Source organism: Halichoerus grypus, chromosome 9 (assembly GCF_964656455.1).
Source record: "Halichoerus grypus chromosome 9, mHalGry1.hap1.1, whole genome shotgun sequence".
Lineage (NCBI taxonomy): Eukaryota > Metazoa > Chordata > Mammalia > Carnivora > Phocidae > Halichoerus > Halichoerus grypus.
In genome coordinates, this window is record NC_135720.1 from 102,118,873 (window position 1) to 102,263,051 (window position 144,179).

At 42.7% G+C, this 144,179-nt stretch overlaps 1 protein-coding gene and 1 long non-coding RNA gene across 2 annotated transcripts; one reads left to right on the top strand and one right to left on the bottom strand.

Moving 5' to 3' along the window:
- Nucleotides 1-23,750: 23,750 nt before the first annotated feature.
- LOC118547485 (uncharacterized) lies at nucleotides 23,751-27,646 on the bottom strand. Its single transcript, XR_013441248.1, has 2 exons — nucleotides 27,485-27,646; nucleotides 23,751-27,322 (listed from the first exon to the last, which is right to left on the bottom strand). It is a non-coding gene; the product is annotated as an uncharacterized LOC118547485 (long non-coding RNA).
- Nucleotides 26,503-93,103, top strand: TNFRSF21 (TNF receptor superfamily member 21). Its single transcript, XM_036110805.2, has 6 exons — nucleotides 26,503-26,724; nucleotides 47,149-47,797; nucleotides 49,332-49,826; nucleotides 71,088-71,353; nucleotides 90,141-90,369; nucleotides 91,668-93,103. Exons 1-6 carry the CDS (start codon nucleotides 26,638-26,640, stop codon nucleotides 91,895-91,897), a joined length of 1,956 nt encoding a protein of 651 aa, XP_035966698.1. The 5' UTR covers nucleotides 26,503-26,637; the 3' UTR covers nucleotides 91,898-93,103.
- The last annotated feature ends 51,076 nt before the right edge of the window (nucleotides 93,104-144,179 follow it).

Here is a 144,179-nt window from a genome sequence, read left to right on the forward strand (position 1 = left end):
AGTGTCCCTACTTGATTACCACCACCCATCCAATTCATAATCAGTCTTCAGATTTCATCTCAAGTCCAAGAGAGAGTGGAACGAGCAAGGGCATTGGATACAGACAAACTTGGGTTCAAATCTAGATCAACTTACTGGCTGCATGAACTTGGGGCATAATTTTATTTTATTTTCTGAGGGTTTTTTGTTTGTTTTTGTTTTTGGGGTTTTTTAAGAGGGGGTGGGAGAGGTTGCAGAGGGAGAGGGAGAGAGAGAATCTCAAGCAGGCTTCACACCCAGTGCAGAGCCTGACACAGGGCTCAATCTCACAACCCTGAGATCATGACCTGAGCTGAAATCAAGAGTCAGACACTTAATAGACTATGCCAATCAGGTGTCCCACTCAGGCATAGTTTTAAATTTCACTGTGCTGTGATGTCCTGAGTAAAAGGGCAGAGGTGGAGGGAATACCTAACTTTCAAGTTGTTGTGAGAATGAAAAAATCAGAGCAGATATTTACACATTATTTCCTCTTCACCTGCCTTGACTACTCTTGTCCCTCTCCATCTCTCCCTTTTTGGAACTTCCCCAACACATGTAGGTGCAACTCAATAACTTCCCATCTTTTTTTTTTTTTTAAAGATTTTATTTATTTATTTGACAAAGAGAGCGAGAGAGTACAAACAGGGGGAGTGGCAGAAGGAGAGAGAGAGAGAAGCAGGGTCCCTGCTGAGCAGGGAGCCTGATGTGGGGCTTGATCCCAGGACCCTGAGATTATGACTTGAGCCAAAGGCAGACGCTTAACTGACTAAGCCACCCAAGTGGCCCTCAATAACTTCCTATCTTGATTGTAATCTCATTTCATGGTGTAAGTCTTATCTCACCAGGAAGAGCTTGGCATGAACTTTCTTTCCCTTCTTTTCACCTTACCCCCTGCCTCCTCTCCCCATTCCCCCCCTCCTGTGCTTAGCAGACCTGGTACTTATGAAACCCTTGTGGGCATCATGATAAGCATGCTCTCGGCCTTCCCAGAGGCCTCCAGGAAAACATCTCAGTCAGGTGCAAAATGTCTGGATGGGTGTGCAGGAAAAGCTCATTATCAGAAAGTGAAGCAAAATGTTCACTGTTGGACAGACAATCTCAATGCAGAGGGTGGTGCAAAGTATTTCTGTGTGTACCCAGAGCCACCTTAGTCCTTATAGCACCAACATCAGGCAACCAGAGGCCTTTTCCAATTGGTTTCTCTTTTCTCCTCCCTAATGACCCCAACTTCTCCTCATCCTGCTGCCACAAAGGGAAGTGGACAATTTATTTCTTCTGTGATAAATCTAAAGTAGATAATCACTCTTGTCTCCAGATAATAAGGCAACACTTGCAGTCAAAAGGGTTCTCTTTCTCTAGTTCATTTAAACTCATAATTTCCCCTGGGCCTATGATATACCAAACCACAAAAATAGGTCAGTTTCATCCTACTACTCCCAATCAGAAAAATAGAGTTTAATTGATAAGGGGGGGGGTAGTGATAGCTAAATTTCTTATAAAATCTTTAAGCCAGGGCTGCCTGGGTGGCTCAGGTCATGATATCAGCGTAGTGAGGTCAAGCCTGTGTTGGGCTCCACGCTCAGGGGGGTTTGCTTGGGATTCTCTCTCCTTCTGCTCTTTTCTCTACTTGTTCACATGCATGCGCCCTTTCTCTCTCAAATAAATAAATACATCTTAAAACAAAATCTTTAAGCCATATGGATGATTTCATGGCTTTCCATGAATCCTTAAGATTCACTGGGAAAAGAGATGCTCCCTATTTTTCTGGGTGCAGAGAGCCCGGTGCCCTGCTTGGTGGGAATGCACATGGGGTGCCCTTTCAGTTTCCATGCCATAGTGGTTCCTAGAGAGCCAGTCACTCAGCCAGCTCCATGGTGTCCAATTGCCAAGGCTCTCCGGTCAAGATTGTTACCCCTCCTCATGTAATACAAATTTCCATGAAGAGCTTATAGCCCTCAAAGGAACTTAAAATAATTCTATTTTGGCTTTAATATAGAGGCCATTTGTTCCACACATTTACATCAATCAAGTTTTATTTCAATTTACACTATTAGTATTTGCGGAGTGGTTACTGTGAACAAAGCATTATGTAAATGCTTAAGAACAGCAGCTCTCACTCATGGAGGGAATAGAAGAAGACCTGAAGAGCTTTTCTTTTCCTTTTTTTAAAACAGTTTTGTTGAGGTTTAATTTACATACTCATAAAATTTACCCATTTTTAAAGGTACGATTCAATGATTTATAGGACATTTGCAGAATTGTATGAACATTGTCACAACCCAATTTTGGAACATTTCCATCATGTCAGGAGCCTTAAAAAATTTCTGATGCCCAGGCCACCCAGATACATGTAGTCAGACTTTTTGGGGTGATTTAGGCAGCTTCCTAAGTGGTTGTAGAATGCAGCATGTTGAAAAGGACTGCTGCAGAGGGTTCAAAGACAGGTCGTTCCTATTTCCCGCTCTTATGGAACTTATAGTCTACAGCCATCCCAACCTCGGCACTAGCGACATTTTGAGCTGGATAATTCTTTCTTGTGAAGGGCTCTCTTGTGCATATGGTGTTTAGGAGCATCATTGGCCTCTGCATACTAGTAACACTGTCTCCCTCTACTCCCAAACTGTAACCACCAAAAATACCTCCAGACGTTGCCAAATAGCCTCAGGGGGGAAATTAGCCCCAGCTGAGAACCAATGGTCTACAAAGGCAACAAGACATGACTAGAAATAAGTTGAAAACTTGACAGAAACATAGTAATACCGTGAGAGATACAAAAACAATGCTGTAGCAGTTTAAAGAAGAAAAGATCTCCTGTGTGCCTCAGTGTGGTACAGTGTCAAGATGGTGGGCTTTCAAGCAACAAATGTTTAGACCGATTTCCTGGCTCTGCCAGGCTTTATGATCTTGGATAAGGTAGCCAAATTTTATGAACATATTTTCCATAGTAACCATTCAGGATATATGTAGCTTATTATTGTCTACAAAATGAAGATAATGCTACCTTGGCAGAAGTGTAGAGGTAGGGCGCCAAGAATTTGCACACAGCGGGCACTTGATAGAGACTTACATTAATTGGGCCTTTACTCTGCGAGGCATTATGGTAAATGCATTACGTAATATCACATTTCACCTTTACTACAGTCTTATTAATTATGTATAATGATCATCCCCAGTTTACAGATCTGGATACGTCTTTAAGCTGAAACTTAGGGTCTAAGTTGATGAACTTACCGAGGTCTTGGAGTTTGGTAAAGAGGGAGGTTCAAGAAGCAGATGGGTCTGACTTGAAAGCCAGAGTATTTGTGAGCTATGCTATGTGACAGTGCTTCTTAAACTGCTCATCAGAAGAGCCACCTGGTACATCATTAAAAATGCACATCTGCAGATTCAGAAGTTTTGTGACTCTATTTTCTGCATGTGCCACAAATGATTTCTATGATCATCCAAGTTTGGGGATGGTTGTTACGGTGCTTCTCATAAATACTAAATAAGGGTTAAATAAAAAATGAGCTAGCTAAATATTCTGGCTTGGAAAATTAGGAAAATGTGTAGGATTTCAATAGATCTAGTAAGGAGGGAATAGTATAACCAAAGGTAAGAGGCTTAAATGTAGGGGGTGTGCCTGGGTATGGTAGTAACAAAAGCTAATGTTATTTTACATTGACAGGCACTGTCCTAAGCATATTACATATATCACCTTATTTAATCTTCTCAAACCACTTTGTGAGATAGGTACCATTGTTTTCTCATTTATAGATGAAAAAACTCAAGGGCAAAGAGGTGGAGTAACTTGTATAAGACCTCGTAGCTGGCAAGTGGTCAAGCCAGGATTTGAAAACAGACTTGCATCCCATCCTCATACCAACCAAATCAAAGTATGAGGCTCCGGGAGTGTATGGAACCTGGCCAACATAGCTACTCAGTCACGAATATTAGATGGACACTTGAGTTTGTCTATTCCCAAATCTTGATTTTTCCACTACCTCACAATTGTTTCACTCCAGGGAGCTTTGGGAGCTTTGAATACTGTAGCTTCCAAATCACTTAAAAAATATTTATTTCATGCCCATTCTTCACTCAACAAGTAGTCATGGCGTGCATGCGGTGGACCAGAGCCACAGAACTGCACAGGACTAAGGCATGGCTGTGTCCTGGGGGGAAATCACAATCTTGTGTGGAAGCAGACACAGAAGCAATTAATTCTAACAGTAGGAAAGTCTACAAAGCACTCTGTCTAGAGAACAGAAAGGACTAAACTCTGCCCAAAGTAGTTGAGACTTGAGAAAAAGCCCAGGAGTCATGCCGAGTGCAGAGTCTATTCTTAATTCTTCAGATAATAGGGCACAGGTGAAAGCAGAATCAAAATGGTATTTTAAGATTCATTGATGGTAGGATGGAAATCAGTTGAGAGGAGATAAATTGTTAGTCTAGTCGGGAAGTTATGATAGCAGCCAGATAATAAGATGGGAGACCCTGGGGTCCTAAATTCGGGCTGTGCATGTGGGGAAGGGAAGGTAGGGGGAGATGGTGGAGAATATGTGCACCGTAAACCTGCAGTTAGTTACTAAGTCCTTCTATGTGCTCTCTCCTGGGCAGGAGGACTTATAGTGGGAAAGGGTATGAGTAATCATTCATCTGTCCATCCATCCATCCATCCATCCATCCAACACCGACTGAGAGCCAGCAATGTGCCAGACACTGGTCTAGCCATTGGGCATATAGTCATGAACAAGACAGCAAGGGCTGTAACTTACCAGGGTCTATATTCTAGTAGGGGGATATGAATTTTGATTCATGCCTTGCAGGAAGGATAGGGGTTCACTGTGTAGGTAAGGAAGTCAAGACTTTTCCAGTACAGAGGATAGGACATACAAAGGCACAAAGGCAAACAATAGCATGAAATATTATTAAACCCCTAAGAAACTTAATATGGTTGGCTCGTAGGATGTTCAGCGGGATGGCAAAGATGGAAGGAGTTGAGGCAGGGCCAATCAGGCACAGAGCTGGGAGCTTGGGTATTATCCTGTGGTGAGGGAAAGGGTTAATTAATTGTGCAATGTCTCTGCCTTCCTTTTTCCCTGCTGCTGTGCCCTCTCCTCCTCTGTATCCCAGTCAGCATGCATGCTTGTCATTCCCACCAAATGAGTCAGTGGAGATGGGAGCATTAATTTATTGGAGCAGACATGTGTCAACATCATTTGGAGAAAAGGCACCAGACCCATTACACACACTCAAATAACGTGATTAGGACTAGTTTGAAAGCAGCAAACCTCAGGCCTTCCTAATTGAGTCCTGATTGGTTCAGCCCACTCTGCTGCTCAGTCTGTCTCCCTACCAAATTTCTACTTCCCTATCTCCCCACCCCTCATCCCCCTTTCCCCTACACACACACACACACACACACACACACACACACACACACACACGCACACGCACACACACACACACTTCACCTAACTCCGTCTCTCTCCTGTTGTCTTAATTCTTGTCAGGGCAGGGAAGGGGTAAATTCATAGGACCTATCTCCCTTGATGTAGGGGAAGGTACTAGAATAAAATAGGATTTGAAAACAGACTTGCATCCCATCCTCATACCAACCGAATCAAAGTATGAGGCTCCGGGAGTGTATGGAACCTGCCCAACATAGCTACTCAGTCACGAATATTAGATGGACACTTGAGTGTCTCCTCACATCTTTATTAGATTCATGAAATTGTAAAGGCAAGATGTGGACAGGATCTTAGACACTATCTAGTGAAATCCACCTCCTTCATTTTAGAAAAAAATAGAGTCTCAGAGAAATTTATCTAAAGTTAAGAAGACTCTGGAGTTGAAAGCAACACAAGCACTTTCTGGTTTCTTAATCAAGGGGGATACGTGTGAGTGTGTATGAGTGTGTGTGTGTGTGTGTGTGTGTGTGTGTGTGTTGAAGAGGAGTGTGTGGTAGGAAGCCCCGGCGCTATGTGGGAAAGTGGGAAGGTAAGACAGAATCCCAACAGCTATACAGCCAGCCTTTAGGGTCTGCAGGAGTCCAATGAGCACCAAATCTAGGCCATCTGGCCATGCCCTCAGCATCAGGAACTCTTAGTTCCTACTTAAGGGTTATACTTTGTGATATCCCCTTTCCTCTTGATCTCTGCTTCTACTGTTCCAGCTGCTTCTTCTATCTCAGGATAATGACTTGAGAAAAACCTCATCTGTCTTCTTTATGGCTTATGCTGACTCTTGGCTTCTCCTGAGTGTGGTTTCTGCTTGTTGGTTCTCTCTGTGGATTATTCAGCTCATGCCCATTGTTAACTCTCTCTCCTTCCGTCTAGCCTTCAAACTCCTTAAGAGAGAGGGACTGATTGGTTCATTTAGTCTCATAGTTATTCTTTGTGGACAAAATTCTTGTGCCAGCCCTCCTTGGAGATGACCACCTGGCCTGTGGATCCACTGTCCTTGGCCCTTCACCTGTGACCAGGGTGGCAGGAGTTTGCTTTCGTAAGATGAGACTACACAGGTGACAGTGTTGAACCTCCTCTCCAAGTAGATTCTCCATAACTATTAGTGACTAAAATAGGGCTTGAGTCCAGGTTCAGACTTGCCTGCGTTCTCGATGGTTCTGTGTATTTCTTCCTCACCACCTGCCTACCCCTTAGCTTCTCAAGCTGTGCATGGCATCCTATTGCATTCACTCTCCCATTGAGCAAGGCCCACGCTTAGATCTTGGAATGATTGAAAAGGACCCCATAAAGTAATTACAACTAAGAATGGCTTGGTCTCTTTCCTTGGGTATTTACATTTTAATGATGCCTTAAGCTGAGCAAATTACCTCTAATGTGGCATTTCAGACTGTTCAAGAAGGAAAGAAGAATTTGGGAGGGAGCAAATTGTCCAGGGCTGCTCCAATTACCATACAAACAGCAATTTATTCTGTATGCCAATAAATAGACCTTCCTGCCTCTTCTACATACATCATCTCGTCTGTCACCACCACCTTTATTTCACTGATGAAGATTAAGAAGTTAATAAATTTTCTGGGCACAACCCAGATTAAGAATGTTGAGACTGGCACATATAACCACTTTTTATGCTCCAAAAGGAGCTTATGCAACACTAGGTGAAGGATGAAAAATCCCTGTATAAGGGAAAATTTTTCTAATTTAAAGAATTCTCAAACTTTCTATTACCCATTGCACTCTCCTACAAGGCAGAGGTACATTGTCATTCACAGACCTGGAATTAGTTGTCTTGTATTCCTGGATAGAGTTATTAATCAACAATATTATCCTCATGCCTACTATAGACTGGGTAAGATTTAGGTGCCCAGTACTGAGTGAGTAGTCCCCATGGAGATACCCACTGTAAATATTTTTATTTTTACATTTATTTCATACACGTTTCAAATAAAATTGAGAACATGTATGTGTATGCATATATATGTATTAATATTCTATTTCTTTAATTTCATGTTATATTATAGGAATTTTTATGTAACTGAACATGTGGAAAGATGTTATTCTCAAAAGATGCTATCCTAATAAACTACATAATATTTCATCACTTCGATACATTGTATAAATATTTCCCTCTTGGTGGATATTTAGGTCATTTTTTTTTGTGAAGATTTTCTTTATTTATTTGACAGAGAGAGACACAGCGAGAGAGGGGACACAAGCAGGGGGAGTGAGAGAGGGAGAAGCAGGCCTCCCACCGAGCAGGGAGCCCAATGCGGGGCTCAATCCCAGGACCCCGGGGATCATGACCTGCGCCGAAGGCAGACGCTTAACGACTGAGCCACCCAGGCACCCCTATTTAGGTTGTTTTCAAATTTTGACTATTGCAATGATGCTGTAAATATCCTTTTACATAAATCCTTATTTGCATTGATTATTATTCCTTAAGATAGATTCTCAGATCTAGAAATAGTGAGCCAAAGAGCATGATGATTTTTCAAGCAAAAAAAAAGTTATCTTTGGGATGCCTGGGTGGCTCAGTCGGTTAAGCGTCTGCCTTCGGCTCAGGTCATGATCCCAGGGTCCTGGGATCCAGCCCCGCATCGGGCTCCTTGCTTATAGGGGAGCCTGCTTCTCCCTCTGCCTGCCGCTCCCCCTGCTTGTGCTCTCTCTCTTTCCCTCTCTGACAAGTGAATAAATAAAATCTTAAAAAAAAATTTATCTTTGAGGCTGAGTTGTAAAGAAGATGCAGGGGCTGATCTAGGAGCAATGCCAGGACCCTCGTCTCAAGTATGGAGAAAACTTTACAGGCCAACACTCCATTTCCTCTATCATGGGAAGGGAGCCCACTCGAGGTGTGACTTCCATTTTGTCCACCTTTTTGTTGGAGAAATGTGTGACCAGAGTTTGGAGAACAAGTCAGTCCTCTAACATCATTGGCTACCTCCCATTCTCTGCTTAAACCATACTCTCCCTTCAATGGCCTTCTGACTCATCTTAGAATAGCATCCAAGGCCCACAACATCCACACCACCTGGCGTCTGACTGCCTTAACTGCCATCTTGTGACACTTTTCCCTTCCTTAGCTTCCTTCAGTGGCTTGAACATGCCAAGCTCTCCAAAAAACCTTAGTTCAGCCTTTTCTCTCTGTCTGGAAGATTCTTCCCCACACTGTTTACGTGACCTAGCTCTCTCTTTTCCTTTAGGATTCAGAGTAAGCATTCCTCCTCAGAGGTTTCTTGCCTGACCATGGCACTCAATTTTTGTCTATTTTTTAGAACTTACTAAAATGTGCAACTATTTTATTTATTTCTCTGTTACTGTTACTTGTTTTTTTTCCCTCTGCTTCCCATGCATGATGGGAGAGCATATTCTGGGCATACCACATAGAATCTGGAATCCCTGGAGCTTAACACAGTGACTGGCATGTAGTAGGCATTGCTTAACTATTTATTGCTGAATTTCTGATGAATTTGGCCAGTTGTGCCAGTAGGACAAAGTGTACAGTAAGATGAGATGTGGAATCTAAAGCCAGATTTTGAAGGGAGGGACTCGGCTTACCCGTCCAAGGTTGGGTTGATCTGCATTTCCTGATGTGGTGGTTGAATAATGTCTCCCAAAGATGTCCATGTCTTCATCCCTGGAAACCGAATATCTCAGAATGAAATACTGTTTGCTTGGCCAAATAGCCAACCAACCCATCCCAAGGCTGGGGTAACTGTGATCTAGATTTAAGGCCAGGATTCTGTTAAGTACCCAGCTCAGCAGAAATCTGAACTGCAATAGTCACAGCACCCACTGAAGCCCAAATAAAATGAAGACAAGACCAGATACTGACGTCAAAGTTGGCTGTAAGCCTGAATGGACCTGACGATGTGCCTCTGTTTGTGGGAGTTGAGTATCAGAAAGTGGCCTAGTGTAATTAAAACAACATGGGCTGTGCCATTAGGCTTTGGTCTGAATCTGAGATTAGCTATTTATAAACTAGCTAGGTAGACTTGAACAAGTCCTTTAATTTAGCTGAGATTTAGTTTTATCATCTGTAAAATGTCAGTAATAACACCTACAATGTAGGATAGTTGTAGAGATCAGAAAGTCCACTTAGTATGTCTGATACATAGTAGGCTTGCAAAATGGCCATTATTATTTTTCCTGGGGTCTCTACTAGGGAGCCATTTCCAGAGCCATGAATCAGGAGCTAAGGTTCTGTCCTAGGTCAGTTCTGATAGATGGGGTGTCTGCTCTCCCACCCCCAATCTCAAAAAGGCAGGCGGATATAAGAAAGAGATATGCTAAGGGATCAAATCCATTTCCCCACCCTTCCCCTACCTACTCCCAACCTCAAATCTTGTTTAGCCCAATTTGGCAAACCATGAAATAGGAAACGTGTATTTCTCTACCTGGCAGAAAGCCCATAAAACTTCTGTGCAGAAAGTTAACTTTCAATCTCATTTTCTTCATCTTTTCTTTTAAAAAAGATTTATTTATTTATTTGAGAGAGAAGGAAAGCAAGAGAGAGAGTGGGGGGGAGGGGCAGAGGGAGAGAGAGAATCTCAAACAGACTCTGCACTGAGTAGGGAGCCCGATGTGGAACTTGATCTCACAACCCTGAGATCATGACCTGAGCTGAAGTCAAGAGTCAGACACTTAACAGACTGAGCCACCCAAGTGCCCCTCAGTTTCTTCATCTTTAAGAGAAGGGTAATTAGAGTACCTGCCATACAAGGTTATTCTAAATATGGAATTAGATAATGCATATAAAATACTTACTTTCAAGGAACCTGGTATAAGGTAAGTGCTTGGTAAACCGGAGCACTGTGGCCATGTGGTGTTGCATTGGTGAGCCTGAAGATGCTAATGATGAGCGTGGTGATGATGAAGATGATGATTTAAGAAGACTGGCTTCCTGGTTGAACTCAGGGAACACCCTTGGAGTTAACAGTGCTCATAAAGCTTAAAGCAGCTTTAAGGTGGAATTATTATTATTTTTTTTTTTTGGTGGGGGTGAGGTTCAAGCAACACAAATTGAATTTTGCAATCAGTCTCATTGAGCTAAAAGTCAAGGTGTCAGCAGGACTGGTTCCTCTTAAACGCTGTATGGAGACAATCTGTTTCCTTGGTTTTTTCAGCTTCTAGAAGCAATCTTCATTCCTGGGCTCATGGTGTTGTTCCATCTTCAAACTTCATCACTCCAATCTGCTTCTGTCATCACACTGCCTTCCTATTCCTTTGACCTCTTGCTTCCCTCTTATAAGAATGCTGGTGATTATATTTATGTCCCATTGGATAACCCGGGATAATATCCCCAACTCAAGATCCTTATCTTATGTCTGCAGAGTCTCTTTTACAATATAAGGTAACATTCACAGGTTCTGGGAAGTAGGATGTGGATATTTTGGGGGGAGATTATTCAGCCTATCACAACCACGCATCATGTCCCCGTTTCCCCATTTCCCCATTTCCACTTTCCCAGTGTAGATTCTGTGAGGCCTCCATTGTAAACATGCTCAACACCCTTGTTCTTATTTCAGTTGTAAGCCTCATCCCTGGGCAACCCAACCCTTCACCGACTATGTGCCTGCATCTAAGCAGCTCAATGCGTCTGGAGAAAAATGCAGTTGTGCCAGCAGGTCCCACCTTACTTTTTTTTTTTTTACCCCAGACCTGAAGTGGGCCCTCAGCATTATGGCAGAGCTCTTGACATAGAACAGGGCATAGATAGACAAGGGAGAGGTAGAATCATTCACTTTGAGATAATTAATAAAATAGAAGAAAAAAAAGGTAGGACAGTTTAAAGGGGATAAGACAATCCATGTGGATTAAAAATTAATCGTGAGGAACATTTGTCCTGACTGTGAAGAGTTTTTATGTGAAGTCCTGTTAGTGATGGAATTCTATAGCACAGAGAAAGTTTTGTGACCAACTCAGAACAAGGGAATCTTTCTGGGTCTGCCGAGAAGCTTGTGGAAGAGGTCATGTAAGTACAGGACTTACATTCTTATGGGGGAGATAGAAAATAAGATAAACACATAAAGATAAAAAATAATGCCAGTTGGAGAAAAATGCTGAAAAAAATAAAACAAGGAAGAGGATGGGCCATAGCAGGGATTGCTATTTTAGAAAGAGGATTTAGAGAGGACTTCTCTGAGGAGGTGGCATGTGAGCCCAGGATGCAGTGAGGGAGTTCACAAAGAGATTGGCAGGCAAGGAGAAAAGGGACTGTAAAAACCCCTGAGGCAGGATTTGCTTGGTGAGGTTGAGGAATAGCATGGAAGTGAGTGTGGCAGGGAGGGAGTGGTGAAGTTGGAGGGGTCTCCAGGGAAGGTCTTCTTGGAGGTCTTTGTCTGGCTGCTCCTCTGGTCAGGGAATCAGATGCCCCTCTCCTCCTCTCAACCAGAGAGCATGCTGCCTTGGAGTCATGCCCAGTTCTCTGTCCCGTCTGCTGGGAAGCTCCCTTGGATGCCCTGGAGCCATACTTGATCACAGCCTCCTGCATTCTCCATCGTTCTGGAGTTATCTCCCTTCGGGCAAGTCATTGCTTCTCAAGATCTCAGCATCTGCATTGGACCAGGTCTACCTTTCTGTGAGAGTCAAAATGACACATCTCTTCCCAAGCCCCAAGATATGAGTCACCAGCACATGTAAGACTTTTTAGAGGATTTGCTTCTTTCTGTTATATTTGAAAAGAAATTTTGCTGTCTTCTCCATTGTCCAGTTTTGTTTACTTCTCATATTTTTTCCTTTGTCACATGATTTGCATTTTGGGCCTCTGGGATGAAGACAGACTCAAAAGCGTAGAAGGTGCTAGGGAGAGGTGAGAGGAGAGGTTGGATCTTGGAAGGACAAGTGAGAGCATATGACTAAAGCAAGGGTAAAGAAACAAAATAGAGCAAAGGAGGAGTCTGATCACCCCTGAGAAATCAACTTTTTCACACCATTACTGCTAATGCCTTCTTCCTGATCCAGGGGCTGGAGTGGATGTCCTTGGCTGTCCCCACCAGGGGAGGCTCAGCCTGGCATGCCTCCTGCAGCTAAAATGTCAAAGGGCTGGGGAGTTTATCTTTGAGGATGTGGAGGATGAGAAATGGGCCTTGGTGTTTTGCTTTTTGCTTGTTTGCTTGAACAATCTTCAAGGTTTTATTGATTTTATGTTGTTCTGAAGGTGATCACAGGAATTAGGACCATAGCTCTATAAAGACAGACATTCTGGGGGCTCCTGGGTGACTCAGTCAGTTGAGTGTCTGACTCTTGATTCAGCTCAGCTCATGATCTTGGGGTTGTGGGATTGAGCCCCAGGTTGAGCTCTGAGCTGAATGGAGAACTGTCAAAGGAATATTTTAAACTCCTGATCTAATTTCAAATCTCTTCCAATATTAAAATAATCCACAAATGATGAGGGGGCAACAAGTGTTTGACACCATGACCTTGTCCCTTATGTCTTCCTGACACCTTTGGTGCCTTGTGCATAGATGTATTTTTAATTTTTTGAGGAACCTCCATACTGGCTTTTCCACAGTGACTGCACCAATTTACATTCCCACCAACAGTGCACGAAGTTTCCCTTTTCTCCACATCCTTGCCAACTCTTGTTGTCTCTTATCTTTTTGATACTAGCCATTTTAACAGGTGTGAAGTGATACCTCATTGTGGTTTTGATTTGCATTTCCCTAATGACGAGTGATGTTGAGCATTTTTTCACGTACCTGTTGGCCATTTGTAGATCTTCTTTGGAAAAATATCTGTTCAAATCCTCTGCCCATTTTTTTTTTATTGGATTGTTTTTGCTTTTGTTTTTAGTATTGAGTTGTATGAGTTCTTTATATATTTTGGATATTAACCCCTTATCAGATATATCATTTGCAAATATTTTCCCCCATTTGGTAGGTTGCCTTTTCATTTTGTTGATGGTTTTCTTTCCTGTGGAGAAGATTTTCAGTTTGATGTTGTCCCACTTGCTTATTTTTGCTCTTCTTGCCTTTGTTGTTGGTGTCAAATCCAAAAAATCATCACCAAAACCAATATCAAGGAGCTTCCTGCCTTTTTTGTTCTAGACATTTTATGGTTTCACGTCTTACCTTTAAGTCTTTAATTCATTTTGAGTTCATTTTTGTGTACGTGTAAGATAGTGGTCCGGCTTCATTCTTTTGCATGTTGCTGCCCAGTTTTCCCAACACCATTTACTGAAAAATACTGTCCTTTCCCCATTGTACATTCTTGTCTTCTTTATTGTCAATTAATTGACTATATATGTGTGGGTTTATTTCTGGACTCTATTCTGTTCCGTTGATCTATGTATCTGTTTTAATGCCAACACTCTACGGTTTTTATTTTGATTACTATATCTGTGTAATATAGTTTGAAATCAGGGAGTGTGATGCTCCCAGCTTTGTTCTTCTCAACATTACTTTGGCTATTCAGTTTCTTTTGTGGTTCCATACAAATTGTAGGGTTGTTTGTTGTATTTTTATGAAAATGTTGTTGGAATTTTGATAGGAATTTCATTGAATCTATAGATTGCTTTGGGTAGTATAGACATTTTAGTAATACTAATTCTTCCAATCCATGAGCATGAATATCTTTGTGTCTTCGATTTCTTTCATCAATGACTTATGGTTTCCAGTGTACAAGACTTTCATCTCCTGGTTAGATTTATTCCTAGGTATTTTATTCTTTTTAATATGATTATAAATGGGATTTTCCCCCTTAATTTCTCTTTGATAGTTTGTTACAGAAATGCAACAAGATGTCTGTATATTTGGGTCTCCGGTTTTAAATTTGGCCATTACGCTGGTCAAAATTGAAGGCTTAATGATAAAACCCAGTATTAACAATAACAAGTATAATGAAAACAAAATGTAACTTTTTTGTTTTTGACAGATCTCATCACTTAAAAAGAGTGCAAAGAGTAGGCTTGCTGGGCAGGCCTGGGGTCAAGTCCTAATTCTGATACTTAACAACTGTATAACTTTGGGCATATGGTTACATTTCTTCATACCAGAGTTTTTCTTGTGTGTAAGTGTGGATAGAAACACCCGCTTATAAACGCGTGGATTAACTAATGGGATATATCGAGCCAGTTGCTTAACCTGTACGGAAGGCCCACTCCCTTCTTAACTGTCCTTCCTCCCTTCCTCTCTCCCCCTCTTCCTTCTGATTGTTTAAAGAGCTGTATGGCATTCCAAAGATATTTATAAAGTGAAAATGTCCGAAAAGAATTTTAATAAAAATGTGGATATTTTCCTAAGGAAATGTGTCAGTGTTTATAGCAGGTGTCATATGAAACTCGAAGCAATGATAAGGAGAGGGAGGAGAAGAGAAGGAAGGAAAAGCCTACATAATTTCCTCCCCCCCCAACTCTGTCTCTCCCTCTGTCTGTCTCTTTCTCTCAGAATATAAATTCCCAGAGGGTAAGTTTTCCAAACATATTTTTATATCAACACAAGTTATAGTATTCCAGAAAAAAAATTAGATTTACAGCTAATCTTGAATTAGTTAAGTAAACAAAAGTTTTTCAAGCCTCTGTATGGACAGCATTGTTCCAGGTACTGTGAGGTGATACAAACATGAATAAGAAAGGTTTTTCCTTTCAAGGGGCTAATACTCTAGCTATATTCACATATAAGCTTATGGAAGTACAGTAACTATGATGCAGTGCAGACAGCCATGCATAAAAAGAGCATGTGTTAGAACCAAATAACCTAATTGTCCTTTCTACATGTGCTGGAGGTTTTTATATCTACAGAGGGTATGAGGATGTGGAGCAAAGTTGGCAGTCTTGACACCAGCCTTGGTCCAAGACACCACCCTCTCTAGTCTGGGTTATTTCAGTAACCTCTTAACTGGCAGTTAAGAGGTTACTGAAGTCTATCTTCAACACAACAGCCAGACTGATCCAGACCAACACACATCAGATCGTGAAACTCTGCCCAATGGCTTCCTGATTCACTGGGGAAAAGCCAATGTCTTATCCATGGTCCACAAGGCCCTCCAGGATCCTGTCCCTGTTGTCACTCTGTCCTCTCTCCTGCCACTCTCTAGCACTTGGCTTTCTCTTTCTTTCTTTCTTTCTTTTTCTTTCTTTCTTTCTTTCTTTCTTTCTTTCTTTCTTTCTTTCTTTCTTTCTTTCTTTCTTTCTTTCCTTTCCTTCTTTCTAAGATTTTATTTATTAATTTGAGAAAGACAGTGAGAGCATGAGATGGGGGGAGGGTCAGAGGGAGAAGCAGACTCCCCACTGAGCAGGGAGCCCAGCACGGGACTCAATCCCAGGACTCTGGGTTCATGACCTGAGCTGAAGGCAGAGGCTCAACGCACTGAGCCACCCAGGTGCCCCAGCACTTGGCTTTCTTAGGGTTCCTCCAAAATAACAGGAATACTTCCGCCAGGGCTTCGGCAGGTGTTGTTTCTCCCAGACATCTGCTTGGCTCCTTCCCTCCCTTTCCTCAGATCTTTATGCAAATATGGTCTTCCTTGATCACCTTATTTAGAAACTGCAATCTCTCTCTCTCTGCTTTGCCTTGTCACTATCATACGTAGAACTCTACCAGTTTGCTGGAGCTGCCATAACAAAGGACCACAGACTGGGGGGCTTACCAACAGAAATTTATTTTCTCGCAGTCCTAGAGGCTGGAAGTAAGAAAGCAAGGTGTGTGCAGGATTGGTTTCTTCTGAGGTCTCTCTCCTTGGCTTTAGATGGCTGCTGTCTCCCTGTGTCTTCACTTGGTCTTCCCTCTGTGTCTGTGTCCTCATCTCCTCTTCTTATGAAGAGTCATGTTGGAGTCGGTTTCAACTCAATGCCCTCATTTTACCTTCAATACCTCTTTAAAGACCCATCTCCAAATACAGTCACGTTCTGGGGTATTGGGGGGCGGACTTTAACGTATAAATTTGGGTGGGGGGGACACAATTCAGCCCATAAAAATTCCCTAAGTATTTGTTTTTATCTGTTTCTTAGTAAGTTCCAAGATGGGAGGGGTTATTGTCTGTTTTGTTTGTTGCCATGTACCCAGAACTCGGAAAAATGGCTGACCCATCATGGATGATTAATCAACACTTGAAATGAATAGGTAGTAAAGGAATAGACAAGAAAGCAAAAGGGATCTTTCAGTAGTTTGGATATGTCATGGCTGGGGGCAATGCACATTGCAAATTTAGAAAGCTGTCTTCAGTGAGGGTCAACTGGTCAGGAAGAGACAGATCTTAGCTTCTTCTCTGATCTTAGCTGATTCTTAGCTGGGTAGTGCTGCATTTCTCCAACTGTGTCTTTGTTCCTGCCACCAACAGGTGTCCTCCCCAAGGGGCTAGGAAAGATTGTAGCTTTATCACTTGGCCATGTGAGCTTGGACCAGTTGCTTGCCTCTCTGAAAATCTGTTTCTTCATCTGCGAAATATGGTTAAGGATTCTTGCCTCACAGGAATATGAGATATCTGTGAAAATGTCTGACATTCACTGGTATTCACTGGTATTCACTGGTATTCACTCAAGCTAAAGCTTCTGACCCATGAAATTTCAAGTTCTACCCTTCTCAGAACTCTACAGAGATAACACTCCAGCTCTTAACCCTGCTTCCCCATCCTTAAGGTCTGTTCTCTGCCTTCCAAATCCTTCCGTCTCAGCCCACTGACAGAAGAATTTGAAAAAGAAGCAATAGAAATGAGGGTGTGTGTGTGTTTTTTTTTCATGGTTAGTAAATAGATAAATTATTATATTAGGGAAACAGTAATTTAATGCCCTAAAATGAAACTCATTTTTATAATTACTTCGAAGAGAAAAATTGCATAAAATACCACTTTAGCAACCAATAAAATCTTGTACAACCTTTGCTTTTTAAAATAGTAAACAGCTCTACATTAAAGACAGAGTTTAACTGATTTGTGGCGTTAGACATATAAGTAGGATGGGTTTTCAAACAACACTGTTCATAAGTCATTTCTAGAAATGACTGCTTTAAGATAAAATATCTATTGTGCTCATCATTATGAATTCTTTATGTAGCATGAGTTTTAGTGCTGTGAAGAGGAAGGGCTGAAACAACATTTTTGGTTAAACTAAGCCTTTCAAATATTTTAAATATTTCAGTGAAATGATTCTTTTCCAAGCCAACTCTGGTTGTCCATTTTGCTTGAGAACAGACTTCAGATTCAAGCATATTACTTCAATTGAGCTTAAGGCATAATATGTATAGGATATCCTAAAATCTTAATGCAGTTTTAAGCTTTAATTACTGGAAAAGTGTATATGTTGCAAACAACAATAACAAATCATTTGAAAATGTTATTATTTCAATTATTTTACCCTTATGAATTTTGAATAATCCATGTTTTTTTTTAATTTTCTTTTTTGTTTTGGTCAATGTTTGCCATCTTCAGTTAGGGGGACAAAAATTAAAATTAGATGTGTATTATTCTAAAAAACAAAAAATGTCAGAACTGTACCAAAAAAGTTTAAAAATTAAACTTTCAAATGGTTTTTGGTAAGTTTGTAACATGTATACTTCTGCAAGTACTGATGTTTGAAACTGCCTTAAGACCTCTGGGGCACCCCTTGGAAAACACTCTGTACAGTAAGTGCTGTGAGGAATAAAAGTGAAAAAGATTTAATCAGAAGGGAAAATTTCCTCTCAAGAAAAAAAACCCCCTGTTCCTCAGCTCAGCTGCTGCAGGCAGGGGACCAAAGACCAATCATCTAGGAAACCATAAAGGCCTTTGAAGGGGTGAGGCAGGGTGTGTGTCGTGTGGGGAATTGGGATATGAGATTATATTACTGACATTTCCATCACTTAAATGACTCTGGATCCAGTTTTCTCTTGCTGATGAAGTTGTTTCTCCATCCATTTGTCAGAGGCTTTTAATGCTGCCCTTATCATTTATAAAAGCTGAAAGAATGGTTCACAAGAGGTGCTGCAGTATCTATCCGAGGGATCTTCTACAACCAATAACCTACTCTTGTGAGATAATCTACGTATTGGCTAAGCGGGTGAGCTATGAAGCCATAAGACTTGGGCTCAAATCCTGTCTCCACCTATGTCTGGGTATGTGACCATAAGCAAGTTACAAAACCTCTATAAGACTCAGTTTGCCCACTGGTACAAAGGGGATGATGAGGGACGCCTGGGTGGCTCAGTTGGTTAAGTGTCTGCCTTCAGCTCAGGTCATGATCCCAGGGTCCTGGGAGCCTGCTTCTCCCTCTCCCTCTGCCCCTCCCTGCTGCTTGTGTTCTCTCTCTCTCTCACTTTGCTCTCTCTCTCTCTATCAAATAGATAAATAAAATCTTTAAAAAAAAAGCAAGGGGTATGATGATTTTAATAATTCATACCCCAGAGGTCTCCTGTGTGGATCAAATGAAATAATGCATGTGAAGGGCTTCTGTGGCTCCTGGTCCATAGGAAGTGTCCAATACATGTTGCTGACTCTTAGTGTCACTCTGATTACAGTGGTCCAAACCCTGCCCCTGCTCCCATCATAAATGGAATCAGGTTTCTCCATTTGAGGTTGGCAAAAGGAGAAGACTGCTCCTTTGTTTTGCAAAATGCCTAATTGAAAGGCAAGGTTCTCAGTGTCAAGACGAAGGAAGCTAAAGGGCTGTACATAAAAAGTAAAGTATTTCTTCCCGAGGATGTATAGAGTTTTCCATGCAAAATAATTTGGGGTTATCTTGGATAGACCTTAGAAAGGTTTGGAGAAGTGCAGGGAGGCTGGGAAGAGGAAAGATGCTATAAAGGACTCGTAGAGAGGGCTGGCCCAAGAAGCAAGGTGGGAATCTTCAGGAGAGAGAAGGCTGCTTCGCTCAGACTCCCTTTAACAGGCAAATGGACTTCATCTAACTTTGTGTTGTGCTCCTGATCGTAACCACTACACTGCAGGGCCTCCCTCTGCTGGAAATCTCTTTCTTCAGGTCTTCCCAGATGGGGTCCCACTTGAAATGAATCTTTACTTCCTATACTCTACTACTGCACTATATTTGCATCTCATGTAACAATTATTTAGTCATTCAGTGAACATGCATTGCATAATCTGTGTGCCAGGCTCTGGCCAGTTATTTAAGGCAGAGTGTTAAAATCTGAATGTATTTCTTTGTTTCCAATAACATGTCTCTCAATAGTATTGCCAGCCCCTGAAGGCAGAAGTCACCATTATTCACCATTGTATGACTTACATTGCCTAGTATAATGCATTGAACATAGTCAGTCCTCAACAGATGTTTGCTGAATTGAATGGAATTAAATAAGAGAGGTGAAATATTTAGATGAGTCTTGATTGATGATTTCAACTGGTAGAGATTCCAGGCAGAGATAATGGACTCCACAAAATCACTTAGGAAAATGCGTGGTATGTGCTAGCAATAGTGAGAAGTTCTTATTCTCTGTAGCTAAGGGAGTGGTGGAGGATGATGCAGAAAAGGGAGGATGATGCAGAAAAGGGAGGTTGAGGCCATGCTGGAGAGAGCCGTAAAGGCCAAAACAAATATTTTATACTTAATTTTTCAATCAATGGGGAGCCATCAATTGTTCTTCAGCAAACGTGAGGAATAACTAAACCCATGATTTAGGAAGCAGACTTTGGCCACGGTGTGTAAGAGTGTTAGGGCAGGTGAGCTAAAGAGAAGTAGGCCAAGAATCACACTAATTAGTTAGTCTAAGCAAAGATGTTAAAAACTTCGATTAGATTGTAGAGAGAAATGGAAATAGATACAAAGACAGAGGAGACTTTGGTAAAGTACAGGTCTTAGCACGAAAGTAGATGTGAAGGCTGGGAGGTGGGAGAGAGAAGGCAAAGAAAAGGAGGAGTCAGGGATGGTTTAGGAATCCAGGCCTGTGGATGAGAAAAATGTGGTGCCATTAACAAAAACAGTGATTGCAAAGAGAGGCATTGGTTTATTTAGGAAAGAAATGGAGAAATGTAAGGGTTTCTTTGTTTATACATTTACTTAATTTATTTATGTATTTAAGGATGAAGGTCCTTGGATATTATAGGGATGGGGAAAACCAGAAAAGAGAGATTTTTGAGATGCAGGGGGAGAAAGAGTCATGATTTTAGAGGCAGGAGTGGTGAACTCAAGACCATAAAAGAAAGCATCAGCCTTGGCAAGGACAGGTGCTTCAAGGACTGAAACGAAGTAACAACGAAAGAAAAGGAGGCGAAGTCAGAGAACTACTCAGGCTCATGGAGAAGCTTACATTGCAGAACCGTGATCAGCAAGATGGTCTGACAAGGGTGAAGGGGCCAAGGTGGGGGGAGAGGATTTGAGGGAAAGAGAAGTGTAAGAAAAAAGCCCAATTGCCACCACAGAGCATGCTCACCGTAACTACTTAGTCATTGAGTGGATAGGAAAGTCAGGCAGAGAGAGCAGGTGAGGAAAGGTGAGGAGCCAATGACTTGATAAATCCCAAAATGGAAAAGCAACTCCTGAACAGAAGGGAATTGTGCTCCATCGTGCTCCCTCCACACCTCCCTGCATCTGAGCGGACTTCCTCCTCCCCGAGTACTTTCTTCTTCAATCTTGTCACCTTCAGACTTTAAACAACTTGAACCCCTCTGGGCCAGGAGAAAGTATGCTGTTGGAGCCAATTAGAATCCTAGGACTTCGGTAGTCGAAAGAACAACAAATGATCACTTAGTCCATCTTTATCATTTTGCACATCAGGAAGCTTAAACAAACCCAAACAGACATAGAGCAGGGCAGTATCTTGTCCAAATTTGCACAGCTGGCTAATGCCCGAACCAAGATCAGGAGTCACATTGCCTGTTGTAACTTTCTTGACACTACATTGCATTATATCAGAGTAAGCATTTTTTTTTTTATCTGTTCTAACCCCAAATTCTAATGTGTCTATGAAGAAATATTATACTTTTCCCACCTTTCTGTAATTAGAGTAATTTATGAAAGATTATCCTCTCAAAAGGGGACTGGAGAAGGGGAGTTGATTTACTGAGTACATACTGAAGGATAAGCACTGTGCTAGGGATTTTACATATCTTAATCCATTTATTTCCTCATATCACCACTGTGAGCTAGTTATGTCTTACAAATGGAGAAGTTCAAAAAGATTAAGGTACTTTCTCATACCCACCCAATTAATAAATGGTATAACAGAGATTTGATCCCATATCTGGTGACTCCTCAGACTCACTGTTTTTCAATTAAACTATTAAATGTTAAATATAAAAATATAAATATATTTTATAAATATATATGATATCTAAAATTATATAATAATATATTTATAAATATATGAATATATAAATGAAATGTAAAACTATAAAACTTTCTTATCAACTCTCACATGAAGTGAAAAATTATTTAGGGCCCTGGGTGGAAAACTTATGGCAAAATGAAAATATTTTAGGCGTGGACTCTTAAAGTGCATGGATGATGGGCAATTCAAGGTGAGCCCCATTTTTCCCAGTGCCCATGTTCTCTCCTTCAGGGAAATGAACTAATTTAATCACCTCACTATTCTTGGGAGTGAGACCAAGGTGTCAGACCTTCAAAGGATTGTCTCTTATTTTTCAAATCATCCCTCTCTTATCATTCAAGAGAGAAGGAAGCTTCTGGAACTGTGCCTGCTTTGCGAGTCTATTCCCATTTGATCTTATCCCAGAGTGCCTTCTTTGTAGAATGTCACCATGGAGACTTGATCAAACTTCATGCTCATGCACTTAATCTTGCAATCTGTTGCTGAATGGCTTATATTCCCTCTTAGGCCAAAGAACGGCAAGCTCATAAATGAATTTTTGAAGGAAACAGAGCTGCGGACAAAATGTTTAACCCAAGTGTGGGACGTGGCACTTTGGTAATATACAAGATTAAATCTACTGTTGCATCACACAATGCAGGATGTTTAAATTAAGGCTTGGAAAAAGAAAATGTACAATCAGGTGTGTTAACTATTCTGCTGCTTGTCAAATTTTCCAAGTTTGTTTCACTCAACCAATATTTACTGAGTTAGTTAAATATCTTGACTCCTGGCTATGGAGATATAAAGAGGATTAAGATACAGACTTTGGCTCCAAAGAGCTCAAAATTTGTCTAGGGACATGGAGAGGTAAGCGAACTATAGTATCATGTCATACATGTTGTAACAGAGCCATCTGGGAAAAAATGAGAGGCAGGAACAACTAAGTCTTTCCAAATGAGGGTAGAGAAGGTGAAGGGAGGACGTCACGGAAGGCTTCCTAGATGAAGTACCACTTGAAGTTGGTCTTAAAGGGTGGATTCACAGGAATTCCAAAGCAGAGGAGGGAAAATAAAAAGAAAACAAGACCTAACAAAGGTGTGGAAGAATCACAGGGACGAGGTAGTCAAGAAACACAGTGATCTAATGGGGTTACTATGTAGACCTTGGGGTCTGTAGGGCTTGGCAACAATGGGGATAGAAAGCTGAGCTGGGTATAGGAAGTAAAGGCTCTGTGTGTCATATTTGTGATGTTTACTCAACCTTGTGGCAGCGGCGAGGGTTGAATCATAAGCAGAGTTCAGAATGTGAAGTTTTTTTAGGACTTTGAACTTCAAATTGGGAATAATGAGGGTTCCTTGTTGGGCTTTTGGCAAGGGAATGACATGATCAGACTTGGGTTGTAAAAAGCTCATTTTCCTTAGGGTGAGAAGAAGAGATTTATTGCAGAACTGAGAGGTCCAGGCAAAACCAGAGGCAGGGATGTCAATCATGAGGTTTGTGTATAGGTAAGAGGCGGAAGGGATATATAGGAGGAGCAAGGGGAAAAAATTTGACATAGAATCAGATCAGAATTGATTGAGATAGAATTAGAAGGTCTCAGTAAAGTTTGAATAGCAGGGGTGAAGGATAGCTAAGATCTAGTCAATGGGAAGGTTTTTCAGAAGACACACATGACCATTCTGCTTGCCAGAAACAGGAGTCTGGTGCATGCTTAGGAGCACTGGAGGCTGGGAAAGGTAGTCTTTTATTCTGGGCAGCTGCATGAGAGTTGAAAGAGGTGGGCACCTGTAATGGGGGTACAATAGCAACCTTTACTACCCACACCCACTATACTATTTCCCCTCCCTGAGACTGTGAACTCAAAAACAGGATCACTTCTTATTATTGTTTGTGCAGTATCCGACACATAATAGATACTTGGTACATGTTGCACTGAAAGAACCTTGCCGTTGCTTAGACAAGTGTCATGCTCTTCTGCCCTCTGAGCTTGGCTTCAGCTGATTCTTTTACCTTCTGCGTGCTCATATCTATTCCTGTCAATTCCTGCCATTCCATCACAAGGATCAGCTCAGAATGTGGACAATGCTATTTTCGTTATAAAAACTGAGTACTCACATTGTTGAAAATTGAAAATTTATTAGAACTGTCCAAAGTGTGCAGGATAAATAAAAGTATAAGGCAAAACTGAAGGCAAGATGGTAACTTTGGTGATTTCTCCAGTGTCCAAATATGTAATAAGGATAACTAAATCCTTATTACATAAGACAAAGAAAGACAAAGAAATGGACAAATTGGAAGACTGAATAAGCAGATTGTCTGGAAATACATTAGGGAGAGAAAGGAATCAACGATGATTTTGAAACTAGAAGACTAGGAGAAATGTATAGCACTGGCAGAAATTTTAAAAAAGCCCAAAGCTGGAATGTGTGTAAGGAGATGGGGGCTGGAGAGTGATATAATGGCAAAGATATGATAAAGCTAATCCTCATGGATTATTGGATTTCCCTCCTTTCCTAGAAAATAAACATGTCTAAGTGACCATATTGAAAATGTGGCAATGAGTTAATCTCTAGTTGGAGAATTTTTACAGTGAAATAAAAGCATTTATATATTTTAATTCAAAGTAATAAAGTTTTACACCCTGATAGATTCAAATTATTCATAATCCATTTATGACTCGTATAGAGGGACATTTGCTTAAGTGTTAGTGGTAAACAGGATTGAGGGAATTTTTCATCCCACAAAATGGATATTCAGTTTCAACTTGATGCGATCAATACTACGTCAGGAAATGATAAAATTCCCAAGTGGTGAAAGCACAATTCAAACTTCTTTTGGGTATTAGGAAGAGAGATAGTTAAGAAAGGACTCCTCATGCCTACATAGTAACCCAAATTCTAAACCTGAAATTTGCTAACTTCATGGAGCACATCAATCAGATCCAACTTCGAGTAGGTTTGGTTGTAAGGAGTTAAATGCACAGCTAACAGACCACTGTTTTCACCCTCCACCCCCCCCTTTTTTTTACACCTATGTAAGTTCTTTTTAAAAAACATGATGATATTGACCAGTCATTTGAATTTTTAAAGAAATAATTGAAACTGTTATATATGGAGACCCAATAGGTAACCCTCACTCTTTTGAAATCCTGGAAGTAGCTAGAGATATTCAAATCCAAACATTACGGTCTCCCCAAAGCCACATATTTAGAGATAATATTTTTTAGAACTTCTTTGGATTTCACCAGAGGTTATATATTATGGCTTTTCCTGCCTCCAATATTTATGGATAATCCTTTTCTTTACTAATAGATGTTTGAAATAAGAGATTGGAAGGAATCTTCATATTTTTTATCATCTTCGAGGTATGCACAGAACAAAGGCCAAAGCACAATATATTCATCAGAAAATGAAGAGTTCACGCTGGTATTTTATAGAAGGTTATCTTCAGGAGTACTGGAGTAGTGAGTCTTGAAGCTGGTAATTGAGAAAGTGTGTTTATATGGAAATAGAAGGGTCCTGGGAAGTTAGACTAAGCCCAGTATCACCCGGGCTCACAAATGACTGATGGGCTGACATGGTGAAAGTGGTAATTTCAATATAGTATACTGTGAACTGTCAGTAGCTAGATGATGGACACCACTGTCCCAGACATGGTGGTCATGGTCAGGGGACTGACTCCCTGCAGGTGAAACAAGGAAAGGGATGCCAGGTCCTACCTCACATTCAGAAAAGTAAGAGATGTCAACCAGCCAAGATAATGTTCTGGTTGTTCTTACTTCTGAAGCAGCGTGCTAACTTCCTTTCTACCCACCCACAACCCACAAAGACATTTGAAACTCAACTCAAAAATTTTAACGCTTTTTGGGGGAAAGAATTTTTTTTTTTTTTTAATCTCTGTGATAATCGGATTCAAAACACTGGATCCTTAATTAGGAAGATGCACCTGCCTACACATTTCAAGGATTTCCAAGGCCTCTCAAAGACCACCCACGGACCCAACTCCACGGACTCTGAGTTTGGAACTCTTACTCTGGACTTCCTTAACTGCATTCATTAGCCTAGAAGTTTTCAAACTTTGCTCCATGTTAAAAATCACCCGGACAACCTTTAAAACCCCAATACTCGGGCCACACTCCATTTTCGATTAAATCAGAATCTCTGGGGTGGGACCATTCATACATGCATATGTTTTCAACTCTCTAGGTTTGAGAACCAAGTCACCGGTATATTTTTGGCACGCAGTTGATCTAAGTGTTCCATGGTCATCGGCTGTTTTTAATCACTGCCGTCAAAAACAGCAGAACGGCGCCTGTCGCAGAAATAATTTACTTAGAATCATCTTAGAAAAAAGTAAGTAAATTTGGGTCAGGGGTGTGCATACCTCCGCAGCGGTTCCTCTGGGTCAATAAGCTGCTGCAATTTCTTCAGCCAACGCCAAGGGGCACCCTCTCCCTCCTCGCTCTACTTGGAACGCCTTCCCAGTTCCGATCGCACAAAGAGCCCGGCCTCCTCCCGGGTGACATCACAAAAGGCCGATTCCCCCGCCCCTTCGGCGCCACCACGTGTGTCCCCGCGCCCCGCGGCCACCCGACTCAGTCCCTGGCCGGCCGGTCTGGGCAGCGGTGGAGGGTGGTTGGCAGTGGCTGGAGGCTTCGCTATGGGAAGTTGTTCCTTTGCTCTCTCGCGCCCAGCCCTCCTCCCTGGTTCTCCGCAGCCGCTGTCGGAGGAGAGCACAGGGAGGCGCGGGCTGCAGCGGCCGCTGCTTCTCCCCGCCCGGGCGGCCGCGCCGCTGGGCAGGTGCTGAGCGCCCCCGGAGCCTCCCTCGCCGCCTCCCTCCTTGCCCGGCTGCCCGGCTGCCGCAGTGCACATGGGGTGTTGGAGGTAGATGGGCTCCCGGCCCGGGAGGCGGCGGTGGATGCGGCGCTGGGCAGAAGCAGCCGCCGACTCCAGCTGCCGGGGGGCCACGCGCCCCGGGCGCCCCTGCGAGCCCCGGGCTCAGCCATGGGGACCTCCGCGAGCAGCAGCACCGCCCTCGCCTCCTGCAGCCGCGTCGCCGGAGCTACGATGATCGCGGGCTCCCTTCTCCTGGTGAGCGCGCTGGGGGACCCGGGGCGGCGGCCGCGCCAGAGCCGAAGGCGCCGCTCTTCGGGAGCGGGGCTGGTCCCCGGGCGGGGGCTGCGGGGAGGCGAGGGGTCGACCCGGCTGGGTGGGGAGGGAGGGGGGCTTGCAAGCAGGGGAAGGTACCGGGTCGTTTGGGGGAGCCACCAGGCTCAGCCGGGACTCTGGAACGAAGGCGAACTGTTTTCCTCGCAGTCTGGCTGCGCTGGAGGAGGCGCTAGAGGTGGCCACCCGGCTTCCTGCGCATTTCAGGGCTTTCCCCCCTACTCGGACCCCTGGTGCCCCGAGCCCTCTCCGCACACGCCCCCGCTCCCCCACCCCCCAGCCACCGGCTGCTGCCCACTCCGCGTGGTGTGGGGCCGGAGCTGCGGTGCCGGGCGGCGAGGGCTGGCGGCGGCGGCCGCTTTGTTGCAGCTGCAGTGTCATGTCGGGATGCTACCGCAGTGGGAGAGTGGTACCGGTGCGCGCCGGCCGCTGGAGACCCGGGTGCGTCCGCGCGGTGCATTCCCGAGCGGGGCGCAAAGCTCCTCCCCCACCTCGCCTCCTTGGCTCGGGTGGGTCCCAGTTTCTGCACGCCAAAAAAAAGAACCCTTAGTTAGACCCACTCTCAGGCGCCTCCAAAGCGCCGGCTCCCAGCCAGCCAGCACGCTGGCACTTGAGTGGGGGGAGGGGGAGAGGGATCTACATAAAGGAAGATGAATTTCTCCAGTCTTTCCTATCTCTCGTTTACCTGTGGCCAGGCAGGTGACCCTGCAAAGTGGAGCAGGTTCCTTCTTCAGCACCCAAGCTGCATTCAGCTCCAAGGCGTGTCCTATACCTCTCCCCCCACTCCGCCCCTTACCTGGTCAAAGCCTGAAACCACCCTTGACCCAAAACTGATCCCCAACTTCCCACAGATCACTTCCCCTTTCCAAAAGTTAAAGGGGAGGGGCCGAGTTACGTGGAAGAAAATTTATTTGAGCTCAAACCCTTGAGCCACCATAAGCTTCCCATGACTATCTTTTTGTCTCTTCAGGGAGGACAGAGATTCTTAGCTGAAACCCAAACAAAAACAAAAGACAAGAGCCTATTTTCACGGCAGGGCTGTGTAAGGGAAAGGCAGGCTTGCTGTCTCCTTCCCAAAAAGGGCTTAATGCCTGGTCAGCCAAGATCTCTTAGATCCCAGGGCATTGCAGTTGCTATGGCCTGGGAATTCATCCTACAGACGCTCTGGTTCCCTGTGTGAGTGTGTTTTAAGGGGGAAAGAGAGACTAAAGAAAACTTTGGTGCTGTTAGCATTTATAATGAGGCAAGTCCCAGTCTCCTTTCAGAGAGTCTTTTCTGTCCATTTATAGTAATGGCAAAATCATGATCTATATCCTCCAAACAAGTGTGGGGGCTGCTGAGCAGTAAGGAGGGGGTCTCTTCCAGTAGTGAACCTGGATTGACAGTGTTGGTGTGTAGAGAAACCCATTTCAGTCCCTGGAACACTGACTCTAACATCAGTGGAGTTAAATCAATCCTTGCGTTTCCTCCTTCCATCTACTACTCTACCCCCCCCCACCCCATGCCTGTCCCCTCCCTCCAACATATCTGATTATTACATGCCCCACAGAGTCCACTCCTAGATTAAATCTTAAGTCGGTGTGATATTTCATTCATTTTACAATTGAACATGAGATAGGTGTTTCAAAGTAAGGTCTCCTTGTAATGAAAGTGTAGGTTGCTTTAACCAACTGAGAAAGAGCCCAGTTCCTTTTTTTAAATCATTAAGCTCAGTTTATCTAAAAATTGTGCACTAGATTTGCAACTAAAGACCTGAGAATTTAAGTTTGGCTGTCTTTTAAAAAAATGAAATTTGTAATGGAGCTTAGAAGCAATCTCATGTTGTTAACTAAATAAGAGTCCTTCTTTTCCTGGTAACTAATAGAAAGGCTCTATTTCAGTCCGTGGAATGACTTGGGGTTGACCCTGTTGCCCTGAAGGGTGACGGAGAGGGTGTACCAGGGATCACCAGGGATTTTGCTGTAACCCCGAACCAGGGTGGGGAGACAATGTCTTTTCTTTTTTTCTATCCCCAGTTGAAAGCTCCAGTCCTCAGGATAGACATTGCTCATGTAGAAAATGATGCTCTCATGATATTAGTATAAGGATTATTTATCCCATTGGGATTCTTAGCCATGTGAAAATGACAGACACCAGGCACTGGAGCCCAGCTAAGCATGGCAGGTGCTCAGAACACTACGGGTGGGGCGGGTGGGGGGTGGGAAGTGGGGAAGTTAGTGCCCCACCCATATATTACAGTTAGATTAAAAAAGAATAAATTCATTAAAATGTCCTGTTTATTATGGCTCTCAGTTACTCTCATTTTTCTAGTATCTTCCTTTTTGTGACAATATTTGTTATTGTCATCATTTTTGGCACTTTTTTTCCTTATGATGACCGACTTTCATATGGCTTTAATAAGCTTAAAAAATACGATACCTAACATATAATGTCATATATATTTATATATATATATAAATTATTATGTGTCAGATGCTTTATATACAGTATCTCATTTACTCCCAACAACTCTGTGAAGCAGGAAGGTGTTATCTCCATTTTACAGATGAGAAGATGTAGGCTGGGCAAACTTCATTGGTTCATCCCCGGACACACAGCTCGCCACTGATGGTGCTCGGGCCAGGAGCTGGGAGCGCCTGACTCCTCAGCTCATGCCCTTGCTCCCTCCTGTGCCACATTACCTATTTCACAACTCCAAATCGCTAGACTATGAAATGTAGCAACAGTGAAGGCTCACTGGAGCAAAGTTGAGACTGGTGGTTTGGTTTGTTGCAGAATATTAGAATTACATGCGTGCCTTTGGAAGAAAGTGTTCTTGCTCCTTGTACTTCTGTTTCTGATGAGTTGGGGTGTCTGCATGATACTGGGAAGTAAACCACAAACGGAAAGATAAAATGTTATGTGTTCCAGGCCAAAAGTCTGGAGGGAAGATAAGGGAAGCCTTTAAGTTTGTGCCAGTGTTAAGAAATGCCCTAGAAGGGCTTGTCCAGCACGACAGGACACTCTCAGAGATGTCTTTTGCCCTCAGGGAGCTTGCTTTGCCTGGACCCATAGAGTGGTGGCAATGAGGCAGTCAGAAGAGAAGGGAACCATGATGGATAAGGTTCCATGTTCGCAAACCTACACCGAGCACCCGCTCTGAGAGGGGCACTGTACTAGGCAGTGGGAACCCAGGGATGAATTAGGATTTCGATCTTGCCCCACAGGCACAGTTTTGATGGTACGTAAAACGTACTTGGCTATCAGTAGTGATGGTTGGGTTTCATGAGCAGACATGGAATCAGTGGATGAATGTATTCAAAGTAATACACAAAATGTGGTTGATGTTAAAATCTTTAAAGTACTTAAGGTAACTTTGGGCTAGTATAGTCAGTTTGAAAGCCAGCAGAAGAAAAACCTTCCCGAGTCTCAGAATAACATGCGTTAGCATTGGTGGGGAAAGCCGCTTATACTCAGAATCGGGAGGGCAGACGCGTCCTGGAATGCAGGATTTCTGACTTATCGCATGAATCTCCGATCCCTGTTGTCAAGTGTATAGTAGAGGATCAAGCTTTCTCCATCTGAACTGTTTCTAAAGGCATATGGCTGAATCCGCCTTTAGGTTCAGCCCAAAACAAACAGACAGACAGACCTCCAGTATAAATAAAATACACAAGCAAACCACATCAGCAAGAAAAAAAAAATTCCTTGTAATGGAATGTATACTATACTACCTTACATTGAGGAAAAAACCCGAGACTAAATAGACGTAGATCCACCAACCAGCTAAAGGACATATTTTAGTGTGGCTACATTTGCACAAAGGCTACCAAGCTGGATGTGGTTCCAACAGTTAATGCCCCATTTTCCAGGACAGGTTGCAGAAGGCGCCTTCTCCAGGTGCGCCTGATTGGATAGAGGCGAGGAGGCGTGGCCTAAGTAACAGGTGGTCTGTGTATTCTGTCCGTTCATAGATCAGAATGTGGAGACATCACACTTGAACTGCACCTTTGACTCCATCTGTGAAGATGAGGGGTAAAACTTCTTTGGTGACTCCGTAGACAAGCTGCAAATTGGTTTAGTACTCCGCCGGCCGTTTATAAAGCGTACTTGGCTTAAGGAAACTTGATTGGTTGATTGACGGATTGGTGCTGGGAAATGGTCAGATGCATCGCCGGCTATTCAGGAGCCAGTATGAACCGAGTGACTTTTTACTGCATAAGCGACAGTGTCTCTTTTCCAGTAAGCGCTAAACGCTGTTGGCCTTCTTCCCCCAAACAGGCCTGGCAAATTCTGGGGAGGTCGGGTCACCGGCGACTTCCTGGAAAACTCGGATGCTTGCTCTTCTGTGACAGGAGGAGCCCAGGGTATGTCATCGCCTTTGGGCATGTGCCCGATGACCGGTTGAAGCTGATTCGGTCTGGACCATCAGGCGCAGATACGTGTATTTGATGGAATGAAAACAGAAGCCTTAATAGGAGTCAGCTTGTTCCCCTAAATTGAATCCCAGTTTAGCGTGAGGACACTGGGCTTTGTTGATGTTGGGATAGTGGCTATTGAGCTTTGATTTTTCTTTTTTAAGGAATGGGGGTGGGCAAATCATGAATAAATACGGGCCTTGTCCCAGTGTTTGTATTTGTCAAATACCAAAAAATAAACAAGAATCCTAAATTGGCTTGTATGCTGCCATCTGGCTTTCCTACCAGCTCCCATTTCCAGCCCTAGTCCAGGGGCCGGGCAGAGGTTATAACCAGGGAGGCACCTGGCAGATGTCAGGGAGTGTGTGCTCACCTCGGCTGCAGAGAGGTGGGGTGCGGTGATATTCAGGCTGTTGATTCAAAGCTTATATTGAGGCTGTTGACCTCATTCTTCTCGAGAGGTGGAAAGTCCGCCAGGAATGGTTCATTCTTCCTGGATTCTGGCTATCTGGATTTTTTTTCCCCACAGATGTCAGCACAGGGCCTTGTAGAGACAGATGCTTGCAGTGGTGGGAAAGTTTGCTCAGAGGGACCTCAGGTGGGGTGGGGCTGGGCCTGGTGAGGTGAGGAGTCAGGGTACTGAGCTTTCTGTAGCCGCATCTCCTCTTTAGAAGATTGGAAAATTATGCCTAAGGCTTTGTTCTAAAGAACAAAACCAAAACAACAAAAAAGGAGAGGGGGCTCCGTAAGCGAAGTCCTAGCAAAGGCTCATTCTCTGATCTTTACACAATTTTCCCGTTGCTCTTCTGCCACCAGAAGGGCTTGGTGGATCAGCTGCTTGGAGCTGTATGCAGGTCTGTTTTGGGAGAAGAAACATGAGTTTAATGGATTTAGGAGGGAGGAGAGGAGTGAGTCCGTGTGTCCTGGCATCACATGAGAGCTGCTGTGGATTCAAGAGGGCTTCAGCACTGAGAGCCCAGAGGGGAGGAATATTAATGGCTGTTAATATTAATCATTTATATTGAATTACTAAGCTCCTGTTTACTGAGTACTTACCACTGACATTGTGTTGAATGCCTTCTACAAAAGATCTCAGTAAATCTTTCAAGTCCATGGTGTAGTAGCCTTCGCCCCATTTTATAGATGAGGGTTTGAGGTGAAAGAGAAGTTATGGTCGAGCATTTGGCAGCTTCCAGAGAGAGGATTCATTCACACATCTAGGTCCGAGTGGCTTGATACACACTGCTTTTTTTCTGCCAAGTTGGGGTAGGGGACAGATAACCTCAATTTACTGGAATTTTGTTTCTCTTTATTTATTTATTTTTTAAGATTTTATTTGTGTATTTGAGAGAGAGTGAGAGAGAGAGAGCGAGGACAAGCGGGGGGAGGAGCAGAGGGAGAGGGAGAAGCAGACGCAGGGAGCCCGATGCGGGGCTCCATCCCCGGGGCTCAGGGATCATGACCTGAGCCCAAGGCAGGTGCTTAACTGACTGAGCCACCCAGGCGCCCCTGGAATTTTGTTTCTTGTTAAGGGAATGGTTCTACCTGAGAGCTGAACATTCCCTTTTTCCCTGGGAAGCAGGTCGGCTCCAGGATGGCGCTTGGAAGTTTAGCCAGAGGAGCGGATTATAAAGTGAGAGCAACCTGTGTGTGTGGATTGAAAGCCGAGGGTGTGGAGGCCCCGGCAAGCACTTTCCTATGGTGTGCCTCTGATGGGCGATGGTGCCATGGTTAAGATGGAAAGATACTCTTGCAAATTGAAATGTTAAAAATAGGGAATGGATGCTTGCTTTCCTGCTAGTTGGGTCATTCTGAAAAATATTTGCTTTGTGAGTAACAGTGTGACATGGGTTCTGCTTAGCAAGGAGTTTTCTCTCACTTCTCCTGAGAACTTGAGGACCAGGGTCGGGTTTTCTTTGCTGCCAGCCTGATTATTTGTATAGGATTAGTGCAAAGGTTTGCCTCATCTGTTATTAGTCTTCACTTTGTTAACTTTTTGGGTCTCATAGAAACTGGTCTAACGTCCCGATTTGCATGGTCCCCTAAGTCATGTTTTTGTGTGTGGTTTATCCCACTCACTTTTTAACATTCTCGTAAGCAGGCTTTTAAACTTGCCTCTTCCTAGATTGCAGATGCTGAGTAGACTAAAGAAAGGCAAAGAGTGAGAAGAAATTTAATCACTGGTTCTGGGAAAGAGGATGGAATTCTGCTTTCCCAAAGAACTCATGAGACGAGACCATTATTTGACTTCATCCTAGGTATGGCCAGGTCGGCATAACCAGGATTAAGAGAAATGGGGGGCAGGGGATGGAGAAGATTCAAAGGCACATGGTGACAGGTTTCCAGAATAATTTAACTGGTTATTATTCACTCCTTGCTCTTCCTTTACTTCTGGGAGTCCATGGCCCCTCTCTCCTCTTTGGTTTGAATCTTCTGTATTTGGTCCAGGAAAAAATACCAAATTAGACAAGGTTTGAGTGTGCTTCATTCCTCATTTTGAATGCTAGGGCCAATGTTGTCATCCCCACTTCAGCTTCTTAAAGACAACGTACAATGTGCTATTCATCTTTGTGCTTTTGGCTTGATGCCCTGACACATAGTAGTTAAGCAATAAATGATTGTTGAATGAATTCCAGAAGGATTTGCTCTAAACTAACTTCATTCATTCTAGACAGGTTAAAGGGTAGTTGGATCTTGAGCTACATCTCAATACTTTGAGCTACAACTGAAGGGTATTTGAGTTATTAACAAAGAACATTTTAAACTCAGGCTAATTGCCAACTAGAAGAACCTAGTGGATATGAATTTCTCTTCCCAATTCATTTTTATTCTTTGACATTATACAAACATTTGTGTACAGTTAAAACTAATGTGTACATACTTGCTTGTATTCTGCTTTTCTTTATGTAGCTTTTTTATCTTACAGAGATATATTTACATTTTTCATTCAGTTTAACAAATATTTCTGGTGCATTGCTAAATTATATTGCAAAATGTCAGGCATTGCAAAATGTTGGACTTTGGGTATATGATAGTAAAAGGCCACTCGTGATCCTTCCCTTTTGGAGTTAATAGTTTATCGAGGATGAGAGAAAAGGTGATGTTCTGGAAGAGCCGAAGGAAGAGTATACCAGTGAGAAGGGACAGCATGTACAGTGGGCCAGAGGTAGGAAAGAGCCTATGTGCTCAGAGAGTAGAAGGAAGGCCATTGCGGTTGGTGCTCAGGGAACAGGGGCAAAGGGAGTGTGTGTGGATTGAGGTTGCGAAGCCAGGCAGGGGCCAGATAAGACAAGCCCTTCAAAGGTCTGAACACGTCAGGATGTTGCTGGCCATGCAGTTGTAGGCAAGGTTATAATATGGTTTTATTTTTATTTTTATTCTTTTTAAAGATTTTATTTATTTATTTGACACACAGAGAGAGCAGCAGGGGGACAGTCAGGCAGAGGGAGAAGCAGGTTCCCCGCGGAGCATGGAGCCCGATGCGGGACTCAATCCCACGACCCTGGGATCATGACCTGAGCCGAAGGCAGACGCTTAATGATGGAGCCACCTAGGCGCCCCTATAATATGGTTTTAATGAGATTTTTTTTTTAAAGATCACTCTGGCAGTTCTGTGGAGAATGGATTGGAAAGAGGAAGTGGAGATGCAGGAGGCCAGTTGGATTCTTTTGTAGTTAGCTCAGGGTGGGGTGGGGGAGATGATGGTTCTGTGGGGGGGGGGGTGGCTGGGAAGACAGGGATGACTAGATAGATTTTAAAGATTTTGAAGGTCTACTGCCGGTGAGACGTGAGAGGGCAGAAGTCGAAGGAAAGCATGACCGCTTTCACTCGGTCATCAAGGCTGACTCCCTGGTTCCTGAGCTGAGTCTTTGGTGGTCTCATTACTTTGAAGGGCAAAGCTGGGGGAAGGGTGGACGGGCTTGGGGACCCCAAAATTTGGGTGCGTGTTAGTAAGTTTGAGGTGCCTGTGATTCCTGCAGTTCAAGCTTCGGGCCTGCCATGCCCCCGTCTTCCCCGGGGTGGCCGTGGGTGCAGCCATCCTGCTGTTGTCGGTCCCTTGGGTTGTTGTCATTGTTCTGCAAGCCGGCAGCACTGATGAAGTTGTCTCTGTACAGATCAATTGCTCTTTTTCCTTTTGGGTTGTTCCCAGAAGTGAGGTATATTTGGGGTATATTGCCCAAAGTGGATTGCTGGGTCACGGGAAATGAATGAATGGTTTTATGGGTGTAGCAGCACATTGCCAGCTTGTCTTTAGAAAGACTGAATTAATTTAGAGTGCCACCATGAACTATAAATGTGCCTTCTACCCCACAAGGCTGCCAACACTGGAGTTTATCATTTTCATTTATTTGTGCTGCTTTAATATAGATAGGTAAGGGTCCTTGGTTGTGCACACGTACGTTTCAGGAGTTGCTAGGGATGTCATAAGTTTATCCATGTGATAATTACCTTTGTAATTACTCATGTCGTCCTCTGGCTCAACTATCGAGTGGAATTTATGTTAACCTCATTTACATAAATTCTTTACATTTTTGGTGATAAGCTTTTATTAGCTGTGTAGGACACACATTTTTTTTTTAAAGTTGGTTCCACGCCCAGCGTGGAGCCCAACATGGAGCTTAAACTCAACGACCCTGAGATCGAGACCTGAGCTGAAATCAAGAGTCGGACACTTAACCGACCCAGGCGCCCCTGGCATACATTTTTATACTCTACTTTTAATATCACATTTAATATCAAAAATTTAGGTTAACATTCTTTTTTTTTTTTTTTAAGATTTTATTTATTTATTTGATAGAGAGAGATACAGCGAGAAAGGGAACACAAGCAGGGGGAGTGGGAGAGGGAGAAGCAGGCTTCCCGCAGAGCAGGGAGCCTGATGTGGGACTCGATCCCAGGACCCTGGGATCATGACCTGAGCCGAAGGCAGACGCTTAACGACTGAGCCACCCAGGCGCCCCTAGGTTAACATTCTTAAACCTCTTCTTTTTTGTGTCTGAGAGTATCCTCTGTTGCCATCGGTTCTGTTTTATAATCAGAAATTGATCTCTTTACCGATGGCCTAATTCCTGTTACTTGGAATTTTTTATCTGATCTTTTTAATGTTGGGTTTGTTGACTTTTCTGGACATCAGCATCATGTTGGTGGTGGAAAGTGCTTCCGCGGGTTCTGCAGGATGTTCATACATCTTGCATGAGTAAAGGATTGTATGGCCAAATACTTTTGGGAGATGCCGGATTCAACAAAGTCACTGTTTTCTGCAGCCCCCCTGCTGGGCCTCCTGGAGCCATCAGCAGGCTAATATTAATTGTACCTCTTTGAGGGCTGCCATCAGGAGCATTTCCTCTACTTATAGGCCAGGGCTTGGTAAAGTTTATCTGTAAAGAGCTAGATAGTGGGGCGCCTGGGTGGCTCAGTCGTTAAGCGTTTGCCTTCAGCTCAGGTCATGATCCCAGAGTCCTGGGATCGAGCCCCGCATCAGGCTCCCTGCTCAACGGGAAGTCTGCTTCTCCCTCTTCCACTCCCCCTGCTTGTGTTCCCTCTCTCGCTGTGTCTCTCTCTGTCAAGTAAATAAAATCTTAAAAAAAAAAAAGAGCTAGATAGTATTTTCATCTTTGTGGGCCTGATGACCTCTGTGGAAACTACTCAACTCCGCCTTTGTACTTTAAATGCAGCTCTGGGCGGGGTACCTAAAAGAAGGGGCGTGGCTGCGTTGCAGTAACACTGCATTTGTGGACACTGAAATCTGAATTTCAGATTCCCACGTGTCACCAAATTTTATTCTTCGTTTGATTCCCACCCCCTGCTGCAACTTTTTTAAAACGTGAAAGTCGTTCTTCACTTGAGGGCTGTAAAAAAGCAGGCAACTGGCGGGAGTTTGTTCGCAGGTGTTTCATACCCGAGGTCCTCAGCATCCTGTGGCACTCGGTCAGGGAAACTCACTCCGGAACGTGCTTGCTGAGATTCTGCTCCATTTGTCTAAAGTGCACTTTATTAATAAGAAATCCTTTCTCCTCTCTGGTGCTTCCTCGTTTGCTACATGTTGTTTGTATGTTAAGCCTTTTTTGAAGATTTTATTTATTTATTTGAGAGAGAGAGGGAGAGAGAGAGATGTGGCGGGCGGAGCACAAGCGGACTCCAGGCTGAGTGCAGAGCCAGGCGCAGGGCTTGATCCCATGACCCTGAGATCATGACCTGAGCCGAAATCAAGAGTCAGTCGGCTGACTGTGCCACCCAGGCGTCCTTGTTAAGTCTTTTTTGAAGTGTTGGTTGGCCCTTGTTTGTCTTTTAACTCATAACCATGCAGTCTGTATTTTGTTTGTATTTTTTGTTTTGTAGAAGGCTCCAAGTCTAGTAGGGGATGTTTCAGGATGACAGCTTTTTATTTTTTATTTTTATTTTTATTTTTTTAAAGATTTTATTTATTTGACAGAGAGAGAGACAGCGAGAGCAGGAACACAAGCAGGGGGAGTGGGAGAAGCAGGCTTCCTGCTGAGCAGGGAGCCCGATATGGGACTCGATCCCAGGACCCTGGGATCATGACCTGAGCCGAAGGCAGACGCTTAACGACTGAGCCACCCAGGCGCCCAGGATGACAGCTTTTTAAAATCTGGAGTCTCTTGATACACTTCTCAGGAACTGGATATTTGCATTTTAATTGGGGTGTTTTAAAAGATTGTCTAATCCCCAGCGCCTGCGTGGCTCAGTGGGTTAAGGGTCTGCCTTCGCCCAGCTCATGATCTCCAGGTCCTGGGATGGAGACCGGAGTTGGGCTCCCTGTTCAGTAGGGAGTCTGCTTCTCCCTCACTCTCTCAAATAAAAAAACTAATCTTAAAAAAAAAGATTGCCTAATCCCAAGGGAATGAAGCTAAACTACAGTAATATGCTAAGCAGAAGGAGTGATCATTAAAATAACTAAACTATATGGGGGACTTGGGTCACACATGTCCCACCTGCTTAATCTGTCTTAATAGTTCTGAAAACAATCTTAGGAGGGTAGGTATTACTATTATCTACACTGTAATGATGAGGAAACGGAGGACATGGGTTGGGTCACTAGCCAAGATCGCCCAGCTAGGACCTGGTAGAGCAGAGCCTGCTGAGCACACGCCAGGCTAAAATAGGTTTGGTTGATGCTTTCTTGGCGGAACTGCTGTGCTGGCTGGTGGTGTTAGTTTTGCCTTGGTTTATATGCAGATTCTATAAATTCTTAGTGAGCACAGAAGAGTATTTCCCCCTAAACCTTTATCACTGTCTAGTTTATAACGTGGCTTCTCCATGTAGGTGGGGGTCCTAGCTTACAGAAGTAGCTGTGGGCATGGACAGAGGGCGATGAAGTCCGAGGTCCGAGGACTCAGTGCCAAGTGTCACCAAATTTTATTCTTCGTTTGATTCCCACCCCCTCCTCCTCTGCATTGCAGGTTCCAGGGAAGACAGCATCCGGGTTAAGTTGTGCCTGTTTTTTTCCTTTTCCCAGTGTGCCCTGAGCTTGCCTCCTTCCCATCCTGGAGTCAGCACATTCTAGCCTTGGCGTTCTTTATATTCTCCGGCATTAACAGCAGTCCCTGCTTTTGCCTTAGCAACAGAAGCCTTTTTTAAGTCAGGGAAGATGATAGGAAATGCAAGAGCTGACCAAATTTATATAACATACGTAGGAACAGTTCCGTTGGAGTTTTCCTTTTTATACCCTTCTTTTTTTCCCTTGGAATCTGGAGAACTCCCAGCAGTCAGGGTCTTGTTATTGTAAATTTAATGTAATTCTCAGAATAAATGGTCAGAAGTTCTGGGGGTGCCTTGCCTGCCTGGCTTTTTTGCCTTTTGATCATCGGTTGGCATATTTTATGGTCACTGTCCTGGGACTAATTTGCTTGGCTTATCTTTGTTATAATATCACAGTAACTGAGATCCCTCTTAAAATATTAGTTTTATGCACCATTAAACATTTTCTATAGCAAAGTCACAGTCAGTCTTCCTGCTTGCCCATTATGAATAGACAAAAGTTTATCACTGCCTTGAGTTTACTCATTTTCCGTGAAAAATTATTGCAATTCGATACAGAACAAGAAGGGCACAAATGTGTTGTACTCATCAACTGCAGGGAGTTTTTTCCCCATTTGTTTGAAGGATGAGGTCATGGGATGAGAATCGTTACAGATAAATAGGCATCAGCAATCTGACATGTGTTAGCACATCTGGGTGCTTCTTGTCTTCAGTCCCATCCCAATGCCCTAGAGGAGAAATGACAACAGGACCGCTGTGACATGGGCCACCACGGTGCGTGTGGAAGACTTGGAGGCCTTTATAGTTGGTCATTTTAGAGCTACCTTTTCCTTTTGAAATTTGCTTTGTCCTGGGGTTTACCTTTTGGTTACTCAACAAGTATTTATAACCCTCCTACATCCTATACAGTTTGGGATGGTACACTGATATTTGGTGGTTTATCTGTTACTGTTGGTGAAATCGGTGTCCTGGATAAATGAAATTTTCCAAATAACTGAAGTTTAAACCAGGACGGAACATAAATGACTTCTGAAGAATAATCTCATTATACTTCTCACAATTCCAAATATCAAGTTAGTGTCATTTTTAATAAAATGAAGGGGGATGTTTTATTTTATTTTTTTATTTTTTATTTTTTCATTTTAATGATTTCTCTTTTTTTTTAAGATTTTATTTATTTATTTGACAGAGAGAGACACAGCGAGAGAGGGAACACAAGCAGGGGGAGCGGGAGCGGGAGAAGCAAGCTTCCCACTGAGCAGGGATCCTGATGCGGGGCTCGATCCCAGGACCCTGGGATCATGGCCTGAGCCGAAGGCAGACAATTAACAACTGAGCCACCCAGGTGCCCCGAAGGGGGTTGTTTTAAATTCTTCATTACATGTGCTTGTCATCGTAAGCACCCTGCTGAGCATAATTCTTGTAAACCAGTTATGGTTCTGTTAAAACAGTGATGTGGCCTTAGGGTCTTTGGAGGGGAAACACATGTTTGGCCTTCTACTGAAGGGTGCCAGGCAGCTTTATCCCTTTAATTATTACGGCTACACTGTGGAGGCTTTTTGGTTTTTCTCACACTTGCTCTAATACTTGTGCTCCAGCAACCTCTTCTACCATCACCCTTTAATTTGTTGCTTCTGATTATTTATGGTCTGCAAATCCATTCATTCAGTCAACAGACACCTGTGAGGTATATCATGAGTCGGGTACAGGCCTTGGGGACTTGGATAGCATCAGTATGTAAAATAGACTCTCTCCTTTGCCCTCACGGAGCTTGCGGTCCAGATGGGAAGACACACCACACCAATAAATGTACAACTCTAAAATTATGGTAGTCATATAGGAAGACAAGGGAGGGGAGAATGTGAAACCTGTTCTGAGTTAGGAAGAGGAGGGCAGGGAGGATCTTTCCCTGGAAGAGTTTGCATTTCATCCTAAGTCCTTTGTGAAACCATTGAGTTTTAAGAGGGGATAAAAGGATCAGATTTGGTGTGTGAGTTGGAATGTGAATAAGGGAAGCCAGGAACTCAATACTCATTGCTAGACTCTAGAGGAGGTCTGAGGGTTCCTGTGAATGGGCTCCTGGTCCTGGCATTTTTTTGACATTTCTTTGGACTGCTCAGAGCAGGTATTGGCTGGCTTTTTTTCTGTAAAGGGCAAGATAGTAAATATTTTATATCTGTGGGCCATATGGTCTCTTTTGCAACTATCCAGCTCTGCCGTTATAGTGTGAAAGCTGCTATAGGCAATACCTAAATGAATGGCTGCATCCAATAAAACTTATTTACAAGAATAAGTGGCATGTGGGACTTCATTTGCTGACCCCTGGCTCAGAGGCTGCTTTGTTTATGATTTCCATGGTCTTCATTATTGAGGTGGTTGAGCAAGGAAGGAAATGCAATCTACGCGGTTGTCCCTGGCCTTGAGCTGCTTATAATCATTATGGGAAGATAAATATATGCACCTACGAGGCCATCAACAAACATTACCAGCAAGATGTAATTAGGCACCGAAATGAAGAATAGAAACAGGAAATGTGATGAAGAGTTTGCTCATCTGCTTGGAATCTGGGTGTCTTAGGAGTAATTGTAAAGCCTTCATGGAGAAGGTGCAACTGGACCAATAGTCGCAGACACCTTGAAGGGTAGAGTTCAATGTGACCTAGTCCAACATACTAATTTTACACGCAAGTAAGACAAGGTCCAACTGATCCTTTTTTTTTTTTTTTAGATTTTATTTATTTATTTGACAGAGAGAGACAGCGAGAGAGGGAACACAAGCAGGGGCAGTGGGAGAGGGAGAAGCAGGCTTCCCGCTGAGCAGGGAGCCCGATGCGGGGCTCGATCCCAGGACCCTGGGATCATGACCTGAGCCGAAGGCAGATGCTTAACGACTGAGCCACCCAGGTGCCCCCAGGGTCCAACTGATCTTAAGGCCGATCAAAACTGGACAAAAACACGTCTTTTGTTTTCTAAATCTTTGCCCAAGTATTCTTTCTTACTCAGGTCTGGTCCTCCCACAGGCTGAGAATACTTATATAGTAGATTCATATTAATAGGGAGGAGGGGTGTGAGTGAGAGCTTCCAAGTTATGGGTTATGTATTTGGGTTTTATATATATATATATATATACACACACATGGGTTATATTTGTCCTTGAAGGAAGTGGTTCTCAAAAGACAGAGAACAGGCGGTGGGAAGCCTGCTTCTCCCTCTCCCACTCCCCCTGCTTGTGTTCCCTCTCTCTCTGTGTCTCCCTCTCTGTCAAATAAATAAACAAAATCTTAAAAAAAAAAAAAAGACTGAGAGCAGGATGGTTGTGTCTGTCTTTTGGGGTGGGAACGACAGAAAAGGGAAACTGGGGTATGGAGTGGGAAGGCAAGGAAGGGAATGTGGAATGCAGAAGAATGCATGGATCCCCTGACATATGGATAAGGAGGCTACTCATGTCCTCAGTAGGAAAAAAATCTCTGCATTAAGACGTATCCATCCTATTGAAGAGAACTTGGGCCATTATAAGGAATAAAGTAGTCTATGTGTTTTGATAGGGAAAGATTTCAGTGATGGACAAAAGCAAATCACAGAACAGTTTGTATGGCCTGTCCCTTTTCGATATGTGAGGCAAAACAAACCCAAAAGCAACAGAAACAGCCAACTCGAAGTTCATGTGTATGTGTTACGTGTGAAAGCTCAGAAAAGGGTCTGGGAAGATATGCACCAAAATCACCTGTGAGTTTCTCTGAGGATAAGTGGGTTTTAAGTCTCTAAACATTTTACTCTATTTTGTAATTGTTGGAATTGTTATAAGAAGGTTGATTTTTTTGTTGTAAAACAATAAAAAGTAGCAGGTTGGGTAGGAGGCAGAGGGAGGGACTCTGACATTGGAACTAGGGGTTCTCCAAAGGAGTTCTCAGGATCAGGGAAGGTTAGAGCCAGAGGGGTCCTGCCTTAGTTCAGGGGGGCCAAAACTTGGCCAGGGCATCAGAATTACTTGGAAAGCTTAAAAACAAAATACATTCCTGGCTCTCTTGCAGACCCACAGTAGTCTCAGATGATGGGACTGGGGATATGGATTTTTTTTAAGAAGCTTCCCAGGTAACAGCTTTGATGCTGTGGCTGAAGCCTGGGACTTTGGGGTGAACCTCTGATTTAGTTTTTCTGCCTCTGTGCAAATGAGAGAATTAAAGATCTTGATCTGGTGGAACCAGCCTCAAGTGCTCTGCTTCCCTCTCTCTGTTTTCAGTGACTGTGTCTCCTGATTCAGGTGTCTTCCTAACATTCGCTTTTAGGTATCATCTAAACTTGTTTTCACATTTTGTAGGGAACATTTTTAAAAAAAGATTTTTATTTATTTGAGAGAGAGAGCAGGGGGAAGAGCAGAGGGAGAGGGACAAGCAGATTCTGTGCTGAGCGTGGAGCCCGACGTGGGGCTCGATCTCACGACTCTGAGATCATGACCTGAGCTGAAATCAAGAGTTGGACACTCAACCGACTGAGCCTGGGAACATTCTTAAATATTGTTTTTTGAACTTGATCCCCCCCCCCCAACAGCCCATTGCTTCACCCCCAGAACTGTCTTTGGGGAGGATGTATACATCATTTTAATTTTCTTAGAAACCAGAGGCTTGCCACCAGGCTAGTAGGAAAAGTTCTAGTTTTAGACCAGGCTTCAGGCAATTAAAAGCCTTTAGGAAAATAGCTTCTCAAGTGCCACCCGTGTGTCTGTTAAGAGAAAGGGACGTTGCCACCTCTTCTCTTCAGGAGAGTTTCGGTGGTGATGAAGAGCCCAAGGAGCAGGTCCTCCAGCTTTGTAGCTCAGATGGGTTTTGCCATTAACTTTGGAATTGGAGTAGACCTTAGAGGTAGGTCCCTCAAGTGCAGTGATTTTCAAACTTGTTTTAGGAGTAATCCTTTCTTCAAATGAATTCTTACTTGCCCCCCTCACCCTCCCTTAGCAAATTGGTAAATTGGAGCTGCTGTGTTTGAGGCAGAAATGGGGAGTTCGGAACCCTACCTCTTGACCCTGCCATGGGCCCACAAGTGCACCCTCTCGGCTCGAGGGGTAGCCTCGAGAACGGTGTTCTGTCCTGTGCTCTCTTGAGTCCAATTTGAAGATGATTGATTTTTTCCTCTTTCTCCTTCCATAGGTAATCATTCAGCAAATCTAGCTGCCCTGACCTCTCAAATCTGTTGCTGTCTTCTCTTTCCATGGCCACCCCCTTCATCCAAGCTGCCCCTGACTTTCACCTTCTAAGTGGCGTTTTCCATCCCCTCCCCTCCAACCACTTTCACCTTCTGCTCTGCTGCCAGTTAACTTTTTTATTCACAACTGTGTTTATATATCTTCTCCTCCACCCCCCTATATAAAGGAAGAGTGACTTTTGGATTTGGATTTCCAAAATTTTGGATTTGTGATTAGGATCAAAATGCGCAGCCTCTCCAAATTTAACTATGTGGTCACTGTGTTGCATTTGAGGGAGAGCCACATAAGCTTTTTAGTTCCTGAGCTGAGCTTCATTCTGCTTCAGATTTTTTCTGAGGGGCTCCCTCTGCCTAACCCGCCGTCCCTTCCCCCTGCCCAGAATTACATTCGCTTCTCTGTCCTTGAGAACGACTCTAAACACTTCTGTAACGTCCCTCAGCTGGGAAGCACCTGCTAACCTCCCCCTCACAGGAGGAACACTCTTGTGTTTCTCCCCATCAGTAATCTCAATTCTAATTAAGTAATTCCTGATGTAATTAGGCGTTTCTGTCTGTCCTGCTTTAGAAGGTGTACTCCACGGGGCTGGAATAGAGTTCACAAGGTTCTGTTGTCAGCCTGTGGCCTAGTGCCTTGCATACACGTAGTAGGTCTTCAATAAATATTTGCCCGGTGCATTCGTAATGCCTAGTTTTTGCACAAATCTCCTTTCTAGTGTTCAGTCCGGGTGAGCTGCTGAGGCATCATTGTTAACTCTGTGTAGGAGCTGGAATTGCCTCCTGCAACATGTGGTAATGAAAGGTCCATTTATAGAGCCACCTTGTCTAAAGTGGGTTACTTCGTATGATGCAGTTAAAGAGCCCTGGGCTTTGCTTTAGTTAGAAACTTGATCGGTTATTTTCAATGAACCAAGAACTGAAAAATCTGCTTAATGAGTGGGGAAGAGTGTGGGTGCCGTGGGATTTGGAGGCGGGTTTTGTGTGCTGCTGGGGGACCTCTGGTAATTTGGTAGTCGGGGGGCTGATGGATCCCCAACAAGTGTGTGCCCTGGGGAGAGAAGTGAAGCTGTAGGAAGACAAGCCCCAGCCTTATGCCTGGATGCGCGCATGCACACACACGCACACGCACATGCACATGCACGCACGCATGCGCGCACACACACCGCTATTCGCCACCACCCTGTGCTCGGGGTATGTGCCTGGCTGACTGCCCAGCCTCCCTGCACAGGTAGGGGGCCAGACTCAGAGCCCACGGCACAGCAGGGTGATGTTTGTTCCTGACCACCGCCCTCTGGCCAGATCTCCTGTTGCCTTCTCTGCTTTTAACTCGTTTGCACAAGTATAATCTGCCATGGAGGTTATTTATACATCTTTCAAATTCTAGAACCCCGTGGCCATCTAAAAGTGCTTTTGCACTTAGAAACTAGACGTAAAGGAACTCGGAGAAATACAGAGCAGAGGCGCTTTTGCGACCTCTTGGGTGGCTCCTTGGCGTCAAGCAGACTGGGAGGAGATTTGTCCTCAGAGACGTGCCGAATGGAACCTGGGCTCCAGGCGATGGGGGTGGCTTTCTGCCCTCCATCTAATACACCTGCCAGGCGCAGAAGAGGGTGGCTGGGCTCATTTTGCAAATAGAAGGACCAAGATAAGGGAAGAAAGCCAGAAAGTGAAAAGGTGAGATAGTGCAGAATTTACCATTATCAAGCAGGAGATTTCTTTTTCTTCGGTCCAAGATACCATTAAGTTTCTTACTGAGAAAAATCCACCGCTAGCCTTTTTTTGTGTGTCTCACATTAAGGAAAAGATGAATAGATTCTCACAAGCCAGAAATTTGTTTTTAGTATTGTTGTTTAACTGGAGGCAGCTCTAGGATAGGGTAAGGGACTTTAAGGGAGATACTTTTGATTCAGATCGTTGAATTTTGAGGTGGAGGGGAACTGAATCTTGGGTTAACTTTCAAGGTGCTGAGGAGACAGGAACTCTGATCAATTTTTGAAGAAATTCTTGTTTTATTCTCTTAGTTCCTGGTACTAATTTAGAAGGAACTTGCCCTGATGGGTATCTGGTAATATGGGACGGCCACTATTTTCTTTACACATAACCGTTCTCCATTTTGTAGAAGGCTGTGGAAACTTCATCCTGGAGCCTCTCAATCTTCATTCATGCAGAAAAGCTCTCTCTCCGTATTCATTCTTAAACATTTTCCCACTGCTCCCCAAAAGGACCTCAGGATTTACTACCACAAATATAATTTCCTTTCTCCCAAGTTTCCAGTCTGGAAGGTAGTATAAAATCCTGTCTAGCTGGGTGAGGTTTCCGTCCTGTGAATTAAATTTACTTCTGTTGAGTCCCTGCTGGGCCCAGCTTTGTGCCTGGACTTCCTAGGTGTCTGCAGGTCCACGCTCCAGTGACCATGGCCTTTAGAGGCTGAGCGAACAGGATATACCTCGAAAAGCATCAACTCTGTTGTTTAAAGCAAATTAAGAATGCCAAGGGCCTGCCTCTGTTTTGCAAATAAAACAAAACCAAAACCAAAAGATGTTTGGCTTTTTGCATAGACAAAATCTTTGAAAAACCCCAGCATTATCAGTTAGCTCCATGTGGGTAATCTGGTGCTCTAGCAGAAGCAGCTTGAACACATTCCATCCTATTTCTCAGCTATGTCCTGGTACTAAGAAATGGCAACTTAACATTTGTGTCATGGGAAGGAAGACAGGCTATTCAGCAAGTTATGTTCTTCTTGCATTAGGATTTTTCACTTCTACACAGCATTTAAAAAAATTTTTTTTAAATTTGAGAAAAAAATTTTTTTTTAAGTAAGCTCTACGTCCAACATGGGGCTTGAATTCATGACCCTGAGATCAAGGATCACATGCTCTACCAACTGATCCAGCCAGGCACCTCTATATAGCATTTTGAAAATGAACAACAAAGTGCTTACATGTTCATATTCTCAATTGATTTTTATAATCGATTTGAGCTTCATTTGATAGACAGAAAAAAAGGAAGTTGAGGCAAAGGTCATGAAACAAAACCAAAGCTTTGTAGCTAGTAGGCCAGGCCCCAGGATGGAATCGGAGTCTTTCTTTCTTTCTACTGTGTCGCTCTAGTAGTGTTAAGAGGATGCAGTACTGGTCAGATCTTTAATGGGAATGATGGTGGTGGTGTTGGGATTGTTCCATCTTTTCTTCTCCTCTGTTCCTGTGTAACCCCTTCTTGGTTTTTGTTCCTTTTCCCTCCCCTTTTATTTCTTTCAGCTCGGATTCCTTAGCACCACCACTGCTCAGCCAGAACCGAAGGCCCCAAATCTCGTTGGCAAATACCGCCATGTTGACCGTGCCACCGGCCAGGTGCTAACCTGTGACAAGTGTCCGGCAGGAACCTATGTGTCTGAGCACTGTACCAACACGAGCCTGCGTGTCTGTAGCAGTTGCCCTGTGGGGACCTTTACCAGGCATGAGAATGGCATAGAGAAATGCCATGACTGTAGTCAGCCATGCCCATGGCCAATGGTTGAGAAATTACCTTGTGCTGCCTTGACTGACCGAGAATGTGCTTGCCCACCTGGCATGTTCCAGTTTAATGGTACCTGCGCCCCCCATACGGTGTGTCCCGTGGGTTGGGGTGTGCGGAAGAAAGGGACAGAGACCGAGGATGTGCGGTGTAAGCAGTGTGCTCGCGGTACCTTCTCTGATGTGCCTTCTAGTGTGATGAAATGCAAAGCATACACAGACTGTCTGAGTCAGAACCTGGTGGTGATCAAGCCGGGGACCAAGGAAGCAGACAATGTCTGTGGCACACTTCCGTCCTCCAGCACGACCTCACCTGCCCCTGGCACAGCCATCTTTTCACACCCGGAGCACATGGAGTCCCATGAAGTCCCTTCCTCCACTTATGTTCCCAAAGGTAACTTAACCTCATGTGTTATTTATTTGAAAAAGTCTTTGAGCCCAGTGGAACTACCAAAAATGGGCTTGAACCAAGGATGTTTTCTCCATTTTGTATATTCCAAAGTCACCCCTTGAAGAAGGGGCCTCCATTTTTGTGGCTAGTTTAATCTATCTTCTCTGGATATATTAGAAACATTTAGACTCAGATTTTCCATTGGGGGGATCAAACATCTAAAAAACTAGGTCGCATCAAGCTTAAAAAGAAAGACTGAGAGAAATAAGGACAGTGCATGGCCTTATATAAGTCACTTCTTCAGGCCTTGGTTTCAAACTTGTCAAATACATGAGTGATTTAGATGTTCAAAGTTCCTTCCACATTCAAAGCTTTCCAACACGGAATCAATCCTGGATAGACACAGCCAGAAGGAAAGAAGGAAGGAAAAGAGGAGAAAATACCATGATCGCCTAGAAGGGAGGGATAAATATTGGAACCAAGGTGGGGCAAAAAAGGGGAAAGAAAGTTAGAACCTTTGGGAAATGGACAAGTTTGTAGCCTGTTGAGGATAACTGGCATTCCCATCTGGAAAATAGTAAGTTTAACTTTTTCAAACGATTTTAATTTTATTCCCTTCATCAAGTATCCTAGTTGTCCTCAGGATTTGGGGCCTCAGGCAGAATACAAAATTTATTCTTTATTTTCAGATCCTTTTTGATTAATTTTCTTGAGGTGATAGCCAACTTGAGTTGTGCTTTCTAATATACTCTTCATGTGTGATTATACTGGACCTTCATGATAACTCTATAAGGAGGGCCTTATGACCACCATTTTGAAATGAAGAAACAGGCTCAGAGAGCTCCAATGGCCTGTCCAGGTTTTCTCAGGGACTGATGCAATCCAGGTCCTGTCTCTTGGGACTTGAAATCCCTGGCTCTCACACTCCTTAGTGAAGACTGCTATGGAAGCTTCTTTGAAGGAAGTCCACTAAGCCGCCAGCCCAAAACTTATCTCTTAATAATAGATCCTGAGAAAGTCCTGCCTTGTTTTATTCACTGATTCGTCTCACCAAAGCTTTCACTGGTCAGATTTGGATTTGAGTTTGAGCTCTTCTCCCTATCTTAGTCGTATTCTCAATTTTACCATTGTATCTTGAAATGGCCAAAAGGTGGGAGAGGAGGAATAAAGGGATTAAATTTGAACTAGTTTTGTGAACAATCGACACAATTTTAAGAGTTGACTAGAACCCTGAACGTACTTGAGTCTGTTGTGTGTGTGAAGCATGGGGGAACCTGCTGTGAAGCTCAGATGTTGGATCCGTGAGGATGCTGTTGGTTTTGCCATGAGGAAGTGAGTTTAGCTGTGAAGTTTAGTTTTTACTTTCCACATAAAGGTGCTGTTAAGAGTCTTTACAAAAGTGTGCAGTGTAATTTATTCTTAAGCTCCAAAGTCCATCTCTTCTTTTATTATCTGGCCTGGCTTGGAGATGAGCAGGAAGAGGAGGAATATGCAGATCCCCAAATATAGAAAAGCTCTCCCCCCTCCTTTTTTCTAGGCATGAACTCAACAGAATCCAACTCTTCTGCCTCTGTTAGACCAAAGGTACCAAGTGGCATCCAGGAAGGGACAGTCCCTGACAACACAAGCTCAGCGAGGGGTGAGGAAGGCATGAACAAGACCCTCCCAAGCCTCCAGGTAGTCAACCACCAGCAAGGCCCCCACCACAGACACATCCTGAAGCTGCTGCCATCCATGGAGGCCACTGGGGGTGAGAAATCCAGCACACCCATCAAAGGCCTCAAGAGGGGTCACCCCCGACAGAACTTACACAAGCATTTTGACATCAATGAACATTTGCCCTGGATGATTGTGCTTTTCCTGCTGCTGGTGCTTGTGGTGATAGTGGTATGCAGTATCCGGAAAAGCTCAAGGACTCTGAAAAAGGGGCCCCGGCAGGATCCCAGCGCCATTGTGGAAAAGGCAGGGCTGAAGAAATCCATAACCCCAACCCAGAACCGGGAGAAGTGGATCTACTACTGCAATGGCCATGGTGAGCCTTCTTTTCTCCTTGCTCACATATCCCCCTGCCTTTCCTTTCTCAGTCCTCACTGCCTGAAAGAGGGGAAAATGTAAAGCTTCTAGAAGCTTGTGTCTACCAAGTGCCATTTGGTCTAGTTGTGTTATGAAAAATGAGGTGGTCAGCATTGGATCTAGTACGTTCAGAGAGAATCACCACTCTGCCCTTTTCTCCCCTGGCACATTTAAAGGAGAATGTTGACACATCAGAGACCTGAGAATGACCTTTAGGGACTTGTTCACCCATGTCATTTAACAAGCAAGGAGGTAGCATTCAGGGAGGTTTGGCTGTGTCCTTGACCCGGGCTGGTTGTTTGTGCAGGACAGACGGGACTGACTCTATGTCTCCTCTGACCATTGACTACTGAAAAATTAGAGGGCAAAAAAACCAACTTGTCTTAATTAAGTCTGCCTTTTTGAATCTGAACCTTGCTTATAGATTCCTATCACTTTCTCCCATGTGCTTTTCGGCTCCTTGTATTTTTAGGATCCCATTTCTATCAGGAGGATAGGAAGGTCTTTTAGATTTTAGGCACCCAAAGCTTAATATACCGGTTATCATCTGAGACTGGACCCTGTATCTTCTACCTAGCAGCCAGTGTGTGTTGATACAGGTTAGAATATTTCAGTTTTTCCTTTTCTGAAGACAAACAATAGCTTACAGAACTTGTCCCCGCAGTGAAATTTGGTCTGAAGACTGTAGTTTTTAGCTTGTGGCAGTAACTTCCCTTTCTTTAAATCCTCAATGAGATATCAGCCCAAAGTTTTGATAATCTCCTTCAGGTGTCTCCTTTTTAAAGATAAAGGCATAAGCCTAATTTTCTAAAAAAGTCATTTGACCTTTTTTTGCATTGAGTCTTAAAAATGTTTATACCCTTTGCCCCAATAACTTAATTTTTGCGAATCTGTCATAAAGGTATAAACCAGAAATACTTTTTTTAAAAAAGATTTAAGCACAAAGGTCTTAAACTTTTAACTCAGCATTATGTGTAATAAATAAGAATTGGAAATAATTAAAGGTCTAGTTTTAGGGAAATGAAAAAGTAAATTATGGCATATCCATATAGTGGAATACTGAGTTGACATTGAAGATTTAATGGAGTTTTTTTTTTTCCTTTTTACCCATGACATAGGAAAATATTAATACTAGGTTAAAGGAAATACAACAAAACCAAACCAGGCTACACACTTTATACAATATAATCCCAATTCTCAAAACTTTGGGAAAAGACTGAAGAGAAGTATGCCAAAATAAAAATAATGTTTCTTCCAGTTTGGCGGGATGTGGTGGAATTTATGTATGTTTCTTTTTCTTCTTTATTAATTTTCTGTTCTTTTCCCCAAATTTTCTATAGTAAGCACACGCAATTTTTATAATCAGATATTTAGAGAAAGTAAAAACAAAACAAAACAAAAAAACCCAAAACACCTCATTTTGCTTCCTTTTGCTAGTCTGTATGAACGACCAAACCAAGTGAAAATCAGACTGAAGCCAACATCCTACCTGGGATAGAGCTGGTATAGACCTGAATAAGACATCTCTTTGCTGGCAACCCAGCTGGGGAAGGAAGGCTCCAATTCTCCCCTCCTTTTTAATAAAACATATTTTTAATTGGACGTCATTTCAGACTTCAGAAAAATTTGCAATAGTACAAAGAATACCAATGTACCCGTGCCCAGGTTGAACTATTGTTGACTTTTGCCCTTTTGCTTTATTATTTGCTCTTTTTACATAAAAATACATGCAGACTTGATATTATGACATATGTATAATATAGACTAGTTTGTTACATATAATGTTATATGGTATGTATAATATAATGTTTTTTTTTAAAGATTTTATTTATTTATTTGAGAGAGAGCATGAGCGAAGGGAGGGGCAGAGGGAGAGGGAGAGGCAGACTCCCCACTGAGCAGGGAGCCCGATGCGGGGCTCGATCCCAGGACCCAGGGATCATGACCTGAGCCGAAGTCAGACGCTTAACTGACTGAGCTACCCGGGTGCCCCTAATGTTTTGTAATATACAATATATAGTTTATATATACAGACTGTCCCTGACTTAATGATAGTTCAACGTAAGATTTGTTAACATCACAATGATGCCAAAATGATATGCATTCAGTAGAAATCATACTTCAAATTATGAATTTTGATCTTTTCCTGGGCTCGTGATATGCAGTATGAGCCTCTTTCATGATGCTGGGCAACAGCAGCTCCCAATCAGCCACGTGATCACAAGGGTGAACAACCAGTACACTTATAACCATTATGTACCCGAATAACCGTTCTGTTTTTCACTTTCAGTAGAGCATTCAATAAATTGCATGAGATATCCAACCCTTTATTTTAAAATACGCTTTGTGTTAGATGATTTTGCCTGATGTAGGCTAATAGGAGTGTTCTGAGCATGGTTAAGGTAGGCTAGGCTAAGGTGTGATGTTTGGTAGATGAGGTGTATTTTTTTTTTAATTGAGAATAATGGGTTAGATGTATTACATGCATTTACGACTTACTCTATTAAATGATATTTTCAGCCTGCACTGGGTTTATCAGGGTGTTACCCATCATAAGTCACTATTGTACATAGGTACAGTAATTTTTCTAAATCATCTCATGGCACTTTATGCCTAGATACTTCAGTATGTATTTCCTAACAATAAGGACAGTCTCTTTTAAAAAAAAAAAAAGGTAATTTTCAACCTCAATCAGTTTAACATGGATACGATATTTTAATTCACTGTCCATATTCCAGTGTTGCCAGTTGACCCAGTAAAGCCCTTGATTGATAACATCCCTTCGTCCCCTGGTCTAGGATCAGCCTAGGATCAGATATTTCATTGAATTGCCCTTTAAGTGGCCAGTCAGAACACTCATTCTGATCTGTCTAATTAGGAGAAAATTAGCAGAGAACATCCTGCTGGATTTGTAAATATCTGGAACTGTCCTCCCACTTTATTAAAGAAGTGACTCCATTCCTCTAGTGGTTGCACTTATGGATTAGATCTCGGACAGCTGTATTTCTAAACGCTCTTTTGCAGCCTACTTGTCAGAATTCTTGAGAACACTGGGAGTTGTAGAAGTAAAACTGGGTCCAGCAGCAGAAAGCAGCCTAATGCGGTGAGTGACCTGAGACATTCTTATGGCCACTGTCACCTTGTAAACTTCTGTGCTGTGTCCTTGAAACAATATCCTGTTTCATAAAAAGAAGTGCCGAATCGAACAGAGCCTGGCCATGCCTCCTGCGATAGCAGTACCTGGGCAATATGCTTTTCCAGCTAAATCACAGTAGTCTCCTTCAGGTGTAACCACCTTTTCCCATAGTTTAACCTTTCCCCCAGGTTTTTGCGTTGCTATGTTTATATTGAAGGTGTTTTTTCTCCCCCCCCCCCCCCACTAAGGAAGGTCTCTTCTTTCCAAATTGCTATTCTCAAAGGTACAACCAGGTAAGATCCCATTACAAAGAGAGGTTCTGTTTCATAAAAACTGTCCCAGGGGCTCAGAGAAGCCCCTAGAAACACTACCTGTTTGATCTGATCGCAGTGAGTTCTGGGCAGCAGATGATCCTGTATAATAAGATCTTTCTGTGGTCCTCATCCATTTCCCACTGAATTGTTCATGAGGATGAGAGTGAGGGTACAATCACCTAGCTCTGGGGCGTGCTCTATAAGAGGTCGTGCAGGACCTCCCTTACCCCTGCCTACCTTTAGCAGATCTGGCCATGACCTTGATTGCCTTATAGACTGTCAGTGCTCTGAAGTTGGGCTATTGGTTCCCATCTTTGTCACCAACAAGAGCCTCTTCTCTATTAGGTCCCACTCACCCCTCTCTACCTACCATGGACTTAGGGTTTTTAAAGTTGAACTCTACAAAACTGCAATCCCACTTTCACGGAATGCTAGAGTTGGAAACACCAGATGAGACATTATGTGGCCAGGAGGATCGAAGAGCGGAGGTGCTGTGGTCCCTTGTATTCTTCCTTCGTTTCTGAAGTCATAGCAATGTTACGTCTGGTAGGTTGGGACTGTACTGTGGTTCCCTGTAATATGTCTCCTGCAGCAACAGAATTAGAAGTCCCTTCAGAATTTTTAGACACAAAAGTCTGTGTGAGAGTTTATTACCAGGTCTGAGTGTCATCAAGATGTAAGTCTATTGTTAATGCTCCATTTGCCATGTTTTTGTCACTTTTGAAAACCTTTAGTTCTTTCCGTAGTATAACCCCAACACAGTGAGGCAAGTGGTAGGTCCAAAATGGTCCATTTAAAGTTAAGAAGAGTGTGGGTTCACATTACTTGGGAGCTTACACGGGAAACAGTAGTTTTTGTTTTGTTTGTTTTGTCACAAAAGGCACAAAAGTAAAGATAGTGAAACTTGGTCTGTACCTAACTGGCCCTACGTTGCAAGGCGAGAGGCTCATATGATCTCAAAATAGTCGTGCCATTCACTTGCTGGTAACCATGGAAGGTCGAGAACTGTGGTCCAGTCCCCCTTGAGAACAGGGATGCTGAGGACGGCCATCAGCTGCTGCTCTCTCTTCACTGTTCCTTTATGGGCCATTTCTATTTACCTTCCCTTCCCTCCTCCCTCTTCTCTCTCCCTTCCCTACTTGTCTCTCTTTTCCTTCCTTTATTCCCCCTTCTCTTCAACTATTTGCAAAAGGTGTGAAGTTGGCTTCCCGGCCAACCTGTTGGCCTAGGGCTCTGGAGGGGAAGTTTTGAAAAGCAGGTCGAGGAGTAGAAATCCCCTGGAAAATGCTTGTACAGATGAGAGGAAATTCCTGAGAGGAGGGCCCTGCAAGGTGATAAAAGGAGCAAGAAATGGACAGTATTTCTCCCTGGTCATTTTTCCTTTTTCTCTGACTTCAGGCTCTGATGATAAAATGAGAGAAACAGGAATTGGATTTATCTTGTTTACACTGAGCTTAGTTCCTGATTAGCACATTCTTAGTCCCATGTCTTGGGGAGATAGTAAGCACTTGACAGGGGCAGCAATCCCTTCGGGGGTAGCTACTTCAAGCACATGACGTATAAGGACAATGGCATCTCCTTTCAATGGACCGCAGAAGCGATAATGCAGGCAGGTGGCATACTCTTTCTCAAGCAGACTGTTTTGTAACCCCAGTGGCAAAAGGGTAAAGGACTCATTCTGTAGAACTAGGTTCTAAGATGCTCTTTCTTAATTCCTGTAGCTCTTATTGTCTGTCACTAATTGCTTGTGTGTATGTGGTTTATCTCCCCACATTGCTTATAAGTCCTTCGAGAGCAGACTCTGGCTTTTATTTGTGTGACCCCATGCCTGGTCAATAGCACGGGGTCCTGGGAGGGGTGGTCTGGAGCCTGGCTGGCCCGTACGGTAGCCACCCGCGCTATGTAATTTAAAGGTAAAATGAGCTAAAATAAAAAATTCAGTACCTCAGTTGTACCAGCCACAGTTCAAAGGCCCGACAGCCACACGTGGCTACTAATTGCCATATTGGACAGGACGGATAGAAAACATTTCCATCATAGAAAGTTCTAGATAACACTAGTAGAGAGCAACCATGAACTAATTCATCTACTTAATCCTTTTCGAGGTTGGATTGTTTTCAACCCACTAAATATTGGATTTTTTTTTCCTTTTGACTTATAATAGTATTTGGTGTTAGGGATTAAGGTGGGTTCTTGACACGACATTGCCATAGATACCAAGAATTCTTATTCAGAGCTAAAGGACGCTTCCATGACAGCAGTGCTTTAAAATATGCAAAAAACAGCTACAAAAAACTGCTGATATTCCTCCATCTGATTTGCTTCTTCAGAATGGAACGCTTTGGCCCACGGACACTGGGGAGCTGGGTGATGTGAAGAGAGAGAAAACCGCTAACTTGTGAACGCTTCAATGCTTGTGTTTAAGCAGAACGGAAATGGCTTAGTCTGGTGGGGGGCCTTAAGCAGAGAAGCCTATGGGAGTCCTGTGGTTGGGGCAGAGGCGAGAGCAGCAGAGGTGGTGAAGACAAGGAGGCTTTGGGAGGAAAGCAGTATCACAAACTAGAAATGACATCCATAAAGCTGGGTTCTCAAATTCTAGATTTTCCATTCCCTGTCCATTTCAGTGAAGACCTTTTACTTCTCTGAGCCTCTGTTTATAAGGTTAGAAAAAAGGTGTTATCATATGTGCTTAAGAGCAAAGACTCTGGAATCTGGTTCCACTTACTAGCTATGTGATCAAGGTCCAATTGGTTAACCACTCGGTGTGGTATGTTGCTGGCCACCCAGCCAGTGGTCTGCAAAGTGCTAGTAGTGATGAGGGTGGTGATGATGGTGGAGATGACTCATCATCACCTCCGTCCTCTCTGGTAATCTCTCAGTTTCCTGATTCACTCACAGAAAGAATGACCCTGAAAAAGGCCAAAGTAGTTCTCCTTTATAATGCATGCAGCTGCACTTAAGGAAGCAGTCTGGTTCTTCTTGGAGAGCTTCTTGAGTTCCAGCCACTAGTGTTCCGCCTTATATTTAGCAGTAACTGTTGCCCAGTCTGTGGACTGCTGAAGGGATGAGTCATAAAACAGGACCGTCAGATACATGTGGGAGTGAGGAAAAGGTGGCAGTTACCCTGGAATTTGCTTACAAATTGCTCCATCCTTCCTCCGTCTCCTCCTGAAAAATACTAGTTTTTACCTCAAGACCTCAGCCATTCACTTGCTACAATTTGTCTGTCAAGCGAACCAGAGCCATAGAGGGAGACAGAGTAGCTTGGGGTGCAATGTGCTCGCCTACCTTTCATCTGTTTGCTTGGGGAACCGATATACTTTGAGTGGAGAGAGGGGCCAAGAGGGACAGTAGACAGACGTCACCAGCTGTAGACTCCAGCGCACCCCAGCTGTCCTCAGAGAGAACCCCAGAGAATGAATGGTTGTGAATACCTTCTTAATTCAGTGCCCAAATAGTGCTGTGGAGGAGAGTTGGAAGGAGGCACGCTGGACTGCTACACAGGGTAAGGATATCCCAAATGCAGTCCTTTTAACAAGTATGAGCTGGTTGAGCCGAGTCATGGGTTTATTCTTCAGAGTCTGGGTTGCAGCCCACAGGCGGAGCCGTGGTGGCAGAAATGACTTTGGCTTATGAGACCTGAAGTCCGGATCTGGTTCTTCTCCTAAAAGGCTGCTCCGTCTCTTCCTGAAAAATACTAGTTTTTACCTCTCTTTGAATCTAGCTCTCTTTGAATCTCAACTTTGTTTGTAAAATGAGGAAACTTGAACCCCTCACCACAGGGACACCCGATTTCGATCTATGTGACCATTTTGCTGTAACCGAGCATATTGCCACCCTGCTGATGCCTGTCCCGGGAAACACTGCCCTGATTGATCCTGCGGGGTGCTGGCGGGTGGAGTACAGGGGCTGCCGGGCAGAGATAAGAGGCCAGGCTTCACCCCACACAGATGCCGAGGAAGGACTGTGTGCTCGCTGCCACACGGCAGAGTTTTCCCTCGTGCTTCCAGTAGAGTAAGGTCAGGGCAGTGAGAATTTCCACTTAAGTGAGGACACCGGGGGGTGGGGTGGGGGGAGGCCCAGGAGAACGTGCAGTAACTGCGCGTGCTTTTAGGGAGAGTGTGAGACATTTCGGTGGCATGGTAGCGACTGAGCAGCTATTAGAGAACTGCTTTTAGGTCTTTCAGTCCCTTCAAGTGTGTCACCTCGATTGCAGTGGAGAAGCCGTGTCCAAGGCGCTCATGCATTTCTGAATTTTTATGCTGAGGGAGACCTTGGTCTCCTCCTACGGGCCAGGGAACCCCAGCCACAACAGAGTTCCTGAGAACAGCTTTGCACTTGGTAAATGCTTTCCTGCTTTGGACAAGTTACTCCACTCGTACGGGCTGGCAGGAGGCCAGCAGCTCATATCCACCTGTCAAGGGTGGGCAGCTCCTAGGATACATGTGTTTAGGCTGTACCTTCCTCTCAGTCTAACTATCAGTAAAGAAGTTCAGACTTTTGCTATACTGAAACCCTCTTTAACTTTCATGTATTCTTATTACCTCATTAGTGTGAGCGTTACTGTCCCCTATAAAGAAGTTCTTAGGGGCACCTGGGTGGCTCAGTTGGTTAAGCGTCTGCCATTGGCTCAGGTCATGATCCTGGGGTCTTGGGATCGAGTCCCGCATCAGGCTCCCTGCTCAGCGGGGAGCCTGCTTCTCCCTCTCCCTCTGCCTGCTGCTCCCTCTGCTTGTGCTCTCTCTCTCTCTGTGTCAAATAAATAATTTTTTTTTTTAAAAAGAAGTTCTTAAATTACACATTTACCACAGATCATGTATCTTTGTAATTCGTTGGGACTTTGTGCTTGAATTTTTATAAGATAATCTAACAGTAATCCTTGAAGGTGGGGGAAAAATGTTTCCTAAGAGCGGAAGGCTGGGGTTACAGAAAGAATTTATTTCACTGTCCACAGGATTTGTCTTTAGCCAGGACAGCCATGAATTTCTTCAGGGAAAAATGCTATGAGGGATATCAGGTTGGAGAGGAGCTATTCTCCCTTTTAGTTACACGTTTCTCCCTCTCTTTTTGGTCTTTTGCTGTATTATCTCCTGTTTGAGAGTTGTTGTCCAGATGTTGAATTATTTTCCTAAAGAGAAACTCAGTGGTCAATCTGCCTGATTCTTTGGCTGAAGTAGGGGACTATAGGATCTGAAGTAAACTTTTCCTGTTTGTAGCCAGGTTCACCTTTAAGGAATCCCAAGGCAAAAAAAAAAAAAAAAAAAATTATTATTATTATTATTATTAAACTGCTTAACTTGTTATTTTTCATTTAATTATATGTATGTGAACACGAAATTCAAGGTACTGTCCTAGGACTAGGCTTTAGTGACATAAAGGGTATTTGTTTTAGGTTTCTTTGGAGAGAGCTTCAAGTTGGAGAGCAAGTTGGAGATCATGGAGAATTGTGTGTGTGTGTGTGTTTTGTGTGTGTTTGTGTCTAATCCATCATTTTACAGAAGCTGAAACTGAGTCCCAGGGAAGAACAGTGCCTTGCCCAAGGTTATGTGGCCAGTAGGGTGAGAGAAGAGACTAGGGCTGAGTCTCCTGACTCCTGGGACAGTGCTGTTTATATTTCACATTGCCTCTCCACTCAGGGGACTACAGGGTACTGCTCAGAACCAGAGGCTGTCGTGGTTTGGAAGCTATTACTCCAGTTTCTTGAATGACAAAATGGAGAGGCTGTTCACCTGTGAGGCTACTGAAGGCTGCGGCTGGGGGTGCAAAAGAACTTAGCCCTTTGGCCTCAGGGATTCAGGAGTGGATGAGGGAGAAAGAGATGAAGGCGTGTTTCGGAGGGGAACATCCTCTGGTTTGTTTCTCCCTGGATTGGCTTCATGGGAGTGGTGATGGTCCATAGGTGGTCATTCAGTGTGGGGGGAGCGGAGGTGGCCAAGCATCTTCATTGGATGATTTCAGACTGGAGGAGGTGAAGGAGCTGATGGCTGGAGATGAATTAGATCTTGGCTGCAGGTGAAAGTAAAGAAATGCTTAAAACTCTCACCATCTACACGGAACCTTCCGACCTCGACCTTGAAGAGGCAAAATCATCCCCTCTTCATTTATCCTTTCTTTACACCCTCTTAGCCTGTCTCTCAGGCACTTGATCACCTTTCTGGTTGATCTGGACATTCTCTGACTTGAACTCAGTTTTACTTGAAGATGCCCTTGTCCAGGATTATTCTGTAAGCAAATTGCTCCAAGGTAACCTGTGTAAGGCCTTGCTATTGACACGCTGGTTTGGGGGGAGAGAGAGAAATAATACTTAATGGTTATTGAATGATTAGTGTGTGCCAGGCATTGTTCTATGGGATTTATAGGTACGTTCTTATTTAATTCCTAGAACAACCTTCTAATGTCAGGATCATGCCCATTTTACACATTAAGAACAGAGAGGCGCAGAAGGGTTACGTGACCCAACAAAGGTCACACCTCAAGCCCATGGTGAGCCAGGACTAGCATTCAGGCAGTCGGCCTTGGATTCTGAGCTGGGAACTAGTGTGCAACACCGCTGCTCACTCGTGTCTCTCCATTGTTTGGAAGAAGGGTGGAATGTGGGCAGACAGCTGAAACCTAGATTATCGCATATATATCGTTGTAACAGATTTCTCCTTTATTTCCATTTGTCTCCTTTTCTATGACACCGTGAAGGGGGGTAAGGGTTGGCGGAAGACATATTCAGAAGATTTACGTTCAAAGAAGCAAGCAAGACTCAGGAAAGATGGGGTTGGTAACACTGTGCTTAGTCCCAGGAGGCGGCATGGTGCTGTGAGGGATGAGGCGCCGACGGGTCGGACTGGCCTGGGTTTTGACTGTCAGCCCTTACTAGGCAACTGTGCCAAGCTACTGAACCTCTCCTCAGTTTTTCTATCTGGAATGTGGACATAACTCCCGTCTCATGGGGTTGTTTCTGAGGATCGAATGAGATCATATGTAATATTGATCAGGCTGTGAGCTCTGCTTCTTTTTCTTTCTCTCTTTCCTCACGGGAAGGTCAGGAAGTTGAGCTGTACTCAGCATTCGTGGAGAGCTGAGGTCAGGGCGGAGGGACAGTTGTATCCGATCTACACAAGTAGAACTCCATTAAGGGTGAGACTTAATGAGTCATAGGCGCCAGGAGAAATGGCTGCAGAGAAAACATCTATACGAGAACATTGGCCATAACATGCCTCAAGGCCTGATTGAGCAGTACAAAAACAGCTTAAAAGGAACTGATGGTGTGGCATATGGCTCTGGTTCTCAGCATTCTCGAGGGTGAGACAAAGGACTTCTGCTCACTCAGCCTGCTCCCGTGGTGTGAGGAGCACTTCTGAGGCGATAGTGTGGCCTGGGGCCATGGGAGGGGGGAGCACGCCATGCCCAGGGGCAGGTGCAGCGGGGCAGCGTTGGCTGTGAGGGAAGCTGTGCAAAGGGACGGAGCTTGTGGGGCCTGAGTGGTGCTCCCGGGTATGATGAAGGTCTTGGATTCAAGATCTCTAACGTCTTCCATTCTAAAATCCTATCCTTCAGTGTTGCAGAAACTGAATGGTGAGGTTAAACACAATCCACAACCAAACCGCTTCTGTATCTCAGGCTTGAAACCCCAAGATGAAGTTCAAGTGCAGACCAGCTGGCTTGGTGGTTGAACCTCTTATTTGCATTAACTTGATTGCATAACTTTATTTGTATAAGACTGATAGCCCAATCTGTATGTAAAACTTTTCTTTGGGGAAACAGTGCTGCTTCAGAACCGGGACATAATTTGCTTGTGTTCCTTTTTAAAAAATTCAGACCCAGTCCTTGAACCAAGCTGCATTTTAGGTGTGGAGAGTTTCTGGTAATATATTTTTTGTTTCTTCCGTCCTGTTCCCTATCCAGAACCCACTGCTCAAGCGAAGCAATACTTTACATCATCTCATGTTACCTAGCAAACACGCAAAACCTTTCCCTTCTCATCTGCCTTGTCTTTAGGTCTTAGTCAGGAGCAGCATTCTTGGTTCTGGGTCCTTATGAATCCCAACGATAGGCTTAGGAAATGTGTTTCCTTTCTTCCCAAATTGTGGTTCCTCCTTTAGGATGGGTCAGGTGTGGGAGAATTGGTCTTTGTGGGGGTTGTGAAGGAAACTCTTCTCTTGGATTCCCAGCTCTGCAGCCTTCCTCCTCTTTCCAGGGATGCAGTCCAGGTGGGATGGTATTTCTGGCATTAATCTTTCCTCAAGGTTGCAGTGACTGGTTAGGGGACAGAAGTTGAGTAACTGGAAGCTGTGCCCCATATGTATTTGAACAGTATCAGTATTCTCTTCCATCAGGTTTCAGGAATGACTTAAAACATTTCAACTGAATTATGAAAACTACTCTATGCAGCATTCAAAGAAGAACAAATGTGTGTTAGGAATTTGATAATAAGTACTTCTCCACTCTTTTTTTTTTTCCTAAAGTGACACTGTGGGGTGTTTCTTAGTATTGACATAGGCAAGATCACGACGTGATTCTGGGATGCAAAGAAGACCTGTTACACTGTGATTACGAAATCTGTTTTTCTAACCTTATAAGAGAGGTCTCTGCTGCCATTAAGTCTTGTTTACTTTTCTCCAACAAAGACTTATGCTGACCGAGCGCCATATCCTGCTCTAAGTATTTTCTAAATACTAACCTAATTTCCATAACCCTGGGACGTAGGCCACTATCATCACCACTTTGCAGATGGGGACACTGAGGCCGAGGGAGTAACTCACTCCAGGTCACACAGCTAGGAAGTGGCAAAGCCAGGTTTTAAACTTGGGCATCAGTCTGACTCTATACTGCCCCGTGATTCTTACAGTCTGGATTTCCCATGAATCACCTGAGGCTGGAAATGTCTAGGTTTCTATGGTTGATTTGTTTTTTTTTAGTCATGCTCCATTAAGAAAATGTTATTTCCCTTAGCAAAGCCCAGCTTGTTCTGAAGTAAAACAACTACAAAATTATCATCAGTAAGGAGTTGTCCTTTGTAGAAGTCACACTGGTTTCCTCCTTTTTGCCTTTTTTCTTCAATTGCTTGAAAGGGGAAAATTTGAAAGCCAGATACCCAATGGGCTCAAGGCTCCGAGGGTTCTTGGAAAAAATAAAGGCTGTGACCAGTAAGTCAGAGGTGCTTTGCTAATCGGAAGTCACGTCTGTTGAACTTGGGTTTTCTCAGCCCCAGACAGCGGACAGCTGCGAGCAGAGAAACATTCCTTTTTTGCCTGAAGCCTCCTTGACTAAAAATTCCAGACGGCCCAAATTTCCTATGGGAAGTAGACTGGAAGTGTAACCACCGGGAAGCTGGGCTGAAGGGAGCGGATTGTTTCACTGAAGAGGTTGCTGTGTCCTTTGCCCCGTCCCCGGGGCTGCCCTACTGCAGTGATTTTCCAGCGGCTGCAAGAGGCTTCCCCCTGCCCCAGAACCCCTCACCCTACTGCCTTCACCTTTGCATCCAGTGAGGCCACCTTCCAGCAGACCGCACCTTTCCGTTTAACCGCTGAGGATGTCTGGGGATTATACAGCGGGCGGAACTGTTGCAGGAGAAAAGCCTGTTATCACTGTAGCCTAAATAGCATTATCTCATGCCCAAAGAGGCCAGAGAGGGGCTTTGGCCCTGGGGTGTCACAGGTGGCTGTCCCCCCACCCCAGGCTCGCCCACTGATGACGTCTTCCTCTAGGCTTTAGGGTATAAAAGGTATTTATTTTTAAATGCGTATTTTATTTTGTAATTTACCTAACTAACAGCTTTTGAATTTAAGCTATTTGGGATATTGAAAGACAAATCAGCATTCTCCCCCCACGTAGGACTAAAATACAAAAGGAAACAAACAAACAAACAAAATCCTTAAAAATGAGTGCCCTTGAATCAACCTGGTCAGGTGTTATGTAAGCAGATTTTGCCGAGGAGGAGGAATTTCTAGATTTCTGTTGATCGTTCTTCAGGAGTAACTGGCTGTTAACATTGCAGGGTATGCACAGCATTTGACACATTGTGTGTTGATGGTATGTCGACTTTTAAAAAATAGGTGGGTTCAAGTTTACGTGTTTAAAAAATAGTGACTCTTACTATGTCTTACCAAATCTAAGACACCACTGATGGTGATATATCGTTTTCTTATATGCCACTAAGGAACAAAACCCACCGTCACCAATCTGTGAAAAGGCGTTGATTCAAATACGGGTTCAGATGTCTTAGAATCCGTGAACTATGGCAGTATCTTAGCCAATCTTGCGTCTTTTCCATAGGGTCTGACCACATGATTCTAACTGCACTGTTCAGTTTAGTTTCCTCTGCTCGACCTCTTGGCAGCATTGAACACTCTTGATTTCCTTCTCCGCGAAACACTTCCTTACCTTGGCCTCCAGGACACTGTTCTCTGCTGGTCCTCCTCCCACCTCTCTGGCTATTCCTTCTTCATCTCCTTGGCTGGTTCCTCCTCTTTCACTTGACCTGTGAACAGTGGACAGCCCCAGGGCTTTTCTCCCTGCACGTGCTCCCTCCTGTGGTGACCCAGACCTTTAAAGACCATCTATCTGCTGGTGATTCCCAAGTGCGTAGATCCAGCCTGGTTCTTGCACCTGAATGCAACATGCAAATACCCTCTCCCTTTGCGTGAACGACCCAGATGTCTAGATGCTCGACACCTAAGATGTCTAAACCAAATCCCAAAGCACACCCCCACGTCAGTCACCCATTGCAGAAAGAGCCCCCTCCAGCCTTCCAGTTGCTTAGGCCAGAACATTCGAGAGTGCCTCCTTCCCTTCTCTTGCACCCCGTAGTTAGCAAACCTGGTAGCAAATCCCATCAGCTCTTCCTTCAGAATATATACAGAAGTTGACCATTTCCTACTATGGCTCCTCTGGCCCAAATGAAGTCAGTCCCCTCCCTTGGATGATGGCTGTGGGTCTGACCGGTGGCTCCTCCTCTGCCTGTGACCTTTCCATGTATTCCTGACACAGCAGCCAGAATGATCCCCCCCAAATGGAAGTCACATAGTGCCATTCAAGATTGAGACACTGAGACTTTTTTAATAGTCTCCAGGGACTTTTTGTTGCATGCAGAGTAGCAGCCTCGAGACCCAGTGCAATCCGTACTCCCCATTTGTCTCTCAGCCTGTGACCCCCATCACCCTCCCCCTTTGCCTGCTGGCTTCTGCCACACCAGCCCCCCTGCTCCTCCTTGTGCATGCTAGCGCCCTTCTATCCCCCAGACGTGCTGTTCCTTCTGCCTAGGAGTCCATTCCCTCACATACCTGCATGACTTGCTATCTTACCTCCTTTAGGTCTTGATTCAAATGTTACCTCAGTGAGGCCGCCTTTTAGCTTTGAGGAAGAAGGCCCCATATCTAAAATGGCAGTCCTGCCCTCTCATCCCTGGTCCCTGCTTTATTTTTCTCTTCAGCAGGCCTCACTATCTATCACTAAATATTTTATTACTTCCCGTGTCCCCCAGGAGAATGCAGGCTTCACGAGGAAAGGCTTTGGTTTTGCTCTGTGTCCCACCATGCCCCCAGAGCCTAGGATGGTGCCAGGGGATGGAGTCCCTGCTCCATACATTTTTGTTGGATAAATAAATGAACAACTTCAGACACAGACTAAGACCAGGAGGAAGGAGGGATTTTTGGCTTTGTGCTTTTTGTTTTTCTCCATGGAATGAAATAAAAGGTTATTGGTTTTCCTTATCGCATCAGTGGCATCTGGTTTTTCCATCTGGAAAATTGTCTGTTTTGATAGAACTTGTCATTGGTAAACAGTCCATCATTAGCTTGATGAGACAGACCTTTGCACAGGTTTGTCAGTAGCTTAGGGAATTCATCTGAACTTACGATGATTGTCCATTGAACCTTCAATAAGATAGTGATTAATTCTGCTTTAGAAGTCATTTTTTGGGTTAAAATGAAGTCTAAGCAGTTCCTCTAACGTTTGTACTTCAACTAGGGAAGGGGTATTTTTAACTTGGGGCATTCTGAGCTCCCAAGCGCTGATAAAGCAGTTTCCTGTGTGATGGATTGGGAGTGATCCCTGTTGATAGCCCATTTTTAAATCATCCTATGATATACTAGTTACTACAAAACACATGCGCATGTTTCGGGTTTGTTGCTTTTAGAAGCACTTACTGTGTAATCAGGCCAGACAGACCTTGGTCTAGACAGCTGCTCTCTGCAGGGGCAGAACCCAGGAGACTTTTCTTCTGGTGCCTGACATGGGCATGGTGGACCACCCTGATGGGGAGGAGGGCACCGCCAGACGGAGAGGCTCCTGCACAAGAATGGGGTTCCTGTGCCAGGAAGCCCAGCTTCCACCCATCGGGGACCACATGAGATTGATCTGGCATGGCTTCACGAAAAGGGTGTGTTGGCATGTGGCCCCCCAGGTTCTCAATGGCTGCAGCCGTAGAGATTAATGAGATGATAAAAGGTGTGTGTAGGGGCAAGAGGGGAAGCTGACAAAAAAGGCTCTCATTCATTCATTCATTCGTTCATTCATCCATTCAAGATATTCATTGTATTCCTAGTATGTGCTAGGCTCTGGGAGGTGATGGAGATAATGACAGTCAAAGTTGACATGGGGCTTGGGCAGAAGGTGGTCAGAAAAGGCATCAGTGAGGACATGACCATTGTATAGGGAAGAACATCAATTCTAGGAAGGCTAAAGCCACAATTGTATTCAGATTTCGAACTTGACATACATTGCTCTGTACATACATTGGATGTGCTGCCGTTTAGAAGCCTGAGGTCACTGCATGTACTAATAAAGAGCAATGTCTGGGGGGCAGGAATTAGGGTGATGGTAGAAGGGAGAGAACCTTGAGCTCATTGTCTCCTGTTTTTTGTGTGCCTCACAGGAGACTGCTTTGTGTAGAGAAACCAGTATGGGGATAACTGTGGAGTCATCTGTCCTGGGAGGAGGTTGTGTATTCATTACCTCGATGGGAATTTTCTCATTATTTGTCCCTCTGTCTCTCTTTCTAGAAGAATAATGAGAACTGACATTACATTTCACAAGCATTGGGAGATGCTGTGGGAATACTTGAATCTTTTAAATGATGAGAATTTGGTACCATCATATGGTGGTACCATAAGTTTGGTACCAAAGTCTATAACCTGCTCATGTCTCCCATGAACCCATTCTGTGCGAAGCCGGGTGCAGAGCGTGAAACGGGGTGCTGTATTGTGCGTTACAAATGGCTTTTGTTTACTGGGGCTCCGTCATCACTGTCCTTCATCCCTCATCCAGCGAGGCTTTAATGTGGGTTCTTAAGGATGGCACTCATTTCAGGTGTTTATCTCTAAAAGGAAAGAGCTCTAATACCTTCTCTGATGATAAAGGTCAATTCAGGTTTTTATGAAAAGAGGTGGAACTCTTTTTTGCATACTGGAGCTGATATGGAGCTTAAAAAATTGAGCCTCAAATTAATGTTGTCACCCCGATAAGATCTTCAGGGTGGTGGTGCCCCTTTTGACATGTACTAGTAAGGTGCAGGAAAGCACAGGAAGCCAGGATTGTGGCGCTTGCCTTCATCATTCAGTACCTATAGTCTCCTGGCGCTAAAACCCATGTCTCTGCAAAACTCCCGCCACCTTTTAGGTCCATTGCCCTGATGACTTGTCGGTGCAGAGATGGTGGGGATGGAGGAAGCGAAACTGATGTGTGCTCAGACTCTTGGCTTGCTGGTTTTACTACGTGATGCCATAAATCGCCTACCCTATGAGAGGAGAGGTGGTGTTGTCCTTTTATTGATGTGGACACTGAAATCGTAGAGGTGCTCGTTTTTCAAAGTCACACAACTGACAAGTCATGGCATTTGAATCCATAGCTCGTGATGGCCAAGTTCATGATCTTTCCACTACCTGCCCCTTACAATTCAAAAGCTCTGTCCTGGGGCCAGGGCCACCTTCTCGCACACAGCTCCTGGCGAGAACAGCGTCTGGTGGATAAGGGCTTGCTTGACTCCTGTGACGATTTCTTTAGAAGCTTCATTCTCGGAGCTCTAGGACCTGACATTACAGGAAAAGCAAAGTTAAGCTCCATACCCCTGTCAGAACTTTGGTGGGTTGAGGGATGTGTTGTTTTCAACCTACGAAAAAAGAGACTTGGCATCACTTTCAGCTAAAAGGGTCAGATCAGTTCAACACATCTGTCTCCAGTCTCGATGAAAACTTGGAACTCTGATGGGACAGGGGACTGGGGCACTCTGTCAACCAGAGAGTTGGTCTCCATTTCCCTAACCCTTATGTCACATTCATAATTGGGGTGGGAATTTGCATCGTCTTGTGTGTGTGTGTGTGTGTGTGGAGGGGTGTTTAACAAAATGTTTTTCTAAATCTTTATTCCGTTTGGTAATTTAGGTATGATCCCTTAAAATTGCAACAGTTTCAAGGGTTGGTGAACTCTATAGCCATGGGCCATCTCATGTTGCAGGAGGAATTGCAAGAGACCTCCCTGTACTCAAAACCTAGTATGTTTACTGTTGGCCTTTACAGAAAAAGTTTGTTGACCCCTCTCTCTCCCCCGACCCCCAAGGGTACCATACCATAATTTTAAAGAAATTTTAAAGAAAAGAAATAAACTTTTTTGCCCCGGAGAAAACTTTACCAGCATCTGCTTGGTCAGTAATAACAGGTCAGGAAGAAAGCATACACATCATATCCAACCTCGAGTGCATTCATAATTCCAGCGTATAATAAAGCTCCTTACTATACCACGTTCCCTCCCTATGAACCGCAACAGAGGTACCATTAACTAGCTAGCTGACCTTGAACCAATAATAAAGTAATAAGATAAAAGGAAGACCCATTTCCCCAGCATCCAGTTTAGCAAATAGAACCTTGTGACTACCTTGGAAGTCCCTTCTGTTTCTTTACCCAGGAACCTCCACCTCCGGGCCCCAGCCCCCAGGTAACTCTCTTAATCTGGTTTAATTATCTTCCTGCTTTGCTCTGTAGTTGTATTCTTTTGTTTTGCCTAAAACTTTTTTCTGAACAAAGAACACTTTCAAAGTCCATCAAATTTTATGTTTCATTGGCATTACTTGATTTTCTTGGGGATAAATTCTTTCTGCATTAAAATTTTGTAAGGGTTCTCAGTCCAGCAAACCCAGGAACCCGCAGTGACTGCTCAGCAAATACTCTTGAAATACCCTGCAAGCTTTTCTTTCCCCTTTGGTGGGGTGGGGACAAGGTGCAGTGCGCTTAGGGGCCCCTCCCCTGCTGCGGGGTCGGGACCCCGCGCCATGTTGGAAGGCTGCTGTCACCAGCCATTCTCTCTGGCATCTTTAGATTTATCACCTGGGCCATGAGAGGGGGCTGTGCCCAAGAACACTGCTGACCCAGGGCAGCTCCCGCTGACTCCACGTTTTCCTAGGAAAAAAAGTGAGATGAGACCTGATTTGTGGGCCTTAAATTTAGCTTCCAGTCAATGTTGGTTGAAGGAAAATCTCATTGTGTCCATTCTTCGTGTTTTTCTTTTTTTTTCCTCATTTTTCTTTATTTTGTGGCTGAAAAGAAAGTATAAATACTGGGTTTTGGAAGAGGGAACTGTTGTTATGTTTGAGCCTTTTAAACTCTGTAATTACTCTATAAAGGCGTGTATTTGCATCAGAAATGCATTTAGTCTTAAGTTTTAGTGTTCAGTATATGGAACATTTATAATGATGGGGTACTTCCAAAAATAAATCAACTCTATAGAAAATGTTAATCAGCTCATCCCCAGGGACCATAGTGAGTATGTCTATTGTACAAATGAGGAAATGGACATGACAGTTAGTGGTTTGCCCAAAGCCACACTGTCATCGGCATTATGAAGATTTAAGCAAAGGTCCCATGTACAAGAAAATGCAGTCATGTTTTCATGTAAGGCACACTGTGGGCCTTCGTCAAATTAACCTAAATTAAGATTCAGGGACTAACGTGCCTTTTGGTATTTGGAGGAACCTACCACATCAATCACAAAGAGCTGGTTTGCTTCTTAACGTTACCTGCAGGGTTTTAAATAGGACATGGAATATTTTTTTTTTTTTTTTGCGTCTGTTGCTTGAAATCAAAAGCTCTGTATCTGGCTAAAACATTGCCCTGAAAATTGAAAAGCAGCTGGTTCAAGTGTATTTCACATTGCCAGGGAAAATCATGTGAAAAGTGCAGTCATGCCTCATTCTGTGGCATTCTACTCTTAGAGTCGACAAGAAAGCAGCCTTCTACTAGGAACTTACTTTTCAAAAGCCGTTTGTGGGTGGTTGATTCGGGATGCATATGCACTCTTGCAGATCAGCTGCCTCTACAGGCTGGCATGGCAGGGTAAGGATTTATGTCGAGGAAACACCAAGTCCTCCATTTTCAAAGAAACTTCTGGAATTAGTATTGTGCTTTTCTTAGGCAAAAATCGAGAGCTAATTTTATAGATATTTTCCCCAACAACTGATGGGAGCAAAAAAAAGATTGTTTTCCCCTGGTTAACCTCTAGTTAATTGAAAAATTCAATTCTCTGTAATAGGAAGCTTTTCTTTATTCTCTTTCCCTTTTTTTTCCTACTTCACTTGGAAACTTGACTCCTTTTTTTTTTTTTTTTAGTTGTTAGTGTTTTAAAGACATTGTTAACTATTATAACTCTGGTATCTGGTCATGTGGGTATGGCTTCATTCAAAGACATGGTATTGGCTGAGAGGACTCACCCCCCTGTGTGGTAAACTGCCGGATCCCATACCGTGAGGTTCTCTATGACCCCATGTAGCAGTTTGGACAAAGCCAGTGTATAAATACAGAGAGAAGGTGCTTTGAAGAGGAAGACGCCAGAGCGTGCTGCTCAGGGAAAGCCACACCTCACAGAGGGTTGGTGCCAAGGGCTCATCCTGAGCTTGCAGCTTTGAGATTTGACTTGGCATTTCACCCTGCTCTCCTCAGATCTGCATACTGCAGACCCACACCGACCCAGTTTACAAGTGACTGAGAAGCCAGAATGACAATAGAATACACTGTCCAGTGAGTTGGGTTCAGTTCCCACCCAGCTACCTTTGTGATATTGGGCAAATCACAATTTTCCTAGGTGTTATTGCCTTATCTGTGCAATTGGAATGTTAATGCTTTATAAAGATGTTCCAAGAGCCAACACCTTAACATAAAACCCCGGGAGACTATAGTGATTATTATTATACTGTCATTTTGGTTGTTGTCTCCATCATAACTGTACAGGTCAACTTACAAGACTGAATAATAGATCAGAAAATTGCTTGTTGAGCATAGGATTCGAGCACCAGGAACCAGAAGTCCTTCAGGAGTGCCTCCCTGGGGCTGGAATGGCTGGGCACACTGTCGGCTGACATAAAGGACACTATTGCTAGAATCTGAAGACCCTTTATCCAGACAGTGTTGGATCATCTCCATGGCAGTTTTAATCCATAGTTTACTTTTTTCTTAATTTCATGAAGTCACCACTTTTTTTGGTCTGGGGGCCTCTATTTGTTTACACTCGTTTCAAAACAGCTTTTTGAGGGGTAGTTATTGTCCTTCTAGGATTCGCTCCTTCTTCTCGCTCCACATTCAGGAAGTGAAATTTGCAGGAGGGCACCTAATTCGTCCCCAGGAGGGGCTGCAGATGCTGAGTGCTTAGAGAAGGCAGTCCATTCCTTTGACAGGTAACAATGGGAGAGCGTGATTCTTTTTTTAATTCATTAGAATAGAGTAGCCATATAGAAAGACCTTCCCTCCCATGCCAATCCCATGGATTTGTCTTTAATTTTATTTTCCCTATGGTTTAGGGATTGACATCCTGAAACTCGTCGCAGCCCAAGTTGGAAGCCAGTGGAAGGACATCTACCAGTTTCTGTGCAATGCCAGTGAGAGAGAAGTGGCTGCTTTCTCCAACGGGTACACGGCCGACCATGAGCGGGCCTACGCCGCTCTGCAGCACTGGACCATCCGGGGGCCCGAGGCCAGCCTCGCCCAGTTAATCAGCGCCCTGCGTCAGCACCGACGCAATGATGTCGTGGAGAAGATTCGGGGACTGATGGAAGATACGGCCCAGGTAATGTACCTGGGTTGTTGGTCTTTAAAACTAACCTTTTGCTCCCTGAACCAGGGATATATAATAAGGAAAAATACAGATGTTAGGTGTTTTGGTTAACACACATTCCCCTTCTAGGGCCGTGGTTCTCAGTGGTTGTCCATTACAATCATCTAGAAACTTTATTTTTTTTTTAACTTGTATTAGTTTAAAGATTTTACTTATTTATTTGAGAGAGAGAGAGAGAGAGGGTGCACAGGAGGTGGGAGGGGCAGAGAGAGAGAGGGAGAAGCAGATTTTCCTGATGTGGGGCTCGATCCCAGTTCCCTGGGATCATGACCCGAGCAGAAGGCAGATGCTTAACTGACTGAGTCACCCAGGCGCCCCCATCTAGAAACTTTAAAAGAATTCTGATAGTTGGACCCCACTGTAGACCAGTGAGATCAGAATCTCTAGGGGGAGGACCACAAATCAGTATTTTAAAAAGTTCCCTAAATAATGCTAATGTACAAAGTTGAGAATCATCCTATTTGGGGTATGTTCTAGCATCAGACTATACAGCTAGATCTGCTTCTTGTTATCCCATGTAAAGTCTCATTTTGCATAACACACTTGGAACAAATCCAAGAAGGAAGATTTTTTTTTTTTTCCTATTCTCTCTCTACCCACCCATTGCCCCCAGGATATTTTTTTGTGATGTAGTTTAGGGAGGCTCGATCTTACCTTCTGAGGATGCAGGTCATGCTGATAGCAGTGGGTAACAGGATTGATCAATCCTTCTTCTTGGGCTTGTTCAGTCTGCACATCAGATGGGAACTGAGGGGACCCAGGAGTGTGATTTACTAATAGTCACTGGTCACGGAGCTTTGACTTTGGAGCCAGGCATTTGGATTTGAATCCTGGCTCTGACACTTATGAGGCTGGGTGACCAAGGACAAGTTACTTCAGCTTTCTCTGTTTCTGTTTTCTCATGTGTAAGCCAGCCTTAATGGGCTAATTAAGATTAGAGGTAAAGTACATGGGATGCCTGATGCATTGAAGGTGTTTTACAAATGGTAGTTATGATCATAATGTAACTGATTTTACTTAGCCTTTCCTTACTCATAGTATGCATCCCTGAAAGGCCATGAATTAAGTACAAATTTGGGTATTGACTTATATGTCTCACAGACTTCAATTAAAGTTTCCGAATGTATTCCCAAAGTAAAGGAAATGTTGCCACCGAGACCTGATAAAACCCACTTAAAATTTAAAAGGCCATTCTGTTGCTGTTATTTTCCAGTGCTCTAAACTCATTATCTGAAGAGCTGGAGAGAGACTTTCCCCCATCAACTGTAATTCACGACCATTCTGTACCAAGTTTTGTATATCAAGGGACTCAGTTTTATATATTTAAGAGGTCCAAGTGCTTTTATTCTTTTTTATATGAACAGTGTAGTATTTCTTCACTATGAAAGTAAACATTTATCAGGTGGATCTTTTATTTATGTGACTGGATAAAGTTTATAGTGCTAATTGATGCCGAAAGTGGTCTTTAAACTCCTGGCATATTTTTAACTTCTTCGAGATGTGGAATTTCAGAAAAAAATATTTATGAATAGAAGGGATGGTAAACATTCAAAGGCACACACCAATGTCTTGTAACTTCCTGAGAACGATATCAGAAGTGTGGCTCCAACATGAATGGGCTTCCTTGGAATGTTGACTTTAGGAGCTGGTAAGATGAGCAGCAGACCTGAAGAAGGATCCAGATACTGGTGAATAAGTCATTAGATCTTTTTGATGATACTTACAAGAAAGGTAAAATGTGGTTGATGCAATGTTAGGATTTGGTTAAATGGAATATTTGATAAAGTGGGAAGATGATTAGGATGAATTTTTAAGGGAAAAGGAAGTTTCTCATTAGAAATATAACCACGGGAAAACATAAACATGGGGAAATGAAAAAGCACAAATGTTAATGTTACATTACTAATTCCAGGTGGTACGATTAGAAGTGATTTTTTTTTTTTCTGCAGTGAAAACACGTTACTTTTGTGATTTAAAGTATTTCATCAAATGACTAAGCTGAAGGGACACCCGAGAAAGGATAGGTAGGGCTTTGTTTGTGCTAAATTGAGAGGGAGGCCCTCCTCATTTCGGTTTCAGGAGAGCAGACAGTGGTTTGTGTGACAACCCATTCTTCCTTGTTAGCATTGACTGAGGTTTGTAACGTTGGGTCAGATTTGCCAAAAAAAATTGTTAAAACTTACTTCGCTTTTGGATTCTGCAAGTCTGTCTCATTTTTCTGTTGTACACTCAGCATTTAGAATTTGGTCCTAGTGTTTGGAGTTACTTCTCTTTTGGAGGGGGTAGTGATGGTGGTGGAGTATTAACTGTAACAAATTACTTGTATGTTTCTCTGATGATTCTGTTGAGGTCCATGAATGCCTACTGAGCACCTGCTTTATTCCAGGCACTGTCATAGGTGCTGGGAAAGGTGGGCCCAAAGTCTCTGTGGAGAAGACTGCATATCAAGGAGAGTGATTCATAACAAAAATCACAGTGTCAGTGAATAAGAAAACAAAACAAAATACATAGTCCCCAAGTGCCAAACTCTTGTACCCTTTAGTTCTTTCCTCTTATCTCGTCTATATCCAAGATTCTAATATCTATTTTGTTACTTATTTTTTAAGGGAGAGGGGCATCAGTGCATCCTATAGCTTTCTCTGTGGTTCTAGTGTGTGTGTTCTCTGTGTGTGATGACGGAGGCTAAGAAGCCAATATTAAGCTTCTCGGTCCATGTTTTCATAATGCCCATCATTGTCTAGCCACATTGTGGACCCAGCTCTTGACTCTAATTTTAATAGCCAAGGAGCATGGATTTCTGCCGGTCAGCTCTTACTAATCACACAGTATGTAATTGTCTGCAGGTTATCTCTGAGATTAGTTGAGTCAAACAAGACAGAATGCAGGGGGCATAATCGAGACTTATTCTTCCCACTTGATGATGGATTTGTATTCTTTGTGTATTGTGGTCCTGCTGGGGACTTGAGACTTGGCCCTAGGAGTTAATGGAAGCTTCGTGTGTAAAAATGACTGTGTGTGTATTATTTGAAAATGGTTAATGTTTTTTCCTATTCATGAACCTGAGAGCACCCACCTTATGTTCCACTCAAAGGATTAGCCTGGTGTGCCTTTTAGTTACCTCTGTCAGGAACAGCTGGTCCATTATTAACCATGGTGGCCTATTAGCCATTTTTTAATTAAATGCATCCCAGTCTGACTTTTTCTTGTTTTAAAAAATTTCTTTGTGTACTAAAAATATTATATAATAATATTCACTTTTTGGTGTACTGTTGAGTCCTTTATTTATTTATTTAATTTTTATTTTTTTTAATTCATTTATTTGACACAGAGAGAACGAGAGAGAGAGAGAGAGAGAGAAAACACAAGCAGGGGGAACGGCAGGCAGAGGGAGAAGCAGGCTCCCCCCTGAGCAAGGAGCCTGATGCGGGGCTCCATCCCAGGACCCTGAGATCATGACCTGAGCCAAAGGCAGCTGCTTAACCGACTGAGGTGCCCCTAGTCCTTTTTTTTTTTAAAAAAAATTAAGTTTTTAAGAGCAGTTTTAGGTTTAAAACAGAATTGAGAGGGAGGTACAGGGATTTCCCATATACCTTCTGCTCCAACATTTGCATAGCCTTCCCCACTGTCAATATCACTTACCGGAATGGTACATTTTTTACCAAGGATGAACCTACACTGACATATAATAATCACCCTAAGCCGATACCTTAGAGCTCACTAAGTTGTATATTCTTTAGGTATGGACAGATGTATAATGACATATATTCATCATTATACTATCATACAGAATATTGAGACTGCTCTCCCTCCTACCCCACCCCTGACAACCACTAATCTTTTTACTGTCTCCATGATTTTGCCTTTTCCAGAATGTCATATGGTGGGAATCGTGCAGCCTTTTCAGATGGGCTTCTTTCACTTAGTAACGTGCAGTTAAGGCTCCATCACGTCTTTGCATGACTTGATGGCTCATTTTTTAGCTCCGAATAATATTCCATTGTCTGATTGTACCAGTTTATTTGTCCATTCACCTTCCTGACTCTTTCTTTATCGGAGGTATGTGTTGTATTTTTCGAGTTCAACGTCTGCAGCCTTCCAGAATCCTGTGCGTTCCTCCCGTCCAGGGCATCAGCATTTGGTAGACGCGGCAAAGCAGTGGGACAATAGTTGGAAGTTATTGGGACTTTGCCAAAGCTATTTAAAAACCCTAATACAGCATTCCAAAATGTATGCTATCTCTTTTTTTCCATCCTTTTACTTTGTTTTTTGTTTTTTTTCCTGAGGCTTTATTTAAAGAAAGTCTTTTGTAAGCAGCATATATTTAAGGTTTCAAAAAAAATGTAGTCCGACAGTGTTTGTCATTGAATTAGAGAATTTCAGTGTGGTTACATTTCTCATGTAATTCCTCATATATTTGGGTTTAAATCTACCATCTGATTTTTTTTTTTTTTTGTATTTGTCCTCTCTCTCTCTCTTTTTTTTCTCTCTTCTTTCTTGCCTTCTTTGGATTAATCAAGTATTTTTTTTATTATTCCACTATTCCTCCTCTTGCGGCTTGTTATAAATGTTTTACTTTACTTTTAATGGTTCTCATAGAGATTACAACTTGCACACTTAAATCATGGGGGACGTTTCCTAAGTGTGTACTTCTTACTGTTTCCAAACAGCACGACAGCCTTAGGAGACTTTAATTCTATTTATCCTTCTCTTGCATTATGTTTTTTATTGTCGTGAATTTTAACACCACACATTTCTTAGCCCCCAAAAGGCATAATTAGTATGGTTTAACACAGTCAGGATTCACACGGATTTACCTGCATATTGATCTTTTCTGTTGTTCTTCATTCCTTTCTGCAGCTTCAACTTCTACGTGAGTCATTTTTCTTTGGCCTCAAGAATACTTAGTGCAGGTTTCTAGCAATAAATTCTGTTTTTCTGTGTCTGGAAAATGCCAACTAAATAAAAAAATTGCATTATTTGCCCCTCCTTTTTAAAAGATTTTATTTATTTATTTGACAGAAAGAGAGCTCTGAAAGAGAGAGAGCACAAGCAAGGGGAGAGGCAGAGGGAGAGGGAGAGAAGCAGGCTCCCTGCTGAGCAGGGAGCCCAACTTGGGACTCGATCCCAGGACCCTGAGATCATGATGTGAGCCGAAGGCAGATGCTTCTGACTGAGCCACCCGGGCACCCGTGCCCTTTGTTTTTGAAGGATAGCTGGAAAAGAGAATTTAGTTTGACTGTTATTTCCTCCTGATGCTTTCATATCTGGATTTAAGTTTCCCCTGCTAAAGAGCAAAGGGGATGTCGTGATTTTATGTTCCTATCTATATTACATAACAAATTAGGTGTACAGTATTTTACCAGACACTTTGGGCAACGCAAAGATGAGTATAAAACGGGGTCAGTGCTGTCAAGGAAGCTTACGGTTGAATGGAAGAAACATATATACTTAACACGGTTTAAGGGAATAAATCCACAAGAGTGGGAGGAGGGAAGTTGCGGGATGTATAGCTAATCAGTCGGCCATTACGGCCCCAAATGGGAACAGGAGTGTGGAGATGTGTGCCAGCTTAAATTCCTGCCCTGGCAGCATATCACTTTGGGAACATTCTGGTAAGTTTCCTGGCTCTCTGCCTCAGTTTGTTCTTGAGGAAATGGGAACCCCGTTAGTGCCTGTCCTGTGAGCTGTTGTGAGGATTAGTTGAGTGTGTCCCACAGTAAGTACCTGGTGAATGTTTACTATTCATAGTTGCAATTATTTCCCGATTCTAGAGGCAAGCGAGATGGAAGAAGGCTCCTAAGTAGCACCAACTCATTCACAGAATGGATCCTTTAAATCCTGAACACTGAGGGGTTCGTTACTGACTGTCGGGTGGGGAGGCACCTCCAGGTCCAACACTGCTTAAAGTGGACGGTTGAGTATCAGGGTTGCCATCTGGGTTCAGTGCCCAAGAACTGGAAATTCCAGCTAATGGTAAATATTTATTCCTTACTGCCTGAGCAAATGTTCCTAGGCTGGGGATGTTTTCTCTAGTGAAGAAACAAAGGTGATGGTATGTGTGAAGATAACGGTCTGCTTTCTCACTGGCTGTCAGAAAAAGGGAAACAAAATTGAGCAACTGAATTTCTAGGTTTACTCTCGCCTCCCCTCCCCTCCCCTCCCCTCCCCTCTGCTTTCCCCTTCCTCTCCCCGCCTCCCCCCGCCTCCCCCCTCCTCCCCCCTCCCCTTCCCCCTCCCCGCTCCCCTCACCTCTTTTGCTCTTTTCTTTTCTTTCCTGGACTTGGTGTATTCAAATAAGTTTAACCAGTGCACTCTTTTTCTTTTTTTCCGCTGCTTGGAGGGGGTGGACTTGTTTTTTTTCTCTATAGGAAACCTTGGGTAAATGATTTCTCGGACTCAGATTTTTCTATTTAAGATGGGAAATCAAGTGGTTATCAGAATTAAATGAAGTGCTGTTTTGTTAAACTGTGGGATAGAAGAAAGTGAGGTAGTAAAGCGATGCTTACTGGCTAGGTTCGGCAGTAATTGTGATTTGAATTTCAGTATCCCTTTTTTGTCTTATTTTGATAAGGGATGGAAAAAGGAATTTTATGTACATTAAAAAATGCTAATCTTAAAAACAACCACAAGAATTTAAAATAATATGAAGTGTTACTTCAGCTGTCTGCTTTGACCAGAGATTCACAAATGTAAAAAATTGGTGCTGGGGCGGCACCTGGGTGGCTCAGTTGGTTAAGCGTTGGACTCTTGGTTTGGGCTCAGGTCATGATTTCAGGGTTGTGAGATCAGCCCCACGTTGAGCTCTCTGTGCTCGGTGCAGAGTTTGCCTGAGATCCTCTCTCCCTCTCCCTCTACCCTCCCCTCCATAAATAAATAAATAAATAAGTAAGTAAATAAATAAATAAAATCTTTAAAATAAAAAAGAATTGGGGCTCGTCAGGCAGGGGAGTATCTTATCATTCCTTCCCTCCTTCCATTAGATTAGATAGAGTAAAACTACACTAGTGGACCTGAAGCCAACCTTGTTGTTGTGGGCTGCTGTGTAGTAGAATGAGATTCTTGATCCCTTCCAGAAACCATGCAGGAGACCTATGTCCCAGAGACCCTTCCCCCCCACGCCCCCCCTCCCGCCCCCCCCCCCAACTAGAGTAGACAGCATTTGGAGACTGGATGGCTTTGAATCTCAACAGCGCCGGGAGCACTGGGCTTTCTGTTTTGGCAAGGAGAGCACCACTGCTTCTGCACAGAGGGAATTACAGTTGCTGATTTATTTTTTTTGTTTACCAGCTGCAGGATGCAACTGTCCTTATCTATGGTCTGACTGAGACCAGCTATTTTCAGAAATTTAACACAGTGAGGGCGCGTTGAGGCAAATACCAGCCGTAGGTTTAACTGCTGGCTTTTTGGCTGTTCAAATTTGTCTTTCTCTTTAATGTGCTAGTTGGTCATCTCTGAGAAAATAAGGATTACTACCCCCAGGCCCTAAGTTGTTAGCTGAACTCGCCTGGATCTTGCGCCTGCCCTCTGCCGTGTGACCACAGCGCTGAGGGGCATTTGAGGTCAAGTTACTTTCTTTGCAGCGTGTGACTGCGGGCTCTGGGGAACCCCTGGTGTGGTGAGAAGGGGACTTTATAAAGGGATTGCTGCCACACAGGAGGCCCAGGTCCTTTTAGCCGTGCTTGTGGGGAGGGTGGTCATCGTGTACAAAGAAGCGAGATCTGTGAATAAGCTATTAGGTGTTCAGTGTCGTTTCAGGCCGTTCTACTTATTATTATATTCCAAGGCTTCATTTAGTTAGTCAACAACCTTTTGTCGAGCACCAGCTGTGTTTCTGGTACTATGTAAAGGAAGGTGGTCTCCGGGCCTTTCCGTTGCTCAGTCACCGAGATGGAGACTCTTGTGCAAATAATGACAATTCAGTGTGATCAGCAGATGTTAGAACAGAAGGGTACACAGGAAATTATAAGGTTGTAGAGGAAGGCAGGGGTACTGACCCACCAAAAAACACATAGAAAACAATAGCAGACATATATTTGTCCATTTGAAAGTCATTTTTAAAGAAAAAAAAAACAGACTGTAGTTTCTTTCAAGACTGGATTTTGGTCCTCATCCCTGAGATTTTCCATCTGGTTTCTGCCTACGGAGCCCTACCTACTTGATCACACCAAGGGCTTCTTAAGCCTTTGACTCTGCAAAGAACACTTGTTTTACTGAGAATCTTGTTGTGTTTTGCTCGGTTGCAAGCTTTTCAGAAAGCTTTCACTGTTGTGCAGTGTGAAAAGTACGGGAATAAAGGTACGATGTCTCACTTCATGGCAGGGCTGGAGTTCGAACTTTGAATCTCTAAGAACTAATAGAAGGGACCGGTGCATCCAACAATTTGACTTTTGACTTCTTAAGTTCATAGCTGCCTGTAAGGATCTGGGGAGGATTAGAGAAAGTGTAGATACCAGAGATCATAAAGATAAATGCCCAGTTCTGCACTTTGAGTGCAGGGGCTCATTGAGTAGGGGCTCAATACATGTTTGCTGCTATCTTCCATGTTGAAATTTGAATTCTGCTTTCTCCTTTTCTGACTCAGGAGCAAATGATACCACTCTGCACATTAAGGAGAAAGGGAACCAACATTTGCTGAGTATCTACTGTTTCCCAAACACTGGGTGCTTGACATCTGTGATTACCTAGCAAGCTTTCATGGTCCTGAGAGGTATAGGTTGGTATTAGAATTCAGACATATTTCTGTATTTTGTTGAAGGCCATGTTCAGTGTATGATGCACCATTATACACACGACTAAGGAAGCTATTAAAACATTACCATTTATAGTTGTAAGATATATCCCTATTTGAGAGATGTTAAAATGTGAAAAAATATACACCATAGAATTAATAAAATATGATAGTTGAGCTTGAGTGTACAGTTTATAAGGAGAAGTCTAGAAGCAGATTCTTGGGGTCTTGAGATTGATACACTCTCTCTCTTAACATGTATTCACACATGCTTTTTTTTTTCCTTTTTAAAATTGCCTTTAAGGATAAGATTGATTAACATAAGCAACTTATTTAGTAAACACAAATGGAAGACCCATTATGTTTCGAGCCCTGTGCCAGACACTGGAGATACTAGATGAAAACTCATGCATACAAAACAAAACACAAAAACAGGGAATCCTCCCTGAAGATGCTGACAGTTTTATAGGAGGGATAGGTATGAGCCACAATTTAGAGGATATTCTGTGGATTTGAAGTGGCCTTTTAATTTTCTCTTGAGACACAGTGTCTCCATGTTCAGAAAAGGCTGAATTTATTAGTTGATGACACTTTCCACCCCTTAATACACACCCTTACTGGCTTTCTCAAAGAATCCACTGAGAGGACATCAGAATCAATATTGTGAAAACAAGCTTATTTTCTCCATCAACTACCAGTGCTGGATATCATATTTTTACTTATTTTTGGAGCCAAAACTCATATCTGGATAAAGCTTCATAGCTTCCAGTTTGGGCCTAGCTTCTCCATCCTATGTTTACGAGACTGTCTCTTGATCTGTTATAACTCATGTGCCAATAGCAGATGCACTTGCTAATGAGAAATTGCATCATGGTCAACAGTAGGTTTTATGATACACCAGTTGATTTCAACATTTTAAACACTTATTCCTCATATTCTTTGGGAGTGTCAGCTGTCACTCCTGATTTTCCCATTACATTTTTTTTTTCACAGAGAAACTTTGATTTATCCACAGTTGGGCTTTGTCAGGGGACATGGAATGACCAACCATTAAAATGACTTGTCACCAAAAAAAGAACTAGAAAAAAACACAGGGAAATTCTTTGTTTTTAATCTCATAACAGTAGGTAAGTCTCTTCTGACAATGATAGAAAACACTGAAGTCATACAAGAAAGAATCAACTCCTTAACAATAAATGTACAAGCCAGAAAGCATCATAGGCAAAATCAAAAGACAGAATAATGACTGGGAGAAGTTGTTTGCAACATAGGGTTAATAGCCTTAAAAAAAAAAAATGAAGAGCTTTTACAAATTAATTAAGAGACCAATGACCCAAAAGAAAAATGGGCAGTCTGTGAACAAGAGAGTTCACAGAAAAGGAAATACTGAAGATTCTTAAAGGTATAGGTTTTTTAGCCTTGTTCAGAATAAGAAGAATTAAAATGGAAACCTACACTGAGATGCAATTTTAAGCTCTTAGATGGTAAGGAGGGAAAAGTATGACACCATTTTTTTTGTGTTGTGAGGGTGTAGGGAAAGAAGCACAGTATCCATTGCTAATGTGTGTGTACATTAGCCCAACCCTTATGGAGAACCATCTGTATTATCTACCAAAGTGTATGGCAGTTGACTACTGACCTTGCACTCCCAGGAATATGTCCCACATGTAGTCGCACCTACCTCCGCCACGTGTGTAGAAATTGCAAGTCCAAGTATTCCTCTGCATAAATGCCCTTCAACAGAGAATTGGTCGTGTAAGTTGTGGAACATCCACACAGTGGAACAGTCTGCACTTGTCGAAAGGAGTTAGTCAGCCGTTTATGTGCTAACCTCAAGAACTGTTTTTAAATGGAAAAAAGGCAAAGTGCAGAACAGGGGGTGCGCTCGGCCACCATATTGTGTTAAAAAAAAGTAAAAGTAAAAAAATGTAATAAATACAGAAGAGCTGGGATCAGGTGGAGACTATATATTACCTATTTATTGGTATATCGACTGTGTGGAAGAGGACATGAGGAACTGGTAAGAGTCACCACCAGCAGGGGAACTGAGTAGCTGAGGGAGAAGTATTGTTCATGGTTTCATACTTTTGGAATTAGGTACCAGGTATAGTTCTAATTCTAAGAATGCATCCAACTAATAATTTTATTAAATAATACTAATTTAATCAAATTGAGCAGGTTCAAAACACTTTGAGTCACTGAGATGAGCTTGAGCCTTCTTATCTCAAGGTCATGAGTTTCCTATGAAGTTCCTTTCTATCTTCCACAGCGCCTTAAGGCAAGCTTGTAAGATTCATGCAACTTCTTTTCATGGTTAGAATTGTTCAAAGGCTGTTTTGTGGGAAAGACTTCCTCATGGGTTCTCAGTGAGTGAAATTTAAGGAAGTCCACGTCATTTCCAGCAGCATGATCTCCTCATGTGTCCATGGGGCTGAGCTTTTGTAAGGCTCAGCAGTATGTCTGAATGTGAGTGAGCTCCAGCTCTGAACCAAGAGAGCCCACTTACTCTATCTAATCACTTCCTTTCTAGTCCGTGAGTCAGCTCAGGGCTGCAGTGTTACTGTTGATGTCCGCCGCCGGGACAGCTTGCAGACACATGCGCTGGGCGGGGCTCCCCCTCCCGAGCCAGCTGGTTCTTACCAGCTCTAGCAGCTTCCTACAGCACTCCTTGGGGCTTCCTCTGGCTCTTCCCCTCTGCATCCAGGAGAGGAACAGATCCCTTATTTAGGGCAAGGATTGGCCACCTTGACTTAAATGTGGGTGGATTCGTAGGCTTTGGGATTCAGTTTCGAAGTTAACTCTTAGAAATAAACAGAATTGATGGATGACATATACACGCAAGACTGGCAACTACCTTGACTTGGGCTTGGGGTATTCAGGGAGAAACACACTCTGGCCAGCTAACCTGGGATAAAGTTTAAATATAGCCTTAAGGAAGGTTGCAATTGATACAAAATACTTTCATTATGCTCTGCTTGGATAGATCTAGGGTGGGTGTGAGGTGTCTTTTAAAACAATTTCCCAGTGGCTTTGTCATTTTTTGGCCAAGGTAATCCTCTGAGCCTCCCAAGGGTGAGTTCCTTCATTCTGCGGGCTCTGCTGGGGCTCCCAGCTCTCGGAGGCCCAGTGTCCACTCAGCTCTGCTACGGTGGTGGTCTGACAAAGGGCTTCCCAGGGAAGCTAAGCCGGGCTTCTTGGCGTTGCACTCCTGTTGCAGCTTCCATCCCATGACCTCCAGTGGCCTTGGGGGCATCTAGACCACATAAGAGCAGCAATGTCTGCTTGGCAACTGATGATTTTGATTTAAGTGTTAGCCCCGTTCCCTGCTTATGCAATGGAAGCGCCTCCTTATCTCCCTTTCCTGTGGCAGGGACTGGGCAAGAGAAGAAAGACGGAAAGACAACAACAGACTAAAGAGTCAGAAGCCTAGGAAAAGTTTGGGGAATTTTTGTCTTATAGTTATTTGGCTGTTGGCCCTCTTGTATAATTATTTTCTGAACTAAAAAATAAGGCTTACGAAACAAAAAAAAGTTGAAAACACAGTACAGCAAACACCCATAAACTTACCAACTAGATTTAACAGTTAATTCACATTTTAACATCTTTGCTTTATCTATATACATGCATGTATATTTCTAGTTCACATTTCCATTTCCAAGACTTCCCTCCAAATTCCTTTAAAACTGATACTACTTCTGAGGGCTAAGGAATCAGCACCTTCCCATGTCCTTTTTTTCTTTTTGTTTGCAAAAAAAATTTTACTGGGTAAATTTGGATCATGCTTGCCAAGACCTCTTACTCTGAGTTGAATTTAATAAGAATTCACACTAGAGGAATAAAGTCATTGTCTCCTACTCATTTTTCCTTTTTATTAAGTTGGGGACCACTGCTGTATTTGTTTCATTTTTTTTAAGGAGAAATCATTGTATTTCTCAGGTATTATTCACTATCTGAACTTAGGAATTGAATAGATTCAGACAATTTTTGGAGAGACAGTTGGTAACTGTCATTATCTGAACCCTCATTTATATCTGAAATCCTGGAACTACATAGATTTAGATAACAAAGCTCTCCTTATTATCTGCATTCCTGTTCTCTAAACACAGGAACTACATAGACTCAGTATCTAGATACTCATATGTCAAGGGAGATAGCCCTTGCTTCTATCAGAGCCCATTCTTATGTACTTACTAGACCTATAGGAGGTCATGAAATCTAATTTGATTTCGATTACATGAGCTCTTGGGAGAGCAGGGGTAACAAGCTTGACATACTATCATCATCCTTAAATAATTTTAGTTATGTATTTATTTGTGACTGTAATTCCTTTGAGATGAAATTTTAGTGGCAATTGAATGTGTTTGTTTTTTTTAAACAGTCACTGGTCTGTTGGGATCTGGAATATTTTCAAATACAAAGCCAAGTTATTGGGCCACAGTTGAAGTGTCTGATATTTACAGAATCTCTCATCTTTATCTCAGAGCAAGAGTGTGAGCTTGCCATTGAGTTACAGATCCTTGTGGACCCTGCCTTTTGCCCCTTCCCTCTGGCTCAGAAGCCAGAGCAGCATCTTGTGGTCATGTAATTGCTTGTATTGCGTGTATGGGGGTTTGACATTTCCTGTAAATGTCTAGTGGGTCCAGACAGAGAAGTGACATAGCTCAGCAAGGAGGATCACTTAGAAACTAGACGGACCTGATCTTGAATCCTTGCTTTGTGACCTTGGGCAAGTTATGCAAACCTCTTAGAGGCTCAGTTTTCTCATCTGTCAGATGAAGCTCATAAGAGCTACCTTCACAGCGAATGGATTACTTATATTTCATGCTGAATCATTTTGCACAGTACTGGTATTGGTTTATTTCTTAAAGTCCCTGTTGTTTACTGGATCTGAGCAACAAGCTGGTCAGCTCAGATGGAATAGCAATTAGTTTTCATTGAATTTAGCAAATGGGCTTTTAAAAACCATTATTGAAGTGATGGAAAATTTCACAAATGTGCATAGGATTTTCCCCGCTTTCTAAGTGTTGAATGAGGTCTGGAGGGAAAGTTCAGTGGAAAGGGTAACCTTTGACTGTAAGGAAGCTTCTTCTTGAACCTATCAGGCATATCTGGCTATAGAATGGGGGAAAAGGGGCCATGTGGAATCCAACTAGGTAGTGCCTGGAGCCAAGGGGTTAAGTTGAACCCCTTTAGCAGATTGGCAAGGAGCATCTAGGCTGGGTAATTAATGCTTCATTTCAGGGGGTCATTGATGCATCAAAGTTGTTAATTAGTTTTATGAAAACAGATTGTGCAACCACAGGAAGATTGTAATTGGGTAGTAATTGAAAATAACGCAGTGGTAAACCTTAGTTGGGTGAATCAGTTGGGGGGTAACTTGAAAGGAGAAAGGGAGTCGGGGCGGGTGGGTTGGGGGCGGGGAGAATGGCATAGCAAGAGTAGGGCAGACAATAAATAAAACATAAGTTGAACAGAGATGACCTGGTCTATCATTTTTGTTCAGACATGAGGAAACAGGTCTAAGGAGGGAAGGGATTTTTCTAAGACCACACAGCCAGTTAGAGGTCTGTTTCCTCTCTCCCCTTGCAGTGAAATCCCAGGATATTAATGACTTTGATGTTTAGGAGTTGACTATGAGGAACATTACAATGCACGCTGGAAAGACTGCTTCTGAGGCAGAGAGTATACTTAGGAAAGCTGCTAGATCATAGGAGGGAAGAAAGGTAGTCTTAGAACCTTGTTTCATTTCACTTTTGCCATGACCAAGACTTGCAAGGATGTTCCTTTACCACCCATTACTGGACCATCCCCAAGGACTAGAAGACTCTTCAGCCTCCACAGTGTATCCATCCTCTTAAGAAGGGCCAGTCGACGGGGAAAGTGCTTTTTGGTTTGATACTAAAAGAGAAGACTTATTTTTGAGCTTCAGTTTCAGGTTGTAATTCAGCTGAGCACCCGGAGTGGGCACTTCACTTTGGAACCTGTAGGAGCAGAGGGTTGTCCGGACACAGCTGGAAATGGCTCATTCCAGCGTAGCCCAAATACAGGTTCAGTCCCCGTTCTCACTAACGTTGCTACAAACTTCTATAGCCCGGGGGGTGTTCAAGCCCCCAAATTTCAATCAATACCTTGTTTACCTCATCCATTTGGCTGGTTCCTTGGACTCAGTGGTTCTGGTAATCAAAAGGAAAACAGGTCAGCAGAGCAGCTTTAGTTAGGTGTGACTCAGCCGTGGACTTGGAGGTGAACCGTTTCTCTCTCTTCCTCTATCACTTGGGACTAATAAATACAGTATCTGGAAGGACTAAGTGTACTTGCATGGAGACTAATCAGGAGGACATTTGGGGGCTCATTTGGCCAAAATAAATTGCATGCTCTTGAAGTTCACACAATAGAACCACCGGTCTGGTTTTGACTGCTTGGGGAGCTCTCCCCTCATCATCCCTGCCTCCTCCCCTTTCTGTGTGTCTTACCGTCTCTACCTCATTTCCCCAGTGAGTCTTCCAGGTGAGCATGATGAGCTCATGGCTGGGAGGCAAAAGGAATTGTATTTTTTAAGTTTCTGCAAAGGGACTTCGATTATCTGGTGGATAGATTGCCTTCACTGGCCAAGTTTCCCGAGAGGCCTTTCTCTTAAGGCTTAATATGTACCTCACTGCAATAAGTTGGGGGGGGGGCAGTGTTGCCCTTTTGGGCCTGGGAACGCTTAACAAAAGTCTAGAGAGGTACTCGGACAAGTAGGTGATCTTCCAACTCTCCTGTTCCTTGGCTACCGATATAAATAGGATCCACAGCAGCCATAACATTTTCAAGTTAGCAAAAGGAAAACATACTTATCAGTGGTAACTGCTTTTAAAAGATAACATGTATTGTTTTTATAATTATAAAAGTTAATATTAATATGTCCCTGTAGAGAACTTGGAAGGCTCTAAGATGCATAAGGAATAAATTAAGTCACTCGTAATCTATTTCGTGAATATTTGGATAAGTTTATGTTTACAGCTTTTGCAAGAGGATGAGACCCTTTTCTGACTTTCTTGTTTAGAGTATTTGTCTTTTGGGGCGCCTGGGTGGATCAGTTGGTTAAGTGACTGCCTTCGGCTCAGGTCATGATCCCAGATTCCCGGGATCGAGTCCTGCGTCGGGCTCCCTGCTTGGCAGGGAGTCTGCTTCTCCCTCTGACCCTACCCCCTCTTGTGCTCTCTCTCTCTCAAATAAATAAATACAATCTTTAAAAAAAAAAAAGAACTTTAAAAAAAATAGAGTATTTGTCTTTTAGTATCTAAGTCTTTTTAGAGGTATTCTTTATTTGCTGTGAACTCAACAGTGAACTTTCTGAATCAATAAAGAATTAATTTATTCCACATATCCTGATGACTTCATTTCCAGTTAGAGCTATCATAGGTCATACAATGCTTGAGTTGCTGTGTTGCAATGCAATTTTGATGGGTATTATAAAGAGTAAGGTCAAGGGAGGAAGGAAGTTAAGTTTCTATGAGCCAGGTTTTCTTTTCTTATAGGAAAAAAATGCAAATAACTTTAGAGAAATCTGGAATGCAACTGGCTGCTGTGTATCCTGCATAAAGCAAGGGATACCTACACTTAGTAGCTGAATAGATTTTCTAGGAAGATGGTTGTCACGTGATCTCGGGCTTTGGCTATGGTTGTTAGCCCCACTGTGGCGATGCTAAAACCATTTTTAGGGGCATTTTCATATTCTCTTGACTCATTGTTAATTATAAGAGAGCATTCTGCAGCATTCTGTCTTTCTGAATGATGTTGGAAATCATGCATTTAATTTCCACGGATAGGATCCTTTGGCAAAAGTGGAGAAAAAATTAAATATTTAAAGTTTTGAACTAAGTTCAGGAAATGGGTGGGTGGACTCCTTAGTCTGTTGGCATGTGATTTGGGGGCAGGAATTTCTTTTTTTAAGCAAGAACAGGGCACTATATTGACTGGCCGTGTTGTCCAATGTAATGTTGTCCCTGAGAACCAAAGTGTAGACAAGTGCTCTTTGTCTAATTGAGTGAATAAAAAATGTGTATTGGCATGAATGGCCATGTGCATTTTCAGGGCGGAGGGGCACATGCTGGGGCCCTATTGAATTAAAAAATTTAAAAGCATACACATAAAACTTTGTGGATCGGAAGGGGGCAGCTGGGAATGCATTACCCAAGTCTTAAACTCAGGGTATGGGTGGTTGTGCAGAGGACAAATGCTGTTGGAACGGTAGACACGTGCAATAATCGATGGTCTTGGAGTCTGCAGTCAGTTGCAAGAATTTCTCAGGCCTTATAGGTTGTACAAGAGGCAGCTGTGTTTGCTTTGTGCTTTTTACAACTCTTCAACCTAATACTTTGAAATGAGGGTCAATGTCTTCTCGATTGAGGAACTTGAAAATGTTTTGCTTGTCATGTGTAAGTGAAGTCAATAGGGTTCTAATGAGTGGTGATGAACACTCCCTGAACCCTGCCCCATGGGATCTGGCCACCTGACTCCCAGATTTGCATCTGTGCCAGAAGAACCAATAAAAAGATTAAGGTCAATGGATTTGGAAGGTGCCACAAGTGCCTGCCAGAGTTCTAAAGACTAGTGGCAAATGACAAGCCAAGTAGAGGTATCAAGCAGACCTGAGTTGAGCACTGGCCTTCTCCCAATGGCTATGTGCCCTCTCTGGGCCTTAGTCATTTCACCTGTAAAATGGGGTGATATCACCTATCATTTCCCCACTGCACAGCCGGGTGCAAGCCGTGGTTTTTACCTTCCCCAGCCACTGTAGCAGCATCCTAACTGGTCTCTCTATCTTATTTCTTGCCCCCCTAAGATCCATTCTCCATGTACCAGCCAATGGTCATGAAGCTCACCATCTCCATCTGAAACCTTCTTGTTTGTTTGCTTACTTGTTACTGTCTTTCTGACCCTCGCAGCAGAAGCTTATTTTGTCACAATTCTGGAGGCTAGAAGTTTGAGATAAAGGGGTCCTCAGGCTTCTCTCCTTGGCTTGTAGAAGATGGTAGCCTTCACCCTCTGTCTTCACATGGTCTTCCCACTGTGTGTGTCTGTGTCCTAATGGCTTCTTATAAGGACACCAGTCATATTGGAGTAGGACCCAACTATCCCTTAATCACCTCTTTTTGAAGTTATTTAGTTGGCCCTGTCTCCATGTATAGTCATATTCTGAGGCTCAGGAAGTTTCTACTTAAACATATGAATTTGGGGATATATAATTCAACCCATACAGAGGGGAATGTTCTAGATATTATCTAAGACCTTTTCAGCTCTATGAAATTATATTTTAAGTTGGAGGTCTTCCTCTTCACTCCCTTGTCCTGCTCCACTCCTGTGAGGTAACAGTTTCATGCATAAACTTCCTAATTTTTTTGTAAGATTTTATTTCTTTGAGGGGCACCTGGGTGGCTCAGTCGTTAGGCGTCTGCCTTCGGCTCAGGTCATGATCCCAGGGTCCTGGGATCGAGCCCCGCATCGGGCTCCCTGCTCAGCGGGAAGCCCGCTTCTCCCTCTCCCACTCCCCCTGCTTGTGCTCCCTCTCTCACTGTGTCTCTCTCTGTCAAATAAATAAATAAAATCTTTAAAAAAAAAATTTTTATTTATTTGAGAGAGAGAAAGCAAGCACGAGTGGGGGGAAGACCAGAGAGAAAAGCAGGCTCCCCACTGAGCAGGGAGCCGATGCGGGGCTTGATCCCAGGACCCTGGGATCATGACCTGAGCCGAAGGCAGACGCTTAACCGACTGAGCCACCCAGGTGCCCCTGCTTCCTAATTTTTAATGCTTACACATAGCTCCACGTATATTTTTGAAGGGTTTAAAAAAGTGTGTGTGTGTGTATTTAGCAATAATGTAAGTTATGGACCGTCAGAACAGCAGAATTTATCTATAAAACATTAAATGGGACAAAAAGAACACCTGAGGGGGTTTCAGTTTCATTTTTTTCTCTTTAATTTTTGAACTATATAATAAAAAAACATTTTTGTTTGTTTCCTCCCCCAGCTGGAAACTGACAAGCTGGCTCTCCCCATGAGCCCCGGCCCCCTTAGCCCGAGCCCCATCCCCAGCCCCAACACAAAACTTGAGAATTCCACTCTGCTGACGGTGGAGCCTTCCCCGCTGGATAAGAACAAGGGCTTCTTCGTGGATGAGTCGGAGCCCCTTCTTCGTTGTGACTCCACATCCAGCGGCTCCTCCGCGCTGAGCAGGACAGGCTCCTTTATTACCAAAGGTACGACATTGGCAGGATGGCTACAAGGCCCATTCATTCTGTAAGCCTCCCCCAGAGAAGCCTCTGGGGTTTCTCCCTGGCCAGTTACACAATCCAGTGGTAGTTGAGTCATTTGGGAGACCTGTTCGGGAAGACCTATCCTAGACCCCAGGATGAGGCTGGCCTCAGAGAAACCACGTCACTAGCCAGCCAGGACCCACCCAGAAGGTCTTTCCAGCGCTGATTATCTGGCCGAGAGTCCACATTGGTCGCCCTTTATCCTCATGATGCTATCGAAGGTGTTTCGGGAAGGTCTGATAAAATGTAGTCTGGCAGGTTTTTTTGGAAAATTATTTACCAGGTTTGTAGAATCCAAGGATTTAAAGTGTAACCTATCTTGAGAGTGAGAGTGTAGGTTTCAGTGACTCAAACGAATTAAAATAGCAATGTTTTAAACATTGTGGATTAGTACATTTGGTAAATAATTTGCCACTTGCAGTTTTTCATAGCAGGATAGGGATTGGTATGCACGCTGTATTGATGACAGTTTTGTTCGAAATTTCCCAGTTTGGGTAATTCCAATTATATTTTCGTGAAAGGGTTATATTTTATGTTATGTTATAGTTTATGTTTATAAGATACGTTCTATTTTCTATACCTTACCTATTTAGATGATCTATTTTATATTTAAATGAAAGATTTATATTTTAGTTTGTATTTTATGTTCCGTGTTATATTTTAGAGAAAGCTTTTTATAATAGTAGTAAAAGTTACACTCCTTCACCTCATTGTGTAAGGTATGACCCAAGAAGCAGTATTTTCTTATTTATGTGCTTTTGCTCTTAGCAGTTTAGTTTTTTAAAATTTGGCGGTGTAATTAGAAAGTCAGATGAGCAGATTACATTGACTTGGAATTTTTGAGGGGCAAAGGTGAACTGATGTCTTTGTTTAGTAAACACATTACAGATGGGGAGAGTGGTTTTTTTTGTTGTTGTTTGTTTGTTTTGTTTTATTTAAGTTTCTGTAAGTATTTCAGCATCCTCCTGAGTTTTAGAAGAATCTAGAAGTCTTGTAAGTCTAGGCAAAGTCATGCTAATGACAATCAGCAACCCATTCAAGCAGTTCCTTGTCTGACCTCCATGAGTCAAATCTTGTTTGTTATCTTAAGTGCAAGGGTGGGGGGGGGGACGCTCACCTTGAGGGTGGGGGTGGGAACAGCCTGTGGGGAGGGGAGCTGTCCCTCCTAGCTCTCTTCCTCTCCTGTTTCCCCAGTACAGTCCCTTACCTCTGCCGCCTCCCCTCCCCTCTCCTCCCTGCAGAAAAGAAGGACACAGTGTTGCGGCAGGTACGCCTGGACCCCTGTGACTTGCAGCCTATTTTTGACGACATGCTCCACATTCTGAATCCTGAGGAGCTGCGGGTGATTGAAGAGATTCCTCAGGCTGAGGACAAGCTGGACCGACTGTTTGAGATTATCGGAGTCAAGAGCCAGGAAGCCAGTCAGACCCTCTTGGACTCTGTGTATAGCCATCTTCCCGACCTATTGTAGAACCCGAGGGATACTGCACTCTGGAAATGACTCAGTGTAGTGGCAGGGTGGTTTTTCGTTGGTTTTGTTTTTGTTTTTCTAGTTTTTTGGGGGCGTATGTGTGTGTGTGTGTGTGTGTGTGTGTGTGTTTAACAGAGTATATGGCCAGTGTTTTGAGTTCTTTCTTTCTTTTTTTAACCCTTCTAGGAAGTTAGTTTATAAGCCTTCTCAAGGTGTAACTGTTGAAAAATACCCACCACTAAAGTTTTTTAGGTTCCATATTTTCTCCGTTTTGACTTCTTACGTATTTTCAGAATTGTTCTGTGCACTTTAAATTCACTTAATGTACCACAAACGCAGTGTGACTTTCCCTGCACACTGGATTGTGAGGCTCTTCTTAAAAGTATAATGGCATCTTGTGAATTCTCTAAGCAGTCTTTCATGTCTCAACATCCACATCTGCTTTTTTTTTAAATGATTACTATTTTTATTATTATTTGTAATTTACAAATTTTCCTAAGGGTTGAAGAAATGTAATACCCCGTTGAGTTACTGTAATACAATTAGATTTTGAGTTCTCCTTTTAATATGCCTTGGTGTAGAGTTCATATTCATGGCTGAAACTTGACCACACTGTTGCTGATTGTATGGTTTTTCACTTGAGCACTGTGTAGAATGCTTCATTACTTGTGCTTCTCTTATGCTAATATGCTCTGGGCTGGAGACAGGAAATCCTCAAGCCATCAGAACTTGCTATTTAAGTGGCTTGACAACTGGGCCACCAAAGAACTTGAACTTCATCTTTTAGGAATTGAGCTGTTCTGGAACATACTACTGCACTTTGGAAAGTCACAACTGAGTGCCAGGGGCACCTTTTTCCATAGGGAATTTGCCCAGCTTTGCTTTAAAAGATGTCTTGTTTTTTTATACACACAGAGTCGGTAGGTCCAGTCCGCCTCAAGGCCTTGGTCTTGGTGGGTCTCCTTCGTCCTTCAATCACTTTAATTAAAAATGGCTGCAGCTATAAGAACTCTCGTCTGACATATTTGCAACTCTGCTCCCATTTATAAACCTGCGCTCTCTCTAATGCTCAGTTGGCAGACTCGAATGCAAAGGTGGCGTGGACTGCCTTTGTGTGGGCGGGGTTTGTGGGTCGTGGTGAGGGACTGATATCAGAAAAATGCCTTCAAGTGTACTAATTTATTAATAAATATTAGGTGTTTGTTACTTGAGTAGTTTGAGTGTATTTTCTACTTGCCTTATACATGTGCTGAAGTTATAACTCTTTGATGAGTCTCTTGGAAAAGAATGTGTGTATTCTAAAAATCTCAGCATTTCTGATCTGTAAATCATGCAAATTAACAAAGCTTTGTGTCTGGAAGAGTATCTGGAGATATGTAGAGAAGGATGGCCAAGCGTTAAAGACGACCAAGCATTTCCTGGTCTTTTGAGGGTAAATCTAAGGCTCCTGTTTTGGAGTTCATCCCTATTTTTAGAAAGGAGGATTTGGAGGTGGAGAGGTGAAAATGATGACCAGGCCCTGGAGTATATTCTTACTCGTGTCCATCGAGGAAGTTTGCCACTCGTGGGGGGTCTATACCAGTTCACAGGCTTCTGTGTGAAACTTCTTTCTCCCTGACTAACTTTGGGGGGCTTTCTTGGCAATAGGGCAAGGTAAAGTCTTATGTGGATGGGATATATTACATCACATTCTATGTATTGTTTTATATTATATTGTATCTTGTATTTGGTCACATAACCGCCTTAGCCTGGGAACCCTGGCTCTATAGAATTCCAATGGCCAGGACCTCAGCAATTTTAAGTTCCTCTTTCAGTGGGAAAGTAGAAGTAGATGGCCTGTCTGAACACTTGGACTCCTATGTCAGTGACATTAAAGGGGTTTTCTGCTTTCATCCACTTCCACGTGGCTGGTTTCTAGAGAACCATTCTGGCATTTGGGTTAGTTCTCAGGCCAGGTTTCCCTTCCTCTTTTGTCAACAGAAGACAGAAACTCTTCACAAATGAAAAGCAAACTAGAATGGGTCAGAGATAGTAGGGGAGGAGACAGAGTGTGTTTTTCAGAGGATTTCATGACTGCCACTTCTTTTTTGGGGGTTGAAAACATAAATCAGTGTTGTGGTTATTACGTTTGTAAGTTATTCATAGCTTGGGGATTATGATTTTCTTAACCATTTATGCAGCTTTATACTTTACAAAGTGTTTTTTACACTGTCTTGTTGAAACTTCATAACTATCTTACAGGTACTATTATTGTACCCATTCTGTAGATGAAAAATAGGCTTATAAAGGCTAAGGTGCTTGCTTAAGGCTCTACAACAGAGTTGTAGAGATCAGACTTGAATCTGAATCCAAGGCTCTTTACTCAGGACTGATGACGAGAACTACTTTGTCAGGCTGAACCAGTGGACCCAGAGATCACAATGATGAAATTTATTTGGCTTATAAGGAAAGCCTGATAAATTAAATTCAATAAATAATTATGAACTTATAGGAATGGGGTAGCATCTTTTGATGATCCAAGGGAAAGGGACATAGAAGTTGTGGTTAAACAGAAGTTTCATATAGAATTAACATAATATAGAGCTTACCCCCTCCAAAAAAGCAACCCCAAAATGCATTATTAAAAAAATATATATATAATGTTTGGGTCAGAGTTTATGACAGTCTGATTTATGTATTTTGTGGCTCACTTTGGAGGTTTTCTCTGGTTTGAGCTGCCTGACTTTGAGGGCTGTGCTGAACTAGAAGGTTTCCAATGTGGGGGTTGGAGGGATAACCAGAAGAGTAAGAAACAGAATCAGGAGCAATTGTTGAGAAATCTAAACCTGATGACAAAGATCATTTGGGTGGGAGAAAGACTATCTTCAGTTATTTGCAGGGCTAAGGCAGAGACAATTCCTTTTTTTTTTTAGAGAGTAATACTGTTTCCTCTATAGGCCAATTGAGGTTAAATGTAGAGGAGCTTTTAAACAATTAGATCAGGCTGCTTTTCAAAGGAGAAAATGACTCCTACTCTGGGGAAAAGTTGGACATGCTTCAGTGGTTCTCAACCTTGCATGTAAATAATCACCTGGGAATGAGCAGTCCTATAAAGGCAGGTTCCCAGAGAGTTCGATTCAGAAGGTTTGTGGTGAAGCAGAGAACCAGCATCTCACACCATTTTTTCTGGAAACTCATGTTGGGCTAAGTGCTTGAGATCCTTGCCACTGTGGACTGCCACAGCACTTGGGAGCTTGTTAATGCATAATTTGAGGCCACTTTGCTATGCTCCTTAAACTTTAATGAGCAAATGAAACACTGGGGGATCTTGTTAAAATGCAGATTCTGTTTCAGTTGTTAGGGGGTGGGTACTTAGGTGACGTGGATGCTACTGGTCTCTAGATCACACTGAGGAGCCCACGACTGTGCCTCGGTTTCATGCAGAGTAGTGCCAACATGGGAAAAGACTACACCAATTCCCAATGAGAGAAGTAAACAATTTCTGACAATCCGAGGAGATTTCCAGACTCAGGCAGTCCTGGACTGGTCAAGATCTACAGCAGTGGTTCTTGATCCTGGTTGCACATTGAAATCAGCAGGGGAGCTTTGGGAAATCCAATGCCCAGGCTAAACTCCATACCACTTATGCCAGAATGTAAGCGCCTGGGACCCAGGTATGAGCATTTTTTTAAAGCTCCCCAGGAGATGCCAATGTGTAGTCAGCTTGGACAGCCACTGACTTGAGAGTTTGTGAAGAGAGTGCTTCTCAATCCTCACCCCAGATCTGATGGATAAATCTTAACAGGGAGTTAACCTGGAAATCTGCAATTGTGATTTTGCTATACATAGTCCCACTCAACTCTGCAGACTTGCTTTAGGACCCATAACCCTACTGTAAAATTCTATATAACTGTTAAGAATTGATACACTACCAAGCATGGATGGGGCAACATCTTAAAGCTTCATTGCACTGATGAATAATTAATTGATGCAACTGATCAATTCTTCATGGCTTTGAGCATTATGTATAAGGTATGATTAACCAAGAACGTTTGGGATGTGATGTTACTCTGATCTGTGTTTCTATATATATTGGATTGAAGGTTTGCCAATTTTCAAAAATAAAGTAAGATCTGATGAGTCATAAACTGCACTGACTATGTCATAGAATCTCAGACTGTTGTAGCCCCTGGGCTCTGGGACCATAGATCTCATTGTACAGTCCTGTAGATGCATCAGGCACCTCTCTTAAACTTCGATTTGAGCAATGGAGATGTGATCCATCTCTTGGTTAGCAAATTGTGGCCCTTACCTTTGTAAGGAAACTTGGACATTGTGTAGAAGTCGTGTGGTTTTCAGGTGGGAAGTTAGGCTCATTTCTGCTATGTTATGGTAGAGTCCAGTTACCCTAGTCCCTGCCAGCACTCTTTCACTATTCCAAGATGCTTATTTTGCTTCTTTTCTTGAAAGGAAGTAGAACATGAAGTTAATGATTTGAACAAGAATTATTTGCATTAGAAATCCAAAACGGTTTTTACTCTAGTTGACTTCAAGTAGCTGAATATGTGAAGCATGTTGGATGCCACCATCTTTATCATTTCCAAAATACAGATATTCATAAAATACCTTACAAGGATATATTAAAAACATGGCAGTGGATACCTCCAGGGAGAGGAACCAGCCGTCCAGGAGACAGGAAGAGGAAAGGAAGGACATGTTCTTTTCATGATTTGTTCTTTGCAGCCTTTTTTTTTTTTTTTTTTAAGATTTTATTTATTTGACAGAGAGAGACACAGCGAGAGAGGGAACACAGGCAGGGGGAGTGGGAGAGGGAGAAGCTGAGCAGGGAGCCCGATGCGGGGCTCGATCCCAGGACCCTGGGACCATGACCTGAGCTGAAGGCAGACGCTTAACAACTGAGCCACCCAGGTGCCCCTCTTTGCAGCCTTTTGAGGTTTGCACCATGTGCATATGTTGTGGAATTTAAAAAATTATAAATAAAAGTTATTTTTAGAATACTTCTGAGGCATCCAGGGAATGTATGCCCATGAAGACCAAGGTAAGAGTCACATGAACCAGACTTAAAATGTCAGCAATAGTTTTGTAAGGGGCATTTTGGTAAAATCTGCAAAGGGAGATGGCATCCTGCTCTGCTCACCACCAACCCCAACCTCTGCGATTTTAGATTCTTTTCCTGGACTTGGCTCCCAAACAGACCTAATTAATGCAAAATTGAAATGGAGAGACTTCAGACTTAGAAATTTAGAGACGTGGAACATCGTAGCAATTTTCTGGCCAATCTTCTTATATTTCTCAATATAAGAATCACTTGTAATTAATAGCTTTAAGAGGAAAAAGGTCAAATATTTCTTTTTTTTTTTTTAAAGACTTTATTTATTTATTCACGAGAGACAGAGAGAGAGAGAGAGGCAGAGGCAGAGGGAGAAGCAGGGTCCCCGCGGAGCAGGGAGCCCGATGCGGGACTCGATCCCAGGACGCTGGGCTCATGACCTGAGCCGAAGGCAGACACTTAACTGACTGAGCCACCCAGGCGTCCAAGGTCAAATATTTCTTAAGAGTCTTTGGATGGTTCTTCATCTCTCCAGAGGAGGTACTTCTGCACTGGCTTCGTCTTGTTTTCACTCACCAATTGCTGTATCCACAGCAGGACGCCAAACTGGAAATCTCATGAGGGAGATGGACGAGGCAAAACGTAGCTCATTTCCAATAGTCCTATGACAATTGTTTCTCATTCTCTTTAGAAATTAGACGGTTGATTTCACACTAGAGTTTGGCTCATTTTGTTCAAATATAGGGTACCCACCAACAGAAATGTTCATTTTATCACTTATCCATCCACGAAACATTTGAGCACCCACCGTGGGTCAGGCGCTATGCCAGAAGCTAAGAATACAAAGAAGAATTCCATCCAAGACAGTAGCTGCCATCGATACCAGGGCATTTGTCTGTTCACTGCTGTATCCTTGGCATCTAGAACAGTGCCTGGAACATGGTAGGTGCTCTGTTACTCTATGTTGAATAAATGAAAGCATGCAGGCCCGGAGCTCAAGTTCACATCTGAGAAGAGAAACAGACATATGGACATTATAATCCAATGTATCTAAATGAAATGATAGAAATGCAAAGAGGGTATTAGGAGAGTTAGAAACCGAATATGAATATGAATTAAGGGAAAAGATCACAAAGTTTTTTAGGGGAAGTCTTCTTTTTTTTTTTTTTAAGATTTTGACAGAGAGAGCACAAGCAGGGGGGACAGCAGAGGGAGAGGGAGAAGCAGCAGTGGGAGAGGGAGAAGCAGGCTCCCTGCTGAGCAGGGAGCCTGTTGTGGGGCTCAGTCGCAGGACCCTGGGATCATGACCTAAGCAGAAGGCAGCCGCTTAACCGACTGAGCCACCCAGGCGCTCCAGCAGTCTTCCTTCTTATTAATTTCAAAGCAAACTGTGCCAAAAACAAAGGGCTGACAGTTGCAGTTTCATATATTTCAAAGCTTTGGGGAATGAGATAGTTTGAAAAGGGGAAAAAATCCAGAAGGAAAACATAGGTGTTGCAGACATTATTATGCAAACAAAGAGTTCATATTGTTTCTACATTTCTACATTCTACATTGATCATGAGACATGAGGCTAGTCTTGTGACTGCTTTGCACGTATCACCTATTCATTCAGAGGACAGAACTTATGTGTCCCTTCATGGGACTCCTCCTATAAAGTATCCAAAGCACTTAGTATAATTCACTCTAATCTTAACCTGGATCTTATGATGTGGGACCTGTTAGAACTTCTCTTCTGCTGATGGGCAAACTGATGAACAGATAGATTGTGACTACCCCCACGTCACACAGCTAGTAAGTGGTGGAAACAGGAAGGCTATTGTAGAACTGCGTGAGCCAGGCATGGTCCTAACTGACAAAGAAGGTAGACTGGATGCCTGTCCTTCTAGAGCCTCTCATCTGCACTCAACCAAAGTCGAATTGCTTTTTTTTTTTTTTACTTTGAAATAATTTAAAATACACAAGAAGTTCTGAAGTAATATAGGGAGTTCCTATCTACCCTTTGCCTACCTTCCCCAGGATAACATCTTTAATAGCCATAGTATTACCCAAACCAGGAAACTGGCATTCAAACAATTTTATTAACTAAGTTATAGATCTTACTTGGTTCACACCAGTGTTACATGCACTTTGTTTTTTGTTTTGTTTTTGTTTTTGTTTTTTGTTGTGTATATAGTACTATGCAATTTTATCACATATGTGGATTCATGAAACCACTACCATAATCAGAATACAGAACTGCTTTTTTTTTTTAAGATTTTATTTATTTATTTGAGAGAGAGAGAGAGAGAGTGCACATGTGAGAAGGTGAGGGGCTGAGGGAGAGAGAGAATCTCAAGCAGACTCCCTGCCAAGTGTAGAACCTGTCCCAGGGCTGGATCTCACAATACCGAGATCATGACCTGAGCCAAAACCAAGAGTCGGAATCTCAACCAACTGAGCCCCCAGGTGCCCCAGGAACTGCTTTATCACAACAAAGAAAATCCCTCCTGCTGCCTCTTTGTAACGATACCTTCCCCTCTACCCTAAGCCCTGACCACTGTTTTCCATCATGAGTTTGTCATTTAGGAAGTGTTATATAAATGGAATCATGCAGGATGTAATCTGAGATCCGCTCATTTTCACAGCGTAATTCCCTTGCCATCTAACCAAATTGTTAAATATATGAACACTCTGTTCCTTTTCATTGCTGAGTAGTATTCCATGGTAGGGATGTACCACAGTGCATATAACCATTCATGCATTGGAAAACATTTGGACTGTTTCCATTTTTTGGCTATTACCAGTAAAGCTGCTAGCACCATTGGTATACAGGCTTTATGTGGAAACAAATTTCATTTCCTTAGGATAAATACTCAGGTGTAGGATTGTTAGATAAAATGCTAAGTGTATTTTTAACTTTATTAGTAAACCGACCAACTGTTTTCACAGTAGTGGGACCATTGTGTATTCCCAGAACGATACATAAGAGATCCAATAGCTCTGCATCCTTGTGAGTCCTCAGTATTTTCGGTATTTTTATTGTAGTCATTCTAGTATGTGTGTAGTAGTACAAACCTCAATTTATAGTTATGGAAATATGCAAATGAGTAAGAATTTAAAATGAAAAAGTGCTACCTTTCAGATGCTCACTTCTATTTAATTGCCATAATTTCATTCTTTTTAAAATTTCATTTATTGGATACTTAAACATGAGATCGACCCTCATGACAAAATTTTAAGTGTACAGTACAGTGTCATTTACCACAGGTACAAAGTATACAGTAGATCTCTAGAACTTATTCATTTTGCTTAATTAAAAGTTATGCCTCTTGATTAGTAACTCCCAATTTTCTCCCTACTCCCAGTCCGGGGCAACCACTATTCCGCTCTCTGATTCTATGAATTTGGGTATTTTTGATGCTTCACATAAATGAAATCATACAATGTCTTTCTGTGACTAGCTTATTTCACTTAGGTAGGAACTCAAGTTTCATCCATGTTGTCACACATTACAGAATTTCCTCCTTTCTTAAAGTCTAAATAATATTCCATTGTATGTATATACCAGATTTTCCTGATCCATTCATCTCTTGATGGAATTTAGTCTGTTTCCATATCTTGGCTATTGTGAATAGGGCTGCAATGAGTACAAAGGTGATAGTATCTCTTTGAGATCCTGATTTCAATTATTTTGGATAAATTCCCAGAGGTGGGATTGCTGGATCATATTAGTCATTCTATTTTTTATTTTTTGAGGACTATCCATACTGTTTTCCATAAGGGCTATAACCAATTTACATTCTTAGTAATACTATACAAAAATTCCCTTTTCTCCACATCCTCACCAACACGTTACCTTTTGCCTTTTTTTAAAATTGAGGTATAATTGACATACAACATTGTGTTAGTTCGTGTACGACATAATGATTTGATATTTGTATATATTGCAAACTGATCACCACAATAAGTCTAGTTAATATTTATCTCTTTTGACTTTTTGATAATACCCATCCTAACAGGTTTGAGGGAGCATCTCACTGTGGTTTTGATTTGCATTTCTCTGATGATGGGTGACATTGAGCATCTTTTTATATACCTCTTGGCCATTTGTATTGTCTTCTTCGGAGAAATGTCTATTCATGTCTTTAGCCCATTTTAGGGTTATTTTTTACTACCAAGTTGTAGGAGTTCTTTATATATTTTGGAAGTTAACTCCTAATTAGATAAATGGTTTGCAAATATTTCCTCCCATCCCATTTGCTTCCTTTGCACTGTTGACTGTTTGCTTTGTTGTGCAGAAACTTTTTAGTTTGATGCAGTTCCATTTTTTCTTTTTAAGAGAGAGAGCAAGCATGAGCAGGGGGAAGGGCAGAGGGAGAGGAAGAGAGAGAATCCTAAGCAGGCTCCACGCCCAATGAAGAGCCCTAAACGGGGCTCAATTTCACGACCCTGAGATCATGACCCAAACCAAAATCAAGAGTCAGTCGCTTAACCAGCTGAGCCACCCGGGAGCCCCTACTTGCCTATTTTTGCTTTTGTTATTTGTGCTTTTCGTGTCCTACCCATGAAATCATTGCCAAGACCAATGTCAAGTTTTCCCCTGTGTTTTCTTCTAGGAGTTCTACAGTTTCAAGTCATATGCTTACGTCTTACTCCATTTTGAATTGGGTTTTGTGAATGGTGTAACATAAGGGTCCAGTTTTATTCTAATTTTTAGGGAAGTCTTGACTCCCCTGCTCCATTTACGTTACTTCTGAGAGAAATTTGTTCAGGTGACCCCAGGTCAGTGTCAAAGAATGGAGCTTAAGTCTGGTCACATGTTTAGAGTGTTCCACAGAAAAAAAACTCTATAGGCCAATAAATTTGGAAAAAGCTATATACTCTGCTTCTCTCCTCCCACCCCTTGAATATTACAATGCCCATTAGTAGCATTTAGGGGGCCTAAAAGTCTTGTAATGAAGTAACCTGTTTAACATTGTTTAACACAGCATTTTCCAAATTCACATGACCACGAAATACACACACATATAAATGCTTTTTAGTGAATTCATTTGCTTGTTCTACAAATGCCTATTGGCTCATAGAATAGTAATTTTCTACAGAGCAGAGTCTAGAGGTTGCTGCGATAGATCGTAACATTGTGGCATATAGAAAGAACAGTGATTTAGGGTCAGAAGATCTGGGCCCACTGTTGCTGTTGGTTAAGGTGGGGAAGGTCTGAGCCCAGGTGAGCCAGCTGTCAGAGTAAGGCAATAACCTGGTGGCTGAAGAGGCCCCAAGAGTTCCAGGGAAGCAAGAGGCATAAAAACGGTCACTGTTACCATGGTCAGGTCAAGCTCTGGGTCAAAGACCAGCATTCGTGTGTGCAAGCAAAATAATCGATACCAGGCAAAGCCAACTAGAAAGCGATAATGTGGTGCTGATAACTGAGACAAGGCTTTGACAGAACCAGAGATTTTGCCTTCACTTTGGTCAGAAGCCAAGTCCAGGATCCTAAGTGGGACCTCTGGCCTGGAGCGGCTGGGACAGACTTGGGATCTGTGGGGTTCTGAGCCCAAGCTGAGATGTCAAGTCAGGCCTGAAGGTCCACATGGGAGCCCATCTGGGAGATATATGACGGCATGGTTCTAGATAGGATGTGTCCCAGGCATCTAGAATTCAGAGGTCACAAGGACAATTTTCAAGGCTTTACGGTTTAAAATCCAGTGGTGGCTTTGAGCAGGAGGAGGGTGGGAGATCAGCCAAGGCCCAGAGAGCAGGGCATTAGTATTTAGAAGGCGAGCAGCATGTGTCAGGTTGGCAGTCCCTCAAAGATGGGAAATAGGGATGAAATCCACACTAGTGATGGTCTGAGAGTGGGGGATTAAAGAGGCTTTTAGTCTCCAAGTACCCCCACATAGCCCTTCTTCTCTAAGACTAGATCTATCCCTGGGGGATACAATTGAGCTTAAAGATGAGGGTGAGAGGTGGGTGAACAGAAGCCCAGCAAGACAACACAGCCAGGGCATTGAAAACCATGGGCCACAAATGAGGAAAATAGGCAAGTGAGCCCCTGACTCAAATGGGGGACAAGTGAGTGGAAGTGAAGTCATGTCTGGATGCAGGGGACCTGGCATTGCCCTGGAACAAGGTTCTTAAATCTCATAAAGTATGAAACTAGATCTCAACATGGTCCAACTCTCCCCTCCATCATTCCAAATGGTCACTGACTCATCTGCCTGAAGTTTGGTTAACTTTATTTTAGAAGAAAATGATTATAAATGTAGTAGCCTCAGATATCTGCGGCCCAAGGACAGGGGGTTATGTAAATGGAAGGAGCATTAGAGGTCACTTAATCACACTTCTCACTCCAGAACTCTCTGTCGCATACTTCACTGCAATTCAGATTCATGACCCCTGAAACTTACAAACATCCCTCCAAGCCCTTGAGCTCTGAAACCAGTCAAGTGCAACCGCTCAAGTGCAAAGTGTGGGATTTTCAACTGCCGAGCAAACTGGGGCAGTGATGATAGCCAGAATAGATAATTCCATGGCAATGATTATCTACACGCTACAATTCAGCTGCCAAATGGCAACTCTGGATTTCATTTTGAGATCTACGAATCTCGCTCAAAGTCTCAGCTACGTGAGAAAATAGCTCGTGCTGTGAAGTGAATATTTCCAAATATATTTTCACAGGTGCAATTGCAGATACAGTGAACCTAATAACAAGCTCAGTAAAAACAATTTATCTACATTACCACACTTTCATTCCAATTAGCAGTTGTTTTGTTGCACCAAGTGAAACAAACATATGAAAATAATAAGGTCTGGTCTGGCTTTCTGTTTTGAAAACACTTTCAGAGAAAACAAATGTTTGCAAACTAAATAAATGTGCATGCTTGAATAACGTGCCTAGTCTGGCACGTAGGTTCTATATCAAGGAAGCATCTTCGGGGGAGGCATCAGTGTTTAGTAAACTATCCAAGAGATATGCTAGTCCCAGGAGGCCATGTTCTCACAGGACATGTTGCAGAAGGTGAAAAGTGCCATGGTGAATCCAGGAGCTTAAAGAGTGCGTCGTGCCTGTGTCTCCATCCTGTTAGGACTCCTCTCTCCCACCAGCCCAACTCCAACCAGCTCCCATCCCGATCCAATCAGTACTGTCCTCCAAAGACTGGACTGTGCATAATTTTACATTTTCAACCCCCATTCTTCTCCCTTCTTTAGCCACTCAAATTTATTGGTCCAGCCCAGTGATATATTTTGCAGTCCCCCACATTGGCCCCAAATTTCCTTCATAGACCCTTGTCAGGGCTGCTTCCTCTGCCTAGAATGTCCTCCCTGCACCCTCAACTGCCTCCGACCTCCCCCTTTGTTGGCTAATTTATCCTTCCCCAGCAAGTTAAATAATTTAAATAATAATTTAAATAATTTAAATTTAAATAATTCTAGTTAAATAATTCGTCCTGCTACCTCTCAGCCTCCAGTGGTCTGCTAGCTGTTCCCACCTTATTTTTGTCGGCTGTATGGCAAGACCTGTGCCCAGTAAATTCCATTTGATGGAATTAATAAGAGGAAGTTTAGGAGTCATTAGGAGGTTAGGAGGAAGACCGAACGTTAAGAAGAAAAGGAGGTAGGTAGGCCAGATGTCATATGGACCACCAGAACCTACAACGTTAAATTCAGTGAGAAGAAAATGTAGCTCTTGCTAGCAGGTGTTTCCAGTTCAATTGCAGTTGGCGAGGCAAACCCAAGTGAGACTATTTAAGCTACAAATTACAGGGCAGCCTATATAACAACAATGATAAAGAATAAATGGAAAAAATTAAAATGGCGCGGAATTAGTCACTTTCTGCCCATCCTGGCAACTGGGTGTCTTGCTTTCCTCTTTGCCATGCCCCATCCCTTGTTTCAGGAAAAGTAAAATTCACTGTAAAAGTATGTGTCCCGGGTGCCTGGGTGGCTCAGTCGGTTAAGTGTCTGCCTTCAGCTCAGGTCATGACCCTGGGATCGAGTCCCTCGTCAGGCTCTCTGCTCAGTGGGGAGTCTGCTTCTGTTTGCCACTCCCCCTGTTTGTGCTCTCTCTCCCTCTCTCTCTCTCTCTGGCAAATAAATAAATAAAGAGGAGGGACACATACTTATAAAAAAAGTATGTGTCCCTTCTCCCTTTCGTCTCTCTTAAAAATATTCTCATGAAATGATATGGTATTTGGGATTTCTTTCAAAATAATTTGGGTTTGGGCAGGGAGAGAGTGGGACATACATGAAACATGCCTGACTATGAGTTGATTATTCTCGAAGCTGGGTGACAGGTACACTGGGGCTTATTAAGCTTTTCTAGTTTTGTGTAAATTATTCATAATAAAAAATTCAAAATAAATCCTCATCAGGAACCATGAGTTCTACTCTAGTTAAATAATTCAGCAGGCTACATTAAATACTAATTGGATGTTTATACATGACTTCAACAAAATCTCAAGCACATGTGAAATGTGTCAGATATGTGATGAGGTATAAGATACTTACTGTGATAAATGCAAATGTCCCTATGTTTTCTGCTTCCTCCTCAAGCTGAATCCTGGCTTTCCCGGACTCTCCGTTCAGGGATGATTTTGGAGGAGATGGTAAGGCTTATCAATGGCCTCACAGGTGAGAAATGGGCATAGTTTTCTCCTGTCATTGGGTGCCACTGAGGGCCTCTGATGTAGTAAATATCCACAAAATATGGGGACGCTTACCACCGCCATGCTATATCTCTTATGTGGTTTCATTCATCTACTATTCTTAGATAAGGAAGTTAAGACACAGAGAGGTTAAGTAACTTGTCCAATGTCACACTGAAAGTAAGGGGCAGATAGACGAATTGAACTTTAAGGTGTTGGACCCCCAAAGTCAATTCATCCAATCACTAAGAAATGCCCAAGTCAGCCTTCCATCCTTACATGTGCTGATTTCCATATCTACTTAATTTGGTCTCATACCTTCCCACTCTCAAATACCGGCTTTAGGGAAAACTTTCTCACTCCCTTTCCCCTGCTTTAGGAGATAATTCTCTCTCTCTCTCTCTCTCTCTCTCTCTGTCATATACCTGATGCCTGGATTGCCTTAGGCTAAATATGACTACTCCAGCCCTCAGATAAAATTTTTCCCTACAGCTAAATTATTTTTGGTTCTAGGGTCTTTGAAATTGCGTTATAAGATGTGGTGCTATGACGGCAAAGGACAAAGAGAAAGAATGAGGTGTCAGCTGCTACCTTACGATGCCCCTTCTTCTTTCAAGAGAGAGCTCCTTGAGGAGGTAGAGGAGGCTAATAACAGCCAACATTTAGTGACCACTCAACAGATTCTAATGCCCAGCCCTTTACAGCATTTATAGCTCTTAGAACAACCCAGTGGGGTAGGCACAATGCTCTCCATTTTACAAGCGAGGGGCTGAGGCTGATAGAAGTTAAGCACTTGCCTCAGGTCACGCAGCTAGTGGGCAGCAGAGGAGGGGTTTGCACCGTGGCTGATGGGTACCTTTGTGCAGGTCTTTCTGATGGGCACACAGGTGCCGTGCAGATTAGTGGAAGCCCTGTGTGAACCCGGGCCCAGCCGACTTGGCATTCGGAGCTTCGAGTCTTGATCCCCCCAGGAATAAGCCTGAACTTTCTACAGAGATTTGACATTGTCTGGGGTACACTGGATTTTGCAAGGACATTTTGAGAAGGGAGAGATTAAAGAAGAAGCATTCCTGGAGGAAGTAAGCCTAAGCCACACGTTGATGGATAGGCAGATCATTTCTAGACAGGGGGAGAAGACAGGATTTCCCTAGGTAAGAGAGGAGGGAAAGAGGCAAGAGAGAAATGCACACAGAGAGCCTGGGGAGGAGTAAAGGGCGGTTCTGACTGAAGTGGGCATGCAGGTGATGGGGGTGCCAAGGATGGGCAGGGAGGGAGGGCTGGACTGGGGGTAGAGCAGTTTAGACTTGAAGCAGAATGCAGTATGGAGCCAGGGGAGTGCTCTGATCCAGGGAGGGGTGAGATGAAAGCATTTTCAGGAGGATTAGGCTGGCTGAGGCACAAGATGACTTGGTCTTGGGCAGGTTCAGTCCAAGGGTTGACAAGAAGTCACAAAGGAACTGCCCTATTCTGAAGTTCAGCCCAGCTTTGGTCTCCCAGTTGTGGTGATGGCAGTCTTCATAAGAAGGCTGGAATGATCTAAGGGACCTCCCTGTGTGTCTCTGGGTCTCGTTCATTCTCCCACCAGCTATCCCTCACCCGACATTTCTAGCTGATGCAGACCAGAGGACTCAGAGGCTGGGGTTTTCAGAGGCAACTCCCTGAACTTGCCTGCTCTGGCTTCCTCCCTTGCAGAGAGGAGAAAACGCATTGCTCAGCTGGACCCAGGGCCTTTGCCGTCACGTGGCCACAGCTGACCTGGCCTTCTCTTTGGCTCACCTCATATCCCCATCTCCTCTTGTGTGGCCCTTTCTCCCACCTGTTCATTCATTGCACTTATTCCACCTTCTCTAACCCTTTGGAGGCTCTGAGGAGAAATTGTGCTTCCAGCCCCAGCAGCAAGGTTTAGAAAGACACGATGTTCTGCCAAGCCTAGGATGGGGACTTAATGAGAGGTGAGTCTCATCACTCCCACTCTCCCTCACTGGCAGTAGTTTATGGGTGACAAAGAAGGCTCCTGGCAGGCATTTGTGCCCCACCCCAAGGCAGGTCGGGAGTGGGTCTGAGTTACAGCTCTTGCTCAGCCCTAGCCTGATCCAAGGTCTGCACCAGCTCGGTGCAGTTCTTCATTGGTGCTATAGCGGGGCTTCAGGATCCCCCGCCTTCAGGATTCCCTGAGCACCTTCCCATTCTCAGTATGTTGGCTGGGTAGAACCCTGGCTCCACCTGGGGCTGTGGCTGCCCAGTGTGGGTACGTGAAAGTGACTACCATGTAGTAACCGCTCCTACTAGCAATAGTCATATACATGTTCACACTGACCGACACACGCACAAGCTTTGCTCCCTGTGATTCTGATTCCTCTCTCTGGGAAGGATGAATGTGAATTACACTGGGAAGATTTGTTAAGTGGAGTATTCACAGGGCTCCAGAAGAACAGGAGCCAGTGCGCATGTCAGAAAGAGGAGGTCCGTGACAAGCCTGGACTTGTCGGTTTGGGGCAGTTTCATGGGTAGTGGGAGATGATGCTGGAGAGAGAGGAGGCATCTGTCAAGGACACTGGGGATGAGCTGAGCAGCCTGCCTCTGGAAAGGTGTGTGTGTTGCTACTGAGGTTCTCATGGGACAGTCAATTGCAGAGACTTGGTTATGAGTTAGCACTGCTAAGAAATCCTAAGACAGCTTTGAGGAAATGAGCATTGACAAGAGGTCAGTTTGTTTTTTCAGCCACTCTCTTGCCTTGGAATGAGGTTGGCTTTCCTTTGTCCCTTCCAGTCACAATTGCTTAAAGTGATGCCTCACAGACTCTGAACATGGGTTTCCTGTGGGCAGGACAAATTGTTAGCAATATCAGGTGCACGTGCACGCGCGGTGTGTGTGTGTGAGACAGAGAGAGACTGATAGATAACACATTGAGGTTGAGAAGGGAGGAAAGAAAAGACAGTGTAGTGTCTTACTGCTGATGGTCGGTAAATGTCAGTGCTTAATAAATGCTGCTATGTTGAACTCAGGAACACAGCAGAATTAAAGAGCTGTCCTGGGACCCCCATATTCCTTTTCTTGTTTGGTGGACTCTTCCACCAACCAAGTGAGCACCATGCAGTCATGCCCATCGCAACAGAAATGCTGGCAACAGGAGGGAGCAGCTTGGAAGCCAATGTCTTTGGAGATAGTTTTGCTCTTTCTTGTCTTAGGTTCTGTGGTTCTTCCTAGTCTTGGATTAATGAACTTTGCTTCACACCAAGGCTATTGCCAGTACCCATAACCCTGGGCCAGCCACTTTCTCAATGCAGGAACCCCTGAGAGTGTGATTGGCTCCACATTCAACTGTCGCCACTACTGAAGTCACACAAGGGTCTCCCGAGTTTGGGCCAACACAGCCATGGTCAGTGATGAATGGAAGGTGACATGTGCCATCTTTCCCAAGAGCTGAGCTCTTGTTTCTATTAAACAAGCAACCAATCAATCACGTAAGTACTAACTGAATGTCTATGGTGCCACTCAGTATTTGGAGGCAGCCTCCTGTCCTTTGATACCTCAGGACTGTTAACTCTGACTTGAGCTTGGACCTGCTTGTGCTCCAGAATCACTTGATTTCTCTTAACTAAATTTGTTTCTTCCTCTAGAAATTGAAAGATATAGCTCTGACCTAAGTATTCATGGAGCAGTAGAGAAATGGGATAGTTACAAATTGGTATAAGAAATTCTTTCAGTTATTGAGTTCTCCAGTCATTTTGGACCACATGGATATTTTTTCTCTCATTCTAAAGGCATGAATCATTTCACACCAAGAGAAAAGAATAGAGAGTAACATTGCAATAACCTGGATATCAACTATCTAGTTTTGTTAGATATTAATATTTTTCCATAGTGGCTTCAGAACTTTGTTTTTCGAAGAAATGGAGCTTTGTACTTAATCCCAATTCTATGATGTGACTTAGGAATGAGTTGGTTATCTCTGTGCTGCTAAATGCAGTGAAAGGTTGGGCTTTGAGAGGAAGGGAGGTGACTAAAGTTCCAGATTCTGTTGCAGAAGAATTATAAAATATGCTTAATAGAAATTCTAAAATATTTTTAATGGAGTTTATCAATTGTATTCATCAAACAGAGTGTAAGTGGATCTTAATTTCCCTAAACACTAACATTTTTGAAAGATTTTGCAAGTCTTTCTGTCTATAAGATAACAAATTCACCTATCATTCTAACTATTGTCCTTGCCTTCCACAAATTAGCATATCCGAATGATCATCAGGCACTTAGAATTTAAGAATATGACTTATTCTTTTGGTTTCAGTCCTTAGAAACCCAAAAGTTCAATGTCACTTTTCTATTTTGGCTTGGTTTAACAATTTCCTAGGTTGTTCTTTGAAAAGAGAGAGATGTGTGAACATTAACTCAACCTCATTAATGAATGGCTACTTGAGTACTCTGAGCTGAAAAGTTGAGTGGGTTGTTTCACTTGAATCAGAAAGTTAGAGTATTCATTCATACAGAGAACCAAGCTGATAATGATTTATAGCATTTGGAATATGCAAAACATGTGAATAATAATGGACATACTTTGAGAGATTAAAGATAACCCTAGCAAATCCTACGATTTTCCATTCTCATTATAGATACTATTAGAACTCATTGTCTCCAAGGACAAAGACCATGTCGTACATGGCATGTTCTTACATCAATGCAAGAGAGAGAACAGTCAGTTGAGTTCAATATAGATGACAACAGTGCCCAGTGCACTTAGTTGGAAACTATGAGAAGTTCAAAGATGACCAACACACAGCTCTCTCGCCATCAAGTTATATAGTCAGGAAAACAGGTGTGTGCAACTAAATAGACCACAAGTTAGTAAGAAGCAAGTGTTATAACAGATGTACAAGGGAAATTCCATGTGATCAGTGAACACACTTTGCTAATGCAGCAACGATTTATGTGGCAAGTACCGAGTAATCCATTCGAACTGCCAGGAGTGCAGGGAAGCTCAAGATATGAGAGTATTTGATTTGGTCTTGAAAGATAGCCAGCATTTCAATGGGAAGAGAATTGGGAATAACAGCGTAGACAAAGTAGGGAAAGAGGCATGACAGGAGGAAACTGGTACAGAATGAGCAAATGGCATAAAGATGTAGTGAGTTTCAAATTTCCATAAAGATTTGTCTAGAATTCGAGTCTTCAATGCCTTACCTTCCATACATTTCTCTCTCCACTGTGATATGGCCTTGCCTACATCACTTGCTCAAATGGCTCCTGGACAGGTTATTAGTGACTTTTCCACTCTAAATCCAAAGGACACTCTAGTCCTCGTCTAATTTGACTTCTTGGCAACAATGTGGTCTGCTCTTGCCTTTTCACTCATCCCGTAGCTTCTGCAACACCTTGTTTTTCCTCCTTTTCCTCTGATCTCTATTCTCGTGTCCCTTTTCTCTGGCCATCCTTTCTTGCTCCAAGTCTTTTTGCATACATTTCCTTCTGTATTAATAACAACCTTCCCCCCATATTATATCTGAATAATTCTTATTTAGCTTCAGTTCTCAGCTCAGTTATTACTTCCCTTAGGAAACCTTCCCTACCTCCCTATTCCCCAAATCTTGTCCCTGTGCAGTTAGGAGCAACCAGGTGATTGCTCATAGTACCCAGCTGTCCTCCTAGATTAGTACTTACCACACATTCTTTTCACTGATTGTATCATCTAAATCTTAACACAAGAGTCATGTCCTCCATTAAAGTTCCAACACTTAGGACAGTGTTGGGCTAATACCAAGTGCTTAATAAATATTTCTTGAATGAATAAATGGTTTATTCAGGGGCAATCCAGAAATTTGGGCTGGTTAAAATAGGGTGTATATAGGAACAGATGAGGGGAAACATAGGTTGGGAGAGAATCTTGGACTTTAAACTAAAATGTTTTAACTCCATTTTATAGGCAAAATACTTGGAAGAGCCCTGAGCCTGAAAATGACATGACCTAGCGTTAGCCTAGTAGTCTGTTTTGATAGCTGGTGTAGTATAACCCATGAGGTGAAGCATACAGGAGAGTCTGGTTGAGCAACTGTAAAAACAGAAGGGTAATGATTTATTGACAAGGCATGGTGACCAAAGGTATATTGGGATGATGAAAGAGAGAAAGGCATTGGAAGTAACTCTGAGCATTCTCTTCTACGTCACTACCCTTCACTGAGAGCAGGGGTGCAGAGGGAGAGCCAGAAGAAGGATGAGTGAGTTCATTGTTGATATAGTTTGTCAGACCTGGTAGGATATTATGGGACTAATGCAGAGACATTTGGAAATTCCAGCCTATAGTCCAGAGAAGTTTTGAACAAGAGATGTGGATTGGAGAGACATTTAAAAAGAGGTAATGGTTGAAGCTGTGAAGTTCACCAGAGAGAGAAGACAAAAGGAAAAGAGTTAAGGGTTGCACGTGGGACCTTGAAGAAATCCCACCTTTTTGGTGGAGGGACACAAAGACAGCAAAGAACAAAGGAAGAGTCTTTCAAAAAGGAGAAGGTAGTCACATTCAAATATTGTTGAGATCAGAATCTTCAGAATGTGGAAAAATAACTTGAAAGTTGGTAGATAGCAGAGCAATGATGGAGAGAAGGTGATAATCTGATATGGGTTTTAAAAGAAGGGAGATAGTTGAGCTTAGAATATGAGAAGCAATGCAAAGACGATCCGGAGGCCAGAGGTGGGTAGAAGGCAATGAGAATGTGCCCCCTTCATGACTTTGAGGTAAAGGAGAAATGAGGAAAAAAGTAAACTCTACTCAAGAGGGTGAAAAGCCAGGTTAAAGAGAGAGTTAGGTTTTCAGTAATGGAAGGAAGTGGAAGAAGGAGGAAAAGATGAAAGTGTTCAGGGCAAAGGTCCAAAGTGTAAAGGAATTTATTGACAATGGAATGAGAGTTCCTAAGGTTATAGCAGCAAGGTTTTAACCAGTCAATAAATTTCCATTGGGTCAAGTCAACCTCACATCATAGTGCATCTCATTGGCTATCTGCCCAGGTATGTAATAATGGGTCTGTTAACTTTTATCATAGTTAATTACATGTTTCATAAACATAATATTTAGTCATCAGCATTCCACCTTCCTGATTCTCATTTTTCTGGAGAACCATCCTCCTATTATTTTCTTTAAATGGACTCATTGTTTTCTTATTCTCATTCTAAACAATAATATCCATGAAATCACTGGTTCATACTTACATTTTTATACACTACAAATGAAATACATAACTTAAAATACAAACTGTTTATACAGGTAGAGCATGGGATCTGGCCCCCGACAACTTGCGTCCAATCTTATCTCCACTACTTACTAGCTGTGGACATTGGGTGCCTCACTTAACCTTTCTGTGCCTCAGTTTTCTCTTACATAACGTGAGAATGCTGGGTTCTCCAGCCCACTATGATCTTCTCCTCTCAAACTTTTTAGTAGCTCCTTCTATCTTGTTTTCTGTACAACTTAATTTGTTAATAATTTGTTAAATTAATAATAATTTATTAAAGAACAAAAATTCAATGGAGTAAACTTGAAGATCTAATTGGCTTTATTAAGTGATTCATGAATTGGGCAGCAAGTAGAGGGAACACCTAGGAGTTGTACAAAATGGAAGGTTTTTATAGGTAGGAGGGTAGGGCAAAAAGCTATTACCAAAATAAAATAAAAAATAAAATAAAATAAAATAAAATAAAATAAAAAATAAAATAAGGATGTTCTAGGCAAGGTCACCTTCTTTTAAGGGGAAAAGCAGGGAACCTGATTAGGTGGATTACCTCATCTTTCTTTCTTTGGAAGGGTCCATATGACAGATGACTATTGGTGCTGATCAGAAAATTCCTGACTGACCAGTTAAGATTACATTCCTTGGGGAGGTTGAAACTGATATTAGGTTAGATATTCAGCCCCAGTCTGGTTACTTGGCCTAAGTGAAGCCATTTTGGGCCCGTGGTTTTCTCTTTAACACCCTTGTCATGTACTACTTTCACTCTTTTTCATCCCGAGAAAATTGCTGAGCACTCACTACGTGCCGGTCACTGCAGGGTACCTTCTCCGCATGCGCAGAATGTTTTTGAGCCCCGAGCAAGCCCTCTTGCTTGAAGAAGCCACAGACCTCGAAAGCAGTCCCCTGTGGTCTTTCAGCAATTCAATCTTTGTCGAATTAAATTTGGGGAACCACGAAGAGCCCCATTTCCAGGTCAAGCTCAAGGCAGATACTGGCTTTAACACAAAGAGGGATGAAACTCTTCCGGAATCTGAGGACTGCCTGGTTGATCAGATAAAATCTTCTGAGACAGAATTAAAAGGGAAGTTTCCAAGGGGATTTCAAAGTTTTTACTAGAAGCAGCTGAGGAGCCTGTAACTAACTGAGTCTGAACTTTGCTTTGACTCCTGGCCTTCAGGGCTGCCTTTGGATAAACACCAGCCACTTCTCTGACTTATCTCTGCAATACAAAGAGCCTGTTTGTACTTCAGGGTCTTCACGGCCTGAATGTCAGAAAAAAGAAAGTGAAAGTGATGAACACATCTTATAGCACTCAGGACTTGGATTTCAACATATAATGGATTTATTTGTTTTTTAAAAAATTCTGTATATCAGTACTATACACCATAAAGCCAATTTGATACTAATCAACAATACTTAATTATGAACCGGATTTAAACTAAGATCTAACTAAGCATTACTGGACATCGATAACAAACTGTCATTTCATACATGTCATCACATTTAATCATATTAATCTTCACGACAAACTAGTGAGATAGGTATTATTAATCTTGTTCTAGAAATAAAGACACGGAGACTCAAGGTCACTTAGCTAGTATCTTGCTCTAATTGTAACCTGAAGAAAATACTTTTTTAAAAAAAGATACCATTTTCATATAGTGAAACTCAGGTATCATGAACAAAAGCAGAAACATTTACCAAATCATATTTTTGAAGCTATAAATTAAGGGTAATGGGATGAACTGTCACCTTCTTGAGCCCATAAGCGATTTCTTGTTTTGCTTTTTATCCCTAGATTCCAGTATGAAGAGAAGTTTTAATAAATGTTTGTGGAATGATGTGGGTAAATACTAATGATTTCCTTAGGCCTTGGGTAAATGTATACATTTGCAGGAAAAAATAGAATTCCAGAATTGGAAGGCATCTTCGAGCCATCTGCATCAGTGGTTCTCAAGCTTTAACATGTAGCTTTAGAACCCTCTGGAGGGTTTGTTAAAACACCGATTGCTGTGCCCCAGCCCCCCAGAGTTTCTGGTTCACAAGGTTTGGGATGGGACTGAAAATGTGTGTTTCTAACAAGTTCCCAGATGAGGCTGATGTTGCTGGTTCAGGGACCACACTTTGAGAATCACTAATCTGTTACAACAGTAACATTTACCAAGGGCTTATTATGTGCCAGGCCACTGTGCTAAGTGCATTAATTACATTATGTCAGTTAATCCTTACAATAAGTCTAAGGATGGTGATGTTATTAGGATCTCCATTTTATTTGTAAGAAAAATGAGACACAGAGAAGTTGTCTTTTGTCCAACTTCACTCAGTGGTGGAAGCAGGGTTAGGAACTCAGGGGGTCTGATGCTAGATCTGGCACCATTGACCACATGATGGCATAGGACCTCCCAGAGTGAACAGCTCCTTGCATCAGTCCAGATAAAGACAAGAAGTGCCTCGCTCAAAGTCATGCAATGAATTGAAGGACAAACATGAATGAGGACACAGGCTTCCTAATCCAGCAACTTGTAGGCTACCTTCTTTTGACATAGAGCACCAGGAGCAGGCAAGGCCTCTACTCTCTCTTCCAATTTGGATTCCCAAGGCGGTCACCTTCTAATCCATGTGAGTGGCACAGATGCCCTTACGCTGTTCTAATATTCTAATGGTTTCCCCCACTTAACCACTATTTCATCTGACTCAGGGAGGTGGTGGTTGCTATGTAGGAGAGAGTAGGGGGTGATGGATGCATCCTGAGGCTGGAGGCAAAGCTCCAGAAAGGAAAGGGTTAATCAAATTGGAGAATGGCTAGAGTGGGTGGAAGGAAACATCTTCATGTGTCTTGGCAAGTCCTCAGTTATATCTCAACCAACACTTAGAAAATCCAACTCTTCGGGACTTTAGGTCACTGTACTTTGACCTCTAAGTCTCCCCGGGATGCTGGGAAGGAAAATTAAGAATGTTTGGTTAGTGGAAGATTGGGCCTAGGAGGGCTCATAAATCCTAAAATCGGTCCCCCCGGAGGCTCCATCTATCCTTAGCTGTGCTGTACCCATTGTCCCAGAGTGTGCCCTGTCCTGGGCCAGCTGTTGGATAAATATTTACAAAGAGAGGCAGCACACTGCAGTGGACAGAGCACTGGCCTTGGCCCAAGTCCCTTCTTGCCACTGACACGTTCATGAACTTGAACAGGACTGTTATCTTTCAGAGCTGGCTTCCTGGTTGATAAAAGGGTGTGTCGTAAATAGAGCAATGACCTCCCCCAAACGTCCACATCATAATCCCTGGAACCTGTGAATATGCTACCTTAAATGGCAAAAGGAGATTTTCAGATGTGATTAAGGGTCCTGAGATGGGTAGATTATCCTATGTTATCTAGGTGAACCCAACGTGATCACAAGGGTCCTTATAACTGAAAGAGGGGCAGAGGAGTCAGCACTAGAAGAGATGCGACCACAGAAGCTGAGGTTGGAGTGATAGGGTTGCTGGCTTTGAAGCCGGAAGGGGACCACTAGCCTGGGAATGCAGGCAGCCTAGGGAGGCAAACTGGAAAAGACAAGGAACTGTTCTCACCTCCGAGCCTCCAGAAGATGCACAGCCCTGCCGACACCTTGATTTTAGTACCTTAGGACCCATTTCAGACTTCTGACCTGCAGATACAGTACAGATACTGTATATATATGTATATAAAATTGTGTTTTAAGCTGCTCTGTCTGTGATGGTAGCAGTGGGAAACTAATATAAGGAGCAAGTGATGCTTTCCTTGTCTACTTCTTAGGGTTGCTGTGAGAGTCAAATGAAATCATTTATGTGATGCCACTTTAAATATTGTAACCCACCATCCAAATACAGGTTTCCCCACTACCCATAACTGGAACTTTTCCTATGAATTCTTTCATAATATGAAGTGGCCTAAAGGGAAGAAGCAATCACCATTAATTTATATGCAAAATTTTTCGAGAGTTCCCAGAACCCCACGGATACTCTCTCTTAGGTCTTTCTGATACTTTAGGACACATCTTGCTAATGCATGGACAAGATAAATGGAGATCAAGCACAGATGCTCCCAGACACAGTTCGAAGTTGTGTCAGCTGGATGCTGGGATGCTGAGTGTAGTTCCTGGGGAAGAGCTTGGCCTGGGCTCCTCTCCCTGCTCGGGTGTGCTGTCTTCCTAACAGCTTGCTGCAAAAACAAATGCTGAATGCTATTTTTGCATTTCTCCTTTTTTAGTAAATGCAAAAATCCTCTTCGGATTTCTTTCAGTTAACAAAAACAAGGACTAATATAGGCAAAGTGGCTGAATGCAAACTTTTGCAAAGTGTGGGGATACCTATATAAGGCCCTGTCATTCTCAGCATTAGAGTGATTACTTGAGACAGGAACCATGGTGTGGTGTGCTGGTAAAAATTTAATAACCAGCTCTTGGGACAAAGATTGGGTACTGATTTGTAGCATTTACCTATTTCCACGGTATAAATACTCCCCTGATGGCTGAGTTCAAGCTACAACATGAAGTCACTGAACCAAGAGTTGGGAGGAGATGGACAGATCAGCTCTTACCACTGCAAAGCAACTCCAATACACCACTACAGAAGCTCAAATTTTGCCCCCACCACAAAAAAAAAAAAAAAAAGGCATGGGAAATGCACACTCTCGGGGGCGGGGGGGGGGGGGGGCGGTTCTCATACAGGAAGGCCAGAACATTACAGTGAGTTCAGTGGTATCATCAGGGAAATAACCTGTTTTCAGAATCTGCACTGGGTTAGAGTTTGTAATTTTCTAAATGGAAGTATCTCTGCCTTGAATAAGGGAAGATCAAGAGGCAATGTGGTCAAAAGGTAAAAACTTCTAGTTATAAGATAAATAAATCCTGCGGATGCAATGTACAACATAGTGACTACAGTTAACAATACTGTATTGTATATTGAAACTTGCTGACAGAATAGATCTTAAGGGTTCTCATCATAAGACAAAAATTTTAACTATGTAAGGTGAGGGATGTTAACTAGACTTCTGGAGGTGATCATTTTGCATTATATAGATTATTAAAAATTTATCAAATCATTATATTGTATGCCTTGGACCAATACTAATACAGTATTATAAGTCAATTATATCTCAGTAAATCCGGGGGAAAAGAGTGAATAGAATAATCTCAGGAAGAATTCATGTTTGGTTGAAGGAAATTCTTAAATATAAGGTCTGTCTCTACCAGGTCAGGTTCCTACAGAGAAAACAAATTTGGGGACCTGGGAGATGGGTACTCTTGAAATGTGGCTCCTTGCTCAGGGTTGTAGGGAGATTCCATCCAGCAAATATAAATTAGACATACACTGTGTTCCAGCACTGGGCTCATGAAAAGGTGTAACAACAATTAGACATGGTCCCTGTCCTCAAGGAGCTCATCTGCTAGTAAAATCATCACTCAGGTCTCATACTTGTGCCATCATCACACTTAGATGTCATCACTTGGGTCTCACACTTACATTTTTTCCGTGATCATGGATCACTGATACTTACATTTTCAAGTTGGAAATTTGTTTTTAAATTTTATTTTATTATGTTATGTTAATCACCATACATTACATCATTAGTTTTTGATCAAGTTGAAAATTTTAAATATAAAGTACAGAATTGGATTTGCCTGGATATAAAAGAAACCCAACTGCAGTGGCTTAACCCAACAGGGGATTGTTTTTCATTTAATAAAGAGATGACAGAAAGTTGAAGACAAGGACAGGAGCTCAATGAAACAGCCTCTTTCTTTCTTCCTCCTCTCCCATGTGTAGTAGCTTCATGGTCCAAGGTATCTACACCTCATCTAGCCATTTCACCTGGATTTCAGGCCAGAGATAGGGGGATCCAAGAGAAGTGAAAGAAAAGACATCTGCCAACCATCTGACCCTTTCTATCAGGAAAACAATAGTTTCCCTTAAATCCTTATTCAGTGAACTTTTGTTTACATCTTATTGGCCAGAACTGGGTTCTGTTGTATGGGTGGTTTGCCCATAGCTGCAAGGGAGTCTGGGGAGATGACTACTTTTTAACTGGGAATATTGCTACCTGAACAAAACTTGGGTTCTGTGACTAAAGGAAGAGGGTGAGATAGTCAAAGCAAGTGGAAAAATCCATCACCTAGTGAGTCTCATTTAAGAAATAGCTGTATAATTATGTCCTTATGGGCCAGCTGGGCTAACACATGTTAAAATACAAAACAGAAATTAAAACCTTAAATGCATAGCTATAAAGAATTTATATAGCAGATGTAGGAAACTGGACTGTCACTACCAGGGGTTTTCTGGATTGCTTTGTGGGGATGTAGAATTTGCTGAGTTCCCTTCCCGGGCCACAGGGATAGCCCAGGCTTCAGATGAGAGATGATTTCCAAGGGCATGTGGCAGGAACTGGCTCTGAGATGTAGGATCAGAAAGCAGGAATTAAAAAGTTTTTTTTTAATTGAGGTATGATTATATACACTAAATTGCATAGATCTTAAAGGTACTGTTTGATGAGTTTTAACAAATGTATACCCTCGGGCGCCTGGGTGGCTCAGTTGGTTAGGCGACTGCCTTCGGCTCAGGTCATGATCCTGGAGTCCCGGGATCGAGTCCCACGTCGGGCTCCCTGCTCAGCTGGGGGTCTGCTTCTCCCTCTGACCCTCTTCCCTCTCGTGCTCTCTGTCTCTCATTCTCTCTCTCTCAAATAAATAAATAAAATCTTAAAAACAAAAAAAAAACAAATGTATACCCTCTGAAACCAATACCCCAAATAAGACCTGACTATTTTCATCACCCCAGAAAATCCCTCATGCCCTTTCTAGTCAACCTTTTATCCACCCAGGTATAATAATATTCTGATTTGTGTCCCCATAAATTAGTTTTGCTAAATATGTGTCTTTGAGCCACATTCAGAGTGGTCAGGTAAAAACATTTTTTTTTTTTTTTTTAAGAGAGGGGAGGAGGGGCAGAGGGAGAGGGAGAGGGAGAATTTTTAAGCAGACCCAGTGCTGAGGGTAGAGGCCAATACAGGGCTCCATCTCACCACCCTGAGATCATGACCTGAGCCGAAACCAAGAGTCGGACCCTTAACTGACTGAGCCACCCAGGCGCCCCCAGGGAAAAACATTTTAAGGGAGTTTAACATCAGTATTAAAGAAGAAACTTGCCCACTTTTCAAAGATACACTCCATGGCACATAGCAGACGCTGGCAAACAGTTTCTTGGATTACGTTGCTAACCTAGACTGTGCTTTCTCTGGCCAGGTGGGGTTGCATTCAACACCCTGCCTACAAGGAGCCAATTTCCTAAAGGGCTTCCCCCCGCCCCCCCACCCGGGGAACATCATGCACGAAGCTCTGTGATATTGAGATCACGGGCATGGTTACTAATGAGACAATTTCCTAACTCCCTGCACGGCTTCATATGGATGAATAACCAGGCAAATGCCTGTGTGGCAGGAGGGTTTGCCCTTCAGGATGAGAAACTCTGTGAACATGCAGCCCCGAGAGCCCGGGTACCCTTAAGGTGTCATTGGTCACAAGCACTGTGACTTTTGTCCACTTTCCCTGTCCTGGGCCCTCCCTCCACCAACAACTCCTCACCCAACTCCCCCCTCCGCAGGACACATTTTTGCAACCAAGGTAAGGTTAGAATGATTGTTGCTGTGACCCAGCTCTTCCTTAGGAAGGCATTTTCCGAGTCAGCACAGTCATGGATGAGCTTGTGAAACTGTGTTTCTCTGTTTCTCTGACTTTACAGTGGAGAGGCACACCTTTGCAGCTTTTTTTGGTAAAAACCGGCACAAAATGGATGCAGTGCCTGGAACACTGATACCTAGCTGAAGTCAAATGCATCTTTGGCCAATAAAATGCCACGGGCCTCTTTGGTTCCCAGCCACACTAAGTTATTCGTGCGGCTGATTTCCACACAGGGTATGGGTCTGGCGTCTGGGGCTGGTGGAGACAGCATTTGGACAATTGACCAGCTTTGTGACCCCCGTGGTGCTCTTCACCCACAGACCCCAGAGTTTCTGGAATCCCTTAGCTGCGGTTTGGGCATGCAGTGTCCTTGGAAGATTGTATCTTTCCTTATACTGAGTTATTCTTAATTAAGCCCACAGGACCCAGCCTGGTATTCTAGTCCCTGGACAGTCTGTTCCTAACCAACCGTTGTCACGGGCTTCTACCCTGAGCAGACCTCATTCTTCTCTAACTAGTAGAATGTGATAGGCATGGACTCTGGAGACAGAAAACCCTGGGTTCTAATCCAGCTCTATTCATTATTCTTAGCTGTATTGAGCTATAACTACTTTTTCCCACTCCCACGCCCTAGCTTACACCATCATCTTGGCCTGAGATGCAATCTCTCTGTACTCCTTTGATATAGGCAAACCCTACTCACCTTCTAAGGTCAAGCACATAGCCCTTCCTAAAAACTAGGTGAGATCTCTTCCTCTGAATCATCTTGGCCCCATCTGTTTGCCATTTTTTCCCATATCTTGATTTTAATTGTTCCTAGAGCTTTCTCTCTTCCGCATTTCTACTTTGGTTCTCTGTCATAAAACCTTTTTTTAAATTTTTTTTTAAAGATTTTTATTTATTTATTGAGAGAGAGAGAGAATGATAGAGAGCATGAGAGGGAGGAGGGTCAGAGGGAGAAGCAGACTCCATGCTGAGCAGGGAGCCCGATGGGGGACTCGATCCTGGGACTCCAGGATCATGACCTGAGCCGAAGGCAGTAGCTTAACCAACTGAGCCACCCAGGCGTCCCTAAAACCTATTACATAGTAGGGTTGCGAGATAAAATACAGGACACCCAGTGAAGTTTGAATTTCCAATAAACAATGAGTAAATTGGTTTAGTGTAAGTATGGCCCAAGTATTGCATGGGAAATACTTACATTAAAAAATTTCTGTCGTTTATCTGAAATTAAAATGTAACTGAACATCCTATATTGCACACATGCTAAATCTGGCAGCCCTTCACACCTGGCTTTTTTTTTTTTTTTTAAGATATTTATTTATTTATTTATTTGAGAGAGTGAGAGAGAGACAGAGCATGAGAGGGGGGAGGGTCAGAGGGAGAAGCAGGCTCCCCGCTGAGCAGGGAGCCCAATGTGGGGCTTGATCCCAGGACACCAGGATCATGAGGCAGATGCTTAACTGACTGAGCCCCCCAGGTGCCCCTCACACCCAACTCTTTTTAACGGATAGTTGTGTGCTTGCTTCTCTGGCTCCTTCACTGGGTCACACATTATGTGACAGTAGCAATTTTGTCTCATTTATCTTTGCATCGCCCAGTGTTTCTTCCTCCAAGCAGTTGAATGGTAAATCTTCATTGATCAGTGCAGGGATGGTCACACTTGCAGATCTGAGCTGGAGCACAGTTTCTAAGAGCCTCAGCTTTGGAATCAGATGGACCAGAATGTGCCATGTTCCCATCACTGGACTAACTACATGTACCTTAACAAGTTACCCCATTCTCATATATGCTCATATGTAAAATGGGAATAAGAGTATACCTATTCTGAAGGCATTACCTACCTTTGTTCTCAATATGCATAGAAAGGGCTTAGCACAGTGTCTGGTCCATAGAAAAGGCTCAGTGTCAGTTCTTGCTATTGGAAATGATGAAACACATTCAGACCTGCTAGCTTGGCTTTAGCAGCAACTACTTTGCTACCAACAGTCAAGGCTATATAAAGGGACAAACTGTATGTAGTTTGGAAACATAAAATGCAGGATGGATCTTAGTCTTCCTTTGGAGAGAGTTCTTAACTCATTTGGTTTTCCTTTTCAGTTTCCTAGGCCAAGGGCATGTTCTGTTCTCAGGCTGAGGCCCTTGTCTGCCCTTCTAAGATGTCAGTTCATCTCTTGCTCTAAGCCTGCCTTGCCCAGCATGCTGAGATGTTGTGGTTCCTCATCCAGCCCTTCATGACTATGTTTTACTTTCCTCTTCTCCCTTTCCCCTAGTCCTGGGGGCATAGTTCCCCAACCAGAAATTATTTCCGGCTTCCTTTGGATAACATTGCTCTGTGTGTGTGTATGTGTGTGTGAATGTGTGTATATGTGCATATATATATGTGTGTAATGGGGGAAGAAAAAGGTTGTTTTGGTGTCTCCTAATTATCCAGGCACAGTTGGGTGGGTGGCCATGCAAAATCACTTAAATCTGACAGGTATTTATTACTACTAGACTATGTGCACAGAACACCCTCAGTGACTTTAATGAGGCCTCTGTGCTCTAGCAGGCATTATGGCAGATACTTTGCTTATATTATCCCACTGAATAATCACAACAGCTCTGTGAGGTAGATGTTCTCATCTCAATTTTGTGAATGAGGAAACAGAATGAGAAAGATTAGTAACTTCCTTTAAGGCCACAAGGCAGGTAACTTCTAGCTGCAATTCAAACCCAGTTCCCTGACTCCAACCCTCAGGCTCTTTTTCCAGTGCCAATGGTTCTTTACCCCGGTTGCTCATTAGAATTAACCCAGGACCCAGAGAGCCTTTCCAGTGTGCTGATATCTAGACACCCTCCCCAGAAATTCTGACTTAATTATTTTTGAGAATTATTGCAATGATATTGGTCCACCATCATCCCATATGCTAGCACATGAATTAAAAGGATCCGGCACAATCTAATTTGATCCTCCATAGTCACCATTTATAGAGCTTGGGTCCTAAAACTTTCCTATGATTTGTATTCAAAGCTTATTTGTCTCGATTGTTGTAGATTGATCCCAAACACATACGTGCTCTGTATAACCATAGAAATGTGGGTATAACAGAAGTGCCAACGTAGAAGCAATAGTCCATGTTGCTTTTCTGTTATATGAAAAGAATCCTTAAAAAAGTATTTTGATGATCCCGCCCAAGTTTATTTTACGTTGTTTTTTTGGGGGAAACTTTGCTGCAATTTACCCAGTTTCCAGAGATCTGTTTCTTTTTGGCTAATCTTTACTCCATGGACTACCTCATTTTTCTTTAGGCCAGGGTGGAGCAGGCTAAGGCTATATGATTTGTTTTCTGTGCTCAGTTGAATTTGTCTTCTTTTTTGTTTTTATTTTAGTCTAAGGATTTTTCTGGTTGTATGCACTTTTCCCATTTCTTTTGCCTTCATTGTGCCTTAGAAAGTCTTCCCCGTCAAGAAAGCTGTCATGTGCTATTAATGATCTACATTTGAAGTTGCTCTTTGTTTCAATACCATTGTAATCGGGGACCAGTTTTATTTTTGGGAATCTCAGTTTTGTTCATTGCTAAATCAGGGTTAATAAAAATCTACCACCGATGATTTCCATGAAAATTCATTGACCAAACAAAATTGGTGTATTTATTTGTTTAATGTGTTTATTTGTTAAAATCTGACATTTTTCATAATAAAATTTTGGGAGGAAAAAGAAAGTTGGGGGATGCTAGGGAAAGGCAAGACCTAAGCCCAAGGAAGACTCATTCGTGCTGGATTTTGGGCATGTGGTACTTGTCAGTATCTATGTTTTGGGAAGACTTCCCTGATTCTCTCTTCGTTACAGCCCCTAGAAAACCTCCAACACTACGTCTTCATAATGCTGACCCACATGAAGGAAAACAAGGTCTGAGTAGCAATGAACAGAACACATGAAGGAAAACAGAAGCAGGCTATCCTTTGGCACTTTGGGGAACAACTAAAGTATTAGAATCCCAGGCATCCGGATGGCTGAGAGACTTATGAGACTCTGACCTCTGGCTTTTAGGCCTTCTATCATACCTATTATTTACCATGTAGGTGAAAAATGTTAGAAATAATTGACCATTTTATAGAGCTACAAAGGTACATGCAAGCCATCTCTTTGGAAAGGTATCTATGATCTTAACTTGGGTTTTTGGAATGGCAGTTTTTGTCTTGTTGTGGAAAGACATAATAAGAAAGGATTTGATAAATTTGAGAATATGCGTCAACTTCCTGTAAGTTAGAATGTTTTGGAAATTTGTTGAAGATAAGTTTTAGGTTTATACACATGTAAATAATCAGGAACATACCCTGGTAGTCAAAGGAAACACAAATATCTTCTCTTGGCCATAGGAGGTACCTGATGGAGTACAGGAAGCCTTTAAAAAGAAGATGGGAAGAAATGGCCATGCTATTGTACATCTGAACAAAAGGGCCATGGTTTTATTATTAGCTCATTCAAACGGCAGTTGTGAGGCCCATTTATTTGCCTTTTTCTTCTGTTTACACAAATGGAAACACCCTGCAAGGTTTACTAACAGCAGATGTATTAAATATCAACACTAAAAACTGGTTTAACCAGGAAACAATGAGCATTAAAACACACAAAAAGGAGAGAATGAACAAGAGTCAGGCGAGAGCAATGTGGCAACCCACAGGAATCCGAGGCAGGGAAAAAATATCCAAATCAAGGTCATAGGCAGTTACAATAGATCACACTGGGAAGAGGGCAAATGACATACTTCTTTACTATTTGCTCAAGAAAAGGAACCAACTTCCTGCCTGTCTTTGATACCTCCTCGATGATCCCAGGACTCTTAACAGCAGAGCCCAAGGCTTGTCCTTTAGGGAAGGTCATAGATGGCAAGACCGTGCCCCTCTGTAGTGTCAGGTGCTTCGGGCCCTGCCAGCACAGTGACCACCACGGTATGTGTTATAAAAGGTGCCCTCTGCGTGGATGAATGACAAAATGTGACTTTTCCTCTGGCCTGGCACAAGATTTGGGTAGGGGAGTGGTGGCTGGATTTCAACCCCTATCCACCCCTCAGCTGGGTCCTTTCGTGAGGCGCAGACACTCTGTAATTATACATGGTGGCCCTGGAAAGTTTTTTATCTGTTCTACTGTAGGTGTGGCCCCTTTCACCAATGAGGAAGCTAAGTCCTGGAAAACTAAAACATCTCATATAAGGCTACAACATAAAGAGTAATAGACTTTCCTTGGGAGAACAGCCATTCCCAATGCGGGCCTTGGTCAGTATCATTGTATAAAGCACCAGCTGCACACTAAGTACTCTGCCAGGTTCTAGGGGATGGGGGGCTACACAGATGCCTAGAGATCTCCAACCTAACCCTGAAGATAGGGGTGCATGCTCTGTGCTGCCTGAGCACCGTAGACCATGAGAGCTGCAGGGGCTCACAAGACAGAATAAGACTCTTTTCTTTGCAATTGGAGAAGGTTGCACCGAGATGAGACTTGAGTTGAATGAAGAATGGATAGGGATCAGAAAACCAGAGAAAACCAGGCAGGATTGTAAGGGAAGAAAACGGTGTGCACAAAGGTGTGGAGAGAGTCTCCATGTTGGTGACCCCAGTCACTCCACGGCATCATGTCATCCACTCTCATTCCGCGTTCCCCATTCTTAAGTGCAATCTTCACTCCAGACCACAACCCTCTTTTCTTTTTTTTTCTTTAAAGATTTTATTTATTTATTTGACAGAGAGAGAGAAAGAGAGCACAAGTAGGCAAAGAGGCAGGCAGAGGGAGAGGGAGAAGCGGGTTCCCCCGCTGAGCAGGGAGCCTGATGCGGGGCTCAATCCCAGGATCCTGGGATCATGACCTGAGCCGAAGGCAGCCGCTTAGCCAACTGAGCCACCCAGGTGCCCCTGCAACCCTCTTTTTGACAGAACTTACCCATTCCATGTCTCACGCACCCCAGCTCTGCTTTCTGAAGGGTGGTAGCTAGTTATATAAGAGAATCTGGAGTTAAGTATCAGTATATTAACCCACCCACATAACAGAGAGACACTGTAATGAGGTATTTATGGATATATTGTCATAAAACATTTCTAAAACTTTTGGGATTACAGGCAGGTAGAAAGAGTTTATATTTGATACCTATTGTAATGAAATAAATTCTCCCCCAAACTTAGCAACAACAAACATTTATCTCACACAGTTTCTCAAGGTAAGGAATTCAAGAACCATTCAGCTGGGTAGATCTGGTTTAGGGTCTTTCATGAAGTTTCTATCAGGGTATTGGCCAGGGCTGTGTCTTCTGAAGGCTTCACTGGGGCTGAAGGATCTGTCTATAAGCTCACTTATCTGGCTATTGACAGGGGGCTTCAGTTTCATGTGTATTTCCATAAGAGAATATTCTCACAACTGGCCTGCCCCAGAATGAGTGATCAAAGAAATAACAAATAGAAAGCTCGGTGGCTTTTATGACCTAGCCTCTGACAAGGCATCACTTCTGCTATATTTTACTGGTCACTCAGACCCCCCAAGATATAACGTGGAAGGAAATTATATAAGGGTCTAAATAAAGGTGTGGACCACTGGGGACCATCTCAAATATTCCGGTACTACTGAATCATATTTTGGGGACACTAGAGCTTTCAAAACATATACACCACAGGTAATATGATGCTCTGGATATCCTAAAAGTTTCCTTCTTTAAAGCGCCTGTTCTTTTTTTTTTTTTTTTAAAGATTTTATTTATTTATTTGAGAGAGAGAGAGTGCAAGAGCGAGCATGAGAGCATGAGCAGGTGGGAGGGGAAGAAGGAGAAGCAGACTCCCCACTGAGCAGGAAGCCTGACCTGGGGCTCAATCCCAGGACCCTGAGATCATGACCTGAACCGAAGGCAGACACTCAATGACTGAGCCACCCAGACACCCAAAACACCTAAATATTCTTAATAAAAAACTTTAAAAAATCTTTAAGAATGCACTGCTATGCTTACTGGAAAAAGAGAGGCAAAATAAACAAGCAAATGAGGAAGCAGACTGCCGTGGGGGCATCTGTCTACCCTCAAGTGACCCAAAGACTGTGTTTAATGTTTGCAAGGCAAGCATGAGACAAAGTCTAGGGAAACAGCAGAAGTCAGATCACAGACCCTCTTATAAATTACCTTGGACCCCAAAGGATGTCTCCTCAGTGACAGTTTAATTTTTTTTTTAAGTAGGCTCCACGCCCAGCATGGAGCCCAACACGGGGCTTGAACTCACAACCCTGAGATCAAGACCTGAGCTGGGATCAAGAATTGGAGGGTTAACTGACTGAGCCACCCAGGTGCCCTTCCTCAGGGACAGTTTAAACCAGGAATTTCTGGGACTCCATTTCCTCACTGAAGAGGATAGAAAGGAAACTCGCCTGTTTTCACCCTGGCTCTAGATAGCAGGAGGAAAAATCTGAGAATTTGTAACGACACACTAACCTCTATGCGAGCTTGCAGTCCACACTCTCAGTATGGTTTGTAAAACCAGAGTTGATACTTTGTTTTCATGTGGCCCAGAGTTGGCGGCACTCTCAGTGTAGAAATAAATCAAATCCTCACTGAAGGCATCACCCTTACCAGAAGCCTCAAAGATTTCCAGATATAACATTCCGTTGAACTGGGATTCATGATTTAAAAAGAAATCATGGTATACTCAAGGAATTGAGGCATCATTAGAGAGAACCAACAAAAACCACAGACAGCAGATCTAGCTGATAAACACTTCAGATATTTGGCTATTGATTATGGAATAAATTTAAGTTTATTTAATATGCTTGACAAAGAAAAGACATTATCAAATGGAGGAGTGAAAAATAAGAGACTGTTGAAGTGACGAGTCCTATTTGACAACCAAATAGAATGTCTAGAAGTGAAAAAAAAATTTTTTTTCTTCCACAGATTGAGCTTTTATTTATTTATTTTATTTTTAAATTTTATTATGTTATGTTAGTCACCATACAATATATCATTAGTTTTTGATGTAGTGTTGCATGATTCACTGTTTGCGTATAATACCCAGTGCTCCATGCAGTACGTGCCCTCTTTAATACCCATCATCAGGCTAACCAATCCCCCCACCCCCCTCCCCTATAAAACCCTGCTTGTTTCTCAGAGTCCACAGTCTTTCATGGTTCATCTCTCCCTCCGATTTCCCTCCCTTCATTTTTCCAGAAGTGAAAAATTTTTTTAATAAAATTAAAAAACTCATTGCATTTTAAAGTGTTATAGAAGTGACCACATGATATCTTTGATTTTTGCCTCTTGGCTCATAGAGCCTAAACTATTTACAATCTGGCCTTTACAGAAAAACTGGGCCAATCTCTGCCACACAGAAACCTGTGTAGGATACCCTCAGTCAGCCTGAAGGGTCATTCTAAGGTTGACGATACAAGGAGTAGCCACACAGGCAGGGCTGACCACTGAGGGGGTGGTGGGGAGGATGAAGGGGTTGAATGAAGGAGGCCAGAAAACCTCAGTGGGACACAGGTTTGGGTTTCAAAAGAGAAGGAAGGCTAGTTTTATGTGTCCATTAAGAATAGCTGGAGGTATACCCTGAACGACCCCCAAGGAATGTGGGAACCTAGAAGCCTTGCCTTTTTAACTTTTATATATGGGGTGGGGGAAATAAATCTTAGTTGCCCTGGAGCCTCAAGAGTTTAACACATGCATGTGGGGAAGCCTGGGGTAGAAAGATACTGGTCCGTGTATGTAATTATTAAGCAATTATGGATAGCATTCTGCAAATAGAGCACACAGAGAAGGAAAAGGAGAAGGGGATTTCTTTGCGTGAGTCACACATCTCAAGCTGCATGTCCTTAGGTGCTCTCTAACTGCCAAACGTGGATCAAGGCCAAGTGGTTCTTTTATGGCCATTGGGTACGCCGGGGATGGGCCTCAAAACTGTTTCTAAACCCCGAGTGCTGACATGTTTGCCCTAGGAGGAGTGAGGGAGGGACAGGATGCTGGCAGGAAGCTTGAGATGACCCCAGGGTGGTATGAGCTGCAGGAAGCCAGTAAGGGAAGTGATTTGGGGAAAGGAAAGCAAGAGGCTCACCACACCCCAGGGCCTCTCCTTTGAAGATGGACACCACACCCAGCCTGTCCAAGTTTCCCCTAGCTTGCGTGCTCATCTTTCCCTGGTTTTTCTGAATGAGGGAGCAAGGATGGAGTCGTAGAACAAGGAACCTGGTTATGAGCAGCTGTCTTCCAAGCCTCTGTTTTATGCCAGGTGCTTTATACATCAGTCTCATAGAGCAAATATTAGCCTTCCCATTTTGCAGATGAGGAAGCCAAGACGCAGATAGAAACACTAAGAACTGTGTCCAGGGCCACAAAGCAAGTTAGCAATGAATTCAGGTCTCACTCTAATTGGAAGTTTTCACTCCGAAACTCAACTCTTTCTTCCCTACTGAGCATGTATAGCCAAGAGCCACATGAAGGGAGTAACCCTAGGCCTCTGGCAAGAACAGGAAAAAAAAATCGGAAAATTAAGCCGGGCTTCCCTGACTCCTGCAAATGCCCTTGTCTGTCATCCAGGGTTACTCTGCTAAACAGAAAAATGTGCTCCCAAATGTCTCTAGTGTCCAATCATGGCTCTTTCTGTCTGACATGTTAGCTCAACCCCCAGTGTAGCAAATGGATGCAATAACCCAAAGAAGAAAAAGTTCTGTTATTAGCAAGTTGCTGTGAAAATACTCACATGTTGGGAGTGGAGAGTGCAGATGGTCTACTGAGACTTTCTGCTAGGAGAGATATACTAATTAATTAGGTGGGGAAGAAGCCAAGAGAGCCTAACCCTGATGCTGGAGGGATTGATGGGCCAACACAGAGGACAAGGAAGAGTTTGGTGGAAACAGAGAGGGGATCAACATAACTCCTGAGTGAGGAGAGCTGGTCTGAGGTTAGCGTGTGGAGACAGACTTCATTCACAGGCTTCATGACTCTCTGGAAAGCTGGGCCTGGCTCTCACCTTCTGCTGGAGGGGCCAACACTATGATGAGCATTCTAGCAAAGGATCAAAAGAAGGGAGAGAAAGAGCATTGTGATGGTTAATTTTATGTGTCTGTTTTATTGGGCCAGAGTTGCCCAGATATGTGGTTAAACATTATTCCGGGAAGGTCTGTGAGGGTGTTTCCAGATGAGGTGAACATTTGAACTGATACACAGAGTAAAGCAGATTGTCTTTCCCAGTGTGGGTGGGCCTCATTCAATCCGTCAGAAACCTGAATGCACACACAACCTGGGCCACAGACCCTCCTTGCACTCGGGAAGGTCTGCACTTAGTACTTGGCTGGTGCAGTCTTGAAATTCTTAAGTTTTGAATGGGGCCCCCCATTTTCATGTTGCTCAAATTATGTAGCTCGTCCTGAATGGACAGGTGTGGTTGTGTCCTTTGGAGAAGTGTCAGTGACTGAGGTGGGAAGTGACAGTTAGCTCTTGCTGCATAAAAACCCAGACAGTGTTCCCCCAATTCCCCCCATGGTTCCCCCACCCATGCCTGACCTCAGGAGCTGGGGACTCTAGCTTCTGCTTTGAAGGGCTACATAAAGGCAAGAAGGAAAATGCTGATTACACAAAGCTAAAAAAAGCTCCTCGGTGAAAACAGCATGGACTCATTCTGGGCCCTCAGGCTGAGTTTCATAACCCTTTGTCACGTAAGCCCTTTTCTCCAGGGCTAAGAAGTTAAGAAATGTGAACAGTCTGGCAAGGCCTTCCTCCTGCACAGAGTATAGGCACCTACACTGGATGACCTCCCCAAGGCATTAAGACGCTGAGTCAAGCCCATTTTGCTGGAAAGGATCATCAGAGCTGAGTTGAGAAGGAGGTTCTCAGGCTGCTTTCATGGCTCCAGGGCTGGGCGTGGCTGAACTGTGCAGGTCAGAACCAGACCTAGAGAAGCTTACAACAGCTCAGGGACTTCCTTGGGAGACAATCTCAAGCATATGGTAGCCAGTATGCCAAGCATTTTCCAACTTTAGGTAATCCCATCCCCCTTACGCCAGGAAATCCAACCCTACGAATGACAAAACTTCCCAAGCTGCAGTTCAGTCTTTTAGGTGGTTGGTGGAAGCCAGCGGCTAGTAAAAGCCCAGCTTTAAGCAGGCTCTTGGCTGCCTTTAGTTAGATGTAAATACTGCTCCTGTAATTCCTTATGGCCGCAACTTAGCTGGTTTTAGTGAACAGATTTTTCTTCTTCCCACTCGCAACACAGACATGCACACAAACACATGCACACTAGCATGCTCAGTATTCTTCGTTCTTTCTTTTAAAAAGACTGCCACTTTTCTTTGGGAAGACTTTCCTTCCCCAGTCCCTGCGTTCTTTGTGGAATCAGTGATGCTTGTGGCAGAATGTGATCCCAGGGCTCATTCCCCAAGGGGCCCATTCATTAGTTCTGGTTACCAAGATCCCCAAACTGCTTTCTGTCCCATCCTTCTGAATGTTGCACCCTATTTTTTAGCCTGTGAGCTGTCCAGGACCTAACACCGAACTTCTTTTTTGCTGATGGTTTTCAGGATCAATCTGTGGTGTTTGTGATCAAAGACACATGGTGTGGGAGGGAATATCATTTTGGACGGCCTGACCCTTCTCTACCCAATTTCCTTAAGAGTGGTAAGATCATGATTACTTTCTTCAACAGGGGAAATATATTAGGTAGGATATTAAAAGCCTACTGCAGTTAGTAATCATTTCTCTTGAGGAATTCAGGTCACAGAAGCAGCAAAACTTCTTTACTTGCTTCTTCACTTTCACTCAGCTGTTTGGACAGTAGAATAGATGGAAGGAACAGTTTGCAGCCTGAGTAGCTTTTGGGAGTTTGTGAAGCAAAAAGAGAGCATCCAGGCCCTTGGGTCACTGCCAGTGGCAGCAGGCTGAGTGGTAGGAATCACTGTTACGATGAGCCAAGGACACAGCCAGCTCAGAGGGAGGATCGTTGGTGACTCAGTGCTAGGAGGGAAGGTTGGGGAGAATGGACGCTCACAAACAAATGGTAATTCTTTGGCACTGACTTGGAGACAATTTTATTCCCTACCATTATTAATAAGTAAGGAAAAATGAAAATTGCACTAATTAACTTTGAAAATAGTGCAAAATGAGATACTGTGATCAATATTTAGGAAGACCAGAGTAAAATTTAAATTGTCTGGACTAACTGAATGGTCTTATAGAAACAAGGTAGTATTCCTTCAAAAGTAAGTTTCTTTCTTTCGAAAACTTAGAAGTATTTCCGGGAAATTAATCATTCATTATTTAGGGAAGAAGGAAGATATCTCATTATAAATGAAAGGGTAGGACTTTGGAGCCAGACAGATCTGCATTCAAGTCCAGTGTTCTATTATTACTGCTACTGGCTAATGGCATTGGTTAAGGGTGCTTTGGGCTACAAGCAACAGAAACCCCAACTAGCAGTTGGTTTAACCATAAATAAACACTTGTTACCACTCCTAACAAGAAGCCTGGAGGTATTTGGTTCCAACATATATGCAATAAGCAATACTTCAATGACCATATATGAGAGGGTTTATTTCTGGGCTCTATGTTTTATCATTGATCTCTGATTTAATCTTTATTAGTTCCTTCCTTCTGCTACCTGTGGGTTTAGTTTGTTCTTCTTTTTCTACTTCCTTGAGTTGTTAAGTTAGGTTGTAATTTGAAATCTTGTTTTTTAATATACACATTTATAGCTGTAAAATTTCTCCTTAGTACCACTTTCTCCGGTTGCATAGGTATTGGTGTGTTGTGTTTTCATTTGCATTCACTGCTAACTACCTTCCAATTTGCCTTGTGATTTCTTCTTTGATCCGTTGGTTGTTTAAGGGTATGCTGTTTAATTTCCTCAAGTTTGTGAAATTTCCAGTTTTACTTCTGTTATTGATTTCTAACTTTAACTTGTGGTTGGAGAAGATACTTTGTATGATCTGCTCTTTTTTGGTTACTATTTGCATAGAATATCTTTCCCCATCATTTCACTTTCAATCTATTTGTTTTTTTAGATCTAAAGTGAGTCTCTTGTACACAGCATATGGTTGGATCATGTTTTTGTTTTTTAAATCCATTTTGCCAATGGAAGACTTTAATCCATTTACATTTTAGGTAATTACTAATAAGGAGGGACTTCCTTCTGTCATTTTGCAGTCAAATGCTCTACCCTTGAGCTATATCCCCCCTTCTGTCATTTTGCAATTTGTTTTCTTTATGGCTTATTGCTTTTTATCCCACGTATCCTGCATTTCCTGATTAATTGATTTAATTGATCATGTTTAATTGATTTTTTTGTAGTGAAATGTTTAAATTTTTTCCCAATCCTTCTGTATATATTCTGTAGCTATTATCTTTGTGGTTACCATGGAAGTTCAAAGTTATAATGTGAATATACATATACATATATAATGTGAACTTCTACTGACTTAACTTGAATAACATACAAAAATTCTCCTCCTTTATAAGAAGTCTGTTCCCGGGGCCCCTGGGTGGCTCAGTCATTAAGCGTCTGCCTTCGGCTCGGGTCATGATTCTGGGGTCCTGGGATCGAGCCCCGCATCGGGCTCCCTGCTCGGCGGGAAGCCTGCTTCTCCCTCTCCCACTCCCCCTGCTTGTGTTCCCTCTCTTGCTGCGTCTCTCTCTGTCAAATAAATAATAAATAAATTCTATAAAAAAAAAAAAGAAGTCTGTTCCCATCTTTTTTGGTTGTTGGTGTCACAAAATTACATTTTTATACATTGTGTAACCAAAAATATAAATTATGTAGAAAACAAAATGTGGAGTCACAAACTAAAGTTACAATGATACTAGCTTTTAGACCAGCAATTGTTATTTTTAGAAAATATATCAGTCTCAAGTCATGTAGAAAACAAAACGTAGAGTTACAAGCCATTGTTTCAATAATACTAGCTTTTATAATTGCTGATGCATTTACCTTAATTTAGATCTTTATTTCTTCATGCAGCTTTGAGTCACTGTCTAGTATTCTTTTATTTCACCCTGCAAGTGTTCCTTGAGCATCTCTTGCAGGACAGGTCTGGTAGTAGCAACCTTCCCCTCAGCTTATTTGGGAATGTCTTAATTTCTCCCTCACTGTCGAATGACAGTTTTGCCAATTAAAATCTTGGTGGACAGTTTTTTCTTTCAGCGCCTTGAATATATTGGCCCAATACTTTCTGTCCTCTGAAGTTTCTGATGCGAAATCTGCTGATACTACTGAGGACTGCTTATAAATGACAAGTTGCTTCTCTCTTGCTGCTCTGAGGAGTCTCTCTTTGTCTTTGGCCTTTGAAAGTTTGATTATAATGTGTCTCAGTATGGGTCTCTGAGTTCATCTTACTTGGAGTTTTTGGGCTTCTTGGATATTTATATTCATGTCTTTTACCAAACTTGGGAAGTTTTCTGCCAATATTTTTTCAAATAATCCCTCTGCCCTTTTCTGTCACTCTTCTCCTTCTGGAATTCTCACAGTGCATATGTTGATCTGTTTGGTGGTGTCCCCAGGTCCTTGAGACTGTGCTTACTTTTCTTCAATCCTGTTTCTTTCTGTTCCTCCAACTCAACAATTTCCATTGTCCTATCTTCAAATTCACTAATTCTTTCTTTTGTCTTTTCAAATCTGTCTTTGGATCCCTCTAGTAAATTTTTTCTTTTCAGTAATTATACTTTTCAGCTCTAGAATTTCTTTTTGGTTTCCTTTTTAATCTCTTTATTGATATTTCCCATTTTGTTCATCTATCATTTTATTGATTTTCTTCACATCTTTCTTTAGTTTTTTGAGCATTTTTAGACAGTTGTTTTAAAGTTTTTGTCCAGATTTGTTATCAGGTCTTTTTCAAAGACAGTTTCTGTTGATTTATTTATTATTTTTCTTTGAATGAACTATCCTTTCCTGTTTCTTTGTATGTCTTATAATTCTTTTGTTTGACACTGGACATTTGAAACTAGTAATCTGGTAATTCTGGAAGTCAGATTCTTCCTCTTCCTCAGGGTTTGATGTTTTTTGCTATTGTTTTTATTTATTGTCTTTTTGATTGTTGTAAGCCATCTCTGTCCCAAAGATTAGCCTGAGATGTGAACGTAGGTCTTTTCTGGGCCTATGCCTTACCTTGGGAATATGTGGTCACTTTGTAATTTTCCCTCTCTATATAGTTACTTTTGAATGTTCTAGTCTTCACTCTCAAAAAGGGAAAAATTAAAAAAGGAAGAAGGGGGTAAAAAAGGCACCCGTTAGGTCTCCTGGAAGTCAATTCAGCTGAAGGGTAAGAGCTTACAATACGGGGAGGTGTAAAAACAGTTGTTGCCTCCTATCTCTTTGAACCTCTGTGATGAGAAGCAATGATCAGTGATTAGCACACAGATCCCTGATATTTGGAGGACAGAGTCCTTTTTGTCTACCCTGACTCCCACAAGGTGTGTGCCAGCTGCCTCAGGAACATGTACACAGGTGGGGATGTGGGATGGTTGGCTCCTACTGGGCTAAGAGCTGAAATTGACTGAAATTAACCACAATATAACTTTCTAAGCCTTCTCCTGGAAGTTGCAAGCCTTCAATGGACTCCAGAGTGCCAAAATATTTGCATCAGACAGATTCTGCCAGTGCAATTGTTGTCTGGGTGGGGAGACAGATTCCTGGTGCTTCCTATTTCACCATCTTCCCAGAATCCTCCCAGGTTTGTGTTTTTAACATGATTCACGTATAAAGGATTTTTCCCCCCATGGAAATCTGTGCTCTTTTCTAGATTACTGTGTATATTGTAAAACTGGAAAGTGAAGAAGAAGTTTTGTGAAACAGAATGTTAAGATGGCACTCTGCTTAGAATAGCAACCAAAAGGAATTTGCCAAGTTCCTCACATCATAAAAGGAGATGTTAGACTATCCAATCTACTGTTTCCTTCTGGACAATCAAATGGGGACAAATAGCTCTAAAGCAAATGGGTAAAACATATTTTTTAATCACTGTGGAAGAAATATATGATTATAATGGAAATACAGAAGAACAGAAGGAAAAATATTTATAATTCCTTGCATCAGAGAAAACTGCCATTAATAGTTAAAAGCCAATGTATAATGATGAAGGAATTTTGATCAGGTGAACGTTGACTCTTGATTAATTTTATTTTATTAAAATTTTATTATAGTACATTTTCACATTGTTTTTAACCCTCAATATAACAAGCATTTTTGCATGTTATGATAAATAGTTGATGTAATTGAAAAGTTTTTTTCCCTTCCTTTCTACTTAGAGTCATTTAGGTATTTCCTCCATAGCCTCTCTTTATAATAAAGTAAAAAAAAAAAACAAAAACCAAAACAAAAACCAAAAACCCACCTTTGTGTAAAAAGGATTTTCTATCTAAGCAACAACTCTCTGACCTTGGACAAGTCCATTCACCTCTATGATGTAAGTTTTCCTACCTGTAAAATGAGCTGGTTAAATTAGACAGGCTTCTAAGGTCACTTTCAGTTTTGAAATTCAATGATTCCAAGGCATGCATGATCTAGTGTGTGACCCCTCTCCAACCCTCACCACCTGATTCTGGTCTCCCACTCTTCTTACACACCCACCTCTCTTTTCTGTTCTCTTCTTGACCCAGGCCAGCTCATGCTATAGTTCTTGAGTGAGCAAGCTGTCTTCGGGGAGGGTTATAAGACACAAGTATTCCATTCCAAGCCCTTCCCCAGAAGCCTGTAAACAATATATCTGATCTTCCCAGGACACAGTCCTCTCACAGACCCTGGACGATGACTTCTTTTGATAACCTCCGCCTGGTGGAGATAAAAATGAAAGACTGTGCTTGATGGTTTACATGATTAGTATGGTAACAACTTCATCTAAATCTCAGATATGCTTTCCAGATCCTTCCTGGATTAGTGGGAATTCTAGTTGGTAAAACCCAGGGCCAGTTGCACATGCGTTAAATCCCAAAATAGCAATGCCTAATGCATGTTTGATCCTGATGCAAGAGGGCAGTTTCTAACAGTTCTCTGAAAGCTATAGAAAGGGAATTGATAATAAATTCAATAGAGGAACCTGACTTTGATGACTAGGACAGCTATACAAAGTGGTAAAGAAATTTTGAATAGTTTGCGGAGGTAAAGAAAGAGATCAGGAAGGGCTACTCTACTCTGAGCATTGGTCAGTAAGTTTCAAAGTGGCAGTGTGATTGAAGGGGAGAAAGGAGAAATGACTAATCCACCTGGACAATTTATGAAGTCCGAACTCTAAGGGGAGATGAAAGTCACTAAGGGAAACACAAGCACAGCTCCAAGAGGGTGCAGTCCAGATCTTCATTAGGTGTAACGATCATGTGAAGGCAACATCAGAGTGGAGCTATCTTTCCAAAGGAAAGGAAAGGGAGATGTGAATCCTTCGAATAATAGGGGATTTGGGCAGACCCAAGACTCGCTTAAGTTTCATCTTTTATTATGGGGAACTACCAAGGCAAAAATTTGGATAAGTATGTTAGGAAAACAAATAGTTGGGCCCCAAATCAAAATGAAATGTAAATGAGTATACAACTATAATATTTGGCCAAGGAACCAAGAATACCTGAATTATGTATCAGACCACAGCCATATTTTTCTATAAGAGCACTGAAGGAAATACAATAAAAATACAATAATAATAAACATTTATATATTACTTTGTGCTAGACATTGTTCTAAGCATTTTGGATTTATTAGCTTATTTAGTCTTCATAACAGATGTTGTGTAAGGAGAAGGCTAGCATGTTGGGTGAATCATCCACTTGGGAGTCAAAGTGAACCTAAATGGCAGCAGAGCATGAGGCAGAGAAGAAAATGGTGGGCCAGTGGTCAAAATCATAAATATGGAAAAGTCACTAGGAGACTGGTAAGGGACAAAGATGAAGAGAGATGGAAAATACCTTAACTAATTCTCTGAGTGATTATTTGCCCATTAATGTATTCATTGAACATTTATTGAGATTTGTTATAGGGTGTGTCAATGTTCAGCTTTAACAATAATGCCAAGTTATTTTAAATGATGTTTGTACTTATCCTCTTACCAGCAATATATGCAAGATCCTATTGATGCTGATCAGTCCAACACTTGATCTTGATAGACTTTAAAATTTTTGACATTTCAAATAATTTTATATCTAATAATATCTTATTGTATCTTTATTTTTATTTCTCAACATTCTTGCAGATGTATGCTAATAGACATGTGCAGGAATGTTTATAGCAGCACATTTCATAATAATAAAAAACAACTGGAAACAATTCAAATGTTCATCAACAGGAAAATGGATAATGCAGTACAGCAGAGAAAATTAAAGAATTACTGTTATGCCTAGGAATGAAGATAAATTAGATTTAAAAAACTAAGTTCCAGGAGAATATGTGCAGTATGATATACTTTTTATAAAGTTTAAAAGCCAAAGCAATATATTGCCTAGGCCTAAATATATATGATAAAACTGATTTTTTTTAAGCAAGAAAATGAGAAACATGAAAATCAGGATGGAGGTTACCTCAGTGCAGGGAGGTAGGAGGATGGGGTAAGGAAAGAGCATTTAGAAATGAAGGTATTGACAATATTCTAATTCTTCATCTGGATGAGATGTTCATGGATGTTCATTAGAAAAATATTCCAAATAATCAAATTCAAGAGAAGAGATAAAATGAAAAGAGTGACATGTATGGATGATTACTGACACTGTTTCATGAACCAAAGATTACAAATGTTTTATTTTGTGTGTCTGATTCAAGACAATGAAATAAAATATTTATTGAGCTACTAGTGGGAACTGAAACTATGTTCTAGATTTATTCTGCAATAACAAGCATCTCTAAACTCTCAGTGAGTTGCAGCCATAGAGGTTTGTTTCTTGCTCAACTACGGGCCAACAGAGGGTCTTTGCTCAAGGACCCAGGTTGATAGAACAACCAACACCCTGAATGTTAGTGTTTACCATATGTTTTGATCTCCTTACCATTCAATAGATTCTCAGCTTTTTCTCTGATTTCTGTTCTTGACTCCATTCACATAGGTTCCATTATCAGATTCGAATTACCTAGTGATGACTACCAATTGTTGTTCAATCACTTATTTAATAAGCATTTTCACTAATACTTTTCTAGCAATTACATGTATAAAACATAAAATTTATAGTAGCATGGCACTTAATATGTGCTCAATAGATGTTAATGTTGCTACTAAGTATAATTGGGATTGTATTTAGAAATTATTACCATTAACCATTGTTGCAATGGATTTTACAAGCTTCCCCACGCCAGCATTTATCCTTAAGTAGCAGAAATTGTGTAATAAAACAAAAGGAGTCACACAGAGTTCAGTCTGAGATTGGGAAGACTGGGCAGGAAAAGGAAAAAGTCCTATGAGAATTTGTTGAAAATTAAGATCATCTCCTTCCCAATCCCTCTTCCTCACCAGTTGCCCACCTGCTATAGACAGGTGGTGCTCCAGGGAAATAATCATCCACTGATGTGGATGGAGAAGTTTCTTAAAAAGTCTGTGCAGAAGTTGGAGGGAGTGGTTTTTCTGGCTGTGATAATCATTCCTTCTCTTTTGAAATATTGTCCTATCATCCTGCACGTTAGCGGACCTAAGACGCCAAAGGAACATGCTCCTTAATCCCTTCAAAATAGACTTTCAGCTTGTGAAAAAGGGAGCAAAATGTCTACTCTTCCTTTCCTACTTCAAAGGCTCCTATCTCAGGGACAAGAGCCTGATATCTTTGCTTTGCCCAACTCCCCCACCCTGACCTAATTTGCAAACCCCTGGTGTACTCTTCTGCAACTTTCCCATGTGAAGTTATTTATCTTCCTTAAGAGTCAACTCAATCTATTTAGGGAAACTGCTCCCCTAAGCTCTGTTGGTAATCTATTCCAGTGCTGAATTACTACTGTAATCACAAAGTTTTTAAAAATACCTTAGATTTCTCATGCAGCTGCAATCACCTCTCACTCTACTTAAAACCCTCCTATGTCTTCCCACTGCTCTTGAACTAAAGTCTAAAGTCCTTATTATGGCCTTGAAGGCCCAGCATGATCTAGCTTCTGTCTGCCTCTCCAGCCTCATTTGGGGCCCCTTGCACTCTACACCTGCTTGGCCCCTTCATTCTCAAGGCTCCAGTTTATTTATTTATTTATTTTTTAAAGATTTTATTTATTTATTTGACAGAGAGAGAGAGAGCACAAGCAGGGGGAGCAGCAGAGGGAGAGGGAGAAGCAGGCTCACCAAGCAGGGAGCCTGATACGGGGCTCCATCCCAGGACCCTGGGATCACGACCTGAGCCGAAGGCAGACGCTTAACAACTGAGCCACCCAGGCGCCCCTTAAGGCTCCAGTTTATTTCCTCCTCTTGCAACTACCTCTTTCTCTGCCCCCAAAGTAATTCCTGTTCTTATTTGGTTTCATCTTGGTAAATTAACAAGGAGCGTAATTGCTGGATCTTATGGCAGGAGTATGTTTAGTTTTATTAGAAACTGCCAAACTGTTTTCCAAAGTGGCTGTACCATTATGCATTTCCACCAGCAATGAATGAGAGTTCCTGTTGCTCCACATTCTCCAAGTCAGCACTTGGTGTTGTCAGTGTTCTGAATTTATACCATTCTAGTAGGTGTGCAATGGTATCTCATTGTCGTTTTTAATTTGCATTTTCCCCCAGTGACTATGATGGCGAGCACCCTTTCATAAGCTTTTTTTTTTTGTATCTGTACATCTTTGGTGAGGTGTCTGTGGAGATCTTTGGCCTACTTTTTAATTGGATTGTTTATTTTCTTCCTGGTCAGTTTTAAGAAGTCTTTGTATATTTTGGATAGCAGTCCTTTATCAGATCTATTTTTTGCAAACATTTTCTCCCAGTCTGTGGCTTGTCTTCTCATTCTCTTGATATTGTCTTTCACAGAGCAAAAGCTTTTAATTTTAATGAGGTCCAGCTCATCAATGATTTCTTTCATGGATCGTGCCTTTCGTGTTGTTCTAAAAAGTCATCCCCATACCCCAGGTCATCCAGATTTTCTCCTATGTTATCTTCTAGGCACCTCCTTCATTTTCAGATGACGAAGCTGAGGGGCAGAGTAGTAAAATGACTTTCCCAGTCACTTAGTAGCTGAGGAAGGAAAGGCCAAAATGGTTGTGTTCTGAATCTCCACACAGTACCTTTCCCACAACTTACCTCGGTGTCTCCCTGACTTAGCAGCCTACCCTTGATTTAGTCCACATGGTTTTTCAGAACTGAAGAGTCCTTTTCTGGGCACACATCCTTCCAGTGTGAGCCAGCTAAAGTTGGTCCTGTAATGCTTCTTAGCCCGTGTTAGTTATCCCATCTTTTTTTTTTTTTAAAGATTGTATTTATTTATTTGAGAGAGAAAGAGGGACAATGCATGAGTGTGGGGGGAGGGGCAGAGGGAGAGGGAATCTCAAGCAGACTCCCTGCTGAGCAAGGAGCCCGAAGCAGGGCTCAATCCTATGACCCTGAGATCATGACCCGAGGTGAAACTATGAGTCGGCTGCTTAACTGACTGAGCCACCCAGGCTTCCAGTCATCCCATCTTCTTATATGACAAAGACAGCAGCTGTGGTGGGTGCTGCAGTGTTACCTTGGTCCCTCGATAACAAGGGACTCTCTTTCCCAGGCTGCAGGGAGCGTGGTCCACAGAACCTTCAGCTGTCAATCCTCTTCAGAATTATTTAAAAAGGATCATCTTATCCAAATTGAAGACCCCTTTCTTAAGTGAGCCTGTATCCGATGACTAGTTAATGTGGAGATGCAGTGCCTGGCCCCTCACCCCAAGACTGCACAACTCTATAGGTCATCCCAGATTCAGGGCTGCCCTAAGAGTCGACTGGGGCTTTGTCAAGATGGCTTTATAAGCTTTCCCTTTTCTCCCATAGGTATTAATCTTAAGAGCTATCTGTAATACAGTTCTTACATGCTTCTCTCTGGCTCAGAGTCCACTTCCTAGGAACTCGGTCCATGAAAATTGGTGCCAGAAGTGGTTTGAGAAACCAGGGGCTAAGATGAGATTTTGGAGCTGAATCCCTTGCTGCTCGGTTGGCAGTGAGGACTTCCACCAACCACCAGATAGCACCTGGCATGAGATAGCAGTGCATTTATTAACACTTACACTAGAGGTAAACTGAAAGGTATTCTTTTTATTTTTTTTAAAGATTTATTTATTTGAGAGAGAGAGAGAGAAAGCATGAGAGGGGGGAGGGTCAGAGGGAGAAGCAGACTCCCCGCTGAGCAGGGAGCCCGATGCGGGACTCAGTCCTGGGACTCCAGGATCATGGCCTGAGCCGAAAGCAGTTGCTTAGCCAACTGAGCCACCCAGGCGCCTTTGAAAGTTATTCTTATGGAAGAGAATGTTCTAGTGGGTTTGAGAAATAGGGGGAAAGTAACTCTAAGAATAGTGAAATTGGGTAGCTGTTGTTAAGCACAATGGACATTTGGGAACTAGAAAATGAAAGACTATGAGGGATTAGTTGGCAATTAAAGGCTAAGTTTGCAAGTCAGAGGGCTTTCTTGGTAGGATTGAGGGAGCTGCTGATAAGAGGTGCCCTAATATTATCAAGTTCAGTAGTGGCTGTGGTGTGTAGGGTAGAGCTGATTATAAGAGATGCCGTTACAGGGCTGGGCTCCTTGACAGCAATGGGGATAATAGGGTCCCAGAACAATAGCTGGAGGTGGTTTTATTTAACCTTCAGAAGCCAGGTGGATAGAATTTATCATAATAAAAGGCAAGGACAGAAGAACAGCTAGGTGACTGACCCACAGAGAATGATAGAATTAGTTAACACAACTTCATTTCACAAGGAGCAAAATAGACGGGCAGGCAAGAAGGAACCTACTCAATTTATATGATCAAAAGCTATCAAAGATGTATGATTAGGATGCTAAAGGCAGTTGCCCCTATAAAAAGTCATGACTTCTCACTCAGTTCCAGATATGAGCCAACTTTCAAACCCAGAACCCACTGACTGAAGGAGAGGTTGTATATTCAGGAGGAAGGATTCTATAACAACACAATAAGTCAACAGATAATGATTCTTCCAGTACTTCTCCAAATGAATCTATAAACATTTACTCAGGGAACCATATGTTAGGGAAAAGGAAATACTCAACATTTGAGAGTATTGGACCCTGGGTCTGAATTGATAACTGATGTACAGAGATTCAAAGTATCAACATGGACCCTCTATTAGAGTAGAGCATATGACACCTGGCGATAAATGGAACTCAGGCTTATGTCTGGATTACAGTGCAGAGAAGACATATTTGGTAATGGGCACAATCTTGACATTGGCTTCTTGGCCAGTGGGGTACGTGCTACTGTAGTGGAGAAGACTGGACAGAAGCCTCCAAAATTGCACCTCTGCTCTCCTGCTGAGGTAGTAAGTCAAAGAGAATATTATATCTTGGAGGAATGAAAGAAATTAGTACCATCCTTGAAATTCTTTCCCATCCTATCTTTTTTTAAATTTATCAGTATGAGCCCTGAAAAAAACCAGGTGGATCTAGGATGACCAAAGATATTTCAAGCTCAAACTGATGTCAGTTGCAGCTGCTGGCCCTGAGGTATCCCTTTTAGAGTAGATTACCATAGCCTCAGATTCATGATATGTGGTCCCTGACCTGGCCAATCTTTTGTTATCTCTATCAGAAAAAGATACCTGGCAGACTTCAGATTCATTTGAGATAGAAAACTGTATACATTT

What these genes read in the sequence shown, in the direction of transcription:
- TNFRSF21 (XM_036110805.2), top strand. Translation starts at nt 26,638, where the DNA reads ATGGGGACCTCCGCGAGCAGCAGCACCGCCCTCGCCTCCTGCAGCCGC. An exon ending in CTACTACTGCAATGGCCATG is followed by an intron (nt 49,827 to 71,087) that starts GTGAGCCTTCTT and finishes CCTATGGTTTAG; the next exon opens with GGATTGACATCCTGAAACTC. An exon ending in TGATGGAAGATACGGCCCAG is followed by an intron (nt 71,354 to 90,140) that starts GTAATGTACCTG and finishes TTCCTCCCCCAG; the next exon opens with CTGGAAACTGACAAGCTGGC.